Source organism: Polyodon spathula, chromosome 17 (assembly GCF_017654505.1).
Source record: "Polyodon spathula isolate WHYD16114869_AA chromosome 17, ASM1765450v1, whole genome shotgun sequence".
Classification (NCBI taxonomy): domain Eukaryota; kingdom Metazoa; phylum Chordata; class Actinopteri; order Acipenseriformes; family Polyodontidae; genus Polyodon; species Polyodon spathula.
In genome coordinates, this window is record NC_054550.1 from 16989493 (window position 1) to 17133671 (window position 144179).

Genomic DNA, 144179 nt, shown 5'->3' on the forward strand with positions numbered 1-144179 from the left:
AAAGTACACAGAAAGAGTACACAGAACTGCAAACGGGGTGGTACCGACAGACTGGAAAATTGCAAACATAATACCACAAAAAGGGAAACAAAAATGAACCAGGTAACTACAGACCAGTAAGCCTCACTTCTATTATATGCAAACTTATGGAAACTATAACAAGATCCAAAATGGAAAATTACCTATATGGTAACAGGGTCCTGGGAGACAGTCAATATGGTTTTAGGAAAGGGAGATCATGTCTAACTAACTTGCTTGATTTTTTTGAGGATGCAACATCGATAATGGATAATTGCAAAGATATGACATGGTTTATTTAGATTTCCAGAAAGCTTTTGACAAAGTCCCGCACAAAAGATTAATTCTCAAACTGAACACAGGTACATGGATTAGGGAGTGGTTAACATGTAGAAAACAGAAAGTACTGATTAGAGGAGAAACCTCAGAATGGAGTGTGGTAACCAGTGGTGTACCACAGGGATCAATATTAGGTCCTCTGCTATTCCTAATCTACATTAATGATTTAGATTCTGGTATAGTAAGCAAACTTGTTAAATTTGCAGACAACACAAAAGTAGTAGGAGTGGCAAACACTGTTGTAGCATCAAAGGTCATTCAAAAATGATCTAGACAAGATTCAGAACTGGGCAGACACATGGCAAATGACATTTAATAGAGAAAAGTGTAAGGTACTGCACGCAGGAAATAAAAATGTACATTATAAATATCATATGGGAGATACTGAAATCGGAGAAGGAATCTATGAAAAAGACCTAGGAGTTTTTGTTGACTCAGAAATGTCTTCATCTAGACAATGTGGGGAAGCTATAAAAAAGGCTAACAAGATGCTCGGATACATTGTGAAAAGTGTTGAATTTAAATCAAGGGAAGTAATGTTAAAACTGTACAATGCACTAATAAGACCTCATTTTGAATATTGTGTGCAGTTCTGGTCACCTCGCTATAAAAAAGATATTGCTGCTCTAGAAAGAGTGCAAAGAAGAGCAACCAGAATTATTCAGGGCTTAAAAGGCATGTCATATGCAGACAGGCTAAAAGAATTGAATCTGTTCAGTCTTGAACAAAGAAGACTACGTGGCGACCTAATTCAAGCTTCAAAATTCTAAAAGGTATTGACAGTGTCGACCCAAGGGACTTTTTCAGCCTGAAAAAAGAAACAAGGACCAGGGGTCACAAATGGAGATTAGACAAAGGGGCATTCAGAACAGAAAATAGGAGGCACTTTTTTTACACAGAGAATTGTGAGGGTCTGGAATCAACTCCCCAGTAATGTTGTTGAATCTGACACCCTGGGATCCTTCAAGAAGCTAATTGATGAGATTCTGGGATCAATAAGCTACTAACAACCAAACGAGCAAGATGGGCCGAATGGCCTCCTCTTGTTTGTAAACTTTCTTATGTTCTTATGTTCTTATGTTTTATTTCACTGCATTGCAGTTTTAGAGAGATAGAGAGAGAGAGAGAGAGAGAGAGAGAGAGAGAGGAGAGAGAGACTTTGACTTTTAGTACTCCTTTATTAAATCAATTGTTTACAAAAAACACAAAAAACCTTTGATTAAAAATAAAAAAATAAAAACAAACAGGCCATCTCTCTGGCTCTGGGGATCAATCAAAACCTAACTAAGAAAAGCACTACAAAACTTTAGACTCACAGAAGGGGCACTGCTATACTATTTGGGAATCAATCTTATTAACGAAGGAGTTGGTGGCTATGATCTTGTGTAGGATCATCCACTGCAAATCCTCTGAGCACTTTGGAATAGGGGGTTTATAAAAGGACCTCCAAACCGGAGAGATAGAACCGGGGACAGAGAGGTGTCCTCTCCAGACAGTGTCCGGCAAATCCCTAAGCTGATTAAAAACATACACCATAAGGAATACTCCATATAGCTGCCTTTTCTCAAAAGTACTAAAAGAAAGTTTTGTTTAAATTCCTGAATGACAGCAGCTTCCCATCCTGCTCTTTCTCCCCTCACAGACCCAGGGAGTCACAGCCAGGTCAGGGAACACGACCGGCTCCTCTTGCAATTGACGCTTTGTTAAAAAACAATTTATCAAGAGTGCAAACCCTGGAGAAAATGAGTCTCTCAACTCCTTCAGGAGCCTATGAATGACTCGGACTGAGCAAACGTCCACCTGTGCAGCTACCTGCTCCCCAGTCCTCCACTGGAAAATGTTAAGATCCATCAAATGCCCCAGCCTTGTAACTACAGCCCTTGTAAAGGTAGAGAACAAGCTGTTTGAGGAAAAAGCCTGACAGGGGAACAGCAGGTTAAAAGATAAGGGTTCTTCCATTGACTAAAAGTCACACAAAGAATCTTCATTTGTGAGGCTCTGAAAATGCTCCAAGCATTAAGCACACTCTCATAGTAAGATGGCAAGTTAAAACACCTCAATCTGCTGCTCTCCAATAAAAACAGGTGCAGGTCAAAACTCATCCTTCCTGCTGTATGGAGGATGGAAAAAGCAAAGAATCTCCAGCCCACACTGTCTGGAGAGTAAAGCAGCTTCTGTGCTGCCTGCAGCCGAAAAGCTGCCACTCTGCTGACCAGATTCATCAACCCCCGCCCACCTTCATTTATTGGTAGGTATAATTCAAATGAGACCATGTTGTGGTCTGAGTTTGCCAGTGGTTCTCTGACCTCTGTTTTAGTTATTCTGTCTTTGTTATTTGAAAAGACTAAATCAAGGCATGCCTCCCTTCTAGTCGGTACCTTGACAAAATGTGTTAGGAAGCAGTCATCTGTCATTTCCACCATTTCAGTTTCATTTGTTGTGCTCCCCACCAGAGTTTTCCCATTTTATATGGGGAAAGTTGAAATCCCCCATTAGTATGTCTTCCCCTTTGCTACATGCACTTCTAATGTCATTGTATAACAGATTATTTTGCTCACCGTCTGAATCTGGTGGTCTATAGCATGCTCCTATTATTATACCCTTTGAATTTGTGTCCGTTATTTGACTCATATTGAATCATACGGCTTTATTTTCTTTGTCCAGGCTTAACACCTGGGCTTCAAGACTGTTTCTTATGTATACCTCTACTCTTTCCTATACAGTATATACCCACAAATATTATATTCGTCCCCATCGCTCAGACAACCAAGTTTCTGTAACACCTATCACATCGTTTTGTTTCTGATACTTCTAGCATTTAGATAAATACATTTAATGGTGGTTTTACCTGAGTTTTTGTTCTTGTTTTGATGCGGTCTCCCTTCTGTTTTTTGTTGATTTCTCCCCCCTTCCTTTCTAGTTTAAATGCTTCTGAACCTGCTCAAGGATCTTTTCTCCAAGTAGATTGGTTCCCTTTTTATTTAAGTGCAGTCCATCCTGTCTATATAGATAGTCCTTGATGTAGAATGTGGTCCAATGATCAAGATACGTGTCCATGACGTCTTCAACCATGCATTTAGATTAATTATTCCAGCTGTCCATATGGTCCTTTGTAAGGTGCCAGCACTATCCCAGAAAATACCACAGTTTTGGTCTTGTCTTTTAATTTCCTTCCTAGCTCTCTGAATTTGTTTTGCAGGGATTTTGGTCTGTCTCTTCCAATGTTGTTTGTACCGATGTGGACGACTACTACCGGGTCGTCTCCTGGTCGTTCTAGGAGCCTGTCCACGTTCTCAGTGATGTGCGTGACAGAGGCTCCTGGAAGACAGCACATTGTTGTAAAGGGGGTCCAAACTGCAAACTGAACTTGCTGTGTTTGTCAATATGGAGTCCCCAACAATCATGACCTCCCTTCTTTTTGCTGTCTGGCCACCACTGTTAATAAGGTCCTGGATGTTGTTCCTTTCGTTCTCTTGATGTTGGTTTTGCTCATCAAAATTTTGAATTGGCTCAAATTTGTTGGATGTTTTGACTTCTGGTGGTTGTGTTTGACGAAGTTTCTTTTTTTCCCTGCTTCTGCCTACCTGAACCCAGCTGTTCTGACCTTCTATCTCCCTGGTGGCTGTCAGTCTGTTAGGGGTGGTTCAGACTTCCATGAATTGTGGGTGTGCCAGGTCTTCAAAATCCTGTTGCGGTCTCATTTCTTCCAGCTCCCTTTCTAGCACATTCACTAGTTTATGCAAGTCCTGTATCGTGCGGCATTTTACACACACTTGGTTTAGCTCTGCTGGGTTTTCTCGGATTTCCCACATCATGCAGGTGTCACAGATTACTGGCTTGAAGACCATGTTAATTTTTCCTTCTTTGGGAAGTTTAGTTTATCTTCTGCAGCTGTCAACCAGCTTTCAAACTGCTTCTAAACTGCTCTGTACTTTTCCACAGCCTAAACTTCTCCCACGCTGTCGCTGGAAAGACTGCCTCATTTATAGCTGTGTTGTGCTGTTGGCTATTCCCCTCCCCCGTGTCTCAGAACGGCAATGAATTAGAATCAGCTGCTCAGAGTTTCAGCTTGTTTGTGATATTTTAAAATAAATAAATGTAGAAATGAATGTTTATATTATAAATGTATAAATAAATTAATAAATAGCAAGCCAGAAAAAATGTCATATTAATTGATTTGGCTGATGCTTTTATCCAGAGCAATTGACATTTGTATACCTATACAAAAAGTACATTTTATGTAAAAAAAAAAAAAAAAAAAAAAAAAAAAAAGAAAAAAGTTATACAACGAGACATTGGTGGTTCTTTACTTGTCACATATGTCACAAAAGCAAAGTTTGTGTGGAATAATAGCCATTTTCTATACTTTTGAGACATAAGCAATTAAGAAATAACACTTACTACCCAGGAACAAAAATTGTGTTACATAGTGTTATGTGACGTTTCTTTGTAAAATACCAATCACAATGGTTTTTACACAGTGATACAGAGAATCTAAAAATGGGCCTGATCTTTTGAGTTAAGGTTGTAAATGAATTGCAGGAATGTTTTCACAATAAACAGTCAAAGCCCTGTCTGTATTTGGAGATTTACATTAGTTTACAGTGTGTTTCAGGGATACCAATGTAACGAGCGAGAAACAAGCAATAATTGCCCTCTGACCTGACCAAGTGGTTCTGCCGCGTGTATATGAAAGGCTGGTTCATAGTTTATTGGTGCGACCGTTCTAGTCTCCCTACTCATTCAACAGTCTGGAAATCCAAAGAAAACTGTCTGCAGGGTGGAATATTTCTCCTCTAGCTGGTCGAGTCGCAACACTAAAGTAGACTGACGAGTGATCGAGAAGCTGCGACAGCTCAAAGGAGATGGATTTGACTGAGATGTGTGTGTTTCTGAGAGAAAAAGAAAATATCTGTCTTTCTGTCCTGGGCCTCTCTCTAACTAGGTATGTCTCTTTGTGCTGTGGTGCTAGCTAGAGACCACTAAACTGAATTCAGCTGTGGTCTGAAAATTGAGATTCAAACCTTGGGCCCCAGATGTGAAAGGCCTGTAGCCTATGAGTAATACATTTTGAAAGCAGTAACTAAATAAATTAATTTTAAAATTAAAAAATAAATAAATAAATGACCAGCTTAATATGGGCTCATTTCTTTAAGTTAATAATGTCAAGATCCTGAGAAAACTTCTCTCATCTGGACCTAATCCTGTCCCTAATAAGCTATTGTAAAATTAGTTAATAAACCACTATTTTCTAATACACCTTTGATAAACTCTTGAGCTTCAGAAAGTACACCAGAAACAACAGGAATAAAGGGATGAAACAGAGACAGTGGGGATTTGAATCATGTATCAATGATAAAAAAAATTAAAAAACACAATTAAACAAATTGAATCAAATACTATTTGGTGCAATTTTTTCTTTATTTTTCTTTCTTTAAATTGGGTGGAGAAAAATACCTTTTGTTCTGTATAATAAAATATGTAATTTTTTTATTTATTTTTTTTAATGAAGAAAACAAACAAAAAAATAATTGCCCTTTTTGTAAATAGGGCTAACAGGCTGCCTGGTAGGGGGTTCCTGTATGCAAAGCCAGCAATGACAGAGCTGACAGACAGGAGGCGCAGAGGAAGGAGGCTGGTTGCGTACAAAAACAGGTGCTGGCTTTGCGGGGGTTCAGGGTTTAAAGGTCACTTTCTCCGTATAGTGCAGTGGAGAAGGACATGTAGTCCAGGGCTCCGGGCACAGCGTCAGGACCACAGTACGGAGCCATGCGGGCGATGCAGTACTCAGCCTGGTTCGGAGGCAGCTCACGACGAAGCTCGTCAGCCAGGATGTAGTTCTGCAGAAAGAGAGAGAGATGATCCTCCTCCTCATCATCAGTTACAAAGGATACTCTGTGACTGTGTTCTTGTTTACCTGTGTAAATCATCCCTTAAAGCTGGCTCACACCAAAATTGAAGTTACATTCCTGGTCTAAATGGCAACCAGTTTACATGTAGTATATTGTCTAGTGCTTCAAAGGTTAACCATGCCACTGACTTCAAGCCCCTTCCAAGCATCAGCCTCTTGTGCCCAACTTCTCCATTACATACCAAAACCCTTTCTCTCCACTCCTAACCCCACCCACATTACCAAAACTCACCTCACCACCCCTAACCCCCATCCACATTAAAATAACCCCCTCCTCTCCACTCCTAACTCTACCCACATTACCAAAACCCCTCCTCTCCACCCACATTACCAAAACCCCTTCTACCTCTCATACACTATCAAGCCCCTCCTCCCCTGGAGGTGTACCTTGTCTCCCGCCAGCACTTTAAAGGAGGCCGTGACCTGGTCTGCTGTATCGGTGTCAGCTGTCTCCCGGGACATGAAGTCGATGAAGGCCTGGAATGTGACCACGCCAAGCCGGTTCGGGTCCACGATGCTCATGATGCGTGAAAACTCAGTCTCTCCCTGCAAGAACCACCAACTCACTTCAGCCTCTCCCTGCAGAGACATTGCGCACCCAGTGTCTCACTTAGCCTCTCCCTGCAGAGAGGCACTCAGCACCTAGTGCCTCCCTCAGCCTCTATCTGCAATCTGTTTCTTTCTCTGTCAATGCTGACTGCTGCAGGGAGCAGTGCAGGAGCACTAAGCTAGTTCCTGATCTCACTGCTGGTGCTATTTTTCCTAGGATTCTTGCTGTGATGTCATTGCTTAGCTTGTGTTGTGTAGATTGCTCTGCATTTTTTAAATGGTTGTAGATTATCTTCAGCCTTTTACACATTATCTTTAAGTGAAGCCTCCACTCAGACAAGCTTTTGGGCTAAAGTGTTCCTCAGGGTGCAGTCACTGGTGGTGCACTGATCCTTGCACTCATTGTCAGGTACCGATATGCCCGAAATAGTGCCCAATCTTGACTCTCCACCCTTATTCATAAAAAAAATATATATATATATATATATAATATATATATATATATATATATATATATATATATATATATATATATAAACTGTTTATTTCCATGTGTTATACACTTTGGGAAGCCTAGTTGATGTCTGAACAGTAATTCACAGCTGCACTTTTATATTCCTCCAAATGCACTGCCTATGTCTCTTCTCCAGACAGACAGTGAAGCCTTCAAGCAGAACGTCACCTTAGACACATCAACCTGAACATAACTGCTCACTGCATGATAATACACACCAATGTCTACAATTGCCAGAATGTATTTCACTTTTTATATGCTGTCACATTGTTAAGATCCAGCGCAACCCATCTCCACCCCTATTTTAGATCCTGCAGTCCAACGGAATTCGGTAATTCAGCCCAGGACTTGACTGACCCTACCAGTTTAAAGCACAGCAGACCGCCATAGTGTCAATAACACCACTTCTAAGTTACTTCTATATTCATAAAATGTCATAAAATGTGTAAAGTTGGCATGAGTGCCTATGTTTTATTCTGACCTTCAGTCCAGTATTTTATCGGTGTTGTGTACTTTGTAACACTGTTGTTGTCCCGAAGTACTGAAACACGTTCATATGTTCCTACCTCACCTCTTATAATATGTAGGTGAATTAAAACAATAATGTTATTCTCATTGGTAAAACAAGCATCAAAGCATTTTATATCCATGATCGGAGAGGCGCGCTGATGTGTACCATTTCATGTTTTCATTATTCAGATGTTCACTTTTATTTTACTTTAATGTTAGGATTGTCTCGTGCCAGTTGAACAGGATTTCAAATAAGACTTGTTCATTTCCATCAGCAGCAGATGGACCTCAGATCAATCTGAGCTCCAGTTAGGATTGTGGGCTGGCAGGACTATCTCCAACTCCCACTGATGTGGATGTTACCTGAGAGTCCAATGCGGAGGGTTTGAAATACTAACAGACTGCAGAAACAAAATGAGGGCTTGTTTGATTAGAAATTATACATAAATGTGATACATACAGCTGCTCTTTGTCTGGTTGCACGTTGGATCTGTAGAAGGGACCAGTGGCAGACCCAGTTTTATATTGGAACAAGAGGGGATGCAGTTTGATACTGGTTTCATGGTGCAGGTGGTAACATGGCAGAATTGGGCTCCTGGTAAGGATTACCAGAAATAGCTCCATGTCTGTTGTGTCTTGCTTCCAGCTCTAGATAATTTGTTAGGATATTTTTCATGTACAACTGCTTTGAAGTATACTTTCAACCCAGCTCTAATGGCAACGAGTCTGAGGACAGCTTCAGGAGAGAGAAACATGATGGACAGCACTTGACCATGTTGTTCAACACGGTACCTCTACTCTGTCCGAGCCTTTATAAGTCGTAGGTAGTATATAACAAGTCTTCTACGGGGGGGGGGGGGGGGGGGGGGGGGGGGGGGGGGGGGGGGTTGTACCAAAAACAACATAAAGGAAGGTAGGGAGGCAGGCAGGTAAACCACAGAAAAGAGAGTCAGAGGAGTTTAGAAAATGTACAAGAGGACTCAGGAAGGGAAGACGGGAGACAGGAGTGAAAACGTGTCAATAAGATGGAGGAAGATGGGAATGATTTATGAATTGAAGCAGGTTTTTAAGGGTACAGAAAGCACCACACAACCATATTTACAAGAGGAAACATGTAAAGGAACGCAAATATAAAAAGGGGAAAAAAAGGGGGTTAAAGAATAATTGAAAGAACACAAGAAAAGGAAAAAAACAAATGGTAAGAATTAAAAAAGAAAAGATACATGAGAATAATGAGTACAAGAGGGCAAGAAAGCATTACAGAAATGCAGGTTTGCAATCGACGAGGGAATGAATGGTATATGAATGGACACCCAGCCGTACATGGGAGGGAGGGTCACACAAGGGTAAAACATAGACAAACGAAAACCAAAAAAGAAGAAAAGGCAGTTTAATGTCAGTGTCTGGTGCTGCAGTACCTGTGCGTCGTTGGCGATATCGAAGCCCAGGCTGATGAGGCAGGCTTTGAACTCTTCAGCCCCCATCTTCCCGGAATGATCCTGGACACACGGTGCAGTGAAGAGGTGCCATCGGGTCACAAGGCAAACATGCAGGGGGAGCGGTGAGGGGGGTGCATCATGCAGAGAGGGAAAGGAGGAGAGGGACATGCACAAGGGGCAGAGACAACAAAAATTGCACAACAATTAGGTTTGGCACACTGTCAAAGGACATACAAATCTGTGCTGTCAAACCATGGTGAGGTCTATTAGAGTTAATCAATGCCATAACTAGCAGGAAGGACTGTGCACAGTTAATACGTTCTGGTTTAAAACCAGTGTCCCGCCAATTTCACAATACAATGGTATATTTTTACTACATTCTTCTATAGTGTAGGGCACTATATAGAGAGTGCAGAAACTAGCTCTGTGAACCACAAACACAGGTTCGTCATACTTTCACCAGTTGTAAGGGCGAAATAACATTGTTAGCGCAAACAGGTTTCAATTTTACACTGGGTGTGTTTTTATTAAACTGAAGTTGGTGTAAACATTGTGTGTGGAATGGTTTTAATGCTAGCAAGTGGAAATCAACACAGCCTTGCATAATGCGGTTCATAAGCGATTAGCTGACGTGGCCTCCTTAGGAAGGAAGTGGACCCAGAGTTGTGTGACTTGACTATGGATACTTCACTTACAGGCAATTCAGTGTTGTGATGTCCTGAATGGTAACCACATGCACACACAATACAGACACCCCAATACAAAGCATAAATTATACACACACTTCTAAGGATCAGACACACATACTGCTCTCTCAAGGACAGACACAGTCCAGTCTCACACACACTACCCTCTCACCCTGTCGAAGTGATTGAAAGAGGCTCGGAACTCGTTCATCTGGTCCTGGCTGATGCCCTTGGCGTCTCTGGTCAGGACCTGGTTCTCAATCTCGTTGATGGTCCTGGCGATGGTGGTGAGGAGCTGCTCCCAGCCCACACGGATGTGCTGAAAGGGGGGGGTGGGGTGGGGGGACAGACAGAGAGAGAGAGATGTAGGACGCTGTGTTTGTATGTGTCTATACTATGTAATTCAGTTATTGTCTCACCTACATGGTGCAGTATGTATGCTTGCTGAAGCACAGGGAGGTTGGTAGGGAGTAAGTGTATTTAGCAATGTTAGATTCTGTTTAAACTTTGGATTAAATGCCTTTAAACATTTAAACCAACATTTGGAAAAGTCATCATGAGAAGCCTTCCAATTAGAATGTACTATGACATCAATGTGGATCAGACTACAGTACAGGAACATATTACTGCACAAGCACTACAGCTTGACATTGGATAAATGATAACCATAATTCTACATGTGTAAAATCTAGTTTAGTTCTCTTCTTCGCCTCCAAGGTGTAGTGTGTGCTTCCTGAAGCAGACGGAGGGTGTGTGTGTATAAACAGTGTCTCGGTACCTCCATGGTGTAGTTGGTGTGCTTGTTGTCGAAGATGAGCTCCTCCTGGATAAGCTGGTGGTCCACCTCCAGCTGCTCAATCTTTGGCTTGTAGTTGACGATGCTCTTCTCGTACTGTCGCAGGTGAGTCAGCTGGTCCTCCAGGGTGCCATGCATCTCAATGGAAATGCGGCCAATTTCCTACGCAGAACAGCAGGGGTCATCAGACACACTGACAATGAACACAAGTGGACCATCCTTCCAGCAATGTGCTCTAATACGGCATGAAGGTCCATCCGATACAGGTGAGAACTGAACTGTTTCTAGAAGTCTTTACAAAGTGTGGTCTTCTGATCTGGAGTTTCTAACATAATAAGAAAGGTTAAAAAAATCTGTTTGCATGCAAGTCTTCCTCCTTCATTTGGCCCTTTTATCTGCAGAGCAAAACTGCCTCACCCCTTCAGTGCCTAGGAAGTGAAAATGTAATAGGCATACAAGCAGAGTGCTTTCTGCAGTCTAATACCACTACAATACCAGATATTGTTTCTTTAAAATGACCTGCATAGCAAATGGAAGTGCATGACAGGTCATATGTATGGAATTATGACATTAGCTAGCACCAAATGTAAAAGGACATATTTAAGGTGCATAAATTCATCCCACTTCAGGGTTCCAGACTGGGATCCACACAATAAATAGTCATCTTCTCTCCCCCTTTCACTGAAGCACCGGAGTTAAACATGCATAGACCCCCCTGCAAAGTTTTCACATTGGCAGGGGGGCACCTGAGTGTATTTCACATTGATAAAGTTAAAAAATGCATATAGAACATTAAGTAGTAAGATTTACATAGAAAAAACTATTTAATCTCAACCCCTTTGCTACTGCAGCCCTAAATCATCTCAGGTGCAAATGGTTTGTTCGAAAAAGGAAAAAGTGTACTCAAAGTGGTTTAACTTGTAGATTTCCCTCAGGTATATAAAAGACTTTCAAGCTACGACTTACATAGTGATCCAACAAAGCAACCACGAAGACTAAGAAGCTTTCGTAAAAAGTCAGGAATAAAGTGGTAGAGAGCCACAGAACAGGAGAAGGGTACACGAAAATTTAAAAAGGCAATGATTATCCCTCTCAGCACAGTGAAGTCCATCATTAAGAAGTGGAAGATGCATCATACCACCCAGACACTACCCAGATCAGGTTGCCCTCCAAAACTGAGAAGCCGCACAATCAGGAAACTGGTTCGGGATGTCACTCTGAAGCAAACAATGACCTTGAGAGATCTTCAAAGTTCTGTGTCTGAGATGGGAGTCAGTGTTCACACATCAACAATAAGCCGGTCCCTACACAAAGCTGGCCTGTATAGACAGGTGGCAAGAAAGAAGCCATTACTCAAAAAGCCTCATAAAGTACGTATGGAGTTTGTGAAAAAGCATGTAGATGATACTGCAGACATGTGGAAAAAGGTTTTGTGGTCAGCCGAGATAATAATTGAACTTTTCGGTCTAAATTCCAAGCGTTACGTCTGGCGCAAGCCCAACACTGCATATCACCCAGTCAACACCATCCCAACTGTCAAGCATGGTGGTGGCAGCATCATGTTATGGGGATGCTTCACTTCAGCAGGGACTGGGAAGCTTGTCAGGATAGAGGGGAGAATGGATAGTGCAAAGTACAGACAAATCCTTGAGAAAACCTGTTTGAGTCAGCCAGGACTCTGAAACTGGGGAGGAAATTCACATTTCAGCAGGACAATGACCCGAAGCACAAAGCCAAAGCAACACTAGAGTGGCTGTACAAGAAGAGAATTAATGTTCTTGAGTGGCCCAGTCAAAGTCTTGACTTGAATCCAATTGAAAATTTATGGCGAGACTTGAAGATTGCAGTCCATCCACGCTCCAATAAACTTATCACAACTGGAGCAATATTCCTGTGAAGAATGGGCAAAAATGTCACCATCCTACTGTGCAAAGCTAGCAAAAAGTGCTTCTACCAAGTACTGACTTAAGGGGCTGAATACTCATACAACCATTGCATTTCATTTTGTACATTTTCTTTACAAGTTTTGCTGACATTTAACCTCATCCTCATATAACAGGTGTTCAGATTAACCACTACAGCTTTGAACTAAAAAGTTAATTTGAAAAATGGTGCATACATTATTTGTAATTCAACAAAATGTTATATTCTTAGTAGGGGGTGAAACCACTGTACATTTAAAAAAAGCTGGCTTGTCATGTTTCGAACTCCAGTGCGAGAAGAACAGTAACAATCTGATTGGACACAATGTGTGGAAATGCAAGAGGCACTGCATTATCACTAGCAGAATATGAGAAGTTAAGCTTTCATGCAACCTAACCTGTGTGAGTCGCTCTTGTGTCGCTCTTGGTTACATTGTTTACCATCAGGACTTTGAGGAAGAATTGGCTGCACAGCAGCTTCCCTAATTAGATGATATCTCTTCAGCCAAAACAGGCACGGCAATTAAAGATGTTACCATAATGAAACAGTAAATGTATGGGAAAAGGAAGTTTATTTATCTAACTGTGAAAACAGAAAAGGACAGAAATATTTGGGTGTGTAATCAGGAAGTGTACATCTTCCCTGACTGCTAGGAAAAAAAACATTTAGGGAATTAAATTTCTTAATGCCACCTACTTCACTGCAGACAAGACAAGCGTAACCTGACCAGTAAGTTACCACTAGTTCCATCAAAGCACTACACAGAAAAGAAAATATTCCTCCGTCGAGGAGAGCAACCACCAAGAAAAGGTGTTAAAACCAAGCCTCGCCTAGGACAACCGGAAGCTGCTAAGACTGGAAAATGCTGGCAGAAGTAGTTGTCAATGGCTTATTTTTCCACCTGAGACTGCCACCACTAACCTTCACCAGACACTGTCTTGTAATCTGGATCAGCACGCCTTGTTCATATGGTAGAGTTAACGGTGCTACGAGAGGATGCTGTGGATGAGGCGTATGAGAGGAAGAAACTTCGGTATGCTCAACTAGCTTCTGAAGCAGAACAGCGAGGATGGAGAATCCGGGTTTACCCAGTGGAGGTGTGTTGTCGAGAATTTGTGGCACACAAACACAACCCGGTTTCTCAGAGATGTCAATTCAGTGGCCAAGAGTTGCGTTGCACAGTGAAGAACTTATCTGAAGCAGCAGAAAGGAGCAGCAACTGGCTGTGGTTGAGACTGAAAGATTTTGACTAGAAAGAAAACAACGTGATGTATGGGTAAGTAAGCTGGGATGAGTTGAGTGGGGGACAAAGAGGGGTGATGCAGGGACACCAGAATCACTGGCGAGCCCTCTTGATGTGTCATGGGCTAGTCGACAAAACACAGAGGATGAAAGGTACCCGCTTGAAGACCCCAGAGATCTTCCCTACTTAGCTCAATTCAGACGGTTGTCATGCTGATACACTGGGGAGACCGCACTGTGGTTGATCCCCGGAGCTAGCATTGCAGCCGTTGTGTGTGCTGATGTGCTGGGGAGGCAAAATAAGTTGATCCCTGGAGCCAGCATTACATTTCAGCCATCAACACCAGGCAGAAGAATATGTATCATCAGATGGAAAGAAACACAAATGGATGGGAGATGCAGATGGATCACATTAGTTTACTGTAAAGCTACGTCTTAGTTGGTGCTTGTCTTGGCGAGAGCCCAAAGTTCAAATCAGCATGAAGTTTTAACATCTACTCTCATGTAATGGAAATCTGTAGAAAACCTGCCATTCACTGCTAATGAAGAATAATGGTCAAGTATGTGAAATATGACAAATGTGCTTTCATAATGTCTAAAACATAAACCTGTTGAGTTAATTACAGTCACCAGGTGATTTGATTCCAAAATACATTACCTTGTTGGCTTTCCATTGCCAAAGTTGAGCATTCACACAAGTATCCTTCATATATAGCAAATACAATACCAGCATGCACCATATTTTTGCTCTCTGCTTTTGCCTGAAGAGCGGGACTTTCTTTCTTTTAAATACATTGTATTGACTTCTTTGCAATAAAAATACACAACCTACATTGTACCTGAAGCTCCTCCAATTTAACAATTAAGAGGTTGTTGCATTGTATCCTATAACTGAAAATTAAAAGTAACAAAATGCAGCCAAATTTACTTTTACGTGTGCCATTTTGTTTTGTGATTCTGTTTGGTTTCTGTACACTGACCGGTTTGAAAGTTGGATTTGCATGATCCCTTTGGCTGTGTGAAAGGGTTACGACAGTATTATACTGGCAAACATTGTGTAATTTCATGCTGTGTGAATTTTAAACATCTGAGACTGCTTAGTAGAGGCATGTGTGTGTGAAAAGGGTATAAGTTACTGTTTAAGTTTCATTTTAGTGTGTTAGGAAGTTGTTGCATTTTAAGCAGCTGAATATGGTAGCAACCAACTTACTCCTAAAGTGGCACCCAACAATGTGATTTTGCAAGCCATTGGCTCCCAAGGCAAAAAGTTTATCTGGAGCCCATAATTTGGGTGTATGTGGACAGAAGAGCAGCCCCCCCCCCCCCCCCCCCCCCCCCCCCCCCCCCCACCCCCCCCCCCCCCCCCCCCCCCCCCCCCCACCCCCTAGGGGGGGTAGGGGGTAGGAGAGTGGAGGTAGATGGTCTGTATCCAAGGTCCGATGATGTTGGCCTGGCCTGCAAACTGTTTCCGGAGGCGCTCGTTGTTCTGCTGCCTGGTATGCTCCTCCATCAGGGCCTGGTCTCTCTGGGGTACCAGCTGCCTGACCTGGAGAGAGCAAACACATCAGGGACTCACTTACACATGCACACGCTTCAATTTGAAATGTTTTAAAAGTAGGACAAAGTGCTGAATCGGTGTACGTAAATCATCCTCAGTTTCTGGTGCCTAATGAACAGAGTATATTTCTGTGTTGTATGTTACGTGTTGGGTGTTACTGTTGGTGTATAGTCATTGGTACACAAGATATAAATGGGTCTGTGTAACACAAGTGTTTAAAATGTATATTTATATTTAGGCATGAGGATTGCACAGCACTTCACGTTCAGGTAAAATATAATATGTGAGCACGGGGAATTGCACTTTTATTAATTCACGTGCAGTTGTACCGAGACTCCAATTGAATGACTGATTAGCAATAGAGTCTCGGTACGGCTGCATAAAAGCAGCATGTTTTCACTCACTCTGGGTTGTGTCTTTGGTGAGTGGAGAACGGGACTAATAACAGAATAATAGTTAAAATAATATCAACTCACCATGTTTGTCTGTGTAGTCCATTTTGTTTGTCTCTATTTTGGCTAAAGTGCCATGTCCTGTGTTTTGTTTGTCTTTACAACCTTTTATTTTCTGTCTGTTCAATTATTAAATGCTGAGCACAGCTCAGCTTCACCAAACTCCACCTCTCTGTTTATTTTGTGTTGGTTCCTGGTTCTGGTCTGATGTCACCCACTACAGCCGTCTTTGTGACACATGGTGTCATTGTGGGATTACCAGTGCCTCCTAGACGCAGACCAGAGCAGGAACAGCAGTTTTTTTGGAAAAAAAAAGGAAGGCGGAGGAGATGGCTGCACTGACCTAAAGGAGCTCCTCAGCAGTCTGGAGGACCAAGGTTGGTGCTTCGCCTGCAGGGTGTACGTGGTTGTCTACCCCTTCCAGGAAGAGAAGGAGGAACCAGCCCAAGATAGGAAGATGGGGAGAAGGAGCAGGAAGAGAGGTAGAGGAAAGATGCAACAGCAAGAGGAGGTTGGGGACAAGGGCTTGAAGGTTTTTTTTTTGGTTTTTTTTAGTACCTTGCTGCGGAGTTGTGCCCTGGCTGTGGGGTATATGGGCACACGTTGGCCCAATGCCCCAAGCAATACGCAGAGGGGGAACTAATGCCCAATTGGGAGGAGCCCATACGTCCAGCGACCAGACAGGGAGACCATGAGCATCCAGCACCCAGATAGGGGGGAAAGCGAGCGTCTAGACGGGGGAACCGCAGGAATCCAAAGCCCAAGGGACTATTTTTTCCACCTCCAGCAGCAGAGGAAGAATACTTGCTGTTTCCACCTCCACCAGCAGAGGAAGAACACCTGCTGTCCCTATCTCCACCAGCAGGGGAAGAATGCCTGCTGGTTTCGCTCCCAGAGAGAGGGAGAGCCGCCCCAGACCCCTGCAAGTGAGGGAGAGCCGCCCCAGACCCCTGTAACAAGGGTAGACTACACACCGCTCCCATCTCCGTTGCCAGGAGGCTACACGCTGCTTGGAGCAGAGCTGCCTCTGCCTCTGCCTCCACCACCTCCACCGGCAGGAGCAGAGCAGCAGGAGCTGCCTCAGTCTCCGCCACCTCCACCGGCAGGAGCAGAGCAGCAGGAGCTGCCTCTGCCTCCGCCACCAGCAGAGAGTGAATGCCTGCTGGGTCCCCGTCCACCAGCAGAGGGTGAATGCCTGCTGAGTCCCTTTCCACCAGCAGAGGGTGAATGCCTGCTGGGTCCCTTTCCACCAGCAGAGGGTGAATGCCTGCTGGCAAGGGCTGCGGAGTGCCACTTGAAGTGGGGGGCCATCGATTTTCTCCAATACCCCCTCCGCTTTTGTGCCTATTTGCTTGGTACTGACCAAGTTTGCCTCACATGTTCTTCTAACTTGGTTTGTGTTTTTCATCTCTCCACTTTATATGGCTCTGCTCTTTTTGTAACTATTTTTTTCACTGTTTCTATTACATAGTCCCCTACCAGCACCGATCGCAATCTTTTTCATACTTGCCATGGATCGACCAAAGACCATGTCTAAGGTGGTAGGGCTGGATTACATTATTAGATGGTAAATTCTGGTTTAAGTTTATTTAACAATTCCTGTAGTACATTTGTTTACGAAACATTTGGTAATGTTAATAGTAACAAAAAATAATTACTTTTGTCTAATTTTACCGTTAAAGCCAGGCTTTTAAACTGCACTGTGTAAAATAAGGCCGCATTATGTGAGGGTTTACTAGTTTACTAATAAAAAGTTTACAGAAGATAACAAATAACTGAAATGGAAAATTTAAATATCTGAGAGGTTAGTTATCACAATACTTAACATAGATATGAAATGGAATATATAGAAAAAATAAATAGAATGAAAGTGCAAACACTCACCCAGACAGCAAGTTAAGGGCCAAACTTTCCAAAGAAATTCTGCCTGTTGGTATTTCTCTGTGTAAATTCCGATGCAACTGAGATAAGGGTTTCCTTATGGCCCACAAATTAAGTCATTAAGTCTATTCTGTGTCATTTTTTATTGTAAATAATTTTTTATGCAAGAAAGAGATGAAAAGCACCTTTCTGCTGTTGCTGTGGTCATTGGTATTGTGTAATAAAAACGGAGCAGTTTGTGAACTTCTGAGAGTAATCTCTTAGCCACTGGCACGTCATTCATTGCATCAGAGATGGATCGGATGCTTGTCACTTTTTAAATTTCATTTCCCCTTTGTTTCTGGCAACATATGCAGCTGTGTGTGCAAGCGGTCGAAATCAAAGTCATCAGAATACGTTTCCAAAGCTGTTGTTGAAAAAGTTACGGTTTGTCCATTAGCAGAAGTAAGCAGCAGCAGTTCAATATTGCTAGCCACTACATTGTCCCTCTGGTCAAACCGCCAAGCCAGTTCGCTAGCCAGAATATCTAAAAGTTTGTAGTATTGCCTCCTATAAAAGCTTTCTGGGCTCTGAAAGGTGTTGTTTGTTTCACCTTCATCGGTTCTTCTTGGGGGTGTCTGGTGCCTTGGCAGTACTGGAGCAGCTGTTAAATCTCTGGCAGCCTCTGTTACAGAATCGTAGAATGTTCTGCAGGCCTGTTCTGAACTTTGCCGCTGAAGAAACCCCGTTGTCAATTGTACAGCCTTTTGTGCACCCTGGAACGATGTGTTTACTGCTTGCAGTGTTTGCGATAATTGTTCAGTAACGGAGAAGACAAGGTAGGAGAGACGCAATCCATAAAAAGTGTTGAATTTTTCAAGCATTGCCAAAATACCACCAGTTCTTCTCCCATATTCATCGTGAGACTCCTCGTTAATCTGTGCCATTACAGCCAACAATACACTAGTTGTCAAGGATCAATTTCACTGCACCTGTGCGGACAGACCATCATGTAGGACAGAGAGTCTCTGGAGGCATGTCTTTCTTGAATGTTTCAAACAAGTGGCTTCACATTGGTGATAACTTGATAAGGTGAATCACCTCTAACACTAGGTCCAAATCATCCCGAACAGCTTTACATTTTTTACTTGCATCTTGTAGGCACAGGTTTATACAATGTGTCAGGCAGTAAATGTGAATGACTGCAGGGTTTTGTTGCTTGAATTGTGCCGGAACACCACGGATGTGACCAGACATATTTGCTGCACCATCATATGCTTGTCCCCTGCATGTTGCAGCGTATCAGAATGTCATTCAGCACAGTGTAGATAGTGGCCGAGTCAGTCTGAAGCAGGTCAACTAAACCAATAAAATCCTATTGAATATGTACTCTTCGTTTACCCATCAAAATAATGGGACCAGCTGTTCTTTGTTGGCAATATCACAGGTTTCGTATTTAATAAAACCCTGCCTCATGTATCTTTTTCAGCAGTCTCCATAAGATGTCAAGTGATATGAGGTGTATCAGTTTTTGATGTCATGGGACATATAGTTTTTGTCATTTAGCCAATGACAGAGATCTGGACAGTCTTCAGCACGTAGTTGCAAAAGGTGAAACAGATTTCCACTGTGGGCATCATGCCCTTCCACTGCTACTCCTTGACACATAAGGTAACAAACTGACCTCAGTTTGTTTCAATAACATTTCATGGCAATATTTCTGTTGGGCCCTTAGTTAAGAGTCTAGTTGTGTTGCGATACTTGGTTGTTTTGACATCTGCGTTTGGAATTGTGAGGTAGCCTCCCAGTGAGATTTAGTTTTTTCATGTTGCCTAAAGGATTAGACAGCATTTTTCCAATTCTAGAAACCATCAACTGTGAATGCTCCTTCTGTGTTTTTGTTAACGTTTAAACCTTTAGCTGTGCAGAACCGACAATATGTATAAAAAAGCTTTCCCCTTACTGTACAGAGTGTTAGCCAGTTGTAGTCTTTAAACCAGTTGGACTGCACCGTTCTTGTTCTCCGAGACATTCCTGTTCCTTGTACCCTCTTTGTTGTTTCCAGTATAGCGGGGTCAACTAGTTGGCACGGTAAGATCTAGACAGCATTTTAAGGAACACACAGAGGGAACTGTCGATGTCGCCGTGACTGGTTCTGTTTCAGTTTCTTCAGTTGCATCGTGTGCAGTTGCTGTTTCCTTGTCATCTGCTGGAGCCGTATCGATAGGTGTTTTGGGTAGCTTGGCTGAAGTTAAAAAAAAAAAAAAATCAGTAATCGATTTATTTCCACCACGCTTCATATTTGTCTTGTTCGGTCAAAATCTCTTGTTGAATTACACAGTGAGTGGCTGGCGAACAAATTACGTGATGACAGGGCTGAACATAGATGTAATACATGATATCTATGAGGCTGAATGGAGACGTCACGGCCAGGGATCATATATATATATATTATATATACACACACACACACACACACACTTTAGCACATTTTTCTATTTTTTTAACTGCTTAAAAGTGGTCGAGTCATGGCCCGGTAGGTCCCCTGTCTCCGCGGCCTATGCCTGCTGGTATCACTTCCCCCACCATCTCGAGGAGAGGAGCTGGTGCTGCCTCTGCCTCCATCACTTCACCAGAAGGACCAGGACTAGATGCTGGCGGTCCTCAGCAGCCTATGCACAGGCTGCTGAGGGAAGCACAGAGAAGAACCACCCGGCTGCAGTGGCCGAGAAGAGGGCCAAAACCTGCACCCCAGCTTGTCCCGACTCCCCGCACATCATCGCTCGGGGATGCCTGCACGACACTGCCCAAGGATGCTTCACGTCATCGCTCAGGGATGCCTGCCTCGCTTCGCCCAAGGATGCCAGCCGCTCCGCATCGCCTGGGGTTGCCGGCTCTGCTTCGCCTGGGGTCACTGGAACTGCTTCACCAGGGGTCGTCGTCAGCTCTGCTTGGCCGGAGCCCCACCCGAGGGAACTGCCGGCTATGAAGAAGGGGGGAAGGTCAGGAGACCACCTTCTTCAGCAGCCTTTCCGTTGCTGGAATTGCCCCGGCTGAAGGAGTCAGCCTGTGAGCTGTCAGCACGTCTGCTGACAGCCTCACCATTGGCAGCATTTCCGCTGCCAGTGGTACAGCGGGAGGAGAGACTCACCCCACTGTCAGCACATCTGCTGACAGCATGGCCCGTACCAGTAGCATGGTCAGTTGCTGCCCATGAACCCCTTAAAGTCCCCATTCTTGGCCCAGGACTTTGAACGAGACTTTGGGGATTTTAAGGGGGAAGGTGGCTTGAGGCCACTTCACGTGCAGGTAAAATATAATATGTGAGCATGGGGAATTGCACTTTTATTAATTCATGTGCAGTTGTACCGAGACTCCAATTGAATCTGCATAAAAAGAACATCTGTATAAAAGTAGCATGTTTTCATGTTTTCGGGGTTGTGTGTTCGGTGAGTGGAGAACGGGATTGGAGACGGAGGTAACAGTTAAAATAATAGTTAAAATAATACCAGCTCACCATGTTTGTTGTGTAGTCCATTTTGTTTGTCTCTATTTTGGCTAAAGTGCCATGTCCCGTGTTTTGTTTGTCTTTACAACCTTTTATTTTCCGTCTGTTCAATTATTAAATGCTGAGTACAGCTCAGCTTCACCAAACTCCACCTCTGTTTATTTTTTGTTGGTTCCTGGTTCTGGTCTGATGTCACCCACTACAGCCGTCTTTATGACAGTTATTTCCACAGATTATGTCATTTATCTCGCTGTTCTTTTTTTCACTTTGCTTTCTGTAATACTAGGGCAAGTTATACCTTGTCCCACTTGCTGTTGATCTCCTGGGGGTTGATGGTGGTGTAGGGGTTGGTGCCGACCCTGTTCACGTGGTAGGTTTGCACAATCTTGGTGATCTCGTTGTGGATGCCCAGGATGGCTTGTCGCTCCTTGTCTGCCTCGGGGAGGGTGGCCTTGAACTGCTCGTGAGCTGTGCTCAGCCCCTACACCGTGGAACAAAACCACACACACACACATTAAAACACAGCAGGGATAGCATACATGCATCACAGCACTGGAGCCTCAAACGGAGAGAACAGGGTTCCTGTATCAACCTAAACCGCTTATCAATCCTCCTATAGGTCGGAAAAACTGCAAACATTTGGATTAAAGGAATTGCAGCTATCAAAATCTTTAGCACACAGATCCCAAATGTCTAGTTTTAAAGACCTTGTAAAATACTTTAAAGTTTGTGTCTCTGTTTCTTTTGGTATTTCTCAGTTTTGGAAGAACAATATGTTACAGCAAATCTATGCTGTGCAGTTATCTGTATATATAGTTAGAACAGTTTTATTCTCAAAATTGCACTGTAGACTTCTGTCCAGTCTCCTTGTCCGTGTTTCTGCAGTACCTGGATCTCCTCAATGGTGTGGACAATGAAGGTGTCCTGCAGGTCCTCCATCGCCCCCTCCATCCAGTTGTTGAAGGGCGCTGCCCTCTTGGCGAACTCCAGGTACAGCTGGTCTATGGTCTCAAGCAGCTTCTCTGTTCTCTGAAATAGAAAAACACAAACTCGGACTCAGGCTTTTATTCAAAATGAATATATGCTCGAAGGGGTGACAATTACATTTCAAACCAAGTGAAGTCGGACAAACAGATCAGATAATATCCTAATCAGTGCTGTAAGTGAACAACTTATCAATCATAAACTGAATACCCGGCCTCATTAAGACTGACAATTCTATCGAATTGTGTCATCCATAACTGCAAATACTCAATTCGAGGCAAGTCTTCAAATAAATGGAGGTGAAATGGCAAGCGTTTCAGCCAATTCCCATAGTAACTGCTGAAGGCATTAGATGAAGTGTTTGTCTACTTGACTTGTTCTAGTTTAGGACTGAGTGTTTCATACTGTGCAGTACTGGTGTGTTGACAGATTTCTGTGCATTTCTGCAGTATTGTGATGAGGACGTTCTGATTTTCAGTGAAGGGGGCGTGGTTTCGTACCTCCAGGGCCTCACTGCGTTTCTGTGTTAACGCTCCCAGGGAGTCCCACTGGTCACAGATGCCCTGGCACCGTGCGTTCACACCAGGGGAGTCATAGTAATCCAGCTCACTGTGAACACAACAGACACAGTTAGGGACAGACCGCTCGGGACACTGGGGCTCCAGTGAGACCCCTCTCCCCTCTCCCCTCACTTGAGCTCCTGGGCGATGGCTGCAATCTGCTCCACTCTGTCCTGGTGCGCTGCCAGGTCGCTCTCGAAGGCCTCGTGTTTCTTCAGCAGGGCTTTGATCTCTGACAGGGAAGCAGTCTCAAAGTCCTTCTCTTGCAGCATCTCCTCCTTGCCTGTGGGGGAGCCAGACAGCACAGCCAGTACAGGCTTTAACCACAAATTACAGCAATAGAATAGTGTTTCTCAAGTGCAGTCACAGCAGATCACCAGTAACCCCCCACCCTTACTCAACCTTACTGGCCAATATAATAAAGTATGGTCAACAGTAGAGTTGGAGAGTAATGCTACTTCAGTCCTGCTATTGCAATATTCACTAGGCTATTTTAACTAATTAATTATGACTTTCTTCCTAGTTAGTCGTTCCCACCCAAATATTTTTCTTGGTCTGCTTTTTGCTTGTTGACTAATGAAATCAATAATATTTCATCCCACCATCACATTCACTGAGGAATATATAGCGAGAAATCTGTAGAACCGATTAAGAATGGATTCCTCAGGACAACTTAATCAATATCTAAAATTACTGAGGTCTATATAGACAGGAAACCTAAAAACCACATAACCATCAGATTAGGGGTGAGGTCAAGGTCAAAGGGCACCAACACATTTGCTATAACTGATGATTCTCCATTGTTCTTGCCCAATACCCACAACTGAACCTGAACAGAACACAGCTGTATACCAACTCTGAACCTGAACAGAACACAGCTGTAATCAATCTCAATTTGGTCATATTCAGAAATCTAAATGTTACATGACAACAGAATGGCAAATATTCATCTGGTAGGACATTCTCTGTTCTGCTCTCTTCTCTCTTGTGTGTGTGTGTGTGTGTGTGTGTGTGTGTGTGTGTGTGTGTGTATGTCTCTTACCCGCAGTCCAGGCCTCGTGGATGGCAGCTTTCTGTCTGAATTTCTCAGCCAGGTGGTCAAGTCTCTCGAGTCTGCGGATCTCGTTCAGAAGCCACTCCTCGTAGCCCTTCTCCGCATGCTCCAGCCCTCCCCACGCATTGTTGATGTCCTGGGAGAGAGATAAGGGGGAAGATGTGATTCACGGAGCTCAAGCAACTGTTTTCAGACTGAAGTACTTCCAAGTGATGTCACACCAGAGGGCAACAGATTTTTTTGCCATTCAATGTTTAGGTTGAAAAAATAAAAGACCATGCTTTATTTTATTAGCCATTTGTTGTTTAATAACTGTAAAGTAATGCATCCCACCTGGTCTGCATCTCCATGAGCTGCTGTATATAGGTCTCTGATGTGCAGATAAATAGAATTTAAACATAAAAACACGTGTTAACCAAACATAAAAATACGTGTTAACCAGAACATATGTTCTTATCAAACGTGACTTGAGACATATAACGTATGGAAGTGCACAACAAGTAAGATTTCATTGGGAAAGTTTAACCAAATTGGGGCAGACAGTTTAAGATTTAGTGCAGCCTCCATTATCCATTTGGGACCAGGGTGTGCCTGGATAATGGAATTGTTCAGCTGTGCAATTGTTAAAATAACTTTCTAAATCAAGAAACCCCCCAAAAGATACAATGTAACATCTTTACATTAAAATATCCAGCATACAGTACTGCACTGCACTGTTCTGTACACAGCAGAGATGGAAGGTTAGAAGGAGGGCAGAAGACCACAGCACACAAGGCAGGTTACCAAGGGGCTGCTCACAATGTGAGGGTCATCAAGGATTTACTGTAGAGTTTTATTAGTCCAACAAATCAAGAGACCAGAATTCAGTTCAGTTGAACCTAGACTGAAATTCCTCAGTAAGTCGTGCTGAGGAATGGGCTAGCAGTGTGACAGAAAGCGTGGCTGCAGGCTGTGAGGCTTCCTCTTACCGAGACCATTCTCCCCTCAGAGGGCATGAAGGCGGGCCGGTTGCTCAGCCTCAGCTTGGTCTGCAGGGTGTTGAAGTTGATCTCCAGCTGGCACTTCTCCTGCACCTTGGGGGGCTTGTGCATGCGCCGGTAGTCTCGGAAGTCCTCTAGTTTCTGCTGCATGGCCTGCATGGTGTTCTCCGGGGCGCGGTTCTCCAGCCAGGGAACAGTGCGGCGGATCCACTCCAGCAGCTGGAGATGAGGGAGACTAGCCATTCATTACTGCACAACACTCAGTGGGGTAAGGAGGAATACCAATACATGCATTCAAAATGTTTCTCAACGATCTCTCAATATCTTCACAGTATAGTTCTACTCCCAAGTAAACATGTCAATTAAATCAATCACCAAGTATAATCATGTACGCAGAGGAGAGAATGTACAATATAGTACAGTTAGAAAAATATAAATGTCAGTAAGCACCCATCTAAAAGTTTACCACAGTAATTATACAGGGTAGTATTCAGTAAAAAAAAAATAATTTAGAAAAAGACCCAAAAATCTTCTCCAGTGAAAACAATGAGAAAAACTAGTCTATCTATTTACAGCATGTAGGATATATGTGGGATCCCAATCCGGATAGTTGCACTCACATCACTGGCCAGCTTCTCATAGTGCTCCATAAGCTGCTCGTTCTCCTGGTTGACAGCCAGCACCTTGCAGATCCGATTAGCTGCCGTCTCTGCCTGTGAACGGGACCAACACTGGGGTTAGCTACAGCTCAAAGCAATGGCTTTATTAGTCAGTGCTTCACTAACCTTATGTATTTTGTATGAAAGAGGATTATTTTAATAGGAGTGGTAGCAAGTAAGATGAACACATTGAGATTCAACTCCTAACAGTGGTCTAGCTTGACTTAAAAGATCAAGATTTCTGAATATGTTTCTGATGTGTGTGTTTATTGTACAATATACAACAGAAAATTAACCTCCAATGCAGGGTCTCCCTAAAGAACTGCAAACATTCAAAACATCCTTAACTCATGAACAGAACTGCTTCTTCGCAGTCTCTTCATGTGCTGTGGTTATCTGTTAACTATAAAGACTCAATAGTGCTACACTTCGAAACTTGCTGAACTCAAGTTTGTGTCAGTATGTCTACATGGTTTTGGTTTCCAGACCTTTTTGCTATCCCACCAAAACAACCTGCCATTCCACATTCACTTCCTGTGCAGGAAACAGGACCCCAGGTGACCTTGCAGTTTTTAGTGAGGTTCAGGCAGGGTCCGTCTATCTGTAAAGTTTACCTTTGTTGTGGCAAGAAAAATGCACTAGCGGAAGAAAAAAAAAAAAAATCACTACAAAGCAGCATTCCCGTTGTGGTCCGTTCAAACCTCACCTTACCAGATCAAGCCAAAACACAACCCTGTTATTATTGTCATCCTTTCATAAAACACAGAACAAAGCACGCTTCTGGTATAATTAGTACGACAAGGAAAAACGGTGCAACCCTGGCTGTACCCACTAGAATACTGGGGAGATTTACACTGTGTGCAACACTCGCCAACAGACCAGTGTACCATGGTCCATCACATTGAAATAGCCATCCCTTAAGCATACTAACACTGACTATGTGTACTAAGCCAGCAGTTCCCAATCCTTGGTATGCGTACCCTGGGGGGATCTAAGGGGGTATGTGGGACAAAATGTGTAATGGTGAACTTTTTTTGTTTTGTACCAATGAGAACAAAAGATACAGAGACAATGATGTATGTAGTCCACATCACCAATCACCGTACAGTATGATTTCAAATGCTGAGACGGTTGCCTAGCCAGGCCGACTGAGCTCAGGTTTTCATTCGATTTTTATACTTCGCACTTTAACTAGAACTGTCAACAAATGAATTGTAACATGGACTGGGCTGAAGACAGGTAGTGTGAAGAGGAACACACAAAGTCTCAGGTGATAAAAAGATTAGTGATATTTGTCCTGCCAGTACCAGTACACTCGGAAATCGCTGGTAACACAACTAGTGACTCAACATGCAAATTTCACCCTCTGAACAGCTGACACCAAGGACAAAACAGGAACTGTATCAAAGAAACACAAGACAACGAGAAGTACATCAAAATGGTATTTACTTGGACTGGAAACTGAATCAGCCGCAGTGTGTGATATGTTGAAGTGCCGTCTAATAACATCCTGAAACCATCTTCTCTACACCGGCACTTAGAAACAAGGACAAACCACCAGAATTTCTCAAGTGGACAATAATGCAGCTAAAGGAAAGCAAGAAAGTTTTGCGTGCTGCTGCTGATAATATGAAGAACCTTGAAGCATCATACCTAGTAGAGTGGAAGCGACAGCGAGTGGGAGAAGTACAGGCATGGAAAAGTACAGAGCAGTTTCGAAGCAGAAAGGAGAAATTGCATCTTGAATTGCTTTAATCAGAAAACAGGGGACATTGGGGAAACACAGCCGCGTGTGTTTTTCTGATAACAAACAAGCTGAAACTCGGAGCAGCTGATTCAAATTCAGCGCCGTTTTGAGACACGGGCGAGGGGAGGAGCCAACAGCACAGCAGAACAAAGCAGTTAAACGAGGCAGTCTTCCCAGCGACAGCGAGTGGGAGAAGTACAGGCGTGGAAAAGTACAGAGCAGTTTCGAAGCAGTTTGAAAGCAGGTTGACAGCTGCAGAAGAAACTAAACTTCAAAAAAAAAAAAAACCCTCAACATGGTCTTCAAGCCTGTAATCTGTGACACCTGCTTGATGTGGGAAATCCGAGAAAACCCAGCAGAGCTAAACCAAGTGTGCGTAAAGTGCCGCGTGATCCAGGATTTGCATAAACTAGTAAGTGTGCTAGAAATGGAGCTGGAAGAAGTGAGACAGCAACGGGATCTTGAGGAACTGGCACACCCACAATTCATGGAAGTCTGCATCACCCCTAACAGACTGAAAGCCACCAGGGAGATAGAAGGTCAGAACAGCTGGGTTCAGGTAGGCAGAAGCAGGGAAAAAAAGAAACTTCGTCAAACACAACCACCAGAAATCAAAACAACCAACAGATTTGAGTCACTTCAGAATTGTGATGAGCAGAACCAACAACAAGAGAATGAAAGGAACAACATCCAGGACCCTATTGACAGTGGTGACCAGACAGCAAAAAGAAGGGAGGTCATGATTGTTGGGGACTCCATATTGAGAAACACAGCAAGTTCAATTCGCAGTTTGGACCCCCTTACTACAACAGTGTGCTGCCTTCCGGGAGCCTCGGTCAAGCACATCACTGAGAACGTGGACAGGCTCCTAGAACGAACAGGAGACGACCCGGTAGTAGTCGTCCACATCGGTACAAACAACATTGGAAGAGACAGACCAAAATCCCTGCAAAACAAATTCAGAGAGCTAGGAAGGAAATTAAAAGAGAAAACCAAAACTGTGGTATTTTCTGGTATACTACCCGCACCTTGCAAAGGACCATATGGACAGCTGGAAATAATTAATCAAAACGCATGGCTGAAGACGTGGTGCACACGGGAAGGCTTCACCTATCTTGATCATTGGACCACATTCTACAACGAGGACTATCTGTATAGACGGGATGGACTGCATTTAAATAACAAGGGAACCAGTCTACTCGGAGAAAAGATCCTCGAGCAGGTTCGGAAGCATTTAAACTAGAAAGGAAGGGGGGAGAAATCAACAAAAAAACAGAAGGGAGACCGCATCAAAACAAGAACAACAACTCAGGTAAGACAACCATTAAATGTATTTATCTAAATGCTAGAAGTATCAGAAACAAAATTCTAGAACTTGAAGCTACTGCACTAACAGGTAACTATGATGTGATAGGTGTTACAGAAACTTGGTTGTCTGAGAGTGATGGGGACGAATATAATATTTGTGGGTATACACTGTATAGGAAAGACAGGCAGGACAGAAGAGGAGGAGGGGTAGCGCTATACATAAGAAACAGTCTTGAAGCCCAGGTGTTAAACCTGGACAAAGAAAATAAAACCGAATCAATATGGGTCAGAATAACAGACAAAAATTCAAAAGGCATAATAATAGGAGCATGCTATAGACCGCCAGATTCAGACGGTGAGCACAATAATCTGTTATACAATGACATTAGAAATGTGTGTAGCAAAGGAGAAGCCATACTAATGGGGGATTTCAACTTCCCCCATATAAAATGGGAAAACCCGGTGGGTAGCGCGAAGGATGAAATAGAAATGGTGGAAATGACAAATGACTGCTTCCTAACACAATTTGTGAAGGCACCCACTAGAGGGGAGGCATGCCTTGATTTAGTCTTTTCAAATAACGAAGACAGAATAACTAAAACAGAGGTCAGAGAACCACTGGCAAACTCAGACCACAACATGGTCTCATTTGAAGTGTTTTTTAAATCCCCAAAAGTAAAGACTAAAGTTAAGGTTTACAATTTTAGAAAAGCAAACTATGAAGGCATGAAACAGAGACTAACAGAAGTAGATTGGAGTAAAATAGAGAAAACACCCACAGAAGAAGGATGGTTGTTCTTCAAAAATGTAGTACTAGAGGCGCAAAACAATTACATCCCTAAAGTAGACAAATCTAAATGTAAAACTAAATTGCCAAAATGGTTTAATAGATCAATTAAAAAAAATATTCAGCGAAAAAAAGGCACTTTACAGAGCATTAAAAAAGGACCAAAAAGAAAGTACGCAGAAAGAGTACACGGAACTGCAAACGCAAGTCAAAAAGGAAGTTAGAAAGGCCAAGAGAGAAATAGAAATGAACATTGCTAAGGGAGCTAAAACCAATTCCAAAATGTTTTTCCAATATTACAACAGCAAGAGAACATTCAAAGAGGAGATTAAATGTTTAAGAGATACAAATGGCAAAATCGTAGAGGAAGAAAAAAAAATAGCAAATATGTTAAATGATTACTTTTCACAAGTTTTTACAAAGGAAGATACTGACAACATGCCCCACATGTCATCCAGTTCCTATCCAGTTTTAAATAACTTTAGCATAACTGAGGCAGAAGTGTTAAAGGGACTAGGAGCTCTTAAAATAAACAAATCCCCTGGGCCGGATGAGATCCTCCCAGTAGTACTCAAAGAAATGAAAGAAGTAATTTACAAACCGCTAACCAAGATCATGCAGCAGTCTCTTGACACAGGGGTGGTACCGACAGACTGGAAAATTGCAAACGTAATACCGATCCACAAAAAGGGAAACAAAACTGAACCAGGTAACTACAGACCAGTAAGCCTGACTTCTATTATATGCAAACTTATGGAAACTATAATAAGATCCAAAATGGAAAATTACCTATATGGTAACAGGGTACTGGGAGACAGTCAACATGGTTTTAGGAAAGGGAGATCGTGCCTAACTAACTTGCTTGATTTTTTTGAAGATGCAACATCGATAATGGATAATTGCAAAGCATATGACATGGTTTATTTAGATTTCCAGAAAGCTTTTGACAAAGTCCCGCACAAAAGATTAATTCTCAAACTGAACGCAGTTGGGATTCAAGGAAATGCATGTACATGGATTAGGGAGTGGTTAACATGTAGAAAACAGAAAGTACTGATTAGAGGAAAAACCTCAGAATGGAGTGTGGTAACCAGCGGTGTACCACAGGGATCAGTATTAGGTCCTCTGCTATTCCTAATCTACATTAATGATTTAGATTCTGGTATAGTAAGCAAACTTGTTAAATTTGCAGACGACACAAAAGTAGGAGGAGTGGCAAACACTGTTGCAGCAGCAAAGGTCATTCAAAATGATCTAGACAAGATTCAGAACTGGGCAGACACATGGCAAATGACATTTAATAGAGAAAAGTGTAAGGTACTGCACGCAGGAAATAAAAATGTACATTATAAATATCATATGGGAGATATTGAAATTGGAGAAGGAATCTATGAAAAAGACCTAGGAGTTTTTGTTGACTCAGAAATGTCTTCATCTAGGCAATGTGGGGAAGCTATAAAAAAGGCTAACAAGATGCTCGGATACATTGTGAAAAGTGTTGAATTTAAATCAAGGGAAGTAATGTTAAAACTGTACAATGCACTTGTAAGACCTCATCTTGAATATTGTGTGCAGTTCTGGTCACCTCGCTATAAAAAAGATATTGCTGCTCTAGAAAGAGTGCAAAGAAGAGCAACCAGAATTATTCCGGGCTTAAAAGGCATGTCATATGCAGACAGGCTAAAAGAATTGAATCTGTTCAGTCTTGAACAAAGAAGACTACGTGGCGACCTAATTCAAGCATTCAAAATTCTAAAAGGTATTGACAGTGTCGACCCAAGGGACTTTTTCAGCCTGAAAAAAGAAACAAGGACCAGGGGTCACAAATGGAGTTTAGAAAAAGGGGCATTCAGAACAGAAAATAGGAGACACTTTTTTACACAGAGAATTGTGAGGGTCTGGAATCAACTCCCCAGTAATGTTGTTGAAGCTGACACCCTGGGATCCTTCAAGAAGCTGCTTGATGAGATTTTGGGATCAATAAGCTACTAACAACCAAACGAGCAAGATGGGCCGAATGGCCTCCTCTCGTTTGTAAACTTTCTTATGTTCTTATGTTCTTAGTGAGTTACAGAGCTGAAGTCAGGAAAACCTCACACCATCGCGGAGGATCTACTACTACCTGCAGCTTCAGACAAGGTAAGTGTTATGCTTTAGAAGAAGGTCAAGAAATTAGCTCACTCTGTACCATTGTCAAAGTGTCACGTCAAATTGATGACCTGGCCAATGATGTGCTTAATTCAGCAAATGAGTGTCTCATTGATGAGATTTTCTTGGTGCTTAACAGCTTCATAAATCAACATAGTACAATCTGGTTATGATGCCTTGGCATCTGCACAGAGTGAGCAAAAGTCAATGACTGTCAGGCATAGTGGAGTAGTGATGTGTATCAGAGAATTTGCTCCCATGCGATGTGGGTGAATTGCAGTGTTCTTCACTGACCCCCTCCCCACTCTGTGTTTGCATGAAGCAGCTGAGCTCTCACGGCCGAGCTACTTGTCACATATCAGTCTAGAACATCAAGGATGAGTGCAACCATTTCAATGCCCAGGACAAGAATGAATCAATGATCAAGAAACTGGAATTCTGGGCTTGTGAAGGAAAGTTCGAATGAACTACAGCAGCAGGACAGCGTTTGCAGGAGTTACTGTCCCCGTATCTTCCAAACCACACTCTGAAATCACAGGATGAGGGGCTGCTGGTTCCTAAGGTCAATAAAAGCAACAAGGAAGTAGGGCTTTTTCGTGTAGAGCTCCTAAATTATGGAATACTCATTTGACAGGGAAGCCCGCTACAGTTTTCAAGTCAAGACTAAAACACACTTTTATAAAATGGCTTTATGCTATCTTGATAGGTTTTTATTTTCTGTTTTATATTTGTAATTAATTTAGAATAATTTGTAGATTTTATTTTTCATTTTGACATTATGGATTTTTTTGTTGTAGCACAATAAAATGTGGAAAAGTCCAAGGGGGGTGAATACTTTTGAGAACCATTGTACAGTACAGTCAATCCACATGTGTAAGGAAAATGGCAACTCCTGCTAAACACTCAAATATCAGTGCTTTAGATCATGCAGAGCAGTCTCTGGAAAGTGGTTTTGTACAACCTGCAATGTCATGTTATATCATACACGCAAGTTGAGTATTGATATACATTTAAATTCTGATCTGCACCATAATGCCAAATGCAAAGCAATGACAGATCTGATATGAAAAGCAAAACAGACAACTGTCGTATCTATGTTTAATCGCAGTACCGAGAGTCGGGATGCTCGAAATGTTGCATATTTGGAATTCGAGGCATTCTCAAGTGCAAATATACCGATGGATAAATTGGATAACCCAGAGTACATTCAGAAACAAATTCCAAACACAGATGCTCTTCCTTCTGCTAACAAGCTTTGCCAAGATTACTTACCCAAAGTGTTTGAAGTATACAGAGAGGAGCTGAAAGACCATATGAAAAAAGCGGTTTCTGTATGCATGGTGTTTGACGAGTCAACAGATGACAAAGATAATTACGTACTGTATATATGGCTCGGAAAAACTACAATCATTTCTTTTGGACAGTCTTGTTCTTAATCTGGTAAATGATTCAACTGGGTCAAAAGCTGTCATCAAGTGCCTGACCAATTTTGATATACTTTAATAAGGTGTCTGGGATAAATGACAGACAATGCAACATACTGTACTCGATCATATAATCAACTTCTACAGGGTTACTTCCTAATTCGGTGCATGTAACGTGCAATGCACATATTGTAAGTCTGGCTAGCAATCAGAGGCACGTTCATTTTTCTAAAGTCGATCAATTCACTGCTGCAATGAAAAAAAATGTTTAAACACTGCCCAGCTCGCAAACTGCGTTTCAAGGCTTTCTTTGCAGAAAAAAAAGAGCTTGGGCTTGCCCCATACAATGATCTTGGAGAGTTTTGGGATTCACCTGCAATTCTACAGCATTTTCCAGAGTCAGCAAACACAGCAAAGCAATCAGTATCGATCTTGCCTAATTCTGTGGCTGCCGAGAGTGCAGTATCTCAGTACGGACAAGTCTTCACAAAGCAAAGACGACATGAAGGAGACCAATGCAGCGGGGTGTGCTGCACTAACATTCAACGCATGTAAAATGCAAAAGGCTAAAATGACTGGACTTGATTTTTACAGCAGTCGTGTGAACTTTGTCTTCTGAATTTTATATTGTACTGATCACTTTTTTATTATTTTTTAAATTAATGTAACATAGTTGCAGCAAAATGTCTGGTTATCCAAACCATTATCGGGCATTAAATAAAACGGGTGTTTATATTGTTCCAGCATTTTTTTTTTTTTTTTTTTTTTTTTTTAACAAAATAGGTCTACTCAGGTTTTTACAAATTATTAATAAGGGCCCATTATTACATTTCCACGATTTTCCAAGTCTTGTCCAAAACTCAGCTGCAATTATTTCAACATCATCCCGCAATTCAAGCAAGTCCTTGTGTACACTTATTTAAATGGTCTGACTGTGGCAGTTGTATGTGTAACATGCTATACAAATGTATTGTGGTTTATTCTTTTTTCTGCTCTGTACTGTACAGTGCTTTGCAATACTTTTGTATAAAAAGTGCTATATAAATGCAATAAATAAATACAATAATAAATAAATAAATAAAAAAGGGACATCAAGCAATACCTCACTGTACTGGGGAGGCAATTGAGGTACTTTTCCTCAATGTGAAATGCAAACAGCTGGGTCCGCTATCCTTTCACAAACTTTTCTGCAGTACCCATGCCACAGGACCAGTCAATAAGAACAAGAGAACCTCCTGGACGGCCTCGAGATCGAGGTTCAAACAAGAGAACCTCGTGGACAGCCTCGAGATCGAGGTTCAAACAAGAGATGGACAGCCTCAAGATCGAGGTTCAACAAGAGAACCTCTTGGGCAGCCTCGAGATCGAGGTTCAAAAAAAGCAGTTAACCATGTTTTGGGGCCAAAGGTGAGCAGAGTTCCCCGAATTGTCATACAAAGCTGTCAAGGTTTTAATGCCATTTGCCTCAACTTACCTCTGTGTCACTCGCAGCCATTAAGTAAAAAATACTGTAAAGCAGGTTTGTGTAGAAAACAGCTTGCTATTTAAACTAATCACCAAATCGATCTGGAAGGGTGTATGTGACAATCAAAAGTTTGGGAATCGCTCTACTATGCCATCCTTAAGCAAGATAATACTATGTGTACTAAGGCAGCCTATCTGACATCCACTTCAATAGTTTGTACATGTAAAAATGTGAGTGTGACATGTACTGTACATAAGGACAAGCACCTCCATGAATCCCCAGCTGCTGATATTCAGTATTTAAAGTCCTTTTAGTTTTGTATAAATCAGGGCTGTCCAGTGGATGGACTGACTGAGCCCCTCAATGACTTAATTTAGAAGTACACAAGCTCAGACATGGCTCTCTTCATGGGTTTGAAGTGCAATCAGAATGCTATTAAAACATTCCAGAGACACTGGGTGGCTAGCAGATTTGTTAAACCTAATCTCCCTTTTTTTTTTTTTAAATGTTAGGATTTAGTCAGCTATTGAGTTTCATTAAAACTGACCTGATTTTATGATGTTCTTCCTTGTTACTGTATGCATGGCTATAAGAACTCCCTGCTCATTAGCCCCTTCTAGGGATCCCTTTCTGAGACATGGTTTCACTTCAGTTTGTGGTACATGAAATTCCTGTCTGAGGATATTCTGAATGTAGGTAACCTTGCTGTCATCTTGAGCAATGCTTTAACTATATATAGCTTTCTGCAAGGATGGACAGACTACAACCCCTGGGTGCTAATTTGAGTTTTAGCAGTTAGAGGAAAGACACTTAAAATAGAATGTATGGAAATATTCTATTTCTCATAACAAATTTAAATGAAGGCTTAAATAAAAGCTATGTACTTTTCATTTAATATATACATAAGTTAAATTTCTGATTAAAGTTATAACTGCTATTAATAACTAAAACTACAACATATAATAAAATCTATTCAGCAAGAAATTCTATTAGAAAGTGTGCAGCTTCAAATGTCATTTGAATGTAGTTTTATTGTTCCCTTCACCTTTATGATGTGTGCAATCATTGAGGCTTCTTATTGCAATTACTCGAAGACTGCGCCATCCGGTGGCCTGCCACTTTATCTCAAGTTTCCTTTTGCTTTGGTGGAAATAAACAAGCTGTGCAATAAGAACATAAGAACATAAGAAAGTTTACAAACGAGAGGAGGCCATTCGGCACATCTTGCTCGTTTGGTTGTTAGTAGCTTATTGATCCCAAAATCTCATCAAGCAGCTTCTTGAAGGATCCCAGGGTGTCAGCTTCAACAACATTACTGGGGAGTTGATTCCAGACCCTCACAATTCTCTGTGTAAAAAAGTGTCTCCTATTTTCTGTTCTGAATGCCCCTTTTTCTAAACTCCATTTGTGACCCCTGGTCCTTGTTTCTTTTTTCAGGCTGAAAAAGTCCCTTGGGTCGACACTGTCAATACCTTTTAGAATTTTGAATGCTTGAATTAGGTCGCCACGTAGTCTTCTTTGTTCAAGACTGAACAGATTCAATTCTTTTAGCCTGTCTGCATATGACATGCCTTTTAAGCCCGGAATAATTCTGGTCGCTCTTCTTTGCACTCTTTCTAGAGCAGCAATATCTTTTTTATAGCGAGGTGACCAGAACTGAACACAATATTCAAGATGAGGTCTTACAAGTGCATTGTACAGTTTTAACATTACTTCCCTTGATTTAAATTCAACACTTTTCACAATGTATCCAAGCATCTTGTTAGCCTTTTTTATAGCTTCCCCACATTGTTTAGATGAAGACATTTCTGAGTCAACAAAAACTCCTAGGTCTTTTTCATAGATTCCTTCTCCAATTTCAATATCTCCCATATGATATTTATAATGTACATTTTTATTTCCTGCGTGCAGTACCTTACACTTTTCTCTATTAAATGTCATTTGCCATGTGTCTGCCCAGTTCTGAATCTTGTCTAGATCATTTTGAATGACCTTTGCTGCTGCAACAGTGTTTGCCACTCCTCCTACTTTTGTGTCGTCTGCAAATTTAACAAGTTTGCTTACTATACCAGAATCTAAATCATTAATGTAGATTAGGAATAGCAGAGGACCTAATACTGATCCCTGTGGTACACCGCTGGTTACCACACTCCATTCTGAGGTTTTTCCTCTAATCAGTACTTTCTGTTTTCTACATGTTAACCACTCCCTAATCCATGTACATGTGTTTCCTTGAATCCCAACTGCGTTCAGTTTGAGAATTAATCTTTTGTGCGGGACTTTGTCAAAAGCTTTCTGGAAATCTAAATAAACCATGTCATATGCTTTGCAATTATCCATTATGGATGTTGCATCCTCAAAAAAATCAAGCAAGTTAGTTAGACACGATCTCCCTTTCCTAAAACCATGTTGACTGTCTCCCAGTACCCTGTTACCATATAGGTAATTTTCCATTTTGGATCTTATTATAGTTTCCATAAGTTTGCATATAATAGAAGTCAGGCTTATTGGTCTGTAGTTACCTGGTTCAGTTTTGTTTCCCTTTTTGTGGATCGGTATTACGTTTGCAATTTTCCAGTCTGTCGGTACCACCCCTGTGTCAAGAGACTGCTGCATGATCTTGGTTAGCGGTTTGTAAATTACTTCTTTCATTTCTTTGAGTACTACTGGGAGGATCTCATCCGGCCCAGGGGATTTGTTTATTTTAAGAGCTCCTAGTCCCTTTAACACTTCTGCCTCAGTTATGCTAAAGTTATTTAAAACTGGACAGGAACTGGATGACATGTGGGGCATGTTGTCAGTATCTTCCTTTGTAAAAACTTGTGAAAAGTAATCATTTAACATATTTGCTATTTTTTTTTCTTCATCTACGATTTTGCCATTTGTATCTCTTAAACATTTAATCTCCTCTTTGAATGTTCTCTTGCTGTTGTAATATTGGAAAAACATTTTGGAATTGGTTTTAGCTCCCTTAGCAATGTTTATTTCTATTTCTCTCTTGGCCTTTCTAACTTCCTTTTTGACTTGCGTTTGCAGTTCTGTGTACTCTTTCTGTGTACTTTCTTTTTTGGTCCTTTTTTAATGCTCTGTAAAGTGCCTTTTTTCGCTGAATATTTTTTTTAATTGATCTATTAGACCATTTTGGCAATTTAGTTTTACATTTAGATTTGTCTACTTTAGGGATATAATTGTTTTGTGCCTCTAGTACTACATTTTTGAAGAACAACCATCCTTCTTCTGTGGGTGTTTGCTCTATTTTACTCCAATCTACTTCTGTTAGTCTCTGTTTCATACCTTCATAGTTTGCTTTTCTAAAATTGTAAACCTTAGCTTTAGTCATTTCTTTTGGGGATTTAAAAAACACTTCAAATGAGACCATGTTGTGGTCTGAGTTTGCCAGTGGTTCTCTGACCTCTGTTTTAGTTATTCTATCTTCGTTATTTGAAAAGACTAAATCAAGGCATGCCTCCCCTCTAGTGGGTGCCTAATAGATGGTACTGCACGAATATAAAAACATGGCATAGGTCAATGGGAGACAAACAGAAAGGAAGAACTGCGCCTCAACTCACAGCGAAAGTATTAATATTAATGTCTGTAAAATAGGAACTTGTCATCATGTGAACATCATCAATGGCAAAACAACAGTAACCAAATAAGAGGTGGACATTTGAAGCTACTTTTGCTTCAATGAAAGCACTTCCTAAAACAGATCCCAAACACATACAAGAGCTCCCAGTGAGAAGACCAATCTATCAATCCAAGCAGTGCAGGAGTAGAGGAGCTGAGGGTGGTGCCGTGCAGACAGAAGCAACCAAACTGCATGTCAGGCAATAGTGTAGACGAGAAACACACACAAGCAGACAGACCCTCCACACTCACGTGAGAAGAGAGGTGTAGTGGAGGTCGAGGCTGACCTGAGGTGGGGAGAGTCAGAGAGGAGGGGTCAGAGCTGGTATAGGGGAAACGGACAACCCTGGTGTCCATTCTAATTCCATTTGTAATTTATTGTAAAATATGTTCATATAACACACACAGTAGTAGACCCTGATCGTCATGTGATACAGCAATATAAAATGTCTTTGACTCAGACAGCTTATAGCACATGGAAATGACATGAATTAGCTAGAAGGTTTGATTATTCTCATTAAAATATATATTATACAGTAATTTATATATGTTTCAGTACACCTGCTTGAAACCAGGTTTTTCATGATTATCTATAACTGTATAAACTTGTCTATCAACACTTAATATTTTATTATATGATAAGTGTACTTATATAAGCTGATAATCATAAGTGAATTGCATTCAAAAATTTAATTTTTAAATGAAAATGTAAACCTTCCAGTTTCAATGAAATAGTCACCCAAAGCAAGGGGATTTCAGTCTGAAGTCCAAGTCAGTTAAAAGTCTGAAATGTGTATAACAGAGTGTTTGAACACTGGCCTAAGTACAAAAGTGTCTTTGTTAGATGTTCTCCAAGTTAACTAGCATGTTACTAATTAACCTTTTGTCACCAATTATTGTTAACAGGTGAGGGTCCAAGATTACTACAAATATAGGCAGCATAGACACAAGTTTGTCATTCCTGAATGTAAGGGAGCAGAAAATGGCAAAATACACTCAGTTAAGCAAATAAAAAAAAAGTCTGTAATTACTTTAAGAAATGAAGGTCAATCTAAGACAAATCACAAGAACTTTGCAAGTGTCTGTAACTTTGTTGTGGCTAAGACCATCAAACAATTTGAAGAAAGTGGCACTCATGAGGACTGAACAAGGTCAGGCAGGCCAAGGGTGACCTCAGAATCAGAGAACAAGTTCATTCGAGTCACAAGTCTGTGAAACCAGCGATTAACTGCCCCTGAAATACAAGCTCAGCTAAATGCTACTAGGAGTACAGATGTTTCCATATCACCGGTTCGGAGGAGATTGCGTGAAGCTGACCTAACTGGAAGAATTGCTGCAAAGAACCCATTGTTAAGAGTGCAGAATAAGAGGAAGAGATTTCCCTGGGCCAAAAAACACAGAAACTGGATGTTTCAGGAGTGGAAGTCGGTCTTATGGACCGATGAGTCAAAATTTGAAATATTTGGGTCCAACCACAGAGTATTTGTAAAACACAGGAGCACATGAGTTCTGCATGTGTGGTTCCCACTGTCAAGCATGGAGGAGGCACTGTCATGGTCTGGGGTTGCTTTGCTGGTGACAGAGTTGGTGATCTTTACCAAGTCCATGGCAAGCTCAACCAGTATAGCTATCACAGCATACTTCAGAGGCATGCCATTCCATCAGGATTACGGCTAGTTGGGCAGTCCTTCATTCTTCAGCAAGATAATGACCCGAAACACACCTCAAAGTTGTGCACGAACTATGGCGAAGAAGGAAAGTGAAGGACAACTCAATCTAATGACCTGGCCTGCCCAGTCTCCAGACCTCAATCCCATAGAACTTGTATGGGACAAACTGGACAGAAGAGTCAAAGCAAAGCTACCCACAAGTGTCCTACATCTCTGGGAATTGCTGCAGAAGAGCTGGGAAGGCATGTTGGGTGATTTCCTGCTGAAACTTGTTAACCGAATGCCTCGTGTTTGTGAGGCTGTTACTAAGGCAAAGGGTGGCTATTTTAAGGAATCCAAGATTTAGAGACAATTTTGAATTCTCTTGAACATTGCTTTGATATTCCTTATGTTTTGTTTATTGCAACATGTTTTCATTTTCAAGTAATTACCGAAACGTATACGACGTAAAACATTGTCAATTATGAAATTATGAAAAAAACGTTTCCAGCAAGTCTACTCAAACTTTTGACTGCTTCTCTCTCTCTCTCTCTCTCTCTCTATCTCTCTCGATACAAGCTGATTTTCTGGTGGGGTAGATATCCGCTTGTATTGTACAGCAACCAATACAATATTCAATACACATGAGAAACATTGAACCCTGACGCTCATACCAGTCAACCCATTAGTCTTAGATGTGCATGTTTTCTGTATTAGCCAGACTGCGATCTATTTTAAGCAGCATATTAAAAAATCTGCTGCCTGCCTTTTGTCAGTTTACATTTCGGGGCGTGTGGCTTGGTTGCATTTACAATAGTTAAACTCACATTTGACAAGGTTGGGTCAGCTAACGAAAAGGCTTCAATGCCATATATGGTGTTGAACAATCCTGTTGTAAATACATGCGTTATAATCTCACGTATTCATACAGGGTGTCTGTAAGCAACTCGGACATCTCAAACTCAGGTACAGTGACTTCTCTTATATGCAAACTTATGGAAACTATAATAAGATTCAAAATGGAAAATTACCTATATGGTAATAGGGTCCTGGGAGACGGTCGGCATGGTTTTAGGAAAGGGAGATCGTGCCTAACTAACTTGCTTGATTTTTTTGAGGATGCAACATCGATAATGGATAATTGCAAAGCATATGACATGGTTTATTTAGATTTCCAGAAAGCTTTTGACAAAGTCCCGCACAAAAGATTAAAATTCTCAAACTGAACACAGTTGTGATTCAAGGAAACACATGTACATGGATTAGGGAGTGGTTAACATGTAGAAAACAGAAAGTACTGATTAGAGGAAAAACCTCAGAATGGAGTGTGGTAACCAGCGGTGTACCACAGGGATCAGTATTAGGTCCTCTGCTATTCCTAATCTACATTAATGATTTAGATTCTGGTATAGTAAGCAAACTTGTTAAATTTGCAGACGACACAAAAATAGGAGGAGTGGCAAACACTGTTGCAGCAGCAAAGGTCATTCAAAATGATCTAGACAAGATTCAGAACTAGGCAGACACGTGGCAAATGACATTTAATAGAGAAAAGTGTAAGGTACTGCACGCAGGAAATAAAAATGTGCATTATAAATATCATATGGGAGATACTGAAATTGGAGAAGGACTCTGTGAAAAAGACCTAGGAGTTTTTGTTGACTCAGAAATGCCTTCATCTAGACAATGTGGGGAAGCTATAAAAAAGGCCAACAAGATGCTCGGATACATTGTGAAAAGTGTTGAATTTAAATCAAGGGAAGTAATGTTAAAACTGTACAATGCATTAGTAAGACCTCATCTTGAATATTGTGTTCAGTTCTGGTCACCTTGCTATAAAAAAGATATTGCTGCTCTAGAATGAGTGCAAAGAAGAGCGACCAGAATTATTCCAGGTTTAAAAGGCATGTCATATGCAGACAGGCTAAAAGAATTGAATCTGTTCAGTCTTGAACAAAGAAGACTACGCGGCAACCTAATTAAGCATTCAAAATTCTAAAAGGTATTGACAGTGTCGACCCAAGGGACTTTTTCAGCCTGAAAAAAGAAACAAGGACCAGGGGTCACAAATGGAGATTAGACAAAGGGGCATTCAGAACAGAAAATAGGAGGCACTTTTTTACACAGAGAATCGTGAGGGTTTGGAATCAACTCCTCAGTAATGATGTTGAAGCTGACACCCTGGGATCTTTCAAGAAGCTGCTTGATGAGATTCTGGGATCAATAAGCTACTAACAACCAAACAAGGAAGATGGGCCAAATGGCCTCCTCTCGTTTGTAAATCATCATCATCATCTTCTTCAACTGGGGAGGGTGTCTTCCCAACTACCCACCTTACACAGCATTAACATAGAAATTAGCACTAAATCCACTCCATATTTTTAAAACCAGTCTGAAGTTTCCACGATTTGTATGATTTATAAATGTAACTTCAGTATATGATATTTAAAAACACACATGGACAGCAACTAGTACAAGCGCCCAAACTAGTGATAATCTGTCCTTTACAGAGAATCAAAGCTCCCTAACTTTCACTATAACAACTCCATCCTGCTTTGGTCAAAGAGGAACACTGTCAGTATTTCCTGATCCTGTATCCAATAATAATTCAAGTGGGAGTATTTGAACTGCTTTGTTTTTCCATCGAGAAAAAACAGGCAACACAGTGTGCTTCAGTCTAAACCAAAGCCTTCATCTTGGTTTTAAAAATAACTCTAGAACAGATTTTTGTTACAATGTTCTCAGAGTAAGAGTTGAGGGGAGTGAAATGATTTTGGAAACATTTAGTGTTTTAAACTTTGGTTGACATCATTGTACATGTGTGTAGTCATGCGAGTTAATAAGAGAGTCAAAGCAATCTTCCTGCTGAATTAGAGCTCAAGAGCGGCCGTGTTTAAATAAGAGAGTCAATGCAATCTCCCTGCTGGATTAAGAGTGCTCAGGAGCAGCCATGTTTAAATAACAGTCAATGCAATCTCCCTGCTGAATTAATAGAGCTCAGGAGCGGCTTTTATTATGTTCAGTGTCATTCAAATTGGACATTTGAGAAACTGCTCCATTACCACTGTATTCAGTTGTCTTATGTTCTTATGTTCTTATGTCACTGTCAGACAGCAAATGCAACATCAAATCAAATGTAATTTATATAGCGCCTTTCATGCAAAGCACTGTACAATACAAAGCTAATCACATTTGTATAAAGATCCCAAGGCATGTCAGACACAAAACTGCCACAATTAGACCCTTACTTTAAAAAGTCTAATGAAGAATATCAACAGTCTAAGACCAAGGTCTAATTAAGCTAACGAAGACGAACATAGTAAAGTTTACAAACAAGGAGGAGGCCATTTGGACCATCTTGCTTGTTTGCTTGTTAATAGCTTATTGATCCCAGAATCTCATCAAGCAGCTTCTTGAAGGATCCCAAGGTGTCGGCTTCAAGTTGTAATGACCCCTGTAATTACTGGGGGGGGGGGGGGGGGGGGGGGGGGGGGGGGGGGGGGGGGATAGTTCAATTAAGGGTTCAATTGAGGAAGTGAGAACTCAGTTGGAATGGAAACCAGCAGACACAGGGGGTCCCCAGGACTAGGATTGGGAAACCCTGCATTAAAGGCTAACTGAGCTCTGGTCTGGGTCATGAGCGTACATTACAGGATGACTGAGCCTGGTCTGGGTCATGCGTCTACATTACAGGATGACTGAGCCTGGTCTGGGGAGCATTGCTTTATCAGGGTCATGCGTGAAAATTACAGGATGACTGAGCCCAGGGCCCTGTTCCTCGTAGCTGGCTAATTGAGTTAGCCGGATAACTCTCAGGATAACTTGACAGAAGTCTGGATTTTTCCGTTCTTCAAAGCAAGCTTAAAGTCTAGCCAACTAAGTTACCATAGCAACACATCCTTAATCTTAAACCTGCTCCAGCGCAAGCTAACTTAAAGTTAGCCGGATCTGTGTATAAAAACTCATACTTCTACCCAATGAAAGCACTTGACGCACCCCTCTAAAATGGCAGCGCCCTTCCTTAGAAATCCCATAGATCAAGGAGCAATTTTAATTAGATTAGCTTTTTGTAGGGAAAGAGTATCACCAAGATACTTTATATGTTTTGTATTTGAGCGCTATAGATTTGGTCGGCAAGGCATCATTTACCTAATAAATCTACTTGAGCCATATATTGCCCATACCACCCGGCGCAGTCGTGCAGTGACAGTAACACAGACTATATGCATAGGGCTGCTCTTTTTTGATAGAGGCGCATTCCTATACTCAGTTGGCGATGCTGAAAATATCAGCAAAGCTGCTGCATGCCATTCAGTCCGAAGGGTCTATCTCGCCCTAAACATATTTCTTAATGTGTACATTTCCAGGACATACAAGGGGAAACGCCATCAAAGATGGCTCCTATGTAGTCACAGGTAATTTACTAGGTTATATGCAATTTAATAAATAGGTAATCCCATCATTATCATTTATTAAGTAGGCTACATTATTATGCAGAGTTCCCCAACATCATTGGTGCTGTGGACTGCAGCCAGATCCCCATCAAGGCACCCTCAGGACCAAATGAGGCAGATTTTGTAAATAGGAAATCCTTTCCTAGCATTAATGTGCAGGTACTTATGAGGTTAACACATGAAATTAAAAATGAGCTACAATTCAGCAACTAATGCAAATAATCCAACATTTTAATGACAATTATACAATGACAGTGCTAGACAGTAGGTGTCAGACTTTGGATAATACTGTACGTCATCCATGACTTGACCTCAATTATTCTCAGATCTGTGACAGATCCTGCGACATCACTGTCGCATGTGCAGTGCTCCACAAATTAAAAAAAAAAAAAATAAATAAATAAATAAATAAAGAAAGAAAGAAAGAAAGAACCTTTCTTTTCTTTCTTGCTTTTGCATTTAGCTTATCTGCAATTTTTTTCCATGCTTCCTCTATGGACTTGGCAGCAGCAGCAGTGTTGCATTTAGTTGTGATAATGCTTTTATATTCCTTAAAACTTTCCATTATAAGCTCTTGCTCAGGAAGGCTGAAAAAAGTTGCTTTCCCTTTCGATGTCACCTTTCGTGAAGATCATTGTTTCAGTGCCCTGTGATTGTCGCTTTGAGGAGCACGAGCACGCACAATTACCCAGATTTCTTAAGTCGGAATCGAGTTAACGAGACACTTTTAGCCTGTATTCGCTGTTGAGGAATGGAAATAGCCTGACTTCAATTATCGGGTTAATCAAATCTGGCTAACCTCTGATTAGCCTGAATTAGTTAAACCAGCTACGAGGAACAGGGCCCTGGTCTGGATCAAGCATGTACATTGCAGGATGACTCGGCCCTAGTCAGGGGAGTATTACTTTGTCAGGGTCATGCGGGAGAGAATTGAAACCATCCTGTGGCCCCCAGCTTGGGATCCCCAGGTTCAAATGATTACAATATTTGAGTTTGGTGAAATTAACAGCTTTTTTTTTCCTTTCTAAAAAATAGGTTCATTAAAAAAAGATGATCAAACACTGGAATAAAACACTTTAAAAACATGCCCTGGATTATCCTTTTTTTTTTTGTTAAATGTTGCCCTCTGGGATGGCTGAAACTGCTAAACAATGGGAGTATTTCCTGCCACACAAACTGCAGTATTATTTTTCCTCCCAATACTGTAACAGCAATTTTTTTCAGCTTTATAATTAGATCCCAAAAGATAAGGCATTTTCAGCACTTCAAATCTCACTCTCACCATCTTTCCGAGCACGAAAACCTTTAATACAGCAACTTTGCTTTCTGCTTTATCAACAAAAGACTCCTTTTAGAGTGAGCTAAACTTACTACTTTATGCAACTTTCTGTCAACATTCTTAGAATAACTAAGAAAATGATTGCTGTTTCATGCTGAAGACATCTATAACATCCAAACTGTTTAAACCAAAATCACCATTTGCATGCTGTGACTTCCCTTCAAACACAACCTCATACCTACAGAAGGAAAGGGCACTCAATGCATCCTTCACATCCTCAAACTGTACACATGAATATGCACGCCCGCCTAAAGCCTGGTTTGTTGGTTATGGGCGGATGGTGGGGCCAGGGCAGTGAAACTAGTAGAATTGTGCCATCATACAGCTGTCAGAAAGGCCCACTCTCAGAGAGCCCTGCAGGGAAGGAATTCAGAGCTGGAGGGAAGAACAAGACCATTAGAAAGAGAGAGAAAGGGAAAGATAGAGCAAGAAAGACAGACAGAGAAAGGGGCTGCTGGGAGAGGGCAGAGCATCCTTGGATACCTTCTGGGCACCAGAGAAGGCGTGGTAGAAGCTGGAGACGTAGGTCATGATGGCCTTCTCATCTGGGCGGGCCGTGCCAACGATGTCTGTCAAGAGAAAGGGGCGGTAGGTTAAAAGGGGACGATAAGACCCCAATAAAACACTGAAGAGGAAGTGCTGTAGCTTCAAATGACATATTCATAGTTATTTTGTTTGTTTTTTCTCCACCACTTTATATGGTGGTCTTTGTTTTGACTTTCTACTATAAAATTTGTTCCCCCAGTTTAGAGTCCACCATTACACTCCCTCACTGCAGTAATTCCCCACAACAGCTCAGAACTTTAGGTCAGTGGGTGTCCTCCAATCCGCCACCAAGCCTATTGCCTACCTACACCCACAAGCTTGTTAGTTGATGTTAGCTAGCTGCCGGCCCCTGAAGTACAAAGGCCGGCCCTGCAGGTGTCCACTTGAGTTCACTCAGCATCTGGCCACTGCAGCAGGGTCAGGAGAAGCGGACCCTGTCGGCTTTGTGTGTCTCGAACCCACAGGAGCACCACAGCCATTGCAGAATGCGCTTCCCTGGCTGTATGACTACTACCACCTCCACCCCCGACTCTGGGTCAAGGAGCTGATCCTCTGTTCTAATTGCCGAAATGTCTTTTTAGAAGAGCTAGCATCAGGGTCCTAGGAGATTGGTAGACAGCACCTTTACTGCACATGAACAAATTTCTCAATTTAAAGGGAGGGTTCATTGGGAAATTAATGAAGACTGCAGAACCAAAGCACTGTTAGGTATTTTCAAAATCAAAAAATCATTAAAAATTACTATTTGAATATGCATAGCATTATGTTTTACCAAACCTTTTTGTATTAATATTACTTTAAAATGTTTATTTTAGTTTTCTATACCACCCCTACAAAGCATACCATAGTAGTAAAAGCACAGTGAACACACAGTAAAGCACTGCACTGTGTAAAGCACAGAAAGGCATGATACAAAATCAACAAGTATAATAACCCCAAAAACGCTTAGTATAACCAGATGAAAACCACAGGAAAGCTGCAAAATGCATTAAATAAATATACAACTCATGAGTAAATACAAAAAAATAAATAAATAAAAGGTTTTTGTTAAAGTTAAATAACAAAGTACACAGTTGAACCCAGAGATCCCACAATATGCTCTACTTTTTACAATTGGTTCCATTCTTTTGAATGTTTTCACCAAGATTTGTTTGTTGTGTTACTAAACTGTGGTGCAAGTGTTTACCACTTCTGCAAACAGATGGCAAGGTAACTAAAATGATTAAAATGAGCACAACAGAAAATATATATTCAACTCATACTATAGGAATTAACGTAACAGTGTAATTATAATTAAAACAAACACACTTTGTGAAGCATTTCCATGTCAAACATAAAACGCTGAACCCTACTGCTCCCCCCCATCCGCATTCTGCACCCTTTTCCCAAGTCCCAGGTCTCTTGCAGACTTCAGCAGGGTTTCCTCCAGGATTTCTCTGTACTTTACTGCATAAATTTTGCCCTCTATCTTCACAAGCTTTCCAGGCCCTGATGCAGAAAAGCATCCCCATAGCATGATGCTAACACCACCATGCTTCACGATAGGGATGGTGTTCTCAGCATGATGAACGATGTTAGGCTTACGCCAAACATAGCGCTTAGCACTGAGGCCAAAAAGCTATTTTTTTTTTTTTTCCAACAATGGCTTTCTTATTGCAACTCTCCCATAAAAGGCCAGTTTTGTAAAGCACCCAGGCTATTGTTGCTGTATGTACAGTGTCTCCCAACTCAGCTGTGGAAGACTGTAACTCCTTTAGAGTTGCCATAGACTCCCTGACTAGTGCCCTTCACGCACGGATACTCGGTTTTTGAGGACAGTCTGTTCTAGACAGATTCACAGTTGTGCCATATTCTCTCCATTTCTTAATAATGCACTGTACTGTGCTCCTGGGGATATTCAATGCCTTTGAAATGTTCTTATATCCTAACCCTGATCGGTGCTTTTGAAGCACCTTATTCCGGATTTGCTTTGAATGTTCCTTCGTCTTCATGATGTAGTTTTTGTTAGGAAATGTACTAACCAACTGTGGGACCTCCCAGAGACAGGTGTATTTAACCTGAAATCATGTGAAACACCTTAATTGCACACAGGTGGACTCCATTCAACTAATTATGTGACATCTAAAAGACAACTGGTTGCACCAGAGCTTATTTAGGTGTGTCATAGCAATGGGGGTGAATACTTATGCAATCAATTATTTTCTGTTTTATATTTGTAACTAATTTAGAACAATCCATAGACTTTATTTTTCACTTTTACATTATGGACTTTTTTTGTGTTAAAAACTCCTAATTACATCCATTCTGATTCCATGCTGTAACACAATAAAATGTGTAAAAGTCTAAGGGGGTGAATACTTTTGAAAGCCATTGTATCTTGCTTGTTTATGTCCATGTTATGTCTGTGGTGAAGGGACTATGTGTATTGCTCAGATCCGCCTCTTTTTTCGGCTTCTAATCGGTCAGGGTAGATGGATACGCAGCAGCACTACCCCTCGGTAAATTCAAATATTCCTCAAATATGGACCCCCTCTCCCATCATGCTCAGCGTTTTCGCTGTCACTCTCATCAATTCTTTGTTTTTTGAAAATGATGAAGAAAAAAATTTGTCCAGTAGTCACTAGTGACAACTGCTTCTGCTATGTTAGTTTTCAATTATATATATGCTGTTAATATATATATATATATATATATATATATATATATATATATATATATATATATATATATATATATATATATATATATATATATATGCATGCATCATCTGTTTGTAGCATAAACACAACTACACAAGTAAAATAACATTTTTTTATTCATTAATCTCTATGGAATAGTTTTTTCTCTCTCTCTGAATCTTGTGTTCCGGCATGAATGTCAGGAGTCGACTGTTTAAGATGTTACAGAACAGCTTCCCCAGGGTGCTGCTTACACAGATAATTGTTTGGGTCTAGTTGTTTACTTTTTTGTGTATTGGGGTTATAAGGCCTATATTCCAATTTTGATGGAAATATCTGGACTGTAGCACTAAGTTGAATAATTTAACCAGTGCGGTTTGGATAGCAATGTTACTGTATTTTAGCATTTCGTTAAGGATCCTATCTTGACCACTGGTTCTTTTCAATTTGAGATTCTTCAGTTTGTCCTTGAGCTCTTGTAGTGTGAATTGTCTAAAGAGGATTGGCTCTGTTTTAAAATTTCTAACGTGTTTAATTCTCCTAGAATTCCTCTTTGTTGAGGTGTTTCCGGGTTGTCCAGAATTTGTTAGTGTCAATTTCCTGGCCTGTAAATTTGTTCGTTTTCTCTGTGTTGCTGAAGGTTGTCTACACACTTTCTTAGGCTGTGGTAGGCAGATACATATTTGGAGTCCAATCCTCCTCTCCCTGTAGGATGGGGACTTTAATGCTGTCCAACAGGAGTTTAAAAAGAAATCTCTCTCTCTCTCTCTCTCTCTCTCTCTCTCTCTCTCTCTCTCTCTCTCTCTCTCTCTCTCTCTCTCTCTCTCTCTCTCTCTCTCTCTCTCTCTCTCTCGTCTCTCTCTCTCTCTCTCTCTCTCTCTCTCTCTCTCTCTCTCTCTCTCTCTCTGAAAATATGTAAACTTGGAATTACTGGGGACAATACAACCTGATGCAGAAAAAAAAAAGTTTAAATGTGTTTAACAAAACAAGAAAAGAAACAGCAAAGTTTCAGACACATTTTTTTTGCAGTCTCCACATCTGGCGTCATCTGAATGCCTTCCCACTTTTTTATTTCATTTTAAACCACTTGAATGCCAAACCGTAACAAAAAAATAGAATAACAGTGCATATACACATAGCAAAGTAAGTGAACAGGCAAAATACACAGTCGTCATCTGTCCGCCCCCAGCCGGACGGGAGTAAAGTTTATCGAAAAGGATTAGTCACTAGTGACTACAAAAATATAAAAGCCAGGGAAAACCCTTGTCACTCTTACCCTCAGCGTCCAACATCTTAGGAATGTCCAGGTACTTCTCAGCAACATCGAAGGCTGTGTTCAAGTTGGTCAAGGGGTCATCCTGGAGAGATGGGGGTGGGGTTCATAGGTCATTGAATCAGCACAAACATCCAGCAGAGATCACAGACATTGCCCAGGCCTACACTCAACTACATTCATTCAGACATAGCAATAGTTCTATGTAATTTTTTTACATCCACTAGGGGCAGAATGTTGCAGGGGAACAGGTTAATAGTTACACTCTGGCTTACCAGCAGACCTTATAGCCTTTTCATACTTGCACATTGGAGCTGAGCCGAGCCCTCACGGTACTACTAGTTTCACACTTGTCAATTTGTCGAGCAGAGTTAGAACTGTGAAACTATGGCCTCGCAAGATATCTGGTACTGGCATGGTGTTGAGCAAGGCTGGGGGCGGGGTTAACTCGTACTGTCCATAATAACAAAGTCTACCAAAAGATTTTACAGCAATTGAGAAATATGAGATTAAACCACAGCGCAAAACAGTGTTGTGAAAAAATAAAACAGGATTACAAAAAAAAAAAAAAAAAAAAAAAAAACCACAACACTAAAAGGGCAGTTCTTGGTCACAGATTGGCTCATTCAGGTATCCACTCCTCCAATCTCAGAGCTCCTTGGAAGCCAGTACCGGTATTAAAGCGGACTGGCTAGACCAGGAGAGACTCAATTTTTCTCTTGAGGAATCAATTTACAAACAAATAGCATATTACTTAATTAACAGTGTAACTAACTAATTTAGATATCCTTCATCCACCATCATCAGTACAGGACTCTATCGGGACTTCGTTATGTGTTGGTGAGATTATTCCTTTTCTGTTTGCTGGTTTTTCTACTTTACTTTGATACTTTTGTTCCGGTAGTTTTGGTTTTGTTCTTTTGTTACTTTGGATTACTGGACTTGTTAGGCCTAAATTTCATTTATCATCCATCGCCATCAAGACTGTCTTTGTAATTGTTTTCCCTGTATAATTATTCACTCACCTTTGTCTCTTTTGCCTGTCGGTGTGTTGGTTTTGTATTAGTGTGGTGTTTGTGTGTGTGGGTTTATTGGAGGCCCACTGGACACCGCATTCATTTTGCTTTAATGTTAGTTAGTTTGGATGTTTGTTTAATTCACTACTTTATTACTCACCTGTACCTTCCACTAACTGTTCTCTGCAATAAGTTGTTGGTATTTCATTTATTACATTATAGTTTACAACAATAAACTGTTTGTTCGTGAAATTGACACCTCTGACGTCCCTGCTTTTGCTGTCTGTTACTCTTGCTGACCTAGTTAGTTATAGATATTGGGCCAGTAGTATCTCCTTAAGGAGGACAGTACAACTGCTTCTCAGTTGTGCAGAGTGATCGTTAACAGTATAAAAACAAGTTGTAATGAAAAATCTTTAAATATGTTACGTTTACATTTTGTTTTTAATAGGTCTACTTTAAATATTTTTCTGAAATGTTAACTGACTTTTTTTTTAATTATTATTATTATTAGACAGTCGTGGAGCGAGTTGCACGGGGGCGTTCTTCATCCCCCGTAGCAAGTCCTTCCCAGTCACGCCTGTTGCTGTCATCAGAGACCCTCTGGGGGGATTCCTTGTGGGCAGGCATCTGTGTCCACCTGCAGCCGCTCCCCGTCGCCTACGGCGAAATGGGTGAAGAAGTCTCAGCAGGCGTGGGACATTATGGACATGAAAGCCCAGATTGCTTACATCATGGAGCTTATGGAGAGGCAGCAGGCCCCGGCAGTTCCGCCCTCACCCCCAGTGCCACTGAGGGTCGCTGTACCACCCCCTGGTCTCCCCGTGGGAGAACAGGGCGAGCAGGTAGAAGCCAGAGTTCCTGACCGAAGCGGTCCCTATTTCCGAGGTGTCCTTAGTCCACTAGTGTGCCACTGCTATCGGGGTCAGTGCCTGCACTCATGGGGCGCACAACAACGTACCTGCAGGTCCCCTGGGCAACAGCGGCTTTTGGACACATGACATGGCTCCTCGGCCTCAGCCCTTACTCGCCTTCCCTGACTTTATGGAGGAGATGCGCTCATCTTGGGACCGCCCAGCCACATCGCTTAGTCCGTTGAGGCACGCTTCTCAACTGGCCTCATTGGAAGGGGCAGAGAATTGGGCCTGGAGGGGTTTGCCCTGTAGACTCCCCCATTGCAACCTTGGTGAAGGCTCCACCAGTGGGAGGTCTGCCCAAGGACCTTATGTGCCCAAACCCGCAATGCAGGATTACGGAGACACCTGTCCATAGGGTGTACGAAGCAGGAGCTCAAAGTACCCGTCTGGCAAAAACGTCCAGTATGCAGGTAGCATACATGGATGGTATATTACATGACACCCCCTCCAGAGACAGTGGCCACGGAGTTGTGCTTGCTGTCGCACAAGTTGCTCCAGATTCTCCAGCCTGCAGGGGCAAGCCCTAGGCCGGAGCCTGGCTGGCCTAGTGGAGATGCGCAGAAAGCTCTGGCTGTCGCAGACGTGGGTGCCGAATGCGGATAAGGCTGCGCTTTTGTATGCGCCTATGTCACCAGGTCATACCTTCGGTCCAGCAGTGGAGCAGATCCTGCAGCGGTCTCACCGCGAACGCGAGGTGTCTAGACAGATGGGCGCGTTGCTCCCTCCCGCCGCTCCGGTGCAGGGTAGATCAAGCCGCTGGCAAGCATCTCCAATGCGGACGGTCACTAGGACAGTGCCCATCCCCACAGCCCCACACGGTGACCGTAGACGTTGCCTACAGGCCTCACCACAAGCAAGAGATAGGGTTCTCCCACAACGCGGAAGGTGCGCATACCATGGTCAGTCCACACAGCAGCACCCTAGAAGGCCGTTCCAGGGCAATCTGCCTATGCAGCTGCCTCAGTCAGCCCCGCCTCAGCAGCCCCAACAGGGCCCCTGAGGCCTCAAACCCAATTCACGACACAACAGCTGCACTACTGGCATGCTTTCACCTCAGATGCTTGGGTGCTCATGACCGTACAAGACAGTTACACGCTTCAGTTTCGCTTGGGACCTCCTCCTTTTCGTGGCGTCACGACTATGTTCATGACGGATCTACTCCAGGCCTCAGTGCTCCAGACCGAAGTGGCAGCCTTGCTGTTTAAGGGTGCCATTCGTCTCATAGACACCACCTCTCACAGGGAGGGGTTCTCAACGTCACATACTCCAGTCTGTCCGGCCGGGCGACTGGTTTACCACGGTGGACTTGCAGGATGCGTATTTTCACGTCTCCATTTGTCCAAAGCACAGGAAATACCTCCGCTTCACCTTTCAAGGCAGCGTTTATGAGTTTTCCATGCTGCCGTTTGGTCTCTCCCTGGCTCCCCGTACGTTCTTAAAGTGCAGTTGCAAGGGGTCAGAGTGATGAACTACCTCGACGACTGGGTGATCTGTTCCCAGTCACGAGAGGGAGCGGTGGCCCACAGGGCGCTTGTGACGGAGCATCTGGTGAGACTGGGCCTCACCATCAACAATGCCAAGAGTCCGCTGATGCCTGTGCAGTGCACAACATATGTGGGGCTCCGGCTGGACTCCACTACGATGCACACATACCTGTCAGATGACAGAATAGCAGCTCTAAAGCACCAACTCTCCCTGTGCCAGAAACTACTGGGTCTGATGGCCGCAGCGACATCAGCCATCGAGATGGGCTTACTATGTATGCGCCCGCTGCAAGCGTAGCTCAATGCATTTCATCTGAATCCTAAGCGCGACATATACCATCAGCTGACAGTGTGTTTGCGTGCTTGGTGGCCCTGCGCTGGTGGAGGACAACCTCTCTTTCTTCTGCCAGGTTCGGGCATTGAGATGCTACATGGATAGGACGAGAGCATTGCATCATTCTGACCAGCTCTTTGTCTGCCACGGGACATGGACCCTGGGACAGCCCCTCTCGAAGCAGCGACTGTCGCATTGGACTGCGGCTACAGTCTCGACTGCGTAAGATGGTGCTGGCTTACCCCCGCCTGGGCTGGTAGCCGCACATTACATTCCACTAGAGGTGTAGCTACGTCATGGGCCCTCTTTAGAGGTGCCTCCATGGCTGAGATTTGTAATGTGGCTAGCTGGGCTACGTCGCATACTTTTTCCAGGTTCTACCACCTTAATGTGATAGATCCCTCACTGCCTTCACTGGGCACAACAGTCCTCCTTCAAGTTGCACGCTCACACCGCTGACCTTTGTTAAGGCAGGGCGATCCGTCCCTCATGTGCTGCTGTTCTTCCCTCCCTCGCGACAGCTTTGGTATTCATTTTCCCATAAGTGATGTTTGGTGGCCATATTCGAATTGAAAGGCATCATTAGTTTACCTACCGTAAACCTGGTTCCCTGAAAGAGAAGATGTCCACCAACCGCGAGGTCGCTTCTATCGACATCACGTTTCGTCGCAAAAAGAGGTCGATCCTTCCCTGTATGGCGGTTTTATCCCCTCGGTAGGCGGGACTGAGGTCGTCATCGAGGGAAGGGGGGTTTTAATAGTAAGAGCTCACCACCAATAGGCAGGCGTATAGCCCATAAACAATGTCTGGTGGCAATCTTCTCTTTCAGGGAACCATGTTTACAGTAGGTAAACTAACGTTCTAGAGGTTTTCATGAAAGACAAGTTACAACGGCATGGTGCCAGAGACTAACAGCTTCTGCAAGACAGCACACCTTCATCCTGCCTCACCCAGTCCTGCTACCTCAAGCAGCACCTTCATCCTGCCTCCCTCAGTCCTGCTACCTCTCAAGCGTATACCTTCATCCTGCCTACCCCAGACCTGCTACCTCAAACAGCACCTTCCATCCTGCCTCCCCAGTCCTGCTACCTCAAGCAGCACCTTCATCCTGCCTCCCCCAGTCCTGCTACCTCAAGCAGCACCTTCATTCTGCCTCCCCCAGTCCTGCTACCTCAAGCAGCACCTTCATCCTGCCTCCCCCAGTCCTGCTACCTCAAGCAAATACCTTCATTCTGCCTCCCCCATCAACACGGGACACACAGTGGGGTAAGGGTGGCGAATGGCCAATAATTCAGTTGTTTAAAATTAGTTGAAAGATTAGGGTCAACAGCAGCAGTTGTGGTATATTCACACACTTTCAAATTCCTGATAAGTGCTGAAGTTTCTTTCAGTATCTATTGAATGAGTTGCCACTTCAAATATTGTAGTAGATATTTAGAACATTGTGAGGGACAGGGCTGCAGGCTGTTTTAGCCCATGCTAAAACCTCCCATCTACAGGAAATTGCGTTCTTTAACATAGCATGGTACACATAATCAGAAGTGTTTTTAACCATCATTTTGTCAATATGAAACGCAATGTCATTCCTGTGCTCGCCCTGCTCAGCATGCACTCATCTCAGTGTGGTTCTACCTTCCAAAAACTCTGGAGTTGCATTTTCACACCTCTCACAGAGACAGTGCATTGTCTGTGTGCGTTCCACAACTGAAACAGTAAAGGCTAGAGATGCGCAGTTATCTTTCACCAACTAAAAAAAAAACACAACAGCTGAAAACTGTTGATCTTATTAATTTTCAGTTAAGTTAGGTATCAAGGACAGACACTGCTAGAGGGGTCAGGTGTCAAGGGCAGGCACTGCTAGAGGGGTCTGGTATCAAGGACAGGCTCTGCTAGAGGGGCTCAGATTGCAATCTGTCCAAGCCACTCCTCCTGCCAGTTTAAGACAACAACTTGAAACAATGAAGCAAAAATATGGTTTGGCATTTGAGAATCGTGGGGAGGGACAATGACCCTAACTAATGTGAACTCTGAACTGCTGAGTCCCACACTTCAATGTGAAGCACGTGGAGTCGACATTTGAAAGGTCATAATATCATATGATTCTAAAACAGGAAGCAAAAAATAGTATAGGCCTGAAAGGAAGATCCTAGCCAAATTGTACTTTTAAATAAATATTTGCTTCAACATGTGCACATACATGGAACAGAAGAGTAGGACTGGGGAGAGCTCTAGAATGATTCTTACATAGAACCCTGTTAACATTGCCATTGTTCTTGCCAGTTCTGCCTTCGAGTCAGTAGCTGTTCTGTGTTGTATTTGCCAATTCCCTAACAGCTCACTTCTATGAAAGATGCTGCTTTTCTCTGTGGATTCAGATCAGCACACAAACCAGTTATTAAACTGTAGTGTTGAGAAAGGGAGGGTCATCACGAAACAGCCTGTGAGAGCACTTGCATTCAGAGGGAAAGAAACTGAACACAGCTGGGACTGGTTCATATTAGGACAGGAACGAAATGAAATATAAACAAGTGTACATTCCCCAGTCAGTGATGTAAATCTAAAATCCGAGCTCTCAGTGTGACGAGATCTCCAGCACACCTCCGAGTATGTACATGTGAAACGGTGACACACATATACCTTGAGATTCGAAAACTAAAACGGGTTTACAGAATGTCCTCATTTGGATAAGCAGGAAGACATTGAGAAATACTTCTAGTTGAAATGTTTGTTATTTAATTCATTCACTTAATTTTAATACTCCACATAGTGAGCATTTTAACAGGCATCCTCCCCCTGTTCTCGGGTAAGCAGTTTTGTCATTAACCAAACAGCTGCTTCTCTGGATGACTGACATGCTTGGTAACCAGTGCAGTCTAATTTGTAGTCAAATGACCTAGGAAGTGAAACAGTAACCAATTACCTAAAAGTAAGGCATGTAAACAGAGAGCTTTCTGCCTCCCCATCAGATTATTTTTTGTTTAGTGAAAATACAGGGTTGTGTCTTTCAAAACTGCATGCGAGATGTTTGAGCTAGGCATAGAATTATTGAATAAGCAAGCACCAGTTTAAAGAAGCTCTCATTGGTCTATCCACCTCTATATGGGCAGGTGAACAGAAGACAGACACGAGATTCAGGTAAAGCTCTTTACTTTGCGCAGTACTTACCTTGCGCAGTTTGCCATAGTCTAGGAGTTCTGGGCGGTGTCTGTGAATGAGAGCGCAGAATCCCAGTCCATCCTTCCAGCTGGGGTACAGACAGAGCGAGCAAGAATTAAAGACTGGACACAGCAAGGATTCTGTTTACTGCAAACACAAGCAAGTGGCTGAGACTGGGAAGATGAACATCAAATCAATTCAATTCACAGAAAGATCCACCTCACTCTCACCCAGCAGTATCACCACAGCGCTTCCTATTGGATGAGGCATCTTTTACTTCCCTAGAAACCCAGATCAATATTCTTCAACTTAACTCCTTTTCCAAAAACTAACCATACCTGGCATAAGTTTTCATTAATCAATGGTTATCCCTAGACAGATTTAGTTGGACCTAAATTTAGTCCCATTTTTTTTTTTTTCATTTAGTTTAATTTTGCTGGAAACAATGGAGATGTTACCCCACAGTAGGCTCTTCACATTTGTGGAAATGTCTTCCCTAAACAGATAAGAAAATGCCCCATTGAGTGTGTATATCACATACTTGCATTAACAGACTGACCCTCAGACACATACCCACCCTCACATACAACCCCCCCCCCCCCCCCACACACACACAAACAAACATGCAGATAGACACACAGTCACACTTGGCTGGCATTAATAAAGCATGTGGTTACTGTGGCTCTTTTACCTTATATGGAAGTTCTGTATGTTGACATTCTTGTAGGGTGCTGTCTTTCGCTGGCACCACAGCAGCAGGCCTTCTTTGGCTGAGGTCTCTGGGTGGAGGGGAGAGAGGACTGGGTGAGACCAGGGGGACTCCACACCAGTCTTCTCTATGTTTAGTGTGTCAATTAACAGTAACAAACCATGGCTAGGTCAATTAACAGTAATGCACAAATGTTCAGAGTTTACATAGATCTGGAAAAAGATCAGCTTTAGTTCCTACTATATATAGTCTCTATATTTAGCCCAGGGTTCTCGCCAGTGCTGTTGAGCGTAACGGGCAGCTACATTGCTACCTGGAAAAATGAAGCTGTAATCAGGCCGCTACGCTGTGTTTTCAGTTTGCATAACGGCCAAAAAAATTATAATAATCCTGTGAAACATTGTTGATTATTCCTTTATGGGAGAAATTGGTTTGCTTAAAATAGTTGTTTCAGCTCTCAATACTCTTCAATGGGTTGGTTGTAACAGCATGTTCTTTTGTGCGTGTAATGTATATGACACGGAGACGTGATTGAACTTTATTAGCACTTTCTCCCTGTTGACAGATCCTGGCACACAGCTCTAGCAAGCAACACTGTTGCAAATCTTTATTATTATACCATAAACTATGTTTCCTCTAACACTAATTTAGTTAGCCACTGCGGCTAAAGTAACTTAGCATTTTTTTAGCCACATTGGAAAAACTTTAGCCACTTAACAATATTATAAACAAGTTATAAACATACTGTTCCAGCAAGGCAAAGATGTGTACTTTATCTAAACATGCAGATATTTGACATATAATGCCAGGCCCTACAATTTACAATACACATAAATATGATATTTAATTTGCACTATAACTCTGATTCCCATTTAATAAATGCCAGTTAGTCCCACGTGAAAACGGGCATCAAATGACGTGCCCCTAATCATTCTGTATTGGTCATAATGGGCTACATATTGGGGTCCTGCTGCTCGTGAGGTATGGCTTGCTCACTAAAATCATTAGTGTTTTTGCAAAGAGAAGACGATAAACTATCTAGGGATACTTCGATATTTAGTGAGCAAGTGGGTAATATACGGTACCGCTATGCTGCTGATACAGATTTGTTATTAATATGGTTTTTCTTTTTGTTTGTTTTTTTTTTTTTTTTAAAAGAAGGAGCAATTTTTTTTTAAATAGTAGCAATATATTAATTGAACATCATGTGTAATGAGTTAACACACAGAAAAAGCACATGCTGCTTTATCAACTTCCAGGTGGTAATAAAATCAGTGAGACTAATCCTTTTTAAAATAATACATGTGTTTATTATTTTATTAAATTATTCCTCCTTCAAATCCACTTTGCTGCTATGGTGAAAGCACATTTTAAAGAGCTGTGATCTTAAAGCTGCATGTTTCTGGCTTGCCGTCTGTGAAAATGTCCTTTCACGACCAGAAGTTATGTTTGAAACCATGACTGCTTCACCTCACTAGTATGATGGTGTGGATGGGTGACTGGTATTCCTTGGGCTGCATCTTTTGGAACATGACTCTGGTCATTTGTCTGTGCAATTTGTTTTATATAATTTTTTTTCTTGTTTGGATGCCCTGTGTGTTTTTTTTTGGGGGGGGGGGGGGGTTGTGTTTTTTTATAAGGAGCGACGTCCACTAATTGTTTCTATCTGTCCTCCCGTTTGTGGTATGCATATGTTATGTAATCAAGCTAAAGAGCTTTCATTTAGCAAAATGAAATCAAACTAAAAGAGTCTGTATTGACTCATCTACCAGCATAAGTTGAATGTGCTGGCAGTCTTAAACAAGTACATTTTTCAAAGCCTTCGCCACTGTGGTGAACTTCAGGAAGAATAGTTGCGCCACAAGGGAAAACGTTTCGCATGTGGTGACATGGCGAGCAGCTAGTGGGAACGTAGCATAACAAGCGGAGTTAAATAAATAAATCATTCAGACAAAGAACAAAAATGTGTATTCCAAACAGTTTTGAGATATTAAATCTTTTTTTTTATTTTAAGGACTAGAAAAAAAAATCCAAAGTTCCACAACAATAATCCTTTTGTATGACTTCAGTTTCCCATAGATAGATTTCCATATAGTACGTAGGTTTTAAAATATAAAATGTGGGACACAGTATATGTGCAGTTTTACTTGCGAAAAGTGGAAAAAACTTGTAAGCTACTGTAAGTAGCAGTGTGTCATCTCCACCGAGGCGAAGACATCGACCTACGCCTTCCCAAACCATTTCCAAATGCGCTCCACAAGAAACAAGGACCAGGGGTCACAAATGGAGATTAGACAAAAGTGGCATTCAGAACAGAAAATAGGTGGCACTTTTTTACACAAAGAATCGTGAGGGTCTGGAACCAACTCCCCAGTAATGTTGTTGAAACTGACACCCTGGGACCCTTCAAGAAGCTGCTTGATGAGATTCTGGAATCAATAAGCTACTAACAACCAAATCGAGCAAGATGGGCCAAATGGCCTCCTCTCGTTTGTATACTTTCTTATGTTCCACCACCTGAGGGTGGAGCCGCCACTCCGACAGCTGCGGGCCCTCCCTCGAGAGGCGTCAGTCGTCACTACCCCGCGGTTGGAAACTACTCCCATTCAGTCTCCTTGGCGCAGGGGAGAGGTAGCCATCCACCAGTGCAGAGCCGCCGAGCAAGCAAGATATACTGTCAGCCGACGGTGTCTGTCGCGCTTATGATGTAGATGGAACGCATTGAGCCAAGCTTGCAGTGGGTGCATGTGCAGTAAGCCTAGTCCGATGCTGATATCGCTGCAACACAAGAGGCACCCTTGATCCACGTAGAAACAGGGAGAGTTGGTGCTGGAGAGCTGCTACTCTGTCATCTGACAGATAAGCTTGCTATTAATTGGCTCTAGCATCATTGAGGGTGCGACCCAATCTCAAACAGATGCTTCATCACAAATAGCTGTGCGGACCACTGCTCCTTCCTGCGACTCGGCAGATCAACCAGTCATGCAGGCAATGCATCACCCTGATCACTTGCCGCCGTACGGGAGCGAGGTTGGCATCCATGCACTTTGAAACATGCGGGGGTAAGGAGAGGCCAGATCACTGCACAGAAAACTCAGGACGCTCCCCTGTAAGACTGAGCGGAGATACTTCCTGTGCACTGGACCCATAGGAATGTGGAACATGTTTTTCTGGTCCAGTGTAATAAGCGGGCCAACAGCCTGGCAAGCCACCATATGGCTCAGCCGTGTATTGAAGCACTCAGGCACCAAGGATGCAGACGCACCAAGGGCACAAGTGAGGTAGAATGCACTGCTGGTGTACCGAAGCATCGGAGAAACCGACTGTTATTGACATGACATGCACAGAGGCATGGACGCATGAAGTCAACACAACAAACCGCAAGGCAGTAAAGAAAACACATATGCACACACCCAATTAAAAACAGCGTGCCGAGTAGGCAGCTGAGGCTGTCCAGCAGAGTCAACTCTACAGCGGAGCATGGCAGAGCCAGGGTCCGATAGAGGATCACGTTTCTCTTTCTTTTAAATTGCAATAGCAGGAAAAACACAAAACAGCAAATCGCTGTAAGTTTTAAGCAGAATGCAAATCGCAAAGCGATGCAGCCCGTTACACAGAAAAAGAGTAAACACAGCGTAGTGGCTGGACGGGGGTGTCTAGCCTGGACTACGTGCAGTCACCCGACCGAGGCAGCGCGTTGACTACAGTGGAATGGAGCACCATCTACAGGCAGAGGCAACGAAGCACTGTTGCGCTAGGTCTGAAGCAGTGGCCAAGCACTGTGTACTGCGTGCACCATGCGACCCGAGAGGCGTGCGCCGAGTACTGTGAACTATGTGCGACGTGTACAGTGCAGCACTGCATTCCCACACTAGCGCCAGATACCGTGTGCACAGAGCACCGTGTCTAATGCGCACAGAGTACCACGTGCACAGAGTCCCGTGCACTAAGCACGGGGCAATAGATACTGTGCACACTGCATGTACCGTGTAGCACCAGGTATAATGTGCACCAGGCTACCGCTTGCACCGAGTACTGTGTGCACATCTGCATAGAGTACTGTTCAGCGTCAGGTACTGCGTGCACCGTGTTCCGTGCAGCACTGCCGCGCTAGCTTGTATCGGTACAGCGAGTCAATGAGTACCGTGGTACCAAAGTAGCACGGGCAGAGTCTTATGCACCGCGGTATTAAAAAACACTGGGGCAGCTATGCACGGTGCCTACCCTGACTGCGTGGTCACAAACCTGAGCAGCACATAGTGTACAAAAGGGGGACCGGGCCGAAGCCATGGCGGGTGATTGACTTTATGGTACAAAAATGTTTTTATAATACAAAAACAGTTAAATATTACAGTACAAATGGGGGAAGCACACTGTCTGCTTGATTGTAAGACCTACACACGTGGTGAAGGCCAAAGCAGCCCGCGTACATCTCAACTCAACAACGAGAACCTTGGTGAGGAGTATTTGGCTGGTCTGGCTGTAAACAGCCGCGCTGCAGCTAGCCCTCTGCGCAAGCACGGGGACGCGCAGCTACAATCAAAACAAGTCCTGACCTGCGGCCTGCATGCGGCTGGTGGGCTAACTCGACACCGGGGACAAGGCAGGCCCAGCCCGGTGGAATAACAGCGCTCTCCCAAGTAAGAAAGGGTTAAACCACCACACACAATTCTTAACAAGAATATTTACCGTACTAAGACGTACAGACAGACAGAAGCAGCCTGACATGCGGAGCGAGCAGGTGCTGATAGTTAGAAACAGAATAAAAAAGGCTGTGAATTAAAGCTACTGATTCCGGGAAAAGCGGCAAGACTGCTTTCAGCACAAATTATCTATAACATTATCTGTTATGTGTTGCGTGTGGTGTGTTAAATGTTGGTGTATAGACATTGGTACACGGGATATAAACGGGTCTGTGTACCACAAGTGTTTAAAATGTGTATTTGTATTTAGGCACGAAGATTGTATAGCACTTCACGTGCAAGTAAAAAGTAATAACATGTGAGCACGGGCAATTGCACTTTATTAATTCACGTGCAGTTGTACTGAGACTCCAATTGAATGATTGATTAACAATTGAGACTTGGTACAGCTGCACAAAAGCAGCATGTTTTCACCCACCCGGGGTTGGGTGTTCGGTGAATGGAGAACGGGAAAGAGAGGAGGAGAATTAGAATTAAATATCAATTGCTATTGCGTGCTGGTGGGACCAGCACGATACTTGTTTATTTATCTGCTCACCATGTTTGTTGGTGTATCTGTCCGTGCACCGTGTTTGTCTGTATAGTCCGTTGCGTATCTATTTATTTTGGCGTAGAGTGCCATGTCCTGTTTGTGTTTGTTTAACCTGTTTTATTTACAATAAACCGGTGCAAGCAAGCGTCCACATCATTTCAATTCATCCGTCCTGTGTTTGTGTATTTTATTTCCTGGTCTGACGCTACCCACTTCGGCCGTCTTTGTGATAGACACCTACCAATAGGCAGGCGTATATCCCATAACAATGTTTTGGTGGCCATCTTCGAATTGAAAGGGAAAAGAACAACGACAACAAAAGCAAAATTCCATGATCACTGCAAAGTTTATTAGAATATTTAAAATGTGAGATGATGCATGTCGTGAATTAAATGTTTAGAAAACCTAACATTTAGGCTATTTTTGATTATATCCATATAATCGTAAGCCAGTTGAATGTTTTGAAAGGTAAAAACAGGTTTCTCAGTCGGACAGAAACGATAACACTTTGGCAAAAATCTAGTTTCCCTTCAGTGGAATGGTGTACATGCTAGGGAGTATGTCAACCTATGACGCAGATTCTGCATCGACCTGCTGAAAACCATAGATATAGAATATTATCCTGACTAGGGATGGGACGGTATAAAATTTGCACAGTATGATAACCGTTAAAAAAAAAAAAAAAAACTGTGGTAACCTTAATCACGGTATACAGTACATCATGCAAGTTATAAAATAAAGGCTTATGAAGAAAGACTAATGTAAATCACTTAAAATACTAATTCATACAAATATAACCAACAAATACACTTCCTTTCATGGAATGATTTAAACATTTGGTATTTTACTATGCTAAATAACTTGGTATGTTTCTTTATTATGACAATCAATTTAAAAAAAAAAAAAGCTAAGTTTCACACTCTCAGTGTTATACTACAACAGTATTAAGATCTATTATTTGCTCAAAATGACGTGGTGCTGTAGTTTGTTAATATTAAATGTATAAAATTAAATAAGTAAAATAAAAAATATGTATAGCAAAAAAGAATGTACTTACTGGATTTATAGATACACATCACAACATTGCACAAATAAGCTTCCAATCATTACTACACATGTGGAGTTCGTAATAAAAAAAAAAAAAAAAGATTCTTCACTTACCTAGAAAATTTGAATACTGTTATAACTTGTTTAAACAAAACTATATGTTGATAATAAGTAGGCTATTCTGCTGCAGTAGCAGGTCTGTGCTAATTTTAATTAAGACATCGGTGGTGTTCTTATAGGGCAGATTTCCACAGTGCTGCACAGAATTGCAGAGATTGGCTGTAGACATCACTCAACAGCCATAGAAATCTGTGCAGATTCTGTGTAGCTCAGCGCAGCTGTGAAATGTTACTGCGGGAGGCTGGCTGCGGCTGTGAACCAAAGGGACGATGCAAAGATCACGAGTGAACTGCTAATAGTAATGCAAATAAGCACTAAACTACTGCTGCCACCTTGTTAGCGGAGGTGAACGACATTTTATCATTATACTATGAACCTGTGAACAGCCTTGTCAACGCTATATTAAATAAATAAAATCAATTCAAACAAACAATGTACTAAATCTGTGATAAGTGATGTATAATTTTACAATAAAGTTAACGTTACTCAATTACATAAAACTGACTGTTGATAATCCAGACAAATGTAAATATAGCACATTGAAAATTTGTGCTCTGCTGCAAGGTTTGGCATTTCTCTAAAAGCTGCGTGTATCATCAGAAAGACAGCAGCCAAGAGCAGCCGGCTCAGAAAGCTCTGGGTAACAGAACGCAGCAATTAAAACATGTATTCTGTGTCGTTGACAGTTTCCTTCAAAACCATTATCAAAATACAGTATCAGTTCACAAAAAGATCTTCCTCAGACACTTTGCTAAGGCTGCAAGGACCACCGCTTGATTTAGAAGAAGCTTGTTTGCAGTTGAAAAAATGCATTAACCGGTGTATAACGAGTTATTCAATGAATTAGTCAAAAAACACATAAAGATAACACAGTCGTACACTCCAGCACCGTGATTTCACTGTCTAAGTAGGGCAGCACAGCTGCCTGCTAAACTCAATAATACTGTTATTTAAAAACATAAACTTAGATAAAACACACTGAATTGATTAACTAAACTACAAACACTGAACATTTAAAACTCCAGAAAGCAAATGTACCTAGTAAATACTACACATTTTTAAAACAAGCAACATCATAATGATTATTTCGTTTTCTTCTTTTTAGCCTACAGACCACCGCCATGCTATTTAAATATGTAATTTAGCCATGTGTGCGCTCAACGCTCACTCACTGTCAGCAGCCGCTTGGGTGTTTATAGTTAACGTCGCCCAACAGAAGCCCAACCAGTACGGTTGTGGTTTTATTTGAAAGGAGATGCAACATTGTTAATTCGATTACTAAGTCGCAAAATACTACATTGTGGTAAAACAAATAAATAAAAATCTGTTGTCCACCATTATTTGTTGTCGCATACCCCCTGAGGAGCGCTCGAGTACCCCCAGGGGTACGCGTACCCCAGTTTGAAAACAGCGTTTTAAAGCATTTTAACTAACTTAACACAATAATGGTATTGTCACTTAGCAAGTTTTATGACACCTTAGGAGACGACAAATCAGACAGCATTTTGGATGGTGAGCTTCAAAGAGTTAACAGTTTGTGGTCTGTGCCTTTGTCTAACCAACAAACTCTGAAGTAGATCTGGTTAAGAATGTTCTAGAATCGGTGTGAGCAACCCAATCATCACAGCACAGTCTGAATTAAATATCTGGGAAATGCTTATATTAAAATGAATTTAACCATGAATTTCCTAGACAACAGTAATGAACTGGAGATGTGCATTGTCGGACAGGTTCTTAATCTGTCACTTGTCTTGTTTTGAAAAAAAGTAGGATCTCTTATACTGCACATGAATTTAAAAAAGGGAGGCTTGCAGTCAATTCAATAAAGGACCAAAACGCCATTAGTTATTTTTCAGAAATAAGCCTTGTAAAACAGGGCAGTAAGGTAAATTTAACCACTATGACTAAATGATAATAAAAAATATATATATATATAAATAAATGTAATGGTCTGTCATATTAAAAAGTGTTATTAAAACAATTTAAGTTTAAAATAGTTTTCTATATATTTTACAATTTTATGGTAACCAATTGAAAACAAAAACAGATTTCTGGAAATATTCTGCATTTCTTGAAAAAAAATGACATAATGGAATTGAAATAATAATAATAATAATAATAATAATAATAATAATAATAATAATAATAATAATAAATTACACTTAAGCGTGTTAGCTGATGAACCCGGAAAGTAAAAAAAAAAAAGGGAAAAAAAAGAAATGGTCTAGCCTGTGAGACCTACATTTCAATCTAAATCTGTACAGTCTGTATGTTGTCATAGCAACACCCTTTACAACACCTAGTACTGTGCCTCCACAACTGCAGCACGTGGCAAACACTGTTGCAGCAGCAAAGGTCATTCAAAATGATCTAGACAAGATTCAGAACTGGGGAGACACATGGCAAATGACATTTAATAGAGAAAAGTGTAAGGTACTGCACGCAGGAAATAAAAATGTACACTATAAATATCATACGGGAGATACTGAAATTGGAGAAGGAATCTATGAAAAAGACCTAGGAGTTTTTGTTGACTCAGAAATGTCTTCATCTAGACAATGTGGGGAAACTATAAAAAAGGCTAACAAGATGCTCGGATACATTGTGAAAAGTGTTGAATTTAAATCAACGGAAGTAATGTTAAAACTGTACAATGCACTAGTAAGACCTCATCTTGAATATCGTGTGCAGTTCTGGTCACCTCGCTATAAAAAAGATATTGCTGCTCTAGAAAGAGTGCAAAGAAGAGAGACCAGAATTATTCTGGGCTTAAAAGGCATGTCATATGCAGACAGGCTAAAAGAATTGAATCTGTTCAGTCTTGAACAAAGAAGACTACGTGGCGACCTAATTCAAGCATTCAAAATTCTAAAAGGTATTGACAGTGTCGACCCAAGGGACTTTTTCAGCCTGAAAAAAGAAACAAGGACCAGGGGTCACAAATGGAGATTAGACAAAGGGGCATTCAGAGCAGAAAATAGGAGGCACTTTTTACACAGAGAACTGTGAGGGTCTGGAATCAACTCCCCAATAATGTTGTTGAAGCTGACACCCTGGGATCCTTCAAGAAGCTGCTTGATGAGATTTTGGGATCAATAAGCTACTAACAACCAAACGAGCAAGATGGGCTGAATGGCCTCCTCTCGTTTGTAAACTTTCTTATGTTCTTATGTCCACATGTACATATCTGAAAATGACTGCATCATACAGCTTACAACACAACACTGTATTTACAAATGTCTTTTCAAAAGGCCCATCCCTTAAATGTCTCTCAATTCATACAGGGATTACTTGGAATGAAGCTGTTTCCGGATTGACCTCAGACAGCTTTATACTGGGCTGCCTGCAGTCCTGACAGCAGGTATCGGTCTCTGTTCCCTACAGCAGAACTGCCATCCCCACCCAGCACAGTCTCTGCCCAATTCCAATGACTTGGTAATAAGAGCTAGCAGCCTAAGAATGAGCACCTGAGAAATTTCACAAAAGAAAATACAAACCGAGTGCCTGGTCGGTCCTACCTGAAAACCGAGAGCCTGGTCGGTCCTATCTAAAAACAACGGGCGTCGGTCTTATCTGAATGCTTTCCTGTTGTTATGAATGCCGGTCCCACGCCCCACTCTATCATGGTCAGCTCAGCTGGGCCCAAACCATTCCTAAACAAAGGGGCCAAACCTGTGGCATTAATGAACAGGTGAATGATTTATTACGGCATTTAGTAAGTGCCTGGAAAACAATCAAGCCCCAGATGGTACCCCCTTGATTGTGCAGTAACTTGGGTTATGTTCTGAAGCAGAGATAATGGAAAGCTGGGGAGAGATCAGACCTACCCTCGACAGAGATATCCTGAATAGCGAAGCGGAGGATGATGGTCCAGATCATTCCCAGGGTCATCTTCGCATTGCCATCCACGATCTCTGTGGACACACAGGCAGGCATTCAGAAAGGGGAGCCCTGTGTCTTCTATTGTATTGATCACATTTTCACACTTATGTGCACATGCATAATTCCATCAAAGTGTTTTACAATGCATCAAGATACAAACAATGAGGAAACACGCTGGAAAAAGGAATGCAACATCCTATCCTATTTTCAGGTAATTTAGTAAAATCCAATGCTGTTTATTTGTATTTGTGTGCAGGGGTGAACATTTCACCCTCTCAGTTCTGCATGAGAGGGTCCTTTATCCAAGCTCACTTTGCATAAAGAGATGGATTCACCCCATTCCCATTTGATCTCTGTCACAGCCATGCCTGCTTTTAATGCCTCTGCAGAGCTGCAGCACAGAGAGAACAATTCAGCACAACCGGCTGTTAGAGAACAACTGAGAGCTGGGAAAAGAGATCTCAGATGGAACTCAATTAAAAATGATATAGCTGATTACACAATAACTTTATCAGCTATATACAATAAATGACTCTAGTAAGAGATGAATCAACCCCGACCCCCACACACAATCAAAAACAGACCCACACCTTCACAAACGAACACATCTCCCCCGCTCCACTCTCATACACACCTTCACTAAGAGCATATCTCCCCCTCCACTCTCACACACACACACCTTCATAAATAAACACATCTCACCCTCCACTTTCACAAACTAACACAAGTTTTTACAAAGGAAGATACTGACAACATGCCCCACATGTCATCCAGTTCCTATCCAGTTTTAAATAACTTTAGCATAACTGAGGCAGAAGTGTTAAAGGGACTAGGAGCTCTTAAAATAAACAAATCCCCTGGGCCGGATGAGATCCTCCCAATAGTACTCAAAGAAATGAAAGAAATTAATTTACAAACTGCTAACCAAGATCTTGCAGCATTCTCTTGACAAAGGGGTTGCAAATTGGAGAATTGCAAAAGTAATACTGATCCACAAAGGGAGACAAACTAAACCAGGTAAAACTACAGACCAATAAGCCTGACTTCTATTATATGTAAACTATAATAAGATCCATAATGGAAAATGACCTATATTGTAACAGTATCGTGGGAGAGGTTTTAGGAAAGGGAGATCGTGTCTAAGTAACCTGCTTGATTTTTTTGAGGATGCCGCATCGACGATGGAGAATTGCAAAGCATATGACATGGTTTATTTTGATTTCCAGAAAGCTTTTGACAAAGTCCCGCATAAAAGATTAATTCTCAAACTGAACACAGTAGCAATTCAAGGAAATGCATGCACATGGAATAGTGAGTGGTTAACAAGGTGACCTGTGGAGTACCACAGGGATCAGTATTAGGTCTTCTGCTATTCTTAATCTACATTAATGACTTGGATCAGGTGTCAAACTCAAAGCCCGCGGGCCGAATACGGCCCTTGGAAGTACTTTATCCGGCCCCCCGCAAAGTTCATTCATCACAGTGTAATTTGGCCCAGCCCAGTCTGAGTGTATTGGGTTATTACACGTAAAAACTCCAAATCCCTAAAGCCATCAGAAAAGTAGCGCGAAGCTCAGAGCTAAAGAAACAGCAGACAGCAAGAAACAGCCACTCATATCTCGTGATTGGTGCTTAAGGTATGTTTTCCGTTAGACACTGTAGCCTACTGGCCATCAAAAACGATACTATAACTCTCAAAATGTCCTATAAAAGAAAGATCGATAAGGAAGGCAGGTTGTTTCGGGAAAGGTGGGAGTTTGAATATTTATTTGTAGAGCAGCAATAAAACCACACTTGCTTGGTATGTAAGGTAAGTACTGCGGTAATAAAATAACTCACTTTAAGGCGCCACTATGAAACTAAAAAAAGAAAACTATGGTGAGTTTGAAGGAAAGCAAAGGCAAGAAAAGCTGGCCGAATTAAAAAGAACCCTTGATTTAAAGCAGAACATGTTTAAAAAGGCAAAACGTGAAAGTGATGCAGCAGTCAAGGCAAGTTACCTTGTGTCAGAGCAAAATCACAAAGTTGTCACAGCACTTTTCTGAGGGTGCTTTTGTAAAAGACTGCATTTAAAAGGCACAGAAATAGTCTGTCCTGAGAAAAAGCGTTTGTTTTCTAATGTCAGTCTTTCAAGAAATACCATGGCTGAAAGAGTGGATGACCTGGCTAATGATCTTCAAGAGAGCTCAATGAAAAAGCAAGCGATTTCCATTTCTTGCCGTTGACGAGAGCAGCGAGTTCAGGAGACAGTGCAGCACTCCAGCGTGAGACCACTAGAGGGAGCAACGAGCCACAGGCAAAAACCTGCACACTTTTTTGTAGTTTTGCCTTAAAATGTTTTGTTTTCCTTTTGCCTTTTACTTATTTGTTTTGATTGACACACCTGTGTGTGTTTTCTGAAGATGGGGCACAATACCATTGCTGGTAAAGTGCCCCAACCTGTCATAGAAGCACCAGCCAACTGAGCACAGACTAATAAATCCGGGCGCCTGTGCAGGTGTTTCATCATTGAACTTTGTGTCTGCCTTTAAATAAAAGGGGCATTCAGAACATAAAAAATAGGAGGCCAAATAGCCTCCTCTCATTTGCAAACTGTATGTTCTTATCTCTCCCTTGACACTCACACACACACACACCCTTCACAAATGAACAAATCTCCTCCTTCACTCACACACACCTTCACAAAACAAACATCTCCCCCTCCACTCACACACATCTTCCCCCTCCACTTTCACACACAGACTTGCACACACACACACAAACACACAGCATGGGCCTCATGAACACCCACACACAAGCACAGACACAGCCATAGCAGTGCCTGCTTGGTCTCTTCTAAACTAAAGTAAGATCTGAGGTTAGTAAACACCAGTTCACACAGAGTGGTGAGGGGATGGAATGGGCTACCCAGTCATGCACATACATCATTGAAGACCATCACCTCCATATGTTTAGATGAATGTAGCCACTGTTGTGTGCTGAACCCCTTGTGGTTGGTACAAGGGTTACACAGGGAGTTTATTTCTCACCTTCAGCCCCGATGGACACCAGCCTCACCCCTTTACTGGCGATGTAGTCCAGGGCCTTGTTCACATTGGAGATCTTGTGAACCCGCATCTTCCCTCGCTCTGGCTTGGCCAGGCGCTCGCCTGGACAGAGACAGAGAGAGAGAGAGAGAGAGAGAGAGAATAAGAGAATAAGCCAGCACAACACAAATAAATAATACACAACTATTACTGTGAACAGAAACAAAAGAACGGCCGGCACCGCAATCCATGTCACAGCCAACTTGTAGCATGCAGCATAATAAGTTTGCTGTCTACTCTTAATAGTGGTAGTATGCCTGGCCAATCTATTTTCATATGTTCTTATTATATTAGATCTTGTTCTAACAATAGCAAAAAAACCTCTGTGAAAATAATACCATCATTGGTATATATATATATAAAAAAACATTTGGCTTCAGTCTGAGTTTCTTTTGTACTCATGTGATAATGGGGGCTTTGCATTCTATTTTTTAGAAATATGGTTTAGTTTACCCATTCATTTAAACAGCTTAATTTTCTTTAGTCTGTTTAGTTTTCACATCTATTTAGTAGTTAAATGCATTCCCTTCATATTATATATACACACACACACACACACACACACACACACAGTGCCTTGCAAAAGTATTCAGACCCCTGACCGATTCTATCATTATTACCGAATTGCAAATGGGACATTGAAATTTCGTTCTGTTTGATATTTTATTTTAAAATACTTAAACTCAAAATCAATTATTGTAAGGTGACATTGGTTTTATGTTGGGAAATATTTAAGAAAAATAAAAAACTGAAATATCTTGCTTGCATAAGTATTCAACCCCTGTGCTGTGGAAGCTCCCAGTTTGCACCGATGAAAGAAATTGCCCTAGAAGACACAATTACCTTACCATTGGCCTCCACCTGTGAACCATTAAAGTTGCTGTCACATTTTCTGGATTAAAAACCCCACTGTTGAAGGATCATTGGTAAGGCTGTGAATCTGAAGGAAAATGAAGACCAAGAGCATTCTACAGAAGTTAGAGATAAAGTAATACAAATGCATAGATTAGGGAAAGGGTACAAAATAATATCCAAGTGTTTGGATATCCCAGTGAGCACAGTTGGATCAATAATCAGAAAGTGGAAGCTGCATCACACAACCCAGGCACTGCCAGGAAAAGGCTGTCCCTCAAAACTCAGCGCTCAAATAAGGAGACTTGCGAGAAAAGCCACAGAGAGGCCAACAATCACTTTGAAGGAGCTACAGAGTTCAGTGGCTGGGAGTGGAGTAATGGTGCACCAGTCAACCATATCAAGAGCTCTGCATAACACTGGCCTGTATGGGAGGGTGGCAAGAAAGAAGCCGTTATTCAAAAAGTACCATCTGAAAGCACATCTGGAGTTTGCCAGAAAGCATGAGAGTGACCCAGCTGCGATGTGGGAAAAGGTTTTGTGGTCAGATGAGACCATGATAGAGCTTTTTGGCCAAAACTCAATGCACCATGTGTGGCGCAAACCTAACACTGCCCATGCCTCAAGACACACCATCCCTACAGTGAAGTATGGTGGTGGCAGCATCATGCTGTGGGGATGCTTCTTATCAGCATGGACTGGGCATCTTGTTACAATTGAAGGAAGAAAGGATGGAGCAAAATACAAGAAAAAATACGGCAAGAGAATCTGCTTCAGTCCGCTAAAAAACTGAAGCTTGGGAGGAAATTCACCTTTCAGCAGGACAATGATCCCAAGCACAAGGCCAAAGCAACATTGGAGTGGCTCAAGTACAAAAAGGTGAATGTCCTACAGTGGCCCAGTCAAAATCCTGATCTCAATTCCATTGAGAATCGCACTATTTGAAAATTGCAGTCCACAAGCATCATCCAACCAACCTGAACAACCTGGAGCAAATCTGCCGAGAAGAATGGGCCAAAATTACTCCGACACTGTGTGCAAAGCTGGTACATACCCCAAAAGACTTAAAGCTGTTATTGCAGCAAAAGGTGCCTCTACCAAATATTAATGTGTGGGGATTGAATACTTATGCAAGCAAGATATTTCAGTTTTTTATTTTTCTTAAAAATATTTCCCAACATAAAACCAATGTCACCTTACAATAATTGATTCTGAGTTTCAGTGTTTTAAAATAAAATATCGAACAGAACGAAATTTCAATGCACCATTTGTAACTCAGTAATATGAGAGAATTGGTCAGGGGTCTGAATACTTTTGCAAGGCACTGTATATACACACACACTATATTATATATATTTATTATCTCCCTCCCCATCCATTTATTTTACAAATCAAAACAAGAAAACATAAAAATGTTAAACATCTGATCAGACATTGCTTTAACACTGTACATGTTAAAAACTGAAACGACCACAATACCTTTTTACTTTAACAGCAATTGGTTTATTATCAGATGAGCAAAAGCAACTGAACAACGTAGATAAATAAACTTAGAAAAAAAAAAGCATTACAGAAGCACACAGCACAAACAGTTTTTATTTAACTCATTTATTGGGGTTTTTTTTTCTACAAAAGGGTATTCCTTTACCTTGAGTCTAAGGCGGTTCATAATCAATACAGATAACGTGCTTCTCCACACCGCCTTTATGCACAGGGCACAGTTGCCTGAAGTTTTATTTTATTGCACTTGCAATGATTTTTCTTCACCTGTGATTGATTACTTGAAACCTTTAAATATACCTGTTTTGTACAAACATTTGCCGTGAAGTCACTCGTGTCAAAACGTCTGCTTTTCTTTTTTCTTTTAATATATTGTGGCAGGCTGGTGAGTGGATAGAGGCCCAGAGACAGACTGGAGTTCAAACAAATATACTTATTATAAATAAACACAAAATAAACATGCACAAAGGGCAAAATAAAGTGATTTAAACACAAATAAAGCAATACAAAAACAAAACTTGCAAAATTAAGGTTTCCAGGCTGGGCAATGCCTTCACTGGATTCACAAATACAAAAACCCACAAACACCAACCTGCTTCCTCAGCTCTCTCCTCCCAAATGAGAAGGAGAGGCCTCCTTTTATGTCAGGTGGCTGGGTGCTGATTGATCGTTAATTAACCTAATCAACCCCAGCCACCTGAACATAATAAACCCAGGCAGGTAGGGGAAATTAACCCCATCCCTGCCAATTTAAAAAGGGCAGAGCTTTGCTCTGCCACATACATTATTTTTGGATTGCAATTGAGTGTGCGGTTATAATCTTTTCATTTAAATGCCTTGTTCTCGTTAACCTGCACCTCACATATGATTGGTGTGCGTACCTCCTCCTTTGTTTTCAATGACTTAAACCTGCTCAACAAAACCTCTGCATGCATCTACTGTCCCATTAACCTAAACTCTCCATTGCCTGACGTGAAGTTTCTTTTTCAAAGCCCAATCACTGAATGTCTCATTAATGTAGAGGTTTCGTAACAGCGGCCAGCAAACGTTACAGTTAGAACATAATAACATAAGAAAGTTTACAAACGAGAGGAGGCCATTCGGCACATCTTGCTCGTTTGGTTGTTAGTAGCTTATTGATCCCAGAATCTCATCAAGCAGCTTCTTGAAAGATCCCAGGATGTCAGCTTCAACAACATTACTGGGGAGTTGATTCCAGACCTTCACAATTCTCTGTGTAAAATTGCCTCCTATTTTCTGTTCTGAATGCCCCTTTGTCTAATCTCCATTTGTGACCCCTGGTCCTTGTTTCTTTTTTCAGGCTGAAAAAGTCCCTTGGGTCGACACTGTCAATAACTTTTAGAATTTTGAATGCTTGAATTAGGTTGCCACGTAGATTTCTTTGTTCAAGACTGAATAGATTCAATTCTTTTAGCCTGTCTGCATATGACATGCCTTTTAAGCCCGGAATAATTCTGGTCACTCTTCTTTGCACTCTTTTTAGAGCAGCAATATCTTTTATAACGAGGTGACCAGAACTGCACACAATATTCAAGATGAGGTCTTACTAGTGCATTGTACAGTTTTAACATTACTTCCCTTGATTTAAATTCAACACTTTTCACAATGTATCCGAGCATCTTGTTAGCCTTTTTTATAGCTTCCCCACATTGTCTAGATGAAGACATTTCTGAGTCAACAAAAACTCCTAGGTCTTTTTCATAGATTCCTTCTCCAATTTCAATATCTCCCATATGATATTTATAATGTACATTTTTATTTCCTGTGTGCAGTACCTTACACTTTTCTCTATTAAATGTCATTTGCCATGTGTCTGCCCAGTTCTGAATCTTGTCTAGATCATTTTGAATGACCTTTGCTGCTGCAACAGTGTTTGCCACTCCTCCTACTTTTGTGTCGTCTGCAAATTTAACAAGTTTGCTTACTATACCAGAATCTAAATCATTAATGTAGATTAAGAATAGCAGAGGACCTAATACTGATCCCTGTGGTACACCACTGGTTACCACACTCCATTCTGAGGTTTTTCCTCTAATCAGTACTTTCTGTTTTCTACATGCTAACCACTCCCTAATCCATGTACATGTGCTTCCTTGAATCCCAACTGCGTTCAGTTTGAAAATTAATCTTTTGTGCGGCACTTTGTCAAAAGCTTTCTGTAAATCTAAATAAACCATGTCATATGCTTTGCAATTATTCATTATCGATGTTGCATTTAATTGATCTATTAAACCATTTTGGCAATTTAGTTTTACATTTAGATTTGTCCACTTTAGGGATATAATTGTTTTGCGCCTCTAGTACTACATTTTTGAAGAACAACCATCCTTCTTCTGTGGGTGTTTTCTCTATTTTACTCCAATCTACTTCTGTTAGTCTCTGTTGCATACCTTCATAGTTTGCTTTTCTAAAATTGTAAACCTTAGCTTTAGTCATTAGTCATTACTTTTGGGGATTTAAAAACACTTCAAATGAGACCATGTTGTGGTCTGAGTTTGCCAGTGGTTCTCTGACCTCTGTTTTAGTTATTCTATCTTCGTTATTTGAAAAGACTAAATCAAGGCATGCCTCCCCTCTAGTCGGTGCCTTGACAAATTGTGTTAGGAAGCAGTCATTTGTCATTTCCACCATTTCAATTTCATCCTTCGTGCTACCCACCGGGTTTTCCCATTTTATATGGGGGAAGTTGAAATCCCCCATTAGTATGGTTTCTCCTTTGCTACACGCATTTTATTGTCATTGTATAATATTGCTCACCGTCTTTTTGAAATCCCCCATTAGTATGGTTTCTCCTTTGCTACACGCATTTTATTGTCATTGTATAACATTGCTCACCGTTATTGCTCACTGTCTGAATCTGGCGGTCTATAGCATGCTCCTATTATGATGCTTTTTGAATTTTTGTCCGTTATTCTGACTCGTATTGATTCGGCTTTATTTTCTTTGTCTAGGTTTAACCCCTGGGCTTCAAGATTGTTTCTTATGTATAGCGCTACCCCTCCTCCTCTTCTGTCCTGCCTGTCTTTCCTATACAGTGTATACCCACAAATATTATATTCGTCCCCATCACTCTCAGACAACCAAGTTTCTGTAACACCTATCACATCATAGTTACTTGTTAGTGCAATAGCTTCAAGTTCTAGAATTTTGTTTCTGATACTTCTAGCATTTAGATAAATACATTTAATGGCTGTCTTACCTGAGTTGTTGTTCTTGTTTTGATGCGGTCTCCCTTCTGTTTTTTTGTTGATTTCTCCCCCCTTCCTTTCTAGTTTAAATGCTTCTGAACCTGCTCGAGGATCTTTTCTCCAAGTAGACTGGTTCCCTTGTTATTTAAGTGCAGTCCGTCCCGTCTATACAGATAGTCCTCGTTGTAGAATGTGGTCCAATGATCAAGATAGGTGAAGCCTTCCCGTGTGCACCACGTCTTCAGCCATGCGTTTTGATTAATTATTTCCAGCTGTCCATGTGGTCCTTTTGCAAGGTGCTGGTAGTATACCAGAAAATGCCACAGTTTTGGTCTTCTCTTTTAATTTCCTTCCTAGCTCTCTGAATTTGTTTTGCAGGGATTTTGGTCTGTCTCTTCCAATGTTGTTTGTACCGATGTGGACGACTACTACCGGGTCGTCTCCTGTTCGTTCTAGGAGCCTGTCCACGTTCTCAGTGATGTGCTTGACAGAGGCTCCCAGAAGACAGCACACTGTTGTAGTAAGGGGGTCCAAACTGCGAATTGAACTTGCTGTGTTTCTCAATATGGAGTCCCCAACAATCATGACCTCCCTTCTTTTTGCTGTCTGGTCACCACTGTCAATGGGATCCCGGATGTTGTTCCTTTCATTCTCTTGTTGTTGGTTCTGCTCATCAAAATTCTGAAGTGACTCAAATCTGTTGGTTGTTTTGATTTCTGGTGGTTGTGTTTGACGAAGTTTCTTTTTTTCCCTGCTTCTGCCTACCTGAACCCAGCTGTTCTGACCTTTTATCTCCTTGGTGGCTTTCAGTCTGTTAGGGGTGATGCAGACTTCCATGAATTGTGGGTGTGCCAGTTCCTCAAGATCCTGTTGCTGTCCCAGCTCCATTTCTAGCATACTTACTAGTTTATGCAAATCCTCGATCGTGCGGCACTTTACACACCCTTGGTTTAGCTCCGCTGGGTTTTCTCGGATTTCCCACATCAAGCAGGTGTCACAGATTACTGGCTTGAAGACCATGTTGAGGGTTTTTTTTTTTTTTTTTTTGAAGTTTAGTTTCTTCTGCAGCCGTCAACCTGCTTCCGAACTGCTTCTAAACTGCTCTGTACTTTTCCACGCCTGTACTTCTCCCACTCGCTGTCGCTTCCACTCGCTGGCGCTGGGAAGACTGCCTCATTTAACTGCGTTGTTCTGCTGTGCTGTTGGCTCCTCCCCTCGCCCGTGTCTCAGAACGGCGCTGAATTTGAATCAGCTGCTCCGAGTTTCAGCTTGTTTGTTATCAGAAAAACACACGCGGCTGTTTGACTTTGAGCTGCTGCTGTGTTTCCCCAATGTCCTCTGTTTTCTGATTAAAGCAATTAAAGATGTAATTTCTCCTTTCTGCTTCTAAACTGCTCTGTACATAGTTGCATAGAGACTGCAGACCACTATCATTATTAAACTACAGCCATGGATAAATCTTAGACAGACAAGGGGTCTGGGGTACCTGATATGACCTCCAGCAGAAGCATGAGTTTGAGGCCATCCCTGAAGTCCTCCTCAATATTCTCGATCTGAGTCCCAGCTTTCCTCAGGTGAGAGTTACACCAGGCTGTGAATGTCTGCAACACAAATACACAACCACTGCTATCAGACAGGCTGCAAAACAAGCACACATCCATCACTATCAGACAGGCTGCTCTGGGACACACAACACAGGAATCTGCATAGTAAGGATTGACATGATCTGTCTCTCAGAAAACAAGCGAATCATTGCCAACAAGTCATTTCAAATATACTGCAAATAAACAACTAGACCTAACAGTATAATAAAAAAAGGTAATGTATTCCATTGTGTTAGCTCTCGGGCTGCACAGACTAACTTGCGGGCTGTAGCCCAAATATAACAGAGTTTTGCTCTGCTGCCCATGCCACAATAGCAAGCAGCTTCAGCACCATTTTGTGAAGGCTTGTCAGTGGGAGTAAAACTGTAAGCAGGTGCTCTCAGGTTCTTGCATTGAATCTCTGTATTGCTGCCTTGGTCACGCGCAGTTTGCTTTTAGCCCTGCCAGTATCAACCGTACCATGCGTCCATGTACCATACCACACCGTGCAAAGTATTGTGCCCTGTATACCGCACTGTGTACCGTATCGTACCGTGATCCCTCATCAGGTTGGTCTGTGCTTCTTAGTGTACCGCACTACACTGTGCACTGTAGCATTGTACTGTTTTTTATACCATGCTACCCGTGCACATTACTACAGTCTTTCTGTACAATGCCTGGCTTCCATGTTTGCACAACCTGCAAGAAGCCTATCCCTTCAGAGGATAAGCACGAGGAATGTGTGCGGTGTCTTGGTGCTGAGCATGCTTAGCAGGCTTTACACAAGCACTCCATGTGCGAGTTCTGTGCACTGCTTTCCAGACAATCGGTCGAGCACAGAAGCAAACGTTTTGCAGAATCTGCTCCCTCGATCTCCTCTCTGAGAGATGTGTCTTTCTCACCGCAGCGGGCGACACCGCTGGTGGCAGCAGGGAAACTACAACGCAGAGGCAGAAGCCCTTTGCGGTCTTTATCATTTATCAAGCCATCTCAGCCCAGAGCCAGATGTTAAAAGCACTGACGGAGGTGTGCCCGGCGGAACCTGCCCCTGCTCCCCCTGTGGTGCAAGTGGCTTTTGCAGCGCTATAGTGGGGGCAGAATGACTCCTTGTCCTTTGCTGCCTCCGGGACTCCGTTAGCGCCTCTCCCCTTCTCTGCATAGGCTTATTGAAAAGAGCCACCACAGCACTAGAAGTGCCGTGGCCTGAGGAGTCTGAGCCAAAGTGCTCCACTTTTGACAGACCCTCAGCTCCCCCTAAGAGGAACATAAGAAAGTTTACAAACAAGAGGAGGCCATTCGGCCCATCTTACTCGTTTGGTTGTTAGTAGCTTATTGATCCCAAAATCTCATCAAGCAGCTTCTTGAAGGATCCCAGGGTGTCAGCTTCAACAACATTACTGGGGAGTTGATTCCAGACCCTCACAATTCTCTGTGTAAAAAAGTGCCTCCTATTTTCTGTTCTGAATGCCCCTTTGTCTAATCTCCATTTGTGACCCCTGGTCCTTGTTTCTTTTTTCAGGCTGAAAAAGTCCCTTGGGTCGACACTGTCAATACCTTTTAGAATTTTGAATGCTTGAATTAGGTCGCCACGTAGTCTTCTTTGTTCAAGACTGAACAGATTCAATTCTTTTAGCCTGTCTGCATATGACATGCCTTTTAAGCCCAGAATAATTCTGGTCGCTCTTCTTTGCACTCTTTCTAGAGCAGCAATATCTTTTTTATAGTGAGGTGACCAGAACTGCACACAATATTCAAGATGAGGTCTTACTAGTGCATTGTACAGTTTTAACATTACTTCCCTTGATTTAAATTCAACACTTTTCACAATGTATCCGAGCATCTTGTTAGCCTTTTTTATAGCTTCCCCACATTGCCTAGATGAAGACATTTCTGAGTCAACAAAAACTCCTAGGTCTTTTTCATAGATTCCTTCTCCAATTTCAATATCTCCCAAATGATATTTATAATGTACATTTTTATTTCCTGCGTGCAGTACCTTACACTTTTCTCTATTAAATGTCATTTGCCATGTGTCTGCCCAGTTCTGAATCTTGTCTAGATCATTTTGAATGACCTTTGCTGCTGCAACAGTGTTTGTCACTCCTCCTACTTTTGTGTCGTCTGCAAATTTAACAAGTTTGCTTACTATACCAGAATCTAAATCATTAATGTAGGAGCTTTGAGGACTTAAAGTTACGCAGTTCCTGGCAGGATGCAGGGCACTTGGCCTTATTTGTAAGTTTGTCACAGAGCTACTGTCAAAAAGGAACATGTTTTAGAAATGAACGTGAGGTACAGGGAGCTTGTTAGTAAACTTAAGGAGCGGCAGATGGATGGCATGAAGTGTGTTAGGGGTGAAGTGTGTTTATTCACAGATATAGAATGTGCATGCCGGACCTGTTCTTGAGAAACTCACAGAGCAGTCTAGTTCAAAGTTTGATGAGATGACTGGGCAGGCTGTAGAACTAATCGTTGCCAGTCTGGTGAAGGTGTGCTGTAGGATGTTAGCTGATCATTTAGAACATGGCAGGTATAATGAGGTGTCAGAGGAGCTATACAGCAAACTGGAATCAGCTCCAAAGACAAATGTTAGCTGTGAAAGAGATTTTGGTGTCTTTGATAATTTACTCAGGGTAAAGACGAACGTGACAGCAATTGCCCTTGAGAGGATGATCATGTTCAAGAGAACCCTTCCTGGCAGTGGCTCTTTGTTTAGATAGTGAGAAAAAGTCACAGGTTTTGTCAATTGCTTGAGCATCTGTAAAAGATCAGAAGGCTGCGTTTTGTGAGAGCATGGGTACAATTAGAGAGGCTAGATTGCAGGCAATGAGGCAGAAGAAGCAATAGAAAATTCAAAAGGAAGCACAGGATATTGGTACAAAAGAACAGCTGACAGTGGAGTTAGGGAAATACGGTGACCTTTGAGATAGTGACGAGGATACTGATGAACAGCTGAATAGTTTAGAGACCAGTGCTAGAATTAATTGCAGCAGTTACAAAACTCAAATTCAGGAGATTTGTAATTGGCATGAAGAATGAGAATAGGATTTTTAATATTTCCAAAGCAGGCAAAAAGTTTAGTTTAGAAGAATTGACTAACAATCTCAAAAGCGTAGTTTGTAGATCAATTGATATGACTGCTATGTTGCAGGAAGAGCTAGATTACAGTTCTGCACCATTAGAGCTTGTTGCAGAGGAAAAGGCACAGTTTTTAAAACGAGGCTGCAACACAGCATGTGAAAGCAAGGGATGCAGGGAGGAAAAAATGAGGCTTGTGTCAGTTTAGAATTCCACAGATAAGGAGGCCAGAACAGTTGCTGGGGAAGATAGTTAAACATGCATTTGATGTGGCAGGAAATAAGATTTGGTATAGATGGACAGTAGTTTTAATGAGACAGGAAACTGGGAGCTGCATCTTTATAATAAAAAAAAAAAAATGATGTTTCAGGAAGTTGTGGTGGTTTCATCTGCACAGATGTGCCATCTAAACTGTGAATAAAGTACTAAAAGAAGGAAGTGGATATTACCTGTCAGACAAGCTGAAGAGGGTCACTGGTTTCATAGATTGTATTCCCTGGTACATGGGGAATCAACAATATAAGGGAACCAGACAACAATTATGGCACAGGACAAAACAACATCATCATCAACTATATTACCACAGGAAAAAAACCTGTATGCATCTGTGCCTGGCTTCCCATATACGGAACACTACAAAACGTTAGTTTACCTACCGTAAACCTGGTTCCCTGAAACAAGCGAGTGGGAGCAACAGCGAGTGGGAGAAGTACAGGAGTGGAAAAGTGCAGAGCAGTTTAGAAGCAGTTTGAAAGCAGGTTGACAGCTGCAGAAGAAACTAAACTTAAAAAAAGAAAAAAAAAACCCTCAACATGGTCTTCAAGCCAGTAATCTGTGACACCTGCTTGATGTGGGAAATCCGAGAAAACCCAGATCCAGGACTTGCATAAACTAGTAATTATGCTAGAAATGGAGCTGGAAGAAGTGAGACAGCAACAGGATCTTGAGGAACTGGCACACCCACAATTCATGGAAGTCTACATCACCCCTAACAGACTGAAAGCCAAGGTCAGAAGGTCAGAACAGCTGGGTTCAGGTAGGCAGAAGCAGGGAAAAAAAGAAACTTCGTCAAACACAACCACCTGAAATCCAAACAACCAACAAATTTGAGTCACTTCAGAACTTTGATGAGCAGAACCAACAACAAGAGAACAAAAGGAACAACATCCAGGACCCTATTGACAGTGGTGACCAGACAGCAAAAAGAAGGGAGGTCATGATTGTTGGGGACTCCATATTGAGAAACACAGCAAGTTCAATTCGCAGTTTGGACCCCCTTACTACAACAGTGTGCTGCCTTCCGGGAGCCTCGGTCAAGCACATCACTGAGAACGTGGACAGGCTCCTAGAACGAACAGGAGACGACCCGGTAGTAGTCGTCCACATCGGTACAAACAACATTGGAAGAGACAGACCAAAATCCCTGCAAAACAAATTCAGAGAGCTAGGAAGGAAATTAAAAGAGAAAACCAAAACTGTGGCATTTTCTGGTATACTACCAGCACCTTGCAAAAAGGACCACATGGACAGCTGGAAATAATTAATCATAACGCATGGCTGAAGACGTAGTGCACACGGGAAGGCTTCACCTATCTTGATCATTGGACCACATTCTACAACGAGGACTATCTGTATAGACGGGACGGACTGCACTTAAATAACAAGGGAACCAGTCTACTTGGAGAAAAGATCCTCGAGCAGGTTCAGAAGCATTTAAACTAGAAAGGAAGGGGGGAGAAATCAACAAAAAAACAGAAGGGAGACCCCATCAAAACAAGAACAACAACTCAGGTAAGACAGCCATTAAATGTATTTATCTAAATGCTAGAAGTATCAGAAACAAAATTCTAGAACTTGAAGCTATTGCACTAACAAGTAACTATGATGTGATAGGTGTTACAGAAACTTGGTTGTCTGAGAGTGATGGGGACGAATATAATATTTGTGAGTATACACTGTATAGGAAATACAGGCAGGACAGAAGAGGAGGAGGGGTAGCGCTATACATAAGAAACAATCTTGAAGCCCAGGGGTTAAACCTAGACAAAGAAAATAAAGCCGAATCAATACGAGTCAGAATAACGGACAAAAATTCAAAGGGCATCATAATAGGAGCATGCTATAGACCGCCAGATTCAGACAGTGAGCAATAACGGTGAGCAATGTTATACAATGACAATAAAATGCGTGTAGCAAAGGAGAAACCATACTAATGGGGGATTTCAAAAAGACGGTGAGCAATATTATACAATGACAATAAAATGCGTGTAGCAAAGGAGAAACCATACTAATGGGGGATTTCAACTTCCCCCATATAAAATGGGAAAACCCGGTGGGTAGCACGAAGGATGAAATTGAAATGGTGGAAATGACAAATGACTGCTTCCTAACACAATTTGTCAAGGCACCGACTAGAGGGGAGGCATGCCTTGATTTAGTCTTTTCAAATAACGAAGATAGAATAACTAAAACAGAGGTCAGAGAACCACTGGCAAACTCAGACCACAACATGGTCTCATTTGAAGTGTTTTTTAAATCCCCAAAAGACTAATGACTAAAGCTAAGGTTTACAATTTTAGAAAAGCAAACTATGAAGGTATGAAACAGAGACTAACAGAAGTAGATTGGAGTAAAATAGAGAAAACACCCACAGAAGAAGGATGGTTATTCTTCAAAAATGTAGTACTAGAGGCGCAAAACAATTACATCCCTAAAGTAGACAAAACTAAATGTAAAACTAAATTGCCAAAATGGTTTAATAGATCAATTAAAAAAAATATTCAGCGAAAAAAGGCACTTTACAGAGCATTAAAAAAGGACCAAAAAGAAAGTACGCAGAAAGAGTACACGGAACTGCAAACGCAAGTCAAAAAGGAAGTTAGGAAGGCCAAGAGAGAAATAAAAATGAACATTGCTAAGGGGGCTAAAACCAATTCCAAAATGTTTTTCCAATATTACAACAGCAAGAGAACATTCAAAGAGGAGATTAAATGTTTAAGAGATACAAATGGCAAAATCATAGATGAAGAAAAAAAAAAATAGCAAATATATTAAATTATTACTTTTCACAAGTTTTTACAAAGGAAGATACTGACAACATGCCCCACATGTCATCCAGTTCCTATCCAGTTTTAAATAACTTTAGCATAACTGAGGCAGAAGTGTTAAAGGGACTAGGAGCTCTTAAAATAAACAAATCCCCTGGGCCGGATGAGATCCTCCCAGTAGTACTCAAAGAAATGAAAGAAGTAATTTACAAACCGCTAACCAAGATCATGCAGCAGTCTCTTGACACAGGGGTGGTACCGACAGACTGGAAATTTGCAAACGTAATACCGATCCACAAAAAGGGAAACAAAACTGAACCAGGTAACTACAGACCAGTAAGCCTGACTTCTATTATATGCAAACTTATGGAAACTATAATAAGATCCAAAATGGAAAATTACCTATATGGTAACAGGGTCCTGGGAGACAGTCAACATGGTTTTAGGAAAGGGAGATCGTGTCCAACTAACTTGCTTGATTTTTTTGAGGATGCAACATCGATAATGAATAATTGCAAAGCATATGACATGGTTTATTTAGATTTCCAGAAAGCTTTTGACAACGTCCCGCACAAAAGATTAAGTTAATTCTCAACTGTTGGAGTGTGGTAACCAGCGGTGTACCACAGGGATCAGCATTAGGTCCTCTGCTATTCCTAATCTACATTAATGATTTAGATTCTGGTATAGTAAGCAAACTTGTTAAATTTGCAGATGACACAAAAGTAGGAGGAGTGGCAAACACTGTTGCAGCAGCAAAGGTCATTCAAAATGATCTAGACAAGATTCAGAACTGGGCAGACACATGGCAAATTACATTTAATAGAGAAAAGTGTAAGGTACTGCATGCAGGAAATAAAAATGTACATTATAAATATCATATGGGAGATACTGAAATTGGAGAAGGAATCTATGAAAAAGACCTAGGAGTTTTTGTTGACTCAGAAATGTCTTCATCTGGACAATGTGGGGAAGCTATAAAAAAGGCTAACAAGGTGCTCGGATACATTGTGAAAAGTGTTGAATTTAAATCAAGGGAAGTAATGTACAATGCACTAGTAAGACCTCATCTTGAATATTGTGTGCAGTTCTGGTCACCTCGTTATAAAAGATATTGCTGCTCTAAAAAGAGTGCAAAGAAGAGTGACCAGAATTATTCCGGGCTTAAAAGGCATGTCATATGCAGACAGGCTAAAAGAATTTAATCTATTCAGTCTTGAACAAAGAAATCTACGTGGCAACCTAATTCAAGCATTCACAATTCTAAAAGGTATTGACAGTGTCGACCCAAGGGACTTTTTCAGCCTGAAAAAAGAAACAAGGACCAGGGGTCACAAATGGAGATTAGACAAAGGGGCATTCAGAACAGAAAATAGGAGGCAATTTTTTACACAGAGAATTGTGAAGGTCTGGAATCAACTCCCCAGTAATGTTGTTGAAGCTGACATCCTGGGATCCTTCAAGAAGCTGCTTGATGAGATTCTGGGATCAATAAGCTACTAACAACCAAACGAGCAAGATGGGCCGAATGGCCTCCTCTCGTTTGTAAACTTTATGTTTTTATGTACATCTAGTACATAGAATGTCACGACTTATTGTGACAAACCATACAAATTCAAAATTCAGGACAAATTTCAGACAAATCTGATGAGAAACTCAGCAACATCTTGCTACTCACCTCTATTGAAGGGTTCTCATAAGAAGTGACAAATATCCACTGTAGTTAGAAATGCAGTGGATGATGAGTGGTCACGGTTGTGACGATAGCCTCTTGTTGTTTTAATGAATCCTTCAGAAGTTGCAAGTGAAGGCGGCACTGCAATGTTGCATTTGCATAACATAAGGTGAAATTCGGGTTGCTCAAGCCTGTGAATGGATGTGTAACTACAAGTGTTCTCTTAGAAGATTGAGGCTTTTGCTGTTCCTGAACATTAGCGATGGCTCGACGAATTAAATCAGGGTTCGACATTAACCATGGCCCGGTGGCCAGGGGCCGGTAGAGAGCGCCGTTTGGCCGGTAGTTATGAAGCACCACTGGCCGGTTACAATTAGGCCCCAACTGTTATTGATCATGTCATATTAGGTAAATATATATAATATATATATATATATATATATATATATATATATATATATATATATATATATATATATATATATATATATATATCTATATTAGTGCATATGGCTTCCAATTTATGAATCAAGGAAAATGGGCCAATGTCAAAAAGCTGAAAATTAATTTATAAACCATTTTTTGAACTAATCCTAACTTTCCCGCCGTGCGTCACATATGTTGTATAGTCAGTATCTGAGACTGCGTACCAAAGTGCTGTGTTGGTACTCGTTCCTGCAGCAAATCTTTTACAAATCAGGTTTTCTACAACTAAGCAACCAATAAGCCAAAAGGAAAGAGCTGAAATCAATAAATCATAAAGAATGTCATTATGAAAAAAAATGAAGACAAACATTTAGAGCAGAGGCTTCATTATGACAGAGAAAAAAAAAAAGTAGCATTTTGCCTGTTTGGCATCAGTTTCCCAGATGTGCAGATAAAACAGCAGCTGTATTTGTTGTGAATTCAACATCTCGTTTACATAATAGCCAGTCTCACAGTAAGATCTCCCGATGGATACCCAGATACGCGATCGAATTATAAAACTTATTTGGGATCCGATGCGTTTAGGTCAAAAATGCCATTCACAATCTTTCCAGGACTTGCTGGTATCACTCAGCAAGATTGGCACCGACTTGGGAGAGACTACACAAGCGACAACGCTCTAAGTAGGATTGTTATTATTTTGTATTATGCATATTGTTTTAATGGTGTTTATAATTAGTATACAACTCATGTTATTGTTGTTTTATTCCTTTTTAGGATTTGCCCAAATGTATAAGAGGATCAAAATAAATTGCTCAGATGAAACAAAAACAGAAGTCTGCATTCATGTTAATATTTATGCAAACGAGGATTGATTTGCATGGTTTACTTATTTTAGTAATACGTTTAAATAAATTAATTAAAATGTAACGCCTGTTTAGCTAAATCACAATACATGTACTGCATTTTAAATTCAGTTTGCCTTAGGCCTATATTACTCAGTTTTTTTTTTTTTTTTTAAGAGAATATTTAAGAAGTTCTTAAGAGACTTTGGACAAGCTAAGAAAAAGTGAAGAACTGAATTTAATCTTAGGAAGATTGTAACTATTTTCTTACAAACTTTAAGTTTTGTGTAAAGACTTTCAAGAATACAGCCCCTGGCTCGCTGCTCTGCCATGATTCATTAGCATTGTGGGACGCACAACACCTTTTAGCATATTATTTGTGTACATTAGCATTAAGTGAAGCTTAGTTCAGTTCGCCGCTGGAGCTCTTTATGAAACCAAGGTGCACCAGAGCCGCTCAGAGCGGCAGAGGAAAACGTGCTAGCGTCAAAAGAGTGGCAAGGCGAACTTAATTGTTTCAGGCTAATTGTACTTAATTGGGACTTTGTCATAATGTTGTGTTTGAATGGAGTTCGGCACGCCTCTAGAGCGTCAGTCTGAAACTGGCCAACTTGTCTACTGTCAAAGTGAGTTCCAGTGTATGCTTCTTTTTAAAAAAATAAAATAAAAAAAAAAGAGAAGGCAAATTTGGGTTTTTTTTTGCATGTACTTTGTAACACCTGCCAATTTTTCTTACTAGTTTGCAGTTTTTGGATATGATGACAAAGTTTTTTTATGTTCTCTTAACACACTTAACAGTTAATTTCCTAGAAGTGCTTACTGTAGCTACAGATTTATAATTTTATTAAAAAAAACTAAATTTATTTCACTCCACAATCACATTAAAAATTGATATCCTATTTATTGTTTTCTCTGATATCTGTGTGCTGCTGATCAAGTTTGAACCACACAATTTATTTATTGTAATTTCTAAATCAATGCCCCTAAAAAAATTTGGTGATGGTCTCAATGGGTACATTTTTTGGTTAAATAAATAAATTTAAATTAATAAACAATTTTTATTTACAGTTAAGGATAAAACAGCATCAGTAATAAAACACATTTAATTAGATGGATGTAAAGTAACTATCAATTTAACATGTGATTAAACGGAGATTAACCAAGATTACATTTTTAATCTCAATTAATTTTTTGTAATTGACAGCCACATATCTAATATATATATAGGTTAATATAATTATACTATATATATATATGTATATATATATATAATATATATATATATTATATGGATATATATATGGATATATATATATATATATAATATGTATATATATACATATATATATATACATATATTATATATATATATATATAATCTATATATATATTATATATATAATTAATATATTAATAAACATACACACACACACACACACACACACACACACACACACAGTGCCTTGCAAAAGTATTCAGACCCCTGACCGATTATCTCATATTACCGAATTACAAATGGTACACTGAAATTTCATTCTGTTTGATATTTTATTTTTAAACACTGAAACTCAGAATCAATTATTGTAAGGTGACATTGGTTTTATGTTGGGAAATATTTTTAAGAAAAATAAAAAACTGAAATATCTTGCTTGCATAAGTATTCAACCCCTGTGCTGTGGAAGCTCCCAGTTTGCACCGATGAAAGAAATTGCCCTAACGAGGACACAATTACCTTACCATTGGCCTCCACCTGTGAACCATTAAAGTTGCTGTCACATTTTCTGGATAAAAACCCCACTGTTGAAGGATCATTGGTAAGGCTATGAATCTGAAGGAAAATGAAGACCAAAGAGCATTCTACAGAAGTTAGAGATAAAGTAATACAAATGCATAGATTAGGGAAAGGGTACAAAATAATATCCAAGTGTTTGGATATCCCAGTGAGCACAGTTGGATCAATAATCAGGAGTGGAAGCTGCATCACACCACCCAGGCATTGCCAAGAAAAGGCCGTCCCTCAAAACTCAGCGCTCAAACATGAAGGAGACTTGTGAGAGAAGCCACAGAGAGGCCAACAATCACTTTGAAGGAGCTACAGAGTTCAGTGGCTGGGAGTGGAGTAATGGTGCACCAGTCAACCATATCAAGAGCTCTGCATAACACTGGCCTGTATGGGAGGGTGGCAAGAAAGAAGCCGTTATTCAAAAAGTACCATCTGAAAGCACTTTTGGAGTTAGCCAGAAAGCATGAGAGTGACCCAGCTGCGATGTGGGAAAAGGTTTTGTGGTCAGATGAGACCAAGATAGAGCTTTTTGGCCAAAACTCAAAGCGCTATGTGTGGCGCAAACCTAACACTGCCCATGCCTCAAGACACACCATCCCTACAGTGAAGTATGGTGGTGGCAGCATCATGCTGTGTGGAAGCTTCTCATCAGCAGGGAATGGGCATCTTGTTACAATTGAAGGAAGAATGGATGGAGAAAAATACAGGAAAATACTGCAAGAGAATCTGCTTCTGTCCGCTTAAAAAACTGAAGCTTTGGGGGAAATTCACCTTTCAGCAGGACAATGATCCCAAGCACAAGATCAAAGCAGCACTGGAGTGGCTCAAGAACAAAAAGGTGAATGTCCTACAGTGGCCCAGTCAAAGTCCTGATCTCAATCCCAGTGAGAATCTGTGGCACAAGGTCCACAATCGTCATCCAACCAACCTGGAGCAAATCTGCCAAGAAGAATGGGCCAAAATCACTCCGACACTGTGTGCAAGGCTGGTACATACTTACCCCAAAAGACTTAAAGCTGTTATTGCAGCGAAAGGTGGCTCTAACAAATATTAATGTGTGGGGGTTGAATACTTATGCAAGCAAGATATTTCAGTTTTTTATTTTTCTTATATTTCCCAGCATAAAACCAAATGTCACCTTACAATAATTGATTTTGAGTTTAAGTGTTTTAAAATAAAATATCAAACAGAACGAAATTTCAATGTACCATTTGTAATTCGATAATATGACAGAATTGGTCAGGGGTCTGAATACTTTTGCAAGGCACTGTATATTTATATATATATAATGGAGCGGGGGAGCGGAGTGGTATGAAAGACAGAGCCAAGCGGAGCAAAGAAAGAGCGGAGGATATTATAAACGGAATTGTCACCACTTCGCTCTGCTCACATTCTCTGAATACAACACAGACGCTCGTCGTCAAAACATATATTGTCTTTGACACAGGATTTGCACATCAAAGTAGAGTACAAGTGAGTAAACTCTGTATCCCATATATAAGATACACATATATACAGTACCGTGAATAAGTATTTGCCCTGTCTGATTTTCTGCATTTTTGTATATTTGACACTGAATATTATCAGATCTTTATCCAAAATCTAATATTAGATAACAGGGAACCTGAGTGAACAAATAACACAAAATTGATACTTATTTCATTTATTTCTTAAAGAAAGTTATGCAACACCCAATGCCCGTGTTAAAAAGTAATCGCCCCCTTAGACTCAATAACTGGTTACGCCACCTTTAGCAGCAATAACTGCAACCAAGCACTTCCTGTAGTTATTGACCAGTTTATAGCACCGTGGAGGAACTTTGGCCTGCTCCTTCAACTCAGTGACATTTGTGGGTTTTCGAACACAAACTGCTCATTTCAGGTCCTGCCACAACATCAATGGGGTTTAGGTCTGCACTTCGAGTAGGCCGTTCCAAAACTTTTGATTTCTTATTCTTTAACCATTCTGACGTAGACATGGTTGTGTGTTTCGGATCATTGTCTTGCCGCATGACCCAGCTGCGCTTCAGCTTCAGATCACGGATCATTCTCCTGTAGAATTCTCTGATACAGAGCAGAATTCATGGTTCCTTCAATGATGGAAAGTCATCCAGGTCCTGATGCAGCAAAACATCCCCAAATCAAGACACTACCACCTCCATGCTTGCCCGTTGGTATGAGGTTCTTACTGTGGAATGCAGTGTTTGGTTTTCACCAGACATAACGGGGGGCCCATGTTGGCCAAAAAGTTCCACTTTTGACTCATCTCTCAATAGAACATTGTTCCAGGACTCTTGAGGATCATCCAGGTGCTTTTTGGCAAACTTGAGACGAGCATTCATGTTCTTCTTAGTGAGCAGTGGTTTCCACCTTGCTGCTTTGCCATGAATCACATTTTTGCCCAGTGTCTTTTTGATGGTGGAGTCGTGAACACTGTTAACTGAGGTGAGAGAGGCCTGCAGATCCCTGGATGTTGTTCTAAGGTTCTTTGTGACTTCCTGGACAATTTTACACCTTGCTTTTGGACAGATTTTGGCAGGATTGCCACTCCTGAGAAGATTTAATACTGTCCCAAACTTTCTCCATTTGGACAATATGGCTCTGACTGTGGTTTAGTGGAGCCCCAGAACCTTAGAAATGGCTCTGTAACCCTTTCCAGACTGATAGGCATCAACAACTCTTCTGAAGGTCTTCAGGAATTTCTTTCGATTGTGGCATGATGTGCCTCTAGAACCTATGTGCTGACAACTTCACTCTGATGGTAAGGGCCAAAGTTAGTCGATTTACATTGGGCAGAGCTGGCCCAAATCAGGCCTGATTGTTAACCAAAGTATTTAAACAGCTGACCCTAATTATCCCTTGAGTTGAGTTAACTAGAGGGCAATAACTTTTTCACACCTGAAGATTGCATGTTTGATTACCTTGCACACCAAGCAAATGAAAGAAGCACCAAACTTTGGTGTCATTTTTTTCTCTCAGACTACTAAAAATATCTTACCAAATTCAATGTGACAATTGCAGAAAATCAGACAGGGGCCAAATACTTTTTCACGGTACTATATCAGGGCTCGCAAAATCGCTAGCTTGACGTTCCGGGACAACCAAAGACCCTGTCGGACGACGTCCTGTTTTTGCTGCTTGGCCAACGGCCAATCCGATTTTTTTACTCTATAACAAGATAACGTTCTGCGCTTTAATCACACAGCGGTTTCCCATCGGGATTCTGTCACAGGTCATCCCGGTAAAACATATTTAGAGGGATCAATGTTTTTCATTGACAATGCTCGAGTGATTTCCAGAGTGACTTACACATACACATTGCTTGTGACCAAATTCCGCAAGGATTTCCCCATGTAACACCCCTGACAACTCAAGCAATCCTATCTAGTCAGCGCGTTGCTAATGTCACATGACTGTCTGCTCCAGTGGCACGAAGGGTAAAATGGACACCAGGACATCTTGTTGTTACCTTTATTAAATCGTTAACGTTATTTCCCAACCCAGGAAAAAAAAAAAAAAAAAATCGAATACTGTAGTTATCACTGACTCGGATTTAGCACGTAGCATGTTCACATCGCTTTTTTAATTTCTTTAATGTGATTAATAAAACCTGCTGGTAAATTTATTTTTAATGTACGGTGCTTGCAAGTTATTGTACCAAGTGCTGCAACAGTCTTGGTCCAAACCGTCAGTCGAGTGTAGATATACTTTTTACATCCTCGCTATATGGCCTTAATTATTCGACTAAATACAGATTTAAAAAAAAATAAATCAAACTATTCTGATGTTGGCTCGTACAGGTCTATGCAACCGGCACTGCAAAGTGAACAAAGCAAACAAGATTTCAATTAGCATTTGCAAATTAAACAAAACAAACTTTATTGATGCACTTTTTTTTTTTGGTGGGGGGGGGGGGGGGGGGGGGGGGGGGGTTGTACTGTGTTCTTCAATGAATAGGATATAGCCAGAATACTGGATGCAGCCACAAATAGGTACTGTACTTGTAATTCTACTTTTATTCACAATCTCATTGCTATTATTATTATTATAATAATAATTATTATTTTAGTGCTAGTAGTGACAATACTGTAATAAAAAAAAATCAAAGAATAAAACAGTATGAATATTATTATTAATAATTTAACTAATGCCTTTATCCAAGGTGATTTCCTTAACTTACTCCTGCAGTTTATATTGTTCATTTTGGATTGTTCTTTTACTGTAGAGAACAAAAGGCTTTGGACCCAAACAGGGTTGTTAGAGAGGGTGTATTGTTAAGTATTTGACTTATATGCTTAATAGACGACACTTGGACAGTTTAATAGATAACGTGTGCACATTTGTTATTTCATTTGTGACCATCCATAGTGTTCAACATTTAACAGAGGGTATAACAAAAAGTTTCGATCAGAATCCAATATCATCCCTTACAAAAAAGTAACATACTGCAATTACACTTGTGCCAAAATTGTCTGGTTATAGTATACTATTGGTACCATTATTGTATCCTATTTTGGCACAAGTATACTTGCAGTATACAACTTTGTATATTCTTTTTGTAAATAATGCAACATAGTTGTGTCAAACAAATATTTGACATTTCTTAGATTGTATCTTACTTCTCTTTTGCATACCAGCATTGTCTCTTGGTAGATATGCACCTCCAGATTCTAACAAATACTTTTAAAAAAAACCAGGAGCAACTTCTGCTCTGGATCAAAAAGCTATAATGCTCTGCTGCTGCCCGCCTATGTGGATAACTATCAAAAAACTAATAGAAACTAACTAAAACACAAGTCTGGTGAAAAATAAATAGAAATCTGGAAAAAGTATGGAATTTTGATGTTGAAAAAGTATATGAACCCTGAGATACTGTACCTATATTGAGTACAGTGAACTTTGTACAAATCACAGTCCATAGGTCAATTATGGGCAACCTGACATTTTTTTAGACAACCAAATGTCGACAATGAACTGCCCAAAGGGCAAGTACCATTACCAAAATTTTGCAAGCCCTGCATGTGTGTACATACATATATACACATATATATATACACATATATATATATATATATATATATATATATATATATATATATATATATATATATATATATATATATATATATTATATAGTGTGTGTGTGTGGTGTGTGTGCACTTAAAGAAGTTAACCATATCAAAGCATCAGATCTCATGTGGCAAACTTACTTTCTAATCGCCCTATATCTATATAGATTATTTATTAAATTAATTATTTTTTTTTACCATGTCCCACGGGCCCAAAGCCCAAATCTACAGAACGTAACAACCTGGTTCATGTCTACCATACCTAAAAGATTATATAAAAAAAAAAAAAAAATTAAAAAAGTAATGTCAATACAGCATGACGAGTAATATTGCACAATACAGGGAACAATGTGCAACTGTAACTGCTTCCAGGAGACATGTTTCATGTGTGTGCTGCTCAAGCCTAACTGCCACCCCAGCTAGCTTGTTTACCTTTTTAAAGTGCTTTTAAAATGCCCAGTTTCGATTATTGGTTTATTCAGTTTGGCATAGGAGGCAGACTTTACCAATAGAAAAAAATGTTGCATGCTTCCCCCCAAATTATATTTTAATCAAATATGAATTAGTTATGGTGCAATCTATGTGGTTTCAAAATTAACAGTATCAAAAACTACCACTAACCCTAAAATCTCTATTTGGATATGTCACCAAACTGCACAATTCTACACCGAAGTCCAGTAATCAGCCGTTTCTTTGTGACCTCTGACCCCGCCCACCTGAACACCAAACTCCAACCCAGCTATGTGGCTGGTTGACGATGACCTCATATTGAAAACCAAGATACAGCGGTTTTTTTTTTTTTTTTTTTTTTTTTAAGTTTTCCTAACTCAGAGAGATTATTACCATTTTTGGGCAAGCCTGTCGCAAGCATGCCCAACCCTAACCACACCGCTTCCTCGGATTCCATGATCAAAATGCAATTTTCCTTCTCCATAAAGAGAGCGAATGAGTAAAACAGCATAAACATTTCAGCCTGTATCGAAATCTCTAGTGCTTTCTTTCTCTCCTCGTCGGGAAACGACACTTCACAAAAAGTAACAAGAGCGTTCAAAATTGTATAGCCCGAGACAAAGAGATGACTAACGGGTTAAAATAAATAAATAAAAAATAAACATTGGAAAGTTAAAATTAAATTCGATGTCGCTTTAGGTTCACAAACAATAAAACATAAGCTTTCGGTCTATGGTTACCTAACTAGCAATTACAACCATGCAACATTGTAGCAGATACCTGGGCTTCTTCTGTTAAAACCTTTCAGGCCGACACCCTTCCCGTACTGTCTTTACCTCGGCCAAAAACACAACAAACTTCAAGAAACGGCTATTCATTTTCCAACAGCTACATCTTTACACACATTTGAACAACAAAGCAGACAGACTCATTTTACAAATTCAAGAGATTCACTGAGACCCTTTATTTTCGGTTCCAAACAGATGTGAAGTGTCAGGGTTTGGTGTTTGGAGGAGGGTACCCTCTGCGGCCGAGGGGTTTGAGTTCAGAGTCACAGAGGCACCTGTAAGTCCAAAGAAAAAAAAAATCCCCTCAAGTCAGACTTAGCCATAACAAAATTACTGAGCCAACCCCTCTGTTTGAAACTGTGTTTCTGTGCTTTTATACTATATCGAGGCTATAAAGCAAGACGAAAAACAGTGACATTTTGTTTTAATGAAGAGTAATCTATCTATCTATGCAGATGCGTTCTCAGTACTGTAGGTCGCCACAACCAGTACGTGCTGCTAAATCAGGCTGTACAACATTTAAACGGATATATATATATAATTTTAAAAACAACGCGCTACTTTTAGGAGCATATATTTTTGCGGGGAATGAGGGGGTATCGATTAGAAAAACTAAACCTATGCGAGTTATGACTGTAGTTTATTTCTATCTAACTGCAGTGATTCAATCACTTTTGTAACCTTACAACGTTATTACTTTAGTGAAGTGCTTTATAAAAAACGTTTCAACAACAATATTCTACCTGTCGGTCTGAAACCGGTGTTTTTGGTTGCAAGGGGGTATCACGTTTGACACTAATTAGTTCCCCCGTATACATATTCAATACACATTGTGCGTTCTAGTCCTGTTCTGTAAATAATATGGGGTATGGTAAAATAATGCGTTTAATCCCACAAGATTATTATTTCCTGCCACCTAAAACCGTCCATACAACATTGCACACATCAGCCTCACACAAAAATGCACGAACACAGATGTTTAGTTCAGTTCAGTCCAGCTCGGCTCAGCTCACGACCCATCTGCACGATTTCGCTGTGATAATAATATCCATAGATTCGTTACCTTCCTCTGCTGTTTCTCCCATGCAGGATCCAAGAGCATATCCCTATCCCAATCGTCCTGCTGTTGCATGTACACGCCGTCCTCGCTGTCATATTGCTCCATGATGATCGTTTATTTGTTTGTCGTGCACTCCAGGTCCCTAGTAATAAAAAAATACTACAAGGTAAATTCAATGGGCTCACTCAGACAAGGGTATATCTGTGTAAGTATCTCTTACGTTCCCCTCGCTCTCTCCTCTTTCCTTACGCTACGCTCTCCCTATTCCTTAGCGTCCCAGCTATTCTGACTGTTGCAATAAAGGCAATTCGCTGTGCAGCTGCAAAGAGACTCAACCAATTTTTGCGTACGAGAAAAAAAAACGTTTGCAAAACTAGCCTGATTGGTGGTCGATAGCTATAAAGTGGCAGCCGCTCGCCTTTCATTGGCCTGTTTCTGTGTCTGTCGTAGATCTAAGTGTAGGTTGACTGCCATTGGCCTTGTCACCCCGTCCCGCTACACACTCTCTCTCTCTCTCTCTCTCTCTCTCTCTCTCTCTCTCTCTCTCTCTCTCTCTCTCTCTCTCTCTCTCTCTCTCTTCTCTGTCGTGTTACGTGTATAACAGCATTTAGCTTTAATTATTGTATACTGTATCAAAAAGGTAGTGTATCTGTATTGTATTAATTAATCAGAAAAGCTTTGCAAAATAATTTTTTATTGCATCACATGATACATTTATATTTATTAAAGTAAACAGTAAATACACATCATCTTATTTCAAACATGACCACATTCATAACATAACGTATCTTGTCACCATCATTTTGTATCCCCCTGTATACCGGTGTAGTATTATTTTATGTGCAAACTAGTGCATATTTTGTTACAACTTATGTTGTGTTTTTTGGTTATGCCCTTGTTGACAATGTCAAAAACTGCAATCTTTCATTAGAACAAGGCTACAAAAACAGCACAAATGTGCTTATGGAGGTAGAGTTGCAGAAGCAAACTGCACAAACTCCTGCATACCTTTACTCTGCTGGTGAAGCTGTTGTGTCAAAATACTGAACACAAAGATCCATAAGTGTCCCACTTGGTAAAGACTATAGGGAGCACAAGTCTGCATCCTGGCTCTGCAAAGTTATCAATGCTGAATGAGGATCTAAAGAGGATGTTACATTCTAAAGGCATGACCACGTGATGTGCAGGGTGCATCTTCCATGTGCTACATGTGGTCTCAAATGTGCAGTTTAGAAAGAAACACATTATAGCAAACATGGATTTTAATTTGAAGTCATGATACCTGGTACTACACTGGGTTAAAGAAAAGGTTTAAAGTGCATTGACTAGGGAAGTCAGTTTTTGCTTCAATTCTTAAGTCATTTCAGCTCATCTGTATCTTCTGGGTAAATGTTACTGACTGAAAATAAATCAGCCAATAAGGGAAGCTGCTGGTTGGTTAATGACAGTAAAGAAGCCAGTGAAAGGATTGGGATAATTCCACTCTTCAACTGAAATGATGAAGGTAAAGCATGGCTGCAAAAGGAGATTTCTTGGACTGTGTTGGACTAGGTACTGAAATTGAAATTAAAAATGCCAAGTCAAAAATTATAAGATAAAACTTGAAACAAATAAAAATAGGATTTACCTTCCATTTCTTTTTTAGGTGTATTAACAAACATTGTGAAGCCATTATCAGCCAATCAAAATGGCAGATTTCAGAACATTATGTTGCATCTTGTAAGTGCTGTACACGGTAGACTACAATTCTAAAGACATGGTATACAAAATTGATGCTGTGTTGTGTTCTTTTTTCATTAGAACAGGATTTGTAATTAAGTCAATGTGTCTAGCTGACTGTCTATTAGTAGAAGAGTGTCTTCTTAATTCACATTTTCATCTTAACTTAAGTGGTTTCCTGTTACCATAACACAGGAAGTGATGGAGAGAGAACAGTTATATGCTTGGGCATGACAAAATGTACTGAATGTACTGTACTAAATTACTGTATTGCGCAGTACTGAATACTGCGCAATACTACAGCTTGAGGATATGTCTTCCATCTCTAAAAACTGATGGCATCTCATTAAGTTTCTTGTAAATTGATAAATAAAAAGACTGTAGATATAAAGGGTTTAAATACTGAGCATAAGAACATAAGAACATAAGAAAGTTTACAAACGAGAGGAGGCCATTCGGCCCATCTTGCTCGTTTGGTTGTTAGTAGCTTATTGATCCCAAAATCTCATCAAGCAGCTTCTTGAAGGATCCCAGGGTGTCAGCTTCAACAACATTACTGGGGAGTTGATTCCAGACCCTCACAATTCTCTATGTAAAAAAGTGTCTCCTATTTTCTGTTCTGAATGCCCCTTTTTCTAAACTCCATTTGTGACCCCTGGTCCTTGTTTCTTTTTTCAGGCTGAAAAAGTCCCTTGGGTCGACACTGTCAATACCTTTTAGAATTTTGAATGCTTGAATTAGGTCGCCACGTAGTCTTCTTTGTTCAAGACTGAACAGATTCAATTCTTTTAGCCTGTCTGACATATGACATGCCTTTTAAGCCCGGAATAATTCTGGTCGCTCTTCTTTGCACTCTTTCTAGAGCAGCAATATCTTTTTTATAGCGAGGTGACCAGAACTGCACACAATATTCAAGATGAGGTCTTACAAGTGCATTGTACAGTTTTAACATTACTTCCCTTGATTTAAATTCAACACTTTTCACAATGTATCCGAGCATCTTGTTAGCCTTTTTTATAGCTTCCCCACATTGCCTAGATGAAGACATTTCTGAGTCAACAAAAACTCCTAGGTCTTTTTCATAGATTCCTTCTCCAATTTCAATATCTCCCATATGATATTTATAATGTACATTTTTATTTCCTGCGTGCAGTACCTTACACTTTTCTCTATTAAATGTCATTTGCCATGTGTCTGCCCAGTTCTGAATCTTGTCTAGATCATTTTGAATGACCTTTGCTGCTGCAACAGTGTTTGCCACTCCTCCTACTTTTGTGTCGTCTGCAAATTTAACAAGTTTGCTTACTATACCAGAATCTAAATCATTAATGTAGATTAGGAATAGCAGAGGACCTAATACTGATCCCTGTGGTACACCGCTGGTTACCACACTCCATTCTGAGGTTTTTCCTCTAATCAGTACTTTCTGTTTTCTACATGTTAACCACTCCCTAATCCATGTACATGTGTTTCCTTGAATCCCAACTGCGTTCAGTTTGAGAATTAATCTTTTGTGCGGGACTTTGTCAAAAGCTTTCTGGAAATCTAAATAAACCATGTCATATGCTTTGCAATTATCCATTATCGATGTTGCATCCTCAAAAAAATCAAGCAAGTTAGTTAGGCACGATCTCCCTTTCCTAAAACCATGTTGACTGTCTCCCAGTACCCTGTTACCATATAGGTAATTTTCCATTTTGGATCTTATTATAGTTTCCATAAGTTTGCATATAATAGAAGGCAGCACAGGTCTGCATCCTGGCTCTCAAAGTTACTGGTTGCAGTACATGTAGCTCTATAACAACACTGGCAATGTAAAATTAGAAAAACACAACAGCCATTTAAAGTGGTGATATCAAACACAAAAGCCCAAGTTAGGAGAAGATATTGGAGCAACCTTGTCAAGCATCAAGCAAATTGACACAATTGGAAAGGTGCTGGGGCCCAACATTCACGCAACTGTTGCTTCTAACTTGGCTTCTTTTTTTTAATCACTCCACTTAACATTAAATTCTCATTCCCTTATCAGCTGGGTTGTAACCAAAATAAAAATGCTGAGACACATATGTGCAAAGGAAAGTGCTCAACACAGACTGAAGTGTTCTAGATTTTCCTTACAAGCACTACTACGGAGAGAAAGACAGACAGGGAATGGGAGAGGCATCATCATAGGCGCAGACAAGTATGCTTTGGGAAGACTCACGGACAATATGCAGGTAAGGCACAGGCAGGTGACGGCAAACATGGACAACATGGACAAATGATGAACAAGACCAATAATGGCAATGAGTGCAAGGGATAATAAGAATGCAAGGTAAGTGAATGGGAAGTGACAGTTGATGGGGCAGGCATTGCAGATCCAGCGCTGGGGTGTTGGAGCAGTTTTATTTTTCGTTGTGCATTATCAATGTATTTTGTGGCAGATGTAACTTTTGAGCTGATAAGGGAATGGTCACAATCCCCTTGAAGTTGTACAAAGAGCATTTCAATGTAAGAAGCCAAGTTAGAAGCAACAATCATGTGAATGTTGGGCCCCAGTACCTTTCCAATTGTGTTTATTTGCTTGATGCTTGACAAGGTTGCCCCAGTTGCTTATATCACTTATTTTTTTACTTCATTAAATAATGAATAAAGCAAGCGAAAAATATTCGAGAATATGTATGGTAAATAGACAGGCAGACAATGGACAAGAGAGTAATAAGTAGAGTAATATAACAGAAATGAGAAAAGATTTTAAAGTAAAATAATGGTAGAATGGACTTTTTGACAGTATTGAAAGTGTAAACATTGTATTGTTTTAGTTGCAAATGTGCATCCATCAGTGGTGAAAACAATATGCATGTTTTGGTAGGTATTGATATATTGATATTTATGTAGGTACAAAACTACAATGTTGTGAATGGTTAAAAAGGTACATATGCATGTCAGTGCAAAAGGGTAGTATACTAACACATTTTAATACTGAAAAAACATTATTTTCCTTGACATAGAGATGAACTTAGGCCATTAAGCCATTTCTAAAGCATTAGATCTCTTCATAAAAGGCCATATACATGTCCTTTGCATTTCTTGGCCATGGTTTGACTTCAATGAGTGCATCATTTGCATGCACCCAATTTCCAGTAGCACCCACAGCAAAAAGAGACAAAGATAATTGGTAATTCCTGTTGTCCACAGTAATTCTACTCTTCTGCACAGCAGTAAACTTGGCATTGTGTCGCTTTGTAATGGTCCTGTCTGGTTTGGTTTCCCAAAGCATAGTTGGACTGCAATCATTCTTCCTGCTGACTGAATAAGTTCACGTTTCATGACTGGAGAAGTTTTGTGTTGCCTACATTTGCTACCAAGAATCGTTGCCCGTTTGTCATTTTTATAAATGAGTTCTTCCAAACACATGGAATCTGTACCAGCAGGTACATGTAGAGGGTAAACATGCAACACCTGTCAGTGTGATGAGCAGCAGTTACATCTAGTACATAGAATGTCATGACTTATTGTGACTGAAACCATGCGAGATACTTCAGGACAAACTTCAGACAATTTGATGAGAAACTCTGCAACATCTTGCTGCTCACCTCTATTGAAGGATTCTCCTAAGAAGTGACAAATATCCACAGCAATTAGAGATGCAGTGGATGGCAAGTGTTCATAGTTGTGAACAAAGCCGCTGATAGTCTCTTTTAACTGTGTTTTAAAGAGAATATAAGAAAACACGAGAGGAGGCCTGTAGCAGGGCGGTAGGAAATCCCTGCTTAAATGTTCAGCTTGGTTTCCCAAAGCATAAGTTGGACTGCAATCATTCTTCCTGCTGGAGGGGGGGGGTGGAGGGGGGGGGGGGGGGGGGGTCTTCCCCTCTGCCAGGTACATGTAGAGGGTAAACATGCAACACCTGTCAGTTTTGAGCAGCAGTTTTGTATTATGATTTATTTATTTGTTTATATATACATAAATGACAGTGAAAGCTATTGAAGGGTTTCCTATTTAGGTACAAATATTGTATATAATTATGAGGGGATGGCAAGTGTACATATGTGCAAGTCAGTGCAAAAGGGTCTTATAACTGTGTTTTAGAATTACTATGTGGTAGGTGTAATTTGTGAGCCAACATTTACAGACAACACGTCGAGCAGGCCTTTAGCAGGGACGGATGTACCCTGTCGGAAGACAATGTTTATTTATGAGGGGGTGGTGGAGGGGGGGGGGGGGGGGGGTCCCCCTCTGCCTCTTTACACTTCAGTTGTGTTTGTATTATGATTTATTTATTTGTTTATATATACATAAATGACAGTGAAAGCTGTGTGATTTGTTTATTGTGATTTATGTATGTATTTGTATATATGATGGCTTGGCCATGCGTTTTGTTATTGTTTTAGTATATGTTTTGCAGCGGGGATGAGAAGCCCCATCCACATTAAAAACTCGTGCAGAAGGTGGCTATCTCCCCAATTAAGTGATTCATTTGTTGCTAATCGAGAGATGGTCACCTGCATAAATAACTGCAGCTCTCTGCACTTCGGGGTGGCTGTATGGAGGAGAGTGAGAGAGCGAGAGAGCGACAGAGCGACAGAGGATTCGTTTAAAAATGAAAACAAAACTTAAAGGATCTGTGAAGGCTACTGCCCAGCCGGACCTTTAGGTCTATTGTGTGTTCATGATTTATTTTTTTTACATCTTTTGTTTCGCTCTGTGAGTAGTGTTTATTTTAGTTTGAACATTTTATTTATTTTTGTATTTAAAATAAAATCAGCGCTGCTCGTCTTTGAACTACAGATACCTTTGTTTTTCGTCCTTCTTCTGGTCTGACGTCACCACAAAGCCAATTCCTGCCACAAGTGGTGTCATCGTGGGATCGACCACAGCCTCAACTCAGGCCAGAGAAGAAGGCTACTGCAGTTTTTTGTTTTTGTTTGTTTTTTTTTGTTTTTTTTATTAATTTTTTGGAGTAGGGAAAGATGGGAGGAAAAAAATAAAAGGGGAAGGAGAAGCTGCAGCAACTGCAGAAGAGGTGGTGGACCCAGGCTCCAACTTAGTTTGGAACTCCTGGACTAGGCAGCCGAGCAGGAAGAATGGAGGTCTGAAGGGGTCTGATGTGCGGAGCCTGTGGTGAGTTTGGGCACGTTCGGGGGGACTGCCTCTATGGCGACCCCCAATGTGAGGAGGCCTGGAACCAGGGCCTGGTTGGGGATGCGGCAGAGTGGTTCTGGGCGAGAGACCAGACACAGCCAATGCCACAAGAGGGAGGATCCTGAACAGCCACAGCCCAAGCCTGCCCCAGTGGAGGAGGAGTGTCTGCTGGTCCCACCACAGACCCTGGAAGAGAGCAGCTGGGAAGCCTTCCTCTACACTATAGGGGTGACACAGGAGTGCTAACTCTATGGGGAGTGGGGGCACTTTCCGCTCAACTGCCCTCTCCCACTAGAAGAATACCTGCTGGTTCTGCTACCTCCACCGAGAGGAGGAGCCCGAACGTCCTGCGCCTGAATGTCCACAGCCCAAGAAGTTGGAGTCGGTGTGTCCACAGCCCAAGAGGGTGGAGTAGGTTAGTCCACAGCCCAAGAAGGGGAAGGCCGGGCGTCCACAACCCAGGTACCCACCAGCAGAGGGAGAATGCCTGCTGGTTCCACCTCTGTGGGAGGACTGTGTGCAGCTCCCACCTCCACCAGCAGAGGGAGAATACCTGTTGATTCCACCTCCACCACCATGGAAGGACTGCTTGTCACTCCCACCAGGTGTGTGGTGCGTCTCCCTCCCAGTGGTCTCCCCTCCGGTGGACGGCGAGGGTGCCTTCCTTCCACCTCAAAGGGAGACACCAAGGTGGAGGTACCCCACCTACTGGGAGGACTGCATGCCGCTCCCACCTCCACACCAAAGGGTGAGCAGTCCCAGTGGTTTCCCCACTGCCCCGTCCTAGAGGGACGGAGTGCAGAGAGGTGCCCCTCTCCTCCATCCACCACCGAAACAAGAGTGGTGTGTCTTTGTCTCGTCCCCTCGCACAGACAAAGGTGGAGCGGTGATCTCCTGCCTCTGTTTCCACCCTCGACGGAGGGAGGAGAAGCAGTGAGCTGCCTCTGCCTTCCATCCTCACGGACCTGGAGTCGTCCGGGCCTCGGATAGTGGTGGTGACAAAGCATGGGCTTGTTGCTCCCACCTCCACCAGCAGAGGGAGCATGCCTGCTGGTTTCCCCACTGCCGCCAGAAGGGGAGGAGAGAGAGGAGCTCCCTTTGCCTCCATCACCACCAGAAGTAGAGCAACAGGAGCTGCCTCTGTTTCCACCCCCACTAGAGGGAGAGAAGCAAGAGCTGCCTCTCCCTTCAGCATTGGAATGACCAGGGTAGGATGCTGCCGGACCTCAGCAGCCCCTGGATAGGTTGCTGAGGGGAGCATGGGGGTTGAAAATCGCCTGTTGCTCCACATCACCTGGGATTGATTATGTCTCTCTTTTATCTCCTAGAGTTGCTGAGGGTCCTGCTTTGCCTGGGGTTGCCTGTCTCTCCTCTGCTTTGCCTGGGGCTGCTGCCTGACTTGTGCCGCCTGGGGCAGCTACTACTCCTGCAGGATCGCAGGAAGCACTGGGGCCTGGCGCCTCAGAAAAGGGGGCTGCCAGATACAAAGAAGGGGAGGTCGGGAGATCAGCTCCCCCAGCCGCACTTTCACGGCAGGAAGTACAGTGGCCAAAGCCACACAAAGGGGAGCTGCAGGCCATGAAGAAGGGGGGGTCAGGAGACCAGTTCCCCCTGCTACTGTTCGGCTAGAGCCCCGGAAGAGGGAGCTACCAGCCAGGAAGACATGGGGGGAAGAAGACCTCCCCATGGATTATTCCAGACCCCTCTTCCGGGACATTGAGACTGAGGGGGTATGTGGCAGTTGGAGCCATGGGTGTTTCGCACAGGGAGGGGGATATGTAGCGAGGTGGTAGGAAAGCCCTGCTTAAATGTTCAGTTTGTTTATTTTTAGAACAGGGTTTCCCCTTCCGGCCCTGTACCGTGTTATTTTGTGTTTGTATTATGATTTCTTTGTTTATATATACAATTACGGCAAAAGCAGTGTGGTTTGTTTATTATGATTTATGTATATATTTGTATATATGACGGCGTGGTCATGCATTTTGTTTTGTTATTGTTTTGGTATATGTTTTGCAGCATGGATGGGAAGCCACATCCATATTAAACTCGTGCAGAAGGTGGTCATCTCCTGAATTAAGTGATTAATTTGTTGCTAATCGGGAGATGGTCCCCTGCATAAATACATGCAGCTCTCTGCGCTGTGAAGGCTACTACCCAGCCGGATCTTTAGGTCTATTGTGTGTTTGTGATTTATTTGTTTACATCTTTTGTTTCGCTCTGTGAGCAGTGTTTATTTTTGTTTGAACATTTTATTTATTTTTGTATTTAAAAATAAAATCATCGAGATGCGCATCTTTGATAAAGATACCTTTTGTTGTTCGTTTTTCTTCTAGTCTGACGTCACCGCAAAGCCAATTCCTGCCACACGGCCATTTGGCCCATCTTGCTCATTTGGTTGTTAGTAGCTTTTTGATCTCAGAAACTCATCAAGCAGCTTCTTGAAGGATCCCAGGGTGTCAGCATTACTGGGGAGTTGATTCCAGACCCTCAGAATTCTTTTTTTGAAGCTGAAAAAGTTCAGCTTTTTCAAGGAACCGTTGGGTTCGACTTTTTTCAAGTCGAAAAAGTTCCTTGGGTCGAATACCTTTTAGAATTTTGAATGCTTGAATCGGGTTGTTGCATAGTTTTCTTTGTTCAAGACTGAATAGAATCAATTTTTTAGCCTGTCTGCATATGATATGTCTTTTAAAATCAGAATAATTCTGGTTGCTCCTCTTTGCACTCTTTTTACAGAAGCAATATCCTTTTTGCAGTGAGGTGACCAGAACTGAACCCAATATTCTAGATGATGTCTTACTACTGCATTGTATAGTTTTAACATTACCTCCCTTGATTTAAATTCAACACTTTTCACAATATATCCAAGCATCTTGTTGGCCTTTTTTATAGCTTCCCCACATTGTCTAGATGAAGACATTTCTGAGACAACAAAAACTACTTGGCCTTTTTCATAGATTCTTTCTACAGTATCTTCCCATATGATATTTATAATGCACATTTTTATTGCCTGTGTGCAGTACCTTACATTGTATTTTTGTGTCGTCTGCAAATTTAACAAGTTTGCTTACTATACCAAATCTACTTACATTATATTTTTGTGTCGTCTGCAAATTTAACAAGTTTGCTTACTATACCAGAATCTAAGTCGTTAATGTAGATTATGAATAGCAGAGGACCTAATACTGATCCCTGTGGTACTCCACTGGTTACCTTGCTCCATTTTGAAGTTTCTCCTCTAATCAGTACTTTCTGTTTTTTACATGTTAACCACTCTCTAATCCATGTACATTCATTTCCTTGAATCCCTACTACATTCAGTTTGAATCCTCAGAGGTTGCAGGTGAATAAGGCACTGCAATGTTGCTTTTGCATAGCATGAGGTGAAAAACGGGTTGCTCAAGCCTTAGAAGATTGAGGCTTTTGCTGTTCCTAAACATTAGTTATGGCTCGGTGCATGAAATCCACATGATCTTTTACCTTGTGTCCCTTAGAGTCATACCCTGGCTTTGTGAATGGTGAATGCATGAGCACCAATGACTGGCAACTGCTTTGTCCATGATTCCAGACTGTGAACGTAAATGTTCAAAGGTATGGGTGACTCCATTGTTAAATCTGATAGTATGGATAGTATGGTTCTGATACAAGCAGATTTGGCTGCTAGGTACATCTTCAGGACTACCATCATCTAATAGTTTCTGGAGAAACTGTAAGGTAACTGCCATGGAGCAGGTAACTGGGTCCTGGCCTGGGCTGTAGGGTGAAATCTACTGTCCTGAGTTCCAGATAGTGATGTGGGCTGAGGCCCAAGGCCCCGTCCACACCATTCCAGACTGCGCCCCAACCATGGATGGAGGCATCTGTGGTGGTTTCTTCCCTCCGGAAAATGGGACCCATGGTTGTCCCCTGACGAAGGTTGGAGGGGATCCTCTACCAGCGCAGGGTTCTCCAGCAGGACTGGGATATCACCAGCCTGGATGTCTGTCTCATTGCGGGTGAAGCGCAAATGAGTTGAACCAAGCCTGGAAAAGCCTTTGGTGGAGAAGGCCCAAAGGAAGGGCCTGCGAGGCAGCAGCCATCAACCCCAGCATGCGCTGACACAGCACCATACTTACTGTTTCTCTCAACCTGAATAGGGAGAGGCAAGACTCTACTGCGGTAACTCTCCGAGTTGTTAATGTGGCCTTCATAGACACCAAGTCCAGGTGAAGGCCCAGGAAATCTGATTGCTGGATCGGCACTTCTGCAGGTTCAATCTGAGACCGAGCTGCTGGAGGTGGTCTATGACCAACGTCGTATGTGCCAGGGCTTGCTCCTGTGACTGAGTGCAGCCGAGCCACTCGTCTAGGTAATTCATCAGTCGCACGCCCTGAACCCACAGGGGGGCCATAATGGTGTCCATGCACTTGAAAAAGGTGCGAGGAGCATTGAACAGGCCGAAGGGGAGTACGCAGTACTTGTAGAACCTGCCCTGAAATGCAAAGCAAAGGTATTTCCAGTGCCCGGGCCTGATGGGTATGTGAAAGTGGCGGTGCGTGAGCGTCTTGTAAAGACACACCCAAAGGTGTTTGTTCAGAAGTCTCAAATCCAAGATAGGGCGGAACCCGTCGTCCTTCTTGGGCACTAGTAAGTACTTTGAATAGAACCCCTCCCTGCAAGAGGATGGATCTGCTTCTCAAATGGCACGCTTCAAGAGAAGCACCAAGATTTCTGTGTTGAGGGCCGAATGTCCTTCAGGTCCTTCACTGCAGTTACTATCACCCCCCGAAAGGGAGTTGGTTTTAACTAGAACTGAAGGCTATAACCAGCCCACTTAGTCTTGAGCACCCAACTGTAGTTGGTGCTGATTTGCCAGTATAGTACCTGGGCGGAGGCTGAAGCATCTCCTCCACTACAGGTCCAAAAGTATGGCCAGGAGTGATAGGGGCGTCCAGAAGAGAGGACTTGTCCTGCTCCTGAACTCTAGCCTGGGAAAGCCAGAGTTGCCGTCTGGTGACCACCAGCGCTGCAATGCATCGGCCCTCCGCTCTGGTCTTGAGTTGGGCCAGTCTGGTGATCGCCTCAGAGACCTGGTTCAGCTCTCGTTTCTGAGCTGCTGTGACCATATCAGAGAGGTCCTTGATAAGGGTTGCCTGATGAGAGCATGATCAACACATTAGAAAGCCATGGAGCAAGCAGCTTAAGTTTTCTTCAGGTGAGTCTCTGTTGTCCGACACTGTTTCTTTGGACATTGCGCACGTGGACAGGTGTACACAGGGCACAGGAGTGCATGGGGCATGGGAGAGCACAGATGTGCACAGGGCAAACGTGCACTGCAGGGATGTGGTGAGACACGCTTGGGGAATAATCCCTCAGAAAACCAGATTAAAATTTAGATTGGGAAATCTAAACTAACATGTGGTGTTTACAAGAAACGTCGTGTGCAGCTGGTATCTGGAGCAGGCTAAGGTCTACTAAAGGCCGCTGCTGTGGGCCAACACTCACCTAGTATTTCTTTCCTGAAAGAAAGAAAAACAAAAAAGTTAATTACAAGTAAATAATACAATAATTAACACTAAGGCTCTAAATGATAACCAGCGAGACACAGCTGAAAAGAGCAAGTAGCTCAGCCGAATGCTTAAGGGGCAGGCCAGCCAGCACTCGAATACGAGAGCTAAAAGCGGGCACCAAAACGAACCAAGCCCAGTAATTTTGTGGCCCACACTCAGCAAGCGTAAAACTCGATTTAGTGAAATAAACCCAGGGAAGGGGCAGCTGCCAGCTTCCCCTGCACAATTAATGCAATGAAGGGTACAAACACTGAATTATTTGTTGTAAGAACAACCGTATAGTTACATTCAATCCCGATCAAGACTGAAAGCAAAGAGGCTGAGCTTCCTATGCTCTGCATAGTCATTCAGCACCCGAGGGGCGGGGCACTGACATCAGAGCTACGGAGGCCTAAAGTCAGCTTTTATATTAAGCTCAGCATAATCCTATCACCTGACGACGATACCCATTAGTTGATGGCTATTTTAGAATTGAAAGAGAACTACTAAAACAAAAAAACAACAGGACTAAATCCACTGGTTTATCGACGTAGTTCCAGGTCAGCACATCTCCCCTCTCTACATTTCTTTTCTCTTTCTCCCATCAAGCCCCATACCTTGCTTTTGACCTCTGGACTGGGAATTTCTCCAACTATATCACTTCCTTCTAGTTTTTCAGAGGACTAAGGGATCGCAAATAAACAACCCAATAATATAGGGTACAGCACAATAATATCACCACCTTGTTTTTGATTTTTTTTTTATCTGTCACAAAGACGGCCGAAGTGGGCGGAGTCAGAACCAGGAAAAGGAATGAATGGCAGAGAGGTGTGGTTTGGTGGAGCTGAGCGAATGTTTCACTCAGCATTTAATAAACAGAACAGAAAATAAAGGTTACAAACAAACACAAACACAGCACACGTCGCCAAAACAAAGAGACAAACAAAACGGATATTTTACTATTCTTATTATAATTACAATTACTACCTCTGTCTCCTATCCCGTTCTCCACTCACCGAACACCCAACCGCTAGTGGGTAAAAACGTGCTGTTTTTATGCAGCTGTACCAAGATTCGATTGCTAATCAGTCATTCAATTGGAGTCTTGGTACAACTGCACGTGAATTAATAAAGTGCAATTCCCCCTGCTCACATATTACATTTTACTTGCATGTGAAGTGCTGTGCAATCCTCGTGCCTAAATACAAATATATATGCAAAGCACACATGGCCTCAATGGCCACTCCCCCCTTAAAAGCACAAAAGTCCAGCACAAAGTCCTGGGCCAGGACCGGAGGCTTCAAGGGGCCCACAGGTCGTAAGGCTGTCAGCAGCAATGCTGACAGCGGGGTTGCATACTCCTGCCAGGGTAGTCCTGGCAGCGGAAAGGCTGCTTGGGGGGTGGTCTCCTGACCCCCCCCCCCCTTCTTCGGAGCTGGCAGCTCCCCTTGGTGGGGCTTCGACCACAGTACTTCCGGCAGCGAAGAAACTGCAGTGGGAGCAGGTCTACTGGCCTCCCCCACGATCTCTGGCAGCGAATCTGCTGCAGTGGGAGCAGGTCTCCCCCCGGTCTCTGGCAGCGAAATCGCTGCAGTGGGAGCAGGTCTCCTGACCTCCCCCACAATCTCCGGCAGCGAAACTGCTGCAGTGGGAGCAGGTCTCCAGACCTCCCTCATGATCTTCGGCAGCGAAACTGCTGCAGTGGGAGCAGGTCTCCTGACCTCCCCACGATCTCCGGCAGCGAAACTGCTGCAGTGGGAGCAGGTCCCCTAACCTCCCCCACGATCTCCGGCAGCAAAACTGCTGCTGGGGTTGGTGGTGTCCAGATCTCCTCCCTTCTTCGTGGCCGGCAGCTCCCCTTTGTGGGGTTCCAGCCACAGTACTTCCTGCTGCGATGCGGAGCAACAGGCAGCCCCAGGCGATGCAGAGCGGCTGGCAACCCCAGGCGAAGCAAAGTGGCGGGCACCCCCAGGTGATGCCAGGCAGGCATCCTTGGGTGAAGCATGGCAGGTATCCTTGGGCGAAGCGAGGCAGGCATCCTTGGGTGAAGCATGGCAGGCATTCTTGGGCGAAGCGAGGCAGGCATCCTTGGGCGAAGAGAGGCAGGGAGTCAGGACAAGCTGATGTGCTGGCCCTCTTCGTAGCTGCTGCGGCCAGAACATATTTCCCCGTGCTCCCCTCAGCAGACTATATAGTTACTGCTGAGGAATGCTAGCATCAAGTCCTGGTACTCTTTCTTGTACAGGGAGAGGCAGCTCCTGCTCCTCTCCCACTGATGGTGATAGAGGCAGAGGCAGCTCCAGCTCCTCTCCTCGTGAGGGTGGGGGAAGTGATACCAGCAGGCATTTATCCTCTGCTGGTAGGGAAAGTGATACCAGCAGGCATTCATGCTCTGCTGGTGGACAGGTACCCAGCAGGCATTCACCCTCTGCTGGTGGAGGAGGCAGAGGCAGCTCCTGCTGCTCTGCGCCTGCCGGTGGAGGTGGAGGCGTGTAGTATAATGAAAATAGCGCGAAGGATGAAATAGAAATGGTGGAAATGACAAATGACTGCTTCCTAACACAATTTGTGAAGGCACCCACTAGAGGGGAGGCATGCCTTGATTTAGTCTTTTCAAATAACGAAGATAGAATAACTAAAACAGAGGTCAGAGAACCACTGGCAAACTCAGACCATAACATGGTCTCATTTGAAGTGTTTTTTAAATCCCCAAAAGTAAAGACTAAAGTTAAGGTTTACAATTTTAAAAAAGCAAACTATGAAGGCATGAAACAGAGACTAACAGAAGTAGATTGGAGTAAAATAGAGAAAACACCCACAGAAGAAGGATGGTTGTTCTTCAAAAATGTAGTACTAGAGGCGCAAAACAATTACATCCCTAAAGTAGACAAATCTAAATGTAAAACTAAATTGCCAAAATGGTTTAATAGATCAATTAAAAAAAATATTCAGCGAAAAAAGGCACTTTACAGAGCATTAAAAAAGGACCGAAAAGAAAGTACGCAGAAAGAGTACACGGAACTGCAAACGCAAGTCAAAAAGGAAGTTAGAAAGGCCAAGAGAGAAATAGAAATGAACATTGCTAAGGGAGCTAAAACCAATTCCAAAATGTTTTTCCAATATTACAACAGCAAGAGAACATTCAAAGAGGAGATTAAATGTTTAAGAGATACAAATGGCAAAATCGTAGAGGAAGAAAAAAAAATAGCAAATATGTTAAATGATTACTTTTCACAAGTTTTTACAAAGGAAGATACTGACAACATGCCCCACATGTCATCCAGTTCCTATCCAGTTTTAAATAACTTTAGCATAACTGAGGCAGAAGTGTTAAAGGGACTAGGAGCTCTTAAAATAAACAAATCCCCTGGGCCGGATGAGATCCTCCCAGTAGTACTCAAAGAAATGAAAGAAGTAATTTACAAACCGCTAACCAAGATCATGCAGCAGTCTCTTGACACAGGGGTGGTACCGACAGACTGGAAAATTGCAAACGTAATACCGATCCACAAAAAGGGAAACAAAACTGAACCAGGTAACTACAGACCAGTAAGCCTGACTTCTATTATATGCAAACTTATGGAAACTATAATAAGATCCAAAATGGAAAATTACCTATATGGTAACAGGGTCCTGGGAGACAGTCAACATGGTTTTAGGAAAGGGAGATCGTGTCTAACTAACTTGCTTGATTTTTTTGAGGATGCAACATCGATAATGGATAATTGCAAAGCATATGACATGGTTTATTTAGATTTCCAGAAAGCTTTTGACAAAGTCCCGCACAAAAGATTAATTCTCAAACTGAACGCAGTTGGGATTCAAGGAAACACATGTACATGGATTAGGGAGTGGTTAACATGTAGAAAACAGAAAGTACTGATTAGAGGAAAAACCTCAGAATGGAGTGTGGTAACCAGCGGTGTACCACAGGGATCAGTATTAGGTCCTCTGCTATTCCTAATCTACATTAATGATTTAGATTCTGGTATAGTAAGCAAACTTGTTAAATTTGCAGACGACACAAAAGTAGGAGGAGTGGCAAACACTGTTGCAGCAGCAAAGGTCATTCAAAATGATCTAGACAAGATTCAGAACTGGGCAGACACATGGCAAATGACATTTAATAGAGAAAAGTGTAAGGTACTGCACGCAGGAAATAAAAATGTACATTATAAATATCATATGGGAGATATTGAAATTGGAGAAGGAATCTATGAAAAAGACCTAGGAGTTTTTGTTGACTCAGAAATGTCTTCATCTAGGCAATGTGGGGAAGCTATAAAAAAGGCTAACAAGATGCTCGGATACATTGTGAAAAGTGTTGAATTTAAATCAAGGGAAGTAATGTTAAAACTGTACAATGCACTAGTAAGACCTCATCTTGAATATTGTGTGCAGTTCTGGTCACCTCGCTATAAAAAAGATATTGCTGCTCTAGAAAGAGTGCAAAGAAGAGCGACCAGAATTATTCCGGGCTTAAAAGGCATGTCATATGCAGACAGGCTAAAAGAATTGAATCTGTTCAGTCTTGAACAAAGACGACTACGTGGCGACCTAATTCAAGCATTCAAAATTCTAAAAGGTATTGACAGTGTCGACCCAAGGGACTTTTTCAGCCTGAAAAAAGAAACAAGGACCAGGGGTCACAAATGGAGTTTAGAAAAAGGGGCATTCAGAACAGAAAATAGGAGACACTTTTTTATACAGAGAATTATGAGGGTCTGGAATCAACTCCCCAGTAATGTTGTTGAAGCTGACACCCTGGGATCCTTCAAGAAGCTGCTTGATGAGATTTTGGGATCAATAAGCTACTAACAACCAAACGAGCAAGATGGGCCGAATGGCCTCCTCTCGTTTGTAAACTTTCTTATGTTCTTATGTTCTTATGTATACTGGCGGTGGAGGTGGGAGCATCGTGTAGTCTCCTGGCGATGGAGGTGGGAGAGGCGTGTAGTCTACCCTTGTTACAGGGGACTGGTGTGGCTCTCCTTCACTTGCAGGGGACAGGTGCGGCTCTGGAGACAGTGGTGGGACCTCTCCTTCTGGTGCTGGAGATGGCAGCAACGGTCCTCTCCCTCTGGTGCTGGAGATGGCTCCTCTCCCTCTGGACACAACACCAGCAGGCATTCTTCCCTTGCTGGTGGAGACTTGGGCAGTGGATGCTCTGCCTTCCTCTTCTCCTTTCCCCTTCTCTGCCTCCTCCTCACCTTCCTCTCCTGCGCCAGTTCCTCCTCTCCCTCTTGGTAGGGGCAGCGCACCACCAAGTGCCCAAACTCCCCACAGGCAAGGCACCAGCCTTGGTCCTCTAGACCATGAGGAACTCCTCCAGGTCCTGGTAGCCATCTCCAGTTCTAGCCTTCCATGTTTTAATATTTTTTTTGTTGTTGTTGTTGTGTGTTTTTTGTTTTTTTTTGCACAAAAACGCCTCTCCTGGTCTGATGCTTGGAGGCGCTGTTAATCCCACGCAGGACACCACGTGTCACAAAGACGGCTGAAGTGGGCGGCGTCAGAACCAGGAAAAGGAATGAACTAAGAGAGGTGTGGTTTGGTGGAGCTGAGTGAATGTTTCGCTCAGCATTTAATAAACAGAACAGAAAATAAAAAGGTTGTACAAACAAACACAAACACAGCACACTTCGCCAAAACAAATAGACAAACAAAAAGGACTAATACTAAACAAAAATACGGTGAGCAGATATTTTACTATTCTTATTATAATTACAATTACTACCTCCGTCTCCTATCCCGTTCTCCACTCACCGAACACCCAACCGCGAGTGGGTGAAAACAAGCTGTTTTTATGCAGCTGTACCAAGACTCAATCATTCAATTGGAGTCGCGGTACAACTGCACGTGAATTAATAAAGTGCAATTCCCCGTGCTCACAAATTACATTTTACTTGCACGTGAAGTGCTGTGCAATCCTCGTGCCTAAATACAAATATACATTTTAAACACTTGTGTTACACAGACCCGTTTATACCCCGTGTACCAATGACTATACACCAACATTAAACACACAACATATAACAGATAATATACACAGGAGCGGGCACTTTGTCACAGGATCTTAGACAGTACTTGTTGTATTTATGTTGCTGCCATTTCAAGACACGGTCTCTGAGTACAGGTGTTATCAGGTCATTTGGTACAGGTGACATGTTGATTAATGTACTGCAGAATTTGTGAGTTGGGGGACACTCCAATAAGTGGTTGTGAAGGAAATATAATGAGTTCTGGTGGGAAATCTCCCTCCCGACCTGTGAGGGCATCAGCACCTGTTCACTATCAGCAGCCACTTTGCCATACGTGGTTTTAGACATGGGATAGGGATTGCAATACACTAGCGGAGCTGCTGGATAGCAGACGTGACACAGAGAGAAGAAGAGAGGAGCGCTACACTGCACTCATTGAAAGGGTAGGACTGGCATTATCCAAAGCTCCAGCCCCTACCGCAACACCAGTAATGTCAGCACCAAAGGCTCGGGCAATGAAGATGATGGCAGAGGATGATCCAGAGGCATACCTGGTGGCATTTGAGAGGATGGAGCTCTGGGAAAGCCAGCTGGGACCTGTTCAGGGAGGCTGAGGAAGCCTACCAGGCTATAAGCGACCTCAATGCTGCCAGCTATGACCTGGTCAAACTAGTCATTCTCCACTGCCTCAACATCACAACAGAGACCCCTTGGGTACTGTTTAGGGAGTTCCGAAGATCCCCGGAAACATGTCCTAGGGTGGTTGTCATGTGGTCGGCACCGACACCCAAGCCTGGATACAGCACAACAACCCCGGCTCCCTGGAAGCCACCGTAAAACTGGTGGAGGATTATGAGGATTATGGTCTCCGCCCGGATTGGAATAATGTCGACCCCCATCTCCCACATCACCTGTACCAGCAGTCCTGGGACCCAGACCTCTGAGACCAACGAACCCAATGGGCCCCCTTGCCTCCTCTTCATAGAGACCAAGGTTGGCCCCCAGCTGGGGTAGAGGTGCTGTCCCTGCCCCGTTGCCATACCCGTAATGGGACAAATACCTAACCACTGTTCCTTCTGTCCCCCCAACATGTTTTAGGTGCAACCAACTGGGTCATCTGGCCAGGTCATGCCCCTCTGCCATAGAATGTGACATGGCTGCGTGTAATTGGGCACCTGAGATAGGTAAGCATGGGGAAAATGGTCAGGAGGGGCCTTGTATGATTGATGTGGTTTTAGGTAATGTGAAATCCCACGCTTTACTGGACACAGGATGTGAGCAAATTAATTAGAACAGCTCTCTTGGGTGGTGTGTCATGGCAGCCACGAGGTCAGGTGGCCATCTCTTGTATCCATGGAGACACGATGCTATACCCCACACTAAAAGTATATCTATCGGTGGGACCGATAAAATGTAACATCGTAGTCGGGGTGGCGGAAAGGTTGCCACACCCAGTTATTCTGGGCCGAGACTGGCCAAAATTCAAACAATTAATGCAAATAATGGCAGTCTCAGCCACACATGTAAACATGGCAGAAAAAAAGAAAAAGGAACGAATTGGTGATGTGTTTCCTTTTCATGCTGAAATGTTTTCCCCTCTTTTCCGTCCTAGAAAAACAAATAAGGAGAGATGGACCACGAAATGGGAGGGAGCATCTTTGAGACAAGGTTGGGGTCTGGTGGGAAAGTGCTGGAATGGTAACAAATGCCAGTCGAAGGGAGTGGGAATGCAGTGTGACCAAGAGGGCGAGGTTACTGGGCCAGCTAGGGCAGAAGTTATTCCAGCCCTTCTCAATGGACCAGACCTGTAGTACTCAAGTGCGGACATAGTGTGGGGCCAACATAACGACCTGTCACTAGTGCACGCTTGGGGGCAGGTCCAGTCTATTGAAGGTAAGGATGTTGATGGCGCTGGGGTGCTAGTATATCCACACTTCAGTATCAAGGGGCAAATACTGTATAGGGTGAACCTAGCGCAGGCACAGGACAGCCTGTAACACAATTATTGGTTCACCCGTCTTGTCGGACCGAGGTCATGAGGCTGGCGCATGATATTCCTTTTGGGGAGCACCTCGGAGCCAAGAAGACAAGGGAACGGACATTGGCTCAATTCTATTGGGTAGGTCTTCATACTGATGTGTAGAGATATGTAGCCACATGCCCAGACTGCCTGCGAGTAGAGCCTGGTCGAGTGCGTCCCGCCCCTTTGGTCCCACTGCCGATAATTTCCACTCCTTTTGAGTGCATTGCAATGGACATAGTGGGCCCTTTGCTACCTTCTGACTCCGGGTATACTCATATACTAGTAGTGGTGGATTATACAACGTGATACCCAGAGGCAGTTCCATTGAGGTCCACTAGTGCAGCTGCAATAGCCACCGAGCCAGTGCAGATTATGACTAGAGCAGGGATCCCCAAGGAGGTCTTGACTGATCACGGAACCGATTTTTTGTCCCATACATTACAGCAGGTGTACAAAATATTAAAAACCCGTCCCCTCAGGACTGGTGGAACGTTTTAATCAGACCTTAAAGTTGATGCTGAGACGATTCGTAACAAAGAGCAAAAACATTGGGCATCGCTTCTTCCCTACCTCCTTTTTTGCAGTGAGAGGGGTGCCGCAGAGTTCGACAGGGTTCTCTCCCTTTGAGCTCCTGTACGGCCGGCAGCCTTGCGGCGTCCTCGATCTGCTGAGAGAGGGGTGGGAGGAGCACAAAGGCTCGTCCAAGAATGTAGTGAAGCAGAGGCCATATGAAGTGATTCGGGCTATAAGGAAAGTGAATTATGAAATTAGACAATCCGATCGCCGTAATGAACGTGAAATTTACCTGGCAGGCAAGGGGGGTCTTATTTATAGCCCCAGGCAATATGGAGGATGATTTAGGCCCCTGTCCAGAGACTCCTGGCACAAGAGTGATTTCAATGGGGGAACAGTTGGTTCCGGATCAGCAAAAGAGCTGTGTAAGCTTATTGAGAGGTCCAGTGATGTTTTTTCTGACATGCCCGGCAGAACAAACTTAGTTGAATATGACATTATCTCTCCACCAGGTGTTACAGTGCGAGAGAGACCATGCTGGATCCCTGAAAGTCGACCAAGTGGCATTCACAAAGAGGTATGGGATATGCTTGAGCTTGGGGTGATTGAACCTTCCAGGAGCGAGTGGTGCAGTCCAATTGTCATAGTGGCCAAGAAAGACGGCATCAACCACTTCTGCGTGGATTTCAGAAAGGTAAACGCTATTGTTAAGTTTGATGCACATCCTATGCCTCGGGCTGATTAAGTTTTAGACAGACTGGGAAAAGCAAGGTTTATTTCCACTCTGGACCTGACAAAGGGATACTACGGTTTTCTCTGGATACTTTCCAGAGAGAAAACCGTATTTTCAACACCAGAAGGGCTGTTCCACTTTAAAACCATGCCATTTGGGCTACATGGTGCGCCCGCTACCTTTCAGAGACTGAGAGACCAGGTTTTACGCCCACATCATGAACATACAGCAGCGTATATTGATGACGTGGTGATTTATAGCTCCACCTGGCGAGAGCATTTGGCTAGTGTTACAGCCATTCTTCAGTCTCTAAGGGCAGCCCGGCTGACAGCTAACTTGAGGAAATGTGCATTTGCCAAAACAGAGACTCAATATTTGGGATTTTTAATGGGGAATGAAGGGTGAGACCTGTGGTCACAAAAAATCCAGGCTTTGGTTGATGCAGCGATCCCCAAAACCAAGACTCAGGTGAGGCTACTACTGGGCTTAGTAGGTTATTACCGCTGTTTCATCCCCAAGTACGCCACAGTGGTTAACCCGTTAGTTAACCTCACCAAAAAGAGTGCTCCACTCAGCTGAGTGTCAGGGGGCGTTTGATACTATTAAGCGTAGACTTTGCCAGGCTCCCACTCTTATTACTTTAGATTTCACCAAGAGATTAATTCTCCACACCGACGCTTCGGATGTAGGTTTGGGTGCAGTCTTGTCCCAAAAAGTAGCTGGAGTAGAACACCCAATATTGTACCTATGTAAAAAAATGTTACCTCGGGAATGTAACTACTCCATAGTCGAAAAAGAGTGTTTGGCCACTAAATGGGCTCCTCACTCTTTACGATACTACCTGCTGGGACACTCATTTGGTCTTGTCACAGACCACACCCCACTCGTGGTTAAGCACAATGAAGGACAGCAATGGTCGGATAACTCGATGGTATCTGGCATTGCAGCCCTTCATGTACCACATGGTACACCACACCACAAGCACGTCTGCACTCACCCAGGACTGGTGGCCGTGTGTTCGTTTTTTTGTTCGGGACTGTGCCCTGTTTTGTTGTCCCCATGCTATACACATGTTTGTGCATTGCCGGGGATTTGTTATTTAAATGGTCACCAGACCTGGAATACAAATAAAGCACTTTTTTCAAAGGATTACGATTGTCTGCCTTTCACTCCTGCACCACATCACCGCAACACCTGTTCCCCACTCACTAGCCACTTTGCCACACCTCCTTTGTAAAAACTTGTGAAAAGTAATCATTTAATATATTTGCTATTTTTTTTTCTTCATCTATGATTTTGCCATTTGTATCTCTTAGACATATAACCTCCTCTTTGAATGTTCTCTTGCTGTTGTAATATTGGAAAAACATTTTGGAATTGGTTTTAGCCCCCTTAACAATGTTCATTTCTATTTCTCTTGGCCTTTCTAACTTCCTTTTTGATTTGCGTTTGCAGTACCGTGTACTCTTCCTGTGTACTTTGTGTTTGGTCCCTTTTTAATGCCCTGTAAAGTGCCTTTTTTCGCTGAATACATTTTTTTAATTGATCTATTAAACCATTTTGGCAATTTAGTTTTACATTTAGATTTGTCTACTTTAGGGATGTAATTGTTTTGCGCCTCTAGTACTACATTTTTGAAGAACAGCCATTCTTTTTCTGTGGATGTTTTCTCTATTTTACTCCAATCTACTTCTGTTAGTCTCTGTTTCATATCTTCATAGTTTGCTTTTCTGAAATTGTAAACCTTAGCTTTAGTCATTACTTTTGGGGTTTTAAAAAGCACTTCAAATGAGACCATGTTGTGGTCTGAGCTTGCTAGTTGTTCTCTGACCTCTGTTTTAGTTATTCTGTCTTCGTTGTTTGAAAAGACAAAATCAAGGCATGCCTCCCCTCTAGTCGGTGCCTTGACAAATTGTGTTAGGAAGCAGTCATTTGTCATTTTCACATTTCAAGTTCGTCTGTCGTGCTACCCATCAGGTTTTCCCATTTTATATGGGGAAGTTGAAATCCTCCATTAGTATGGCTTCTCCTTTGCTACACACATTTCTAATGTCACTGTATAACAGATTATTTTGCTCACTATCTGAATCTGGTGGTCTATAGCATGCTCCTATTATTATGCTCTTTGAATTTTTGTCCATTATTCTGACCCATATTGATTCGGCTTTATTTTCTTTGTCCAGGTTTAACACCTGGGCTTCAGACTGTTTCTTATGTATAGCGCTACCCCTCCTCCTCTTTTGTCCTGCCTGTATTTCCTATACAGTGTATACCCACAAAAATGATATTCGTCCCCATCACTCTCAGAAAACCAAGTTTCTGTAACACCTATCACATCATAGTTACTTGTTAGTGCAGTAGCTTCAAGTTCTAAAATTTTGTTTCTGATAACTGAGGCAGGTTTAAATTTGAAACGTAAACATAAAGTGGTGGCCATCTTGTTTTATAAAACATCACCATTTTCACATATTTGTATCCCATTGTTACTGGAATGATAACTACCAAGTTTGGAGTTTGTTGGACAAACGGTTTTCAAACAGCAGCAGTTTGTTGTTAGGGGCGCATTTCGATAAGATTTGTGGCCGCCTGTGGCAAAGTGTTTGGCAAGGGGAACAGATGTCGCGGTGATGCGGTGCAGGAGTGATGAACAGACAACGGTGATTCAGAGAATAAGTGCTTTATTGCTCTTTTCCAGGTCTGGCGACCGTCAAAAATAATAAATCCCCGGCAATACACAACAATGTGTAAAGCACGGGGATAATGAAAACAGGGGCACAGTCCTGAACAAAAACAACGGTACGGTCACCAGTCCTGGGTGATCGAAAACGTGCAGGTGCTCAGTGCAGTGGTGCTCCGGATAGTGCTCTCCTTTCGACAGCTCCGGAGATGTGCGTTAACTGTCTAGTGCTGAATACAAAAAACAGACAGTTACACGGACAGACACAACAATACAAAACACGAACACAATCCACTCTGAGAGCTCCTCTCACAGTCCTTCTCTCTCCAATCGTTTAACCCAAACGAAGGAGAAGATCAGCGTTACCCTGGCCCCTATATGTAATCCCGCATGATATCGAGATAAACGGTTGCAGCTGCCTTATTACTTGCAGCTGCCTCTCGTTTACCTTTCAAATCAATACGGTCTTACAACAGAGTCGCGCTTCCCTCCAGGCTGACCCACTTCCCTGACCCGGAAACGAACCAGCCCTTCCAGATACTTCTCCTCCCTTTCTTTAGCGCCCTCACAGGTCGGGAGGAAGATTCATCACCAGAACTCATCTTTCCATCATACCGCCATTTTTACATTAAAATTTATCACAGCAACTTCTGCTTCGCAAACTTGATGCAGGCTTGGAAGCTGATGATATATGCTAAACCACTTCACCGGTTCCCAAGAAGATGTCAAAAGGTTTTTATCGAAAAATGCGTCACGGCGCCAATTGCAAGGACGTAGCAGCAACATTTTTTCAGCCTCTGACAGCCAATGTATCCAGCTTGTTAACTGCCAAGTCAGAACCTGATCAGTCACACAGCTTTGAAGCAGCAGCATTTTAAAGTTTTGGGCAGAAAAATAATAATAATAAAAAAAAATTAAAAAAAAACAAACTTAACAATAACAATAGGCTTCCCAGCCTTTGGCTTGGAAGCCTAACTAGAGTTGTTAGCAAGGCACCAAGGCTTCCAAGAAAATATGGTTCAATCATCACAAATAATCACTAATACAGCTCACTACGTTTTATAATTAGTTAATGGGCTACTTAAGGTGTATCGTGTACAGAGCATAATCTTAAGCTGAAGTTTAAGTGCACTGATCTGTGTTAGATACAGCTGAGGAGCATAGGCCAATTTGTGGATTTTGAAATTTAGCAGAGGCCTAAGGTCATGAGTAATGACATTTTTTATAGCGCATGTATGACTTCCTATATATGTTCCTGTGGCAGGGCGTAAGTCCTGCACATGGGGAAATATGTAGTTTTATTGTATGTTTTTGGGTTAATTGTTAATAGATTGATTTAATTGTTTAGCTGCTGTGGCGCTCCACCAGGGACGAGTACCCATCTGCGTGGAGCAGCAGCTGAACGCAATCAGATGTTCCAACAGGTGGGTGGGCGTGTCTCGGCAGAGAGTCAATATAAAAGCATGGCTATCGCTATGATCGGGGACGCTGCAAGGCCTGCCGTTTTCACGACACCTTTGATTTATAGTTTGTTGTATTGTGTTTTATTTTGCATTTTTTGTAGTTTGCTGTAATAGTCCTCTGTGCATTACCATCTCTGGTAATGTCACATGACCACCTTTATTTACTTTCGTTTTCTGTTTGTTAATAAATCCTGCATGCCAGGTTAAGTGTTATTTCTTAATTGCTTATGCCTCAAAAGTATAGAAAATGGCTATTATTCCCCACAAACTTTGCTTTTGTGACCAGGACAGTGATATTTTGAAATTTAGCAATTTTCCAGAACATTCCAGATAGATTCAGTGCTGAGTAAACTTGGAGTAACTTCTAGAACTTTCTAGAACTTTCCAGTAATATAAATAGTAGTATAAATACAGGAGCCTTAAGCCCACCAGTTCAGTTTAGTTCCAGCTGCCTAAGTGGATACATATCTGCATTTTTCTGAGATGGCATCAAGAGGCTGCAAGCATCCGGCAGACGCATTTTGCTATGTCTGTGGCCAATTTATCAAGACAAGAGCGAAAAAGTACTCAGTGGAAGCATCTGCTAAGATGTGTGAGGCCTAAAGGCATATTTCGGCATACTTGTCGGGGATCAAGACAAACCCTGGGCACCTCATTTCACCTGCGAGCACTGCAAAAAAAACTCTGGAAGGTAAGATGGACAATTGTTGCTTGGAATTTTATGTTATAAAATTTGTTAAAATTTTTTAAATTGTAAAAGTTTTTAATTTTAAAATGTTTTACAATTTTCAATGTTATTGAAAAAATATATCATATATGAAAAATGTTGCGAGAATCTCTTACACATTAGTCATGGGTGAAATAAATGTATTTTTGTAGGATGGTACAGACGGGAAAAGAGAGCCATGAAGTTCGCTATCCCAAGAATTTGGCAGGAACCCACTGACCACTCAAGCAACTGCTACTTCTGCATGGTGGACCCTTCCAAACGTCGGACTGGCAAGAATGCACCTGCTATCACGTATGTGGATCTTCCTTCATCCATCGCCCCAGTGCCACACTGCCATGAGCTCCCCGTACCCACTCCTCCTCCGGAGAGCAGCCGTCTTTAGAAGAGAGCAGCAAGTCAGAGAGTGAGGAAGACATTGTAGATCCAGATGACAATTTCAGTGGTGGAGCTGAGGTTAGAAACCCATACTACCCCAACCAAAAAGACCTCAACGACTTGATTAGAGATCTTGGTCTCACCAAGTCCAATGCCGAGCTTTTGACGTCTAGGCTCAAGCAGTGGAACTTGTTGGATGAAAGTGTGCAAGTCGCAGCTCAGAGGAAGCGTCACCAACCTTTTTCCAGCTTCTTCACCCGTCAAGATGGGCTCTGCTTCTGCCACAATGTGACCAGTCTGTTCGAGGAATCACGGAATTGCCTGTAACCAGAATGAGTGGCGCCTCTTCATTGACAGCTCATCCAGGAGCCTCAAAGCCATGCTGCTCCATAATGGTAACAAGTGCCCGTCTCTTCCCCTGGCTCACTCAGTGCACCTCAAAGAGGATTACAACAGCATCAAGACCTTGCTGGATGCCTTGAAGTATGATGAGTACGGCTGGGAGGTCATAGGAGACTTCAAAATGGTGGCATTCCTGATGGGTCTCTGTGACAAAGTGGTTGGTAAGGGGAACAGGTGTAGCGGTGATGCGGTGCAGGAGTGATGAACAGACAACAGTGGCTAGCCTTCGGGGGCGACATCGGTGATGTTATGGTAGGGGTTGTAACTGCCGCCATGGCCAGCCCTACCCATTCAATGAGCGTCGTGTAGCGCTCCTCCCTCCTTCTCTCCTCTGCATCCCGTCTGCTCTCCAGCGCCTGCAGCAGCTCCGCCAGTGCGTTGCGATCCATGATCCCATACTGACACCACGTGTGGCAAAGTGGTTGGTAAGGGGAACAGGTGTAGTGGTGATGCGGTGCAGGAGTGATGAACAGACAACAGTGATTCAGTGAACAGGTGTTTATTTGTGCTGTTTTTCAAATAATAAATCCCCGGCAGTACACAACAATGTGTAAAGCACGGGGATGGTGAAGAACACAGTACAGTCTCACACACAAACAAAGGCACGGTCACCAGTCCTGGGTGATATTCAAACGTGCAGGTGCTCTGTGCAGTGATGCTCCGGATAGTGCTTTACGTGGCGACAGCTCCGGAGGTGTGCGTTAACTGTCTAGTGGTGCGAAAAAGACAGACAATTATAAACAAACAAAGACAACACACAACACGTAATACGCTCTGAGAGCTCCTCTCTCAGTCCTTCTCTCCTCACGTTACCCAAACGAAGGAAAAGATCAGCGTTACCCTGGCCCCTATATGTAATCCCGCATGATATCTAGGTAAATGGTTGCAGCTGACTTATTACTTGCAGCTGCCTCTCGTTTACCTTTCAAATCAATACGGTCTTACAACAGAGTCTCGCTTCTTTCCAGGCTGACCCACTTCCCTGACCCGGAAACGAACTGTCAGGCCAGCCCTTCCAGATACTTCTCCTCTCGTTCTTTAGTGCTCTCACAGGTCGGGAGGAAGATTCATTACCAGAACTCATGCATGCAGGAAATAAAAATGTACATTATAAATATCATATGGGAGATACTGAAATTGGAGAAGGACTCTGTGAAAAAGACTCAGAAATGTCTTCATCTAGACAATGTGGAGAAGCTATAAATAAGGCCAACAAGATGCTCGGATACATTATGAAAAGTGTTGAATTTAAATCAAGGGAAGTAAGCTTAAAACTGTACAATGCATTATTAAGACCTCATCTTGAATATTGTGTTCAGTTCTGATCACCTCGCTACAAAAGGGACATTGCTGCTCTAGAAAGAGTGCAAGAAGAATTATTCCAGGTTTATAAGGCATGTCATATGCAGACAGGCTAAAAGAATTGAATCTGTTCAGTCTTGAACAAAGAAGACTACGTGGCGACCTAATTCAAGCATTCAAAATTCTAAAAGGTATTGACAGTGTCGACCCAAGGGACTTTTTCGACCTGAAAAAAGAAACAAGGACCAGGGGTCACAAATGGAGTTTAGACAAAGGGGCATTCAGAACAGAAAATAGGAGGCACTTTTTTACACAGAGAATTGTGAGGGTCTGGAATCAACTCCCCAGCAATGTTGTTGAAGCTGACACCCTGGGATCCTTCAAGAAGCTGTTTGATGAGATTCTGGGATCAATAAGCTACTAACAACCAAACGAGCAAGATGGGCCAAATGGCCTCCTCTCGTTTGTAAACTTATTGTGTTCTTATATTCTTATGAAAAATGATTTACTTTACTAACTCCAAACTTCACTAGCATCTTCCCTGATACTGTATCAATACAACTGACTTTAAAAAAATTGTGTTTACCGGAAACAAAAATGGCCATTTGACGCATTTTTTTTTAGAAACCTTTCAATCATTTTCTTGGGAACCGGTGAAGCAATTGATCTGACACTTGGCATATATCATCAGCATCCAAACCCGCATCAAGTTTGCGAAGCAGAAGTTTCTGCGATCAATTTTAATGTCAAAATGACTGCCACAAATCTTATTGAAATGCGTCTTAACAGCAAATTGCTGCTACTTGAACACCGTTTGACCAACAAATTCCAAAATGGTAGTTATTGTCCCAGTAACAATGGATTACAAATATGTCAAAATGGTTATGTTTTATAAAAGAAGATGGCCGCCAGGTGTATGTTTACGTCTGAAATTTAAAACTGCCTCAGTTGACAAATTATTTACTTGACTAACTCAAAACTTCAAAAGCATCATCCTTGGCACTGTAGCAATAGACTTTTAAGAAACTTGCATTAAAAACAAGATGGCTGCCTGGCACATTTTTGAAAAAAAAACTTTCAAAATCTTCTTCTGTGGAACAGTTGACGTTGCAAAAGTTTGTCGCAGAGCCATAAAAACGTACGCTCGTGAAAATATTGAACAATTTTCAAAACTCTTGTTGACAAAAACAACTTAAGATGGAGCTTTGACAGTGTCAGCATATAGCATACGAATGGCCTATAAAAAGAAAACGTTGAATCAAAATCAATTGGACGGTTCTATTGCTTGCATTGGATTTGCGTAAAATATTCAAAGATCTTCTTGTCTAAAACTGCAATGTTGATCGGCACTCAAATTGTCACGTTTGCTCAGGACAAGGTTCTTTCTAAGTTTTGTAAAATCCCCACTTTTTCTTTAAAAAAAATGGACGCAGCAAGCAAAATAAAAATTTCACGAGTGCTATATTTACATATATTAAAGTATAAATCCATACTGCAATAGACTAGAGATATAAAATTGGCGTTTTGGTCATATGGTCACACGTGACCTTTGACCTCTGCAAAAAGGTCAAACTAAAACTGTTGATTTTAAAATGGTTTGTTTTGGTCACATGGTTTGGCAGCTATATTGTAATTGAAAAACAAATTTTATGACTCATATGACAATGTTGCACGTATGCTCTTCAATGTTGGCACAGTTGTGCGGCCCATAATGAATTAGTAACCACTAAAATTGAAAGAAGGTCTACAGTATGAAGTATAGAAGGTATACAGTATAGAAGGTTTACAGTATGAAGCGCACTGTGTTCATTAGATATACAGTATAAAGCACAGAGTGTTCAACACAAGGTATACAGTATGAAGCACAGTGTGTTCAATAGAATGTATACAGTTTGAAGCACAGTGTGTTCAATAGAAGGTATACAGTATGAAGCAGTGTGTTCAATAGGTATGCAGTATGAGGCACAGTGTGTTTAATAGAAGATATATAGTATGAAGCACAGTGTGTTCATTAGGTATACAGTATGAACCACATTGTTTTCAATAGAAGGTATACAGTATGAAGCACAGTGTGCTCAATAGAAAGTATACAGTATGAAACAGAGTATATTCAATAGAAGTTATGCAGTATGAAGCACAATGTGTTCAATAGGAGGTATACACTATGAAGCACATTGTGTACATGAATCACAGTATGTTCAATAGAAGGTATACAGTATGAAGCACAGTGTGTTCAGTAGAAGGTATACAGCATGAAGCTTTGTGCGTTTAATAGGAGTTGTGCAGTATGAAGCACAGTGTGTTCAATAGGAGGTATACAGTATGAAGAACAGTGTGTTAAATAGACGATATACAGTAGGAATCACAGTGTGTTCAATAGAGATACGATATGAAGGACAGAGTGTTCAATAGAAGGTATTCAGTATGAAGCAAAGTGTGTTCAATAAAAGGTATACAGTATAAAGCACAGTGTATACAGTGGAATGTATACAGTATGAAGCATAGTGTGCTCAATCGAAGATATACAGTATGAATCACAGTGTTCAATAGAAAGTATATAGTATGAAGCACAATATATTCATTACAAGGTACATATACAGTATGTGTTCAATAGAACGTATACATTAAGAAGCACAGTGAGTTCAGTAAAAGGTATACATTATAAAGCACAGTGTGTTCAGTAGAAGGTATACAGTATGAAAAACAGTGTGTTCAATAGAGATACGGTTTGAAGCAAAGCGTGCTCAATAGAAGGTATACAGTATGAAGCACAGTATGTTCAATAGGGATACGGTTTAAAGCACAGTGTTTTCAATGGAAGGTATACAGTGTGAAAAACTATTTTCAATATAGAGTATACAGTATGAAGCACAGTGTTTTCAATACAAGGTATAAAGTATGAAGCACAGTGTCTTCTGTAGAAGTTATACATTATGAAGACAGTGTTTTCAGTAGGTATACAGTATGAAACACAGTGTGTTCAGTAGAAGATATATAGTATGAAGCACGATGTGTTTAGTAGGTATACAGTATAAAGCACAGTTTGTTTAATAGAAGGTATACAATATGAAGCACAGTGTGCTCAATAGAAGGTATACAGTATGTTCAATAGAAGGTTTACAATATGAAGCTCAGTGTGTGCAATAGAAAGGTATAAAGAATGAAGCATAATGTGTTTAGTAGAAGGTATATAATATGAAGCAAAGTTTGTTCAATAAAAGGTATACAGTATGAAGCATAGTGTGTTCAATGGCTACACAGTATGAAGTACAGTGTTTTCAATAAAACGTATATAATGTGAAGCACAGTGTGCTCAATAGAAGGTATACAGTATGAAGCACAGTGTGTTCAATTTAAGATGTATGGAATGAAGCACAGTGTTTTCAATGGAAGGTATACAGTATGAAAAACAGTGTTTTCAATAGATCGTATACAGTATGAAGCTCAGTCTGTTCAATAGTTATATACAGACGTGCTCAGATTTGTTGGTACCCTTACAGCTCATTGAAATAATGCTTCATTCCTTTTGAAAAGTGATGAAATTAAAAGCTATTTTATCATTTATACTTGCATGCCTTTGGTATGTCATAGAATAAAGCAATGAAGCTGTGAAAATAGATTAATTATTGCTTATTCTACAAAGATATTCTAAAATGGCCTGGACACATTTATTGGTACCCCTTAGAAAAGATAATAAATAATTATGATTATGGTGATATTTCAAACTAATTAGTTTCTTTATTAGTATCACACTTGTCTCCAATCTTGTAATCAGTCATTCAGCCTATTTAAATGGAGAAAAGTAGTCACTGTGCTGTATGGTATCATTGTGTGCACCACACTGAACATGGACCAAAGAAAGCAAAGGAAAGAGTTCTCTGAGGAGATCAGAAAGAAAATAATAGACAAGGCACAATGAAATCTCAAGACTATCAAGGCATTTTTAAGCCCAGTGTCAGAAAGCTCTGTCTTAGTCGTAGGTTATGGGTCCTCCAACAGACCCAAAACACACAGCTAAAAGCACCCAAGAATGGATAAGAACAAAACATTGGACTATTTTGAAGTGGCCTTCTATGAGTCCTGATCTGAATCCTATTGAACATCTATGGAAAGAGCTGAAACATGCAGTGTGGAGAAGGCACCCATCAAACCTGAGACAGCTGGAACAGTTTGCTCAGGAAGAGTGGGACAAACTACCTGTTAACAAATGCAGGTCTCATTGAGAGCTACAGAAAACGTTTGATTGCAGTGATTGCCTCTAATTCTAATGGTTGTGCAACAAAATATTAGGTTAGTGGTCCCATCATTTTTGTCTATGCCATTTTCATTTATTTTATTATTTAAATATGGAATAAACAATGGTGGATGCCAATTACTTTTGTCAGTTTCAAGTTATTTCAGAGAAAGTTGTGTATTCTTCTTTTTTTGTGGAGGGGTACCAACAAATTTGAGCACATCTGTAGTAGAAGCACAGTGTGTTCAGGAGAAGTTATACAGTATGAAGCACAATGTGTACAGCAGAAAGTATAGTGAAGCACAGTATGATCAGTAGAAGGGATAATGAATTAGGCACAGTGTGTTAAATAGAAGGTATACAGCATGAAGCACAGTGTGTTCAGTAGACGATATAGAGTATGCAGCACAGTGCGTTCAGTTTATGATATACAGTATGAAGCACAGAGTGACCAGTAAAAGGTGTACAGTATGAAACACTGTGTGTTCACTAGAGGGTATACAGTATGAAGTAAAGTGTGTTCAATAGAAGGTATACATTATGAAACACAGTCTGTTCATTAGAAGGTGTGCAGTATGAAGCAGAATGAGTTCAATAGGTATACGGCATGAAGCACAGTGTGTTCAGTAGGTATACAGTATGAAGAAAAGTGCGTTCAATAAAGGTATACAGTATAAACCAAATAGTCTTCAGTGCAAGGTATACAGTATGAAGCACAATGTGTTCAATAGAAGGTGTGCACTATGAAGCAGAGTTTGTTCAATAGGTATATAGCATGAAGCACAGTGTGTTCAGTAGGGATAAAGTATAAAGCAGAGTGTATTCAATATATAGTAAACAGTAGGAAGCAGAATATATACGTATGAAGCACACTATGTCAATAGGTATATAGTATCAAGCACAGTGTGTTCACTACAAGGTATACAGTATCAAGCACATTGCGTTCAATATAAAGTATACAGTAGGAAGCACAGTGTGTTTAGTAGAAGATATACAATTTTGAGGCAAGTGTGTTTATTAGAAGGTGTATATAGTATGGAGCACAGTGTGTTCAATAGAAGTTATAAACAATGAAGCATAATGTATTTAATAGGTATACAGTATGAAGCACAGTGTGTTCACTAGAAGGTATTCAGTATGAAGTACAGTGTGTTCAATATATGAAGCACAGTGTGTTCAATAGAAGGTGTGCAGTATGAAGCACACTGTGTTCAATAAGAAGGTATAAAGTATGAAGCACAATTTATTCAATAGATATACAATATGAAGGACAGTGTGTTCAAAAGAGCATATGTAGTATGAAACAATGTGTTCAACAGAAGTTATACAGTATGAAGCACAGTGTGATCAGTAGAATGTTGCGCACCAGAGTCAGCATAGTACTGTCCACCTCTGTACTGTAAACATGCATTGTCTAGCTCAGGAGTTGGAATGGTACCCTCTGTATCAGTACTGTACACTTGCAGTGTCTTACACCGCAGTCGGTATGTTACCCTCCGCTTCAGTACTGTACATGTGCGATGACTTGCAGCATAGTTAGTATGGTATCCTCTGCCTCAGTACTGTACACAAGCGGTGTCTTGCACCAGAGTTGATATATTACACTCCGCCTCAGTACTGTGCACATGCGGGGTCCTCCCCGGAGTCAAGATAGTACCCTCCTCCTTAGTACTGTACACGTGAGGTGTCTTGTACCGGAGTCGGTATTTTACCCTCGCTTCAAAACTGTACATGTGCGCTGTCTTCTACCGGAGTCAAGAAGGTACCATCTGCCACAGTACTGTAAACGTGCGTTGTTGCACCGGAATTGTTATGGTACCCTCCACTTCAGTACTGTACATATGCAATGACTTGCACCACAGTTAGTATGGTATCCTCCTCCTCAGTACTGTAAACATGCGGCGTCTTGCTCCGGAGTTGGTACGTTACCCTCTGTCTCAGTATTGTACACATGTGGGGTCATCCCTTGAGTCAAGCTGGTACCCACCGCCTTAGTACTGTACACGTGCAGGATCTTGCACTGGAGTTGGTATGTTACCCTCCGATTCAGTATTGTACACGTGTGGGGTCGTCCCCTGAGTCAAGATGGTAGAGTCCATCTTAGTTCTGTACACGTGCGGTGTCTTGCACCAAAGTTGGTATGGTACCTAGTGCCTCAGTACTGTACGCGTGCGGGTTCTTGCACTGGAGTCGGTATGTTACTCTCTGCATCAGTACAGTACACGTTCGGAGTCTTGCACCTGCGTTGATATGTTTCCTTTAGCCTCAGTACTGTATACGTGCAGTGCCGTGCATCCGAGTCGTTATGCTACTCTCTGCTTCAGTACTGTACACTTGCGCTGTCATGCACTGGCGTGAACATAGTACCCTCAGCATTAGTAGTGTAAACGTGCGGTGTCTTACAGGGGATTGGTATGTTACCCTCTGCATCACTACTGTACACAGGCGATGACGTACGCCATTCAACATAGTACAGTCCTCAGCAATACTGAAAATGTGCGGGGACTTGTACTGGCGTTGGTATGATATCCTCTGCCTCGGTGCGGTGACACGCACCTGAGTTCGTAAGGTACATGTGCAGTTTCTTACATCAGAGTCGGTATGTTGTCCTGCGCTTCAGTACTGTACACCAGCGGTGTCTTGCACCTGAGTCGGTATGTTACCCTCCGCCTGGAGTAAACATTGTACCGTCCACCGCAGTACTGCAAATGTGTGGTCTTGCACTGTAGTTGTTATGGTACCCTCTGCATCAGTATTATAAACGTGTAATGTCCTAAACCGGAGTCGGTATGTTACCCACCGTCTCAGTACTGTAAACATGCAGTGTCTCACACCGGAGACGGTAGGTTACCCTTCGCTTCAGTAATGTACATGTGCGATGACTTGCACCAGTCAGTCATACAGTTAGTATGGTAACCTTACACGGGATTTGGTATGGTACTGTCTCAATCAGTACAGTACACATTCAGTTTCTAACACCGGAATCAGTATGTTACCCATCGCTTCATAACTTTGCCCATGCAGTGTCCTTCACCGGGTAAACAATCGAGCATCATAGGGAGAACTGAAAATGTGCGAAGTCTTCCAAGGGATCTGGTATGGTACTCTGTACATCATTACAGTACACTTGCAGTGTTCTACACCGGAGTTGGTATTTTACCCTCCTCCTCAGTACTGTGCACTTCCTTGTTCTTACAAAATTGGAATGGTACCCGCCTCCTCAGTAGTGTAAACATGAGGTGTCCTGCACCAGAATTGGTATGGTACCCTGTGCGTCTGTACATTATACTTGCGGTGTCTTGCACCGCAGTTGTTATGGAACCCTCTGCCTCGTTAATGTACACGTGCTGTCTCTTGCACAGGAATTGGTATGCTACTCTCTGCCTCGTTATTATACACGTGCAGTGTCGTGCCCTTGAGCTTGTACGGTACCTTCTGTCTCAGTACGGTAAATGTGCAGTGTCTTGCACCGAAGTCAGTATCTTGGCTCCACCTCTGTTGTGTACCCATGCGGTGTCCTGCACTGGAGTCAACAAAGTACCCTCCGCCTGAGTACTGTGCCCATGTGGTGTCCCTCACCCTAGTAAATTTTGTGCCGTCCACCACAGTAAAGTAATCATGCGGTGTCCTGCACCAGAATTGGTATGGTACCCTCTGCATCAGTACAGTACACATGCAGTGACTTACACCGGAGTTGGTATGTTACCCACCCCGTCACCACTGTACACGTGAGGCGTATTGCACCGGAGTCAAGGTGGTACCCTCCGATTCTGTACTGTACCTATGCGGTGTAGTGCACCAGAGTCAACATGCTTCCCTTCAATACTGTACACGTGCGGCGTCGTCCCCGGAGTCTTGATGGAATCCTTCGTCGTTGTATTGTACAAGTGCGGTGTCGACAACCAGAGCCAACATAGTATAGTCCGCTACAGTACTGTAAATGTGCAGGGTTTTCCACCGGAGTTGATATGGTAACCTATGAATCAGTACTGTACACATACATTGTCTTACACCAGAGACGGAATATTACCATCCACCTTGCACTTTCTTGGTCTTACAGGAGAATTGGTATGGTATCCTCTCCATCAGTACACGTGTGTGTCGTGCACCGGAGTTCTTATGGTACCATCTGTCTCAGCACGGTGCAGAATCGGTATGTTGTCCTCCGCTTCAGTACTGTAAGCCTCCGGTGTCTTGCACCGGAGTTGGTATGGTACCCACCTCCTCAGTAGTCTAAACAAGAGGTGTACTGCACCAGATTTGGTATGGTACCCTCCGCCTCGGTACTGTACCCATGCGGTATCACTCACAGGAGTAAACATTGTACAGTCAGCAAGCATATACTACGTTGACTCCGATGTAAGACAATGCACGTATATTCTACTGATGCAGAGGGTACCATACCAATTCTGGTGCAGGACACCGCATGTTTTCATTACTGCGGTACGGTACAATGTTTACTCCAGTCAGCGACACCACATGGGAACAGTACTTAGGCGGAGGAAACTATGTTGGCTCCAGTGCAAGACATCGCATGGATACACTACAGAAGCGGTGGCCACCGAACGTCTCCGGTGTAAGACACTGCAGGTATAATGTACTGATGCAGAAGGTGCCATACCAATTCCCGCGCAAGACAGAGCACATGTACATTACCGAGGCAGAGTGTTAAATAACAATCCCGGTGCAAGACACCGCATGTACACTATACTGATGCACAGGGTACCATACCAATTCTGGTGCAGGACACCGCAACTTTACACTACTGAGATGGTAGGAACTATATCAATTCTGTAACAACAAGCAAGTGCACAGTACTGAGGCGATTGGTAACATATCTGATCCGGAGCAAGACACAGCAGGAGGACAGTACGGAAGCGGAGGACAACATAAGTACTGATGCAGAGGGTATCATTCCAATTTTCATGTAAGACCAAGCAAGTGCACAGTAATGAGGCGGAGGGTAACATATCGAATTCCAGTGCAAGACTGTACAGTACTGAAGCGGAGGACAACATACCGTCTCTACACCGTACTGAGACAGATGGTACCGTAAGAACAACGGTGCACGAAACACACGTGTGCAGTACTGAAGCAGAGGGTATAATAACAAATCTCCCGTAAGACGGAGCAAGTGGGTATAACTGATACAGAAGGTTCCATAGCAATTCTGGTGCAGAACACAGCAGGCATGTTAATATATTTGATACGATGGGTACTATACCAGGTCCGATGCCAGACCCCGCAAGTTTAAAGTACTGAGGCGATTGGTAACATACCTGCTCCGGAGCAAGGCACAGCAGGTGGACAGTACGTAAGTGGAGGACAACATACGTACTGATGCAGAGGGTATCATTCCAATTCTCATGTAAGACCAAGCAAGTGCACAGTAATGAGGCAGAGGGTAACATATCGAATTCCAGTGCAAGACACCGCTGGTGGACAGTACTGAAGTGGAGGACAACATACCGTCTCTGCACTGTATTGAGACAGATGGTAGTGTAAGAACAACGGTGCACGACACACACGTGTGCAGAACTGAAGGAGAGGATATCACACAAATCCTTCTGTAAGACGAAGCCAGTAGACAATACTGATGCAGAGGGTACCAAAGCATTTCAGAAGCAGAGCACAGCAGGCATGTTTATACTTTTGATATTGTAGGTACTATACCAAGTCCGATGCCAGACCCCGCAAGTTTAAAGTACTGAGGCGATTGGTATCATACTTGCTCCATAGCAAACAGCATGTGGACAGTACGGAAGTGGAGGACAACATACGTACTGATGGAAAGGTTATCATTGCAATTCTCATGAAAGACCAAGCAAGTGCACAGTAATGAAACGGAGGGTAACCATCCTGCACCGGTGTAATGTGTACGATACAGACGCAAAGGGTACTATACGAATTCTGCTATAGGACTCAGCTCGTGGACTGTGATGAAACGGAGGGTAACATACCGAATTCCACTGCACACCGCAGTTGAACAGCACTGAAGCGGAGGACAACATACAGTCTCTGCTCCGTACTGAGGCAGAAGGTACGGAACAACGGTGCACGACACACACGTGTGCAATACTGGAGCAGAGGATATCATAGCAAATCTCCTGTAAGACGAAGCAAGTAGACAATACTGATGCAGAGGGTACCAAAGCAATTCAGGTGTAGAACACAGCAGGCATATTTATACTTTTGATACGATGGGTACTATACCAAGTCCGATTCCAGACACCGCGAGTTAAAAGTACTGAGGCGATTGGTAACATACTTGCTCCGGAGCAAGACACAGCATGTGGACAGTACGGAAGGGCAGGAGAACATACTTACTGATCCAGAGGGTATAATTCCAATTCTCATGTAAGACCAAGCAAGTGCACAGTAATGAAACGGAGGGTAACATATCGAATTCCAGTGCAAGACACCGCAGTTGAACAGTACTGAAGCGGAGGACAACATACCGTCTCTGCACCGTACTAAGGCAGATGGTACCGTAAGAACAACGGTGTACGACACACATGTGTGCAGTACTGGAGCAGAGAATATCACACCAATTCTCCTGTAAGACGAAGCAAGTAGACAATACTAATGAAGAGGGTACCAAAGCAAATCAGGTGCAGAACACAACAGGCATGTTTATACTTTTGATATTGTAGGTACTATACCAAGTCTGATTCCAGACCCTGCAAGTTTAAAGTACTGAGGCGATTGGTATCATACTTGCTCCGTAGCAAACAGCATGTGGACAGTACGGAAGTGGAGGACAACATACGTACTGATGCAAAGGTTATCACTGATGAAAGACCAAGCAAGTAAAAGGTTATCACTGCAATTCTCATGAAAGACCAAGTAATGAAACGGAGGGTAACATATCGAATTCCACTGCAAGACACCGCAGTTGTACAGCACTGAAGCGGAGGACAACATACAGTCTCTGATCCGTACTGAGGCAGAAGGTACGGTAAGCACAACGGTGCACGACACAAACGTGTGCAATACTGGAGCAGAGGATATCCTAGCAATTCTCCTGTAACACGAAGTAAGCAGACAATACTGATGCAGGAGGTTACCAAAGTAATTCACGTGCCGAGCACAGCCGGCATGTTTATACTTTTGATACGGTGCTTACTATAACAAGTCCCATGCCAGACTCCACAAGTTTAAAGTACTGAGGCGATTGGTAACATACCTGCTCCGGAGCAAGACACAGCAGATGTACAGTACGTAAGTGGAGGACAACATACGTACTGATGCAGTGGGTATAATTCCAATTATCATGTAAGACCAAGCAAGTGCACAGTAATGAAACGGAGGGTAACATTCCGGCACCGGTGTAATGTGTACGATAAAGACGCAAAGGGTACTATACGAATTCTGCTATAGGACTAAGCTAGTGCACAGTAATGAAACTGAGGGTAACATCGAATTCCACTGCAAGACACCGCAGTTGAACAGCACTGAAGCGGAGGACAACATACAGTCTCTACTCCATACTGAGGCAGAAGGTACGGTTAGAACAACGGTGCACGACACACACGTGTGCAATACTGGAGCCGAGGATATCATAGCAATTCTCCTGTAAGACGAAGGAAGAAGACAATACTGATGCAGAGCGTACCAAAGCAATTCAGGTGTAGAACACAGCAGGTATATTTATAATTTTGATACGGTGGGTACTATACCAAGTCCGTTTCCAGACACCGCGAGTTAAAAGTACTGAGGGGATTGGAAACATACCTGCTCCGGAACAAGACACAGCAGGTGGACAGTAGGAAGTGGAGGACAACATACATACTGATGCAGAGGGTATCATTCCAATTCTCATGTAAGACCAATCAAGTGCACAGTAATGAGGCGGACGGTAACATATCGAATTCCAGTGCAAGATACCGCTAGTGGAAAGTACTGAATTGGAGGACAACATATCGTCTCTGCACCGTACTAAGGCAGATGGTACCGTAAGAACAACGGTGTACGACACACACGTGTGCAGAACTGAAGGAGAGGATATCACACAAATTCTTCTGTAAGACGAAGCCAGTAGACAATTCTGATGCAGAGGGTACCAAAGCATTTCAGAAGCAGAACACAGCAGGCTTGTTTATACTTTTGATATTGTGGGTACTATACCAAGTCCGATTCCAGACCCCGCGAGTTTAAAGTACTGAGGCGATTGGTAACATACTTGCTCCGGAGCAAGACACAGCATGTGGACAGTTCGGAAGAGCAGGACAACATATGTACTGATCCAGAGGGTATCATTCCAATTCACATGTAAGACCAAGCAAGTGCACAGTAATGAAACGGAGGGTATCATATCGAATTCCAGTGCAAGACAACGCACTGTACAGTACTGAAGCGGAGGACAACATTCGTACTGATGCAGAGGGTATAATTCCAATTCTCATGGAAGACCAAGCAAGTGCACAGTAATGAAACGGGGGGTAACATATCGAATTCCAGTGCAAGAGACAGCATTTGTCCAGCACTGAAGCGGATGAGTCTCTGATCCGTACTGAGGCAGAACAGTAAGAACAACGGTGCACGACACACAAGTGTGCAATACTGGAGCAGAGGATATCATAGCAATTCTCCTGTAACACGAAGCAAGCAGACAATACTGATGTAGGAGGTTACCAAAGTAATTCAGGTGCAGAGCACAGCAGGCATGTTTATACTTTTGATAACGGTGGGTACTATACCAAGTCCGATTCCAGACCCTGCGAGTTAAAAGTACTGAGCCGATTGGTAACATACTTGCTCCGGAGCAAGACACAGCATGTGGACAGTTCGGAAGTGCAGGACAACATATGTACTGATCCAGAGAGTATAATTCCAATTCACATGTAAGACCAAGCAAGTGCACAGTAATGAAACGGAGGGTAACATTCCGGCACCGGTGTAATGTGTACGATAAAGGCGCAAAGGGTACTATACGAATTCTGCTGTAGGACTAAGCTAGTGCACAGTAATGAAACGTAGGGTATCATATCGAATTCCAGTGCAAGACTATTACAGTACTGAAACGAAGGACAACATTCGTACTAATGCAGAGGGTACAATTCCAATTCTCATGTAAGACCAAGCAAGTGTAAAGTAATGAAACGGAGGGTAACATATCGAATTCCAGTGCAAGACAACGCAGTTGTACAGTACTGAAGCGGAGGACAACATACAGTCTCTGCACCGTACTAAGGCAGATGGTACCGTAAGAATAACGGTGTACGACACACACGTGTACCGTACTGAAACGAGAGGATATCAACAATGTGTTCTGATACAAATATGAAACTATACAACCCATGATACCCCTGCAGAATATACGTTCAGTACGTTAGGCCCATCATGACTCGATCATAACTTGCTACCGGGCAAGGCCACCATCTTCTGTATCGACGACACCCTGTAACATCTGATAACAGACGGGTACCATGCAATACGTACAGATGCCAGTCAGCATTTAACCAAGCAAGTATATACCATGTCGGAGGTAACAATTACGTACCAAGAGTTTAAAGTCCCCTTGATAGCTTAAATGTAACATTCCTGCGGTAACTTGGCATGAACTGCGGACCTCACGTTTTATGAAACGTATGGAATGTATCGTAACGTACCACATACAACAATTTGTACTTGATGCGGATGTAACGTATATTGTGCATATATGCTAAAGTGTGTTCAATGGACATAATGAAACGGAGGGTACATACCTGACACCGGACTATTTCTTCCTGATTGTTTAGTAGCCACGTGAAGCAAAGGTACAAACATACGAGTTGTGTCTGTAGTCCTTGTAGTTTTTGTGCAGAGGATATAATTCCAATTCTCATGTAAGACCAAGCAAGTGTACAGTAATGAAACGGAGGGTAACATATCGAATTCCAGTGCAAGACATAAACGCAGTTGTGCAAGACACCGCAGTACTGAAGCGGAGGACAACATACAGTCTCTGATCCGTACTGAGGCAGAAGGTACAGTAAGAACAACGGTGCACGACACACACGTGTGCAATACTGGAGCAGAGGATATCATAGCAATTCTCCTGTAACACGAAGCAAGCAGACAATACTGATGTAGGAGGTTACCAAAGTAATTCAGGTGCCGAGCACAGCAGGCATGTTTATACTTTTGATACGGTGGGTACTATACCAAGTCCGATTCCAGACCCCGCGATTTTAAAAGTACTGAGGCGATTGGTAACATACTTGCTCCGGAGGAAGACACAGCATGTGGACAGTACGGAAGTGGAGGACAACATTCGTACTAATGCAGAGGATATAATTCCAATTCTCATGTAAGACCAAGCAAGTGCACAGTAATGAAACGGAGGGTAACATTCCGGCACCGGTGTAATGTGTACGATAAAGACGCAAAGGGTACTATACGAATTCTGCTGTAGGACTAAGCTAGTGCACAGTAATGAAACGTAGGGTATCATATCGAATTCCAGTGCAAGACTGTACAGTACTGAAACGAAGGACAACATTCGTACTAATGCAGAGGGTACAATTCCAATTCTCATGTAAGACCAAGCAAGTGCAATGTAATGAAACGGAGGGTAACATATCGAATTCCAGTGCAAGACAACGCAGCTGTACAGTACTGAAGCGGAGGACAACATACCGTCTCTGCACCGTACTAAGGCAGAAGTATCATATCGAATTCCAGTGCAAGACTGTACAGTACTGAAGTGGAGGACAACATTCGTACTAATGCAGAGGATATAATTCCAATTCTCATGTAAGACCAAGCAAGTGCAAAGTAATGAAACGGAGGGTAACATATCGAATTCCAGTGCAAGAGACCGCAGTTGTCCAGTACTGAAGCGGAGGACAACATACCGTCTCTGCACCGTACTGAGGCAGAAAGTACAGTAAGAACAACGGTGCACGACACACAAGTGTGCAATACTGGAGCATAGGATATCATAGCAATTCTCCTGTAACACGAAGCAAGCAGACAATACTGATGTAGGAGGTTACCAAAGTAATTCAGGTGCCGAGCACAGCAGGCATGTTTATACTTTTGATACGGTGGGTACTATACCAAGTCCGATTCCAGACCCCGCGATTTTAAAAGTACTGAGGCGATTGGTAACATACTTGCTCCGGAGCAAGACACAGCATGTGGACAGTTCGGGAGAGCAGGACAACATATGTACTGATCCAGAGGGTATCATTCCAATTCACATGTAAGACCAAGCAAGTGCACAGTAATGAAACGGAGGGTAACATTCCGGCACCGGTGTAATGTGTACGATAAAGGCGCAAAGGGTACTATACGAATTCTGCTGTAGGACTAAGCTAGTGCACAGTAATGAAACGTAGGGTATCATATCGAATTCCAGTGCAAGACTGTACAGTACTGAAGCGGAGGACAACATTCGTACTAATGCAGAGGATATAATTCCAATTCTCCTGTAAGACCAAGCACGTGTAAAGTAATGAAACGGAGGGTATCATATCGAATTCCAGTGCAAGACAACGCAGTTGTACAGTACTGAAGCGGAGGACAACAACCGTCTCTGCACCGTACTAAGGCAGATGGTACTGTAAGAACAACGGTGTACGACACACATGTGTGCAGAACTGAAGGAGAGGATATGACACAAATTCTTCTGTAAGACGAAGCCAGTAGACAATACTGATGCAGAGGGTACCAAAGCATTTCAGAAGCAGAGCACAGCAGGCATGTTTATACTTTTGATATTGTATGTACTATACCAAGTCCGATGACAGACCCCCCCAAAGTTTAAAGTACTGAGGCGATTGGTATCATACTTGCTCCGTAGCAAACAGCATGTGGACAGTATGGAATTGGAGGACAACATACGTATTCTCATGAAAGACCAAGCAAGTGCACAGTAATGAAACGGAGGGCAACATATCGAATTCCAGTGCAAGACAACGCAGCTGTACAGTACTGAAGCGGAGGACAACACTCGTACTAATGCAGAGGGTACAATTCCAATTCTCATGTAAGACCAAGCAAGTGCAAAGTAATGAAACGGAGAGTAACATATCGAATTCCAGTGCAAGACAACGCAGTTGTATAGTACTGAAGCGGGGGACAACATACCGTCTCTACACCGTACTAAGGCAGATGGTACCGTAAGAACAACGGTGCACGACACACACGTGTGCAATACTGGAGCAGAGGATATCATAGCAATTCTCCTGTAACACGAAGCAAGCAGACAATACTGATGTAGGAGGTTACCAAAGTAATTCAGGTGCCGAGCACAGCAGGCATGTTTATACTTTTGATACGGGGGGTACTATACAAAGTCCGATTCCAGACACCGCGAGTTAAAAGTACTGAGTCGATTGGTAACATACTTGCTCCGGAGGAAGACACAGCATGTGGACAGTTCGGAAGGGCAGGAGAACATACTTACTGATCCAGAGGGTATAATTCCAATTCACATGTAAGACCAAGCAAGTGCACAGTAATGAAACGGAGGGTAACATTCCGGCACCGGTGTAATGTGTACGATAAAGACGCAAAGGGTACTATACGAATTCTGCTGTAGGACTAAGCTAGTGCACAGTAATGAAACGTAGGGTATCATATCGAATTCCAGTGCAAGACTGTACAGTACTGAAACGAAGGACAACATTCGTACTAATGCAGAGGGTACAATTCCAATTCTCCTGTAAGACCAAGCAAGTGTAAAGTAATGAAACGGAGGGTAACATATCGAATTCCAGTGCAAGACAACGCAGTTGTACAGTACTGAAGCGGAGGACAACATACCGTCTCTGCACCGTACTAAGGCAGATGGTACCGTAAGAACAACGGTGCACGACACACACGTGTGCAATACTGGAGCAGAGGATATCATAGCAATTCTCCTGTAACACGAAGCAAGCAGACAATACTGATGTAGGAGGTTACCAAAGTAATTCAGGTGCCGAGCACAGCAGGCATGTTTTACTTTTGATACGGTGGGTACTATACCAAGTCCGATTCCAGACCCCGCGAGTTAAAAGTACTGAGGCGATTGGTAACATACTTGCTCCGGAGCAAGACACAGCATGTGGACAGTACGGAAGTGGAGGACAACATACGTACTGATCCAGAGGTTATAATTCCAATTCACATGAAAGACCAAGCAAGTGCACAGTAATGAAACGGAGGGTAACATTCCGGCACCGGTGTAATGTGTACGATAAAGACGCAAAGGGTACTATACGAATTCTGCTGTAGGACTAAGCTAGTGCACAGTAATGAAACGTAGGGTATCATATCGAATTCCAGTGCAAGACAACGCAGTACAGTACTGAAACGAAGGACAACATTCGTACTAATGCAGAGGGTACAATTCCAATTCTCCTGTAAGACCAAGCAAGTGTAAAGTAATGAAACGGAGGGTAACATATCGAATTCCAGTGCAAGACAACGCAGTTGTATAGTACTGAAGCGGGGGACAACATACCGTCTCTGCACCGTACTAAGGCAGATGGTACCGTAAGAACAACGGTGTACGACACACACGTGTGCAGAACTGAAGGAGAGGATATCACACAAATTCTTCTGTAAGACGAAGACAGTAGACAATACTGATGCAGAGGGTACCAAAGCATTTCAGAAGCAGAACACAGCAGGCATGTTTTGATATTGTAGGTACTATACCAAGTCCGATGACAGACCCCCAAAGTTTAAAGTACTGAGGCGATTGGTATCATACTTGCTCCGTAGCAAACAGCATGTGGACAGTACGGAATTGGAGGACAACATACGTACTGATGGAAAGGTTGTCATTGCAATTCTCATGAAAGACCAAGCAAGTGCACAGTAATGAAACGGAGGGTAACATTCCGGCACCGGTGTAATGTGTACGATAAAGACGCAAAGGGTACTAGACCAAGCAAGTGCAAAGTAATGAAACGGAGAGTAACATATCGAATTCCAGTGCAAGACAACGCAGTTGTATAGTACTGAAGCGGGGGACAACATACCGTCTCTGCACCGTACTAAGGCAGATGGTACCGTAAGAATAACGGTGCACGACACACACGTGTGCAATACTGGAGCAGAGGATATCATAGCAATTCTCCTGTAACACGAAGCAAGCAGACAATACTGATGTAGGAGGTTACCAAAGTAATTCAGGTGCCGAGCACAGCAGGCATGTTTATACTTTTGATACGGTGGGTACTATACCAAGTCCGATTCCAGACCCCGCGAGTTTAAAAGTACTGAGTCGATTGGTAACATACTTGCTCCGGAGCAAACACAGCATGTGGACAGTTCGGAATTGCAGGACAACATACGTACTGATGGAAAGGTTGTCATTGCAATTCTCATGAAAGACCAAGCAAGTGCACAGTAATGAAACGGAGGGTATCATATCGAATTCCAGTGCAAGACTGTACAGTACTGAAGTGGAGGACAACATTCGTACTAATGCAGAGGGTATAATTCCAATTCTCATGTAAGACCAAGCAAGTGCAGTAATGAAACGGAGGGTAACATATCGAATTCCAGTGCAAGACAACGCAGTTGTACAGTACTGAAGCGGAGGACAACATACCGTCTCTGCACCGTACTAAGGCAGATGGTACCGTAAGAACAACGGTGCACGACACACACGTGTGCAGAACTGGAGCAGAGGATATCACAGCAATTCTCCTGTAACACGAAGCAAGCAGACAATCTGATGTAGGAGGTTACCAAAGTAATTCACGTGCCGAGCACAGCAGCATGTTTATAGTTTTGATACGGTGGGTACTATACAAGTCCGATTCCAGACCCTGCACGACACTGAGGCGATTGGTAACATACTTGCTCCGGAGCAAGACACAGCATGTGGACAGTTCGGAAGTGCAGGACAACATATGTACTGATCCAGAGGGTATAATATCCAATTCACATGTGAGACAAGCAAATGCACAGTAATGAAACGGAAGTGATAGGTAGTAACATATCCAAGTCTTTAGTACTTCTAGCACTTGTCTCTATCTACAGCAAGGACAGACGGTACCGTTAAGTCCATACACACGGTGCTAATTTTAGAAATTAGTGCCTATGTGAACACGTGTCGC

At 42.2% G+C, this 144179-nt stretch overlaps 1 protein-coding gene across 1 annotated transcript; it reads right to left on the reverse strand.

The window, feature by feature from the left end:
- Positions 1-5759: 5759 nt before the first annotated feature.
- LOC121329555 (alpha-actinin-1) lies at positions 5760-96672 on the reverse strand. The gene is made up of 21 exons (XM_041275188.1): positions 96341-96672; positions 78021-78135; positions 70917-71036; positions 67833-67919; positions 57586-57673; positions 56904-56982; positions 49991-50072; positions 45974-46059; positions 25504-25596; positions 24872-25102; positions 23892-24039; positions 22982-23132; positions 22790-22898; positions 22194-22334; positions 21604-21786; positions 15341-15473; positions 10745-10926; positions 10139-10285; positions 9260-9340; positions 6656-6814; positions 5760-6197 (listed from the first exon to the last, which is right to left on the reverse strand). The coding sequence occupies exons 1-21, from the start codon at positions 96440-96442 to the stop codon at positions 6039-6041; spliced, it is 2676 nt and encodes an 891-aa protein (XP_041131122.1). The 5' UTR covers positions 96443-96672; the 3' UTR covers positions 5760-6038.
- Positions 96673-144179: the final 47507 nt, after the last annotated feature.

Bases quoted from the DNA above. Each gene is read 5' to 3' on its own strand.
- LOC121329555 (XM_041275188.1), bottom strand. From the start codon at position 96,442: ATGGAGCAATATGACAGCGAGGACGGCGTGTACATGCAACAGCAGGAC. The intron at 56,983-57,585 runs GTAAAAGAGCCA...TCTGTACCCCAG, and splicing joins ATACAGAACTTCCATATAAG to CTGGAAGGATGGACTGGGAT. The intron at 24,040-24,871 runs GTAAGAGGAAGC...TCTCTCTCCCAG, and splicing joins CTGAGGGGAGAATGGTCTCG to GACATCAACAATGCGTGGGG.